Here is a 139,625-nt window from a genome sequence, read left to right as displayed (position 1 = left end):
ACATGCTACAAAGAATCAAGCTACATCAGTTCCTCCCTCTGCATCCCCACCATGGCTCTTCTGGCCACACTCATCTCTTTCTTTCCCCAAATCATACAAATCACAAAATACTGGCTTGCAGACATATCTGATCTTTTATGGTCATCCTGTGGTTGTTTGGTACATTTTCTCTTTTCTCTTAAAATGTGGAGGTACCAGGGATCAGGCATTGTTACCAGCTGTGAATGCGCCCTGGGAAAGCTGTTTGTGCGGCCTCCTCACTCTCTGTGGCACTTCAACCCCATACAGATGGTATGTGATAGATCGAAACGGAGTGGAGTGGGGTCCAAAGGGAGTCCCGAAATGAAAAAAGAAATGATTCATGTGTTTATAGGCATAACAATGCAGAATATTTGACTTTCAGGCTAGCAAAAATGAGAGTGGCCCCTAACTTCAAAGAATCTGCAGTTGAGAGGAAATAGATAAATATTTTAAAAGGTACACAACAGGGGCGCCTGGGTGGCTCAGTTGGTTGGGCAACTGCCTTCTGCTCAGGTTGTGATCCTGGAGTCCCTGGATTGAGTCCGTGTTGGGCTCCCTGCTCAGCAGGGAGTCTGCTTCTCCCTCTGACCCTCCCCTCTCTCATTCTCTCTTTCCCAAATAAATAGATAAATAATCTAAAATAAATGACTAAATAAATAAAAGGTACACAACAATTAAAGTTTACATTCTAAAAAAAGGTAAAGAAGCCACAAAATTTGAGAATCCCATCACACTCTTAATTACTCATCTGGCTCTTTAATGATGGATTTTTTTTTTTTTTTTGAGTTTTTGCCTTTACAATACATCTTACCTGTAATTCATTTTTATTATTAAAATTTTAACAATTTTATTATAAACATTTTAAAATTCAGGTATGATGTGCATATGGTGAAATGAACAGATTTTTAGTGAATCTAGCAATGAAGTTTATTTATTTATTTATTTATTTATTTATTTATTTTTAAAAGATTTTATTTATTTATTTGACAGAGAGAGCTCAAGCACAAGCAGGGGGATCACAGGGGAAACAGCAGGCAAAAGGAGAAGCAGGTTCCCCACTGAGCAGAGAGCCCAATGTGGGGTTTGATCCTGCGACCCTGGTCTCATGACCCCAGCTGAAGGTAGACACCTAACCCACTGAGCCATCCAAGTATCCCTATCAATGAAGTTTAACAAATACATACTGTCATGTCACCCACATCTGTATCAAATATGAAATGTTGGGGCGCCTGGGTGGCTCAGTGGTTTAAGCCGCTGCCTTCGTCTCGGGTCATGATCTCGGTCAGGGTCCTGGGATCGAGTCCCATATTGGGCTCTCTGCTCGGCGGGGAGCCTGCTTCCCTTTCTCTCTCTCTGCCTGCCTCTCTGCCTACTTGTGATCTCTCTCTGTCAAACAAATAAATAAAATCTTAAAAAAAATGTTTCCTTCACCCTAGGAAGTTCCCTTTGCCCCCTTTCATTCAGCCTCCCTTTCCCCCCACCAAACACCCACTGATCTAAGGACTATCAGCATAGAGCATTTTTGCCTTTTTAAAAACATCATACAGGGGGGCGCCTGGGTGGCTCAGTGGGTTAAAGTCTCTGCCTTCAGCTCAGGTCATGATCCCAGAGTCCTGGGATCGAGCCCCGCATCCGGCTCTCTGCTCCGCGGGAGCCTGCTTCCCCCTCTCTCTCTCTGCCTGCCTCTCTGCCTACTTGTGATCTCTGTCTGTCAAATAAATAAATAAAATCTTGAAAAAAAAAACAAAACATCATACAGGGGCGCCTGGGTGGCTCAGTGGGTTAAAGCCTCTGCCTTTGGCTTGGGTCATGATCTCGGGGTCCTGGGATTGAGCCCCGCATCTGGCTCTCTGCTCAGGGCAGGGGAGCCTGCTTCCTCCTCTCTCTCTGCCTATTTGTGATCTCTGCTTGTTAAATAAATAAAATCTTATTTATTTATTTTTAAGGATTTTATTTATTTATTTATTTATTTATTTATTTTTAAGGATTTTATTTATTTATTTATTTATTTTTAAGGATTTTATTTATTTATTTGACAGACAGAGATCACAAGTAGGCAGAGAGGCAGGCAGAGAGAGAGGTAGAAGCAGGCTCCCCGCCGAGCAGAGAGCCCGACGTGGGGCTCGATCCCAGGACCTGGGATCATGACCTGAGTGAAGGCAGAGGCTTTAACCCACTGAGCCTAAATAAATATTTAGGGGCACCCAGGTGCCCCTAAATAAAATCTTTTAAAAAAATAAATAAAAATAAATAAAAACATCATACAAATGCACTCATTGAGTATAGCCTACTTTGTGCCTGGCTTTTTGCATTTCCCATAATATCTATGTAATCCATCCATGTTCTTGCACGGATCAGTAGTTCTTTTTTTGTTTTTTTTTTTTTTTTGCTGGGTAGGGTTCCACTGCAGATTGTATACAAATTTTGGACCTTTGGGGTTTTCCCAGATTGGGGCTATTAGAAATAAAGCAACTATGAACATTCTTGTACAGCATTTTTATGGGCATGTATCTTCATTTCTCTTGAGTAAATACTTAGGAACATAAAAACTAGTCACAGAGTCCTTTTGTTTAACTTTATTAAAAGATACAAGACTGGGATACCTGGGTGTCTCAGTCAGCTAAGTGTCTGACTCTTGATTCTGGCTCTTGTCAGGATCTCAGGGTCATGGATTCGAGCCCCAAGAGGGCCAGAACACTCAGTGGGGACTCTGCCTGAGATTCTCTCTCTCCCTCTCTCTCTGTCCCTCCTGCAGCTCACGTGCACTATCTCACTAAATATAAAATTTAAAAAAAAACATAGAAAATTGATTTCCAAAGTTATTGTTTCATATTCCTTTTTTTTTTTTTTTTTTTTTTTAGTAATCTCCACAATCAAGGTGGGGCTTGAACTCATGATCCAGAGATCAAGTATAGCATGTTCTACTAAGTGAGCCAGCCAGGTGCCCCAGTTGTTTTATATTCTTATGTATAGGCAATGGATGAGAGCTCAGGTTGTTCCACATCCTTACAAACATTTATAGTTTATTAATCTTTTCACTTTTAGACACTCTAATGGATGTACACTGGTTTCTCATTGTGGTTTTACTCTGCATTTTCACCTAATGACTATTGATGTTGAAACATTTTTCATATACATATTGACCATTGACAATGCACGTATCTTCCTTTGTAAAGTGTCTAAGTCTTTTACTCATGTTTGTTGTTGTTGCCTTTGTTTTATTCATTGCCAAATTATAGAAGTTGTTTGTATACTCCACATCCAAATCCTTTGTTACAGACATATTGCAAACATTCTAATAAAGAACTTTAAAAAAATTATTTGAAGGGCGCCTGGGTGGCTCAGTGGGTTAAAGCCTCTGCCTTCGGCTCTGGTCATGATCCCAGGGTCCTGGGACTGAGCCCTGCATCGAGCTCTCTGCTCAGCAGGGAGCCTGCTTCCCTCTCTCCCTCTGCCTACTTGTGATCTCTGTCAAGCAAACAAAAAAATAATAATAAAAAAAATTATTTGAGAAGACAAAATCTGATTTTTCCACACATTACTAAAAATCATGGCCCAGGGCACCTGATGACTTGTGCATTAAGTATCTGCCTTCAGCTTGGGTCATGTTCCCAAAGTCCTGAGATCAAGCCCCGCATCGGGCTCCCTGCTCAGCTGGGAGTCCATTTGTTCCTCTCCCTCTCCTCCCTGCTTATGTGCGCTCTCTCTCAAATAAATAAATAAAATCTTAAAAAAAAAATCATTGCCCAAATTGTGAGGTCTAGCCCCAAGAACTTCACATCATTGTCTTTGTATTCAGAAAGCAAGGACAAAGTACCTAATTTCTTTTCTTTTCTTTTTTAAAGATTTATTTATTTATTTATTTATTTGACAGACAGAGGTCACAAGTAGGTGGAGAGGCAGGCAGAGAGAGGGGGAAGCATGCCCCTCGCCTAGCAGAGAGCCACAGGGCTCAATTCCCGGACCCCGGGATCACGACCTGAGCCGAAGGTAGAGGGTTTTTTTGTTTTTGTTTTTGTTTTTTTAAGATTTTTTTAAATTTTTATTTGTTTGACAGACAGAAATCACAAGCAGGCAGAGGGAGGGGGGAAGGTAGGCTCCCCGCTGAGCAGATAGCTCGATGCGGGGCTCGATCCCAGGACCCTGAGATCATGACCTGAGCTGAAGGCAGAGGCTTTAACTCACTGAGCCAAAGGTAGAGGTTTTAACCTATTGAGCCACCCAGGTGCCCCCAGAGTACCTAATTTCTTTCAGGGACCCAAGAACTATTAGAGAAACAGTTTGTAAATGTTCAGTTTGTAAAAACTATTTCAGAAAAAAAAAACAAACCTATTTCAGAAGATCTCTTTGAATGTTCTGGAAAGAACTAAGTAAATGTTAATTGCTTTTCTTCTAAGTTTTGGACCCAAAGAAGAAAGCTCAGAATCCCAACTCTGTCTCCCAGTCCTCCACACCTTACCACACCCCCAGAGTGTGAAGCCCCTGTAGTCCACACTTCTTCATTTTTCTTGGTCCTGTCCTCTTCATTCTGGCTTCTGCTTAGATTTCTTCAGGAACTCTGCGCTGGTCAGGATCACGAACATACATACCCAGTATTGTCACTTCTAATGGTGTCCTCTTCATCTTTTTTTTTTTTAAGATTTTATTTATTTATTTGACAGAGAGAGATCACAAGTAGATAGAGAGGCAGGCAGAGAGAGAGAGAGGGAAGCAGGCTCCCTGCCGAGCAGAGAGCTCGATGCGGGACTCGATCCCAGGACCCTGAGACCATGACCTGAGCCGAAGGCAGCGGCCCAACCCACTGAGCCACCCAGGCGCCCCGTCCTCTTTATCTTTACCTATCAGTGGCTTTCACCGCACTCACAACTCTTTCATTTTACTTATTTTGCTCACTCAATTCCTTTGGATTTACTGTGTGTGTGTGTTAAATTTGGTATATATCTATGTGTTGTTTTTTTTTTTTTACAGATTTTATTTATTTATTTGACAGAGAGAGAGACTGAGATCACAAGTAGGCAGAGAGGCAGGCAAAGGGTGGGGGGGGGGAAGCAGGCCCCCTGCTGAGCAGAGAGCCTAATGCAGGGCTCGATCCCAGGACCCTGAGATCATGGCCTGAGCTAAAGACAGAGGTTTAACATACCGAGCAACCCAGCCGCCCCTATATATGTTTTTATGAAGACATTCATTTTATTTTCTTCCTTAAAAGTAAACTCTAGGGACACATGGTTGGCTCAGTCAGTTAAGCGACTGTCTTTGGCTCAGATAAACCCCACGTGGGGCTTCCTGCTCAGCGGGGAGTCTGCTTCTCCCTCTTCCCCTTGTGCTCAAGCTCTTGCTCTTAATTAAATAAAATTTTTATTTTTTAAAGATTTTATTTACTTATTATTATTTTTAGACGATTTAATTTATTTATTTGTCAGAGAGAGAGTGTGAATGAGAGTGGCATACAGAAGGAGAAGCAGAAGCCCCCAGCTGAGCAAGGAGCCCGATATGGGACTGGATCCCAGGACTCTGGGATCATGACCTGAACCGAAGGCAGACGGTTTACTGACTGAGGCACCCAGGAGCCCCATAAACAAAATCTTTAAAAAATAAAAATAAAAGAAAATAAACTCCATGCCCATTGTGGTGCTCAAACTTATGACTCTGAAATCAAGAGTTGGCGAGCTCTACCCACTGAGCCAGTCAGACACCCCTTTACCAAGCCTTTTTAAAATTTTTTTTTATTTTTTTTAAAGATTTTATTTATTTATTTGACATACAGAGATCACAAGTAGGCAGAGAGGCAGGGAGAGAGAGAGGAGGAAGCAGGCTCCCTGCAGAGCAGAGAGCCCGATGTGGGGCTCGATCCCAGGACTCTGGAATCATGACCTGAGCCGAAGGCAGAGGCTTTAATCCACTGAGCCACCCAGGCGCCCCTAAAAATTTTTTTAAAAGATTATTTATTGGGGCTCCTGGGTGGTTCAGTGGGTTAAAGCCTCTGTTTTCAGCTCAGGTCATGATCTCAGGGTCCTGGAATCGAGCCCTGCATCAGACTCTCTGCTCAGCAGGGAGCCTGCTTCCTCCTCTCTCTCTGCCTGCCTCTCTGCCTACTTACGATCTCTGTCAAATAAATAAATAAAATCTTAAAATAAAATGATTATTTATTTAATTGACAGAGAGAGGGAGAGAGAGAGAGAGAGGGAACAGAAGCAAGGGGAGTGGGAGATGGAGAAGCAGGCTTCCCGCTGAGCAGGGAGCCCAATGGGAAGGGCTCAATCCCAGGACCCTGGGATTATGACCTGAGTCGAAGGCAGACGCTTAACAACTGAGCCACCAGACACCCTTACCAAGACTTTTTTTTTTTTAAGATTTTATTTATTTATTTGACAGACAGAGATCACAAGTAGGCAGAGAGGCAGGCAGAGAGAGAGGGGGAGGCAGGCTCCCCACTGAGCAGAGAGCCAGATGCGGGACTTGATCCCAGGACCCTGGGATCATGACCTGAGCTGAAGGCAGAGGCTTTAACCCACTGAGCCACCCAGGCGCCCCAAGACTTTTTTTTTTAAGATTTTTTTTTAATTATTTATTTATTTATTTGACAGAGAGAGATCACAAGTAGATAGAGAGGCAGGCAGAGAGAGAGGGAAGCAGGCTCCCTGCTGAGCAGAGAGCCCGATGCGGGACTCGATCCCAGGACCCTGAGATCATGACCTGAGCCGAAGGCAGCGGCTTAACCCACTGAGCCACCCAGGCGCCCCTTTTTTTAAGATTTTTATTTGTTTGTTTGAGAGCGAGTGAGAGAGAGCATGAGAGGGGAGAAGGTCAGAAGGAGAAGCAACTCCTGGTGGAGCTGGGAGCCCCATGTGGGACTCAACTGAGGGACTTCAGGAGCCAAAGGCAGTGGCTTAACCAACTAGCCTCCCAGGTGCCCCACCTTACCAAGACTTTTTTTTTTTTTTAAAGATTTTATTTATTTATTTGAGAGAGAGACAGTGAGAGAGAGCATGAGAGAGCAGAAGGTCAGAGGGAGAAGCAGACTCCCCATGGAGCTGGGAGCCAGATGTGGGACTTGATCCCAAGACTCCAGGATCATGACCTGAGCAAAAGTCAGTTGCTTAACACACTGAGCCACCAAGGCACCCCTTACCAAGACTTTTTAAAGAATTCCTTTGTTTAGCATGTTTTAAGACTTTGAGTAAATTGTTTCTCTCTCAGCCTGAGCCCCATTTTCTTTTCTTTTCTTTTTTTTTTTAAAAAGATTTTCTTTATTTACTTGACAGACAGAGATCACAAGTGGGCAGAGAGGCAGGCAGAGAGAGGGAGGAGGAAGCAGGCTCCCCACGGAGCAGAGAGCTCTATGTGGGGCTTGATCCCAGGACTCTGGGATCATGACCTGAGCCGAAGGCAGAGGCCCCAACCCACTGAACCACCCAGGCGCCCCTCTAAATGTATCATTCCATAGCTTACTTTTTCAGTTAACATTATATATGAGATGAATCCGTGTTTGCACAAATAGCTCATTTATTTTCATTGTGAGAAGGGATCCATGCTATGCATATGCTACAGTTTATCCCCTCCACTGACCTTTAGTTTTTTCTATAATGAATGTTCTGGGCCTTCTCTGGTGCCTTGTGGGAGTTCCCCTAGGATATGTTTATAGGAGTGGAATTACTGCACATTGCTACCTCATGATGCTAAATTGTTCTCTGAAGTGGCCCTATTATTGTAGAGTTCTGCTTGCCCGCCCCCCAGCCCAAACCCGTGTGCCTTATACCACTCTAGTTTTCTTTGGCTCCCTTGGCTGACTCACTTTCCTCTGAATACTGGCCTGTTTAAGAACTGTATCTGGGGGCGCCTGGGTGGCTCAGTGGGTTAAGCCGCTGCCTTCCGCTCAGGTCATGATCTCAGGGTCCTGGGATCGAGTTCTGCATCGGGCTCTCTGCTCAGCAGGGAGCCTGCTTCCCTTCCTGTCTCTCTGCCTGCCTCTCTGCCTACTTGTGATCTCTCTCTGTCAAATAAATAAATAAAATCTTAAAAAACAAACAAACAAACAAAAAAAGAACTATATCTGGGCTGCTTGCTCTGTTTTTTTTTTTTTTTTAAAGATTTTTATTTATTTATTTGACAGAGAGAGATCACAAGTAGGCAGAGACTCAGGCAGAGAGAGAGGGCGAAGCAGGCTCCCCCTGAAGCAGAGAGCCCCTGCTGAGCAGAGAGCCTGATGCGGGACTGGATCCCAGGACTCTGAGATCATGACCTGAGCCAAAGGCAGAGGCCTAATCCACCGAGTCACCCAGACGCCCCTGCTTGCTCTGTTTTTACTGCCTTCTTAATCACTCTAGTTTCATCTCATCCCAGGATTTCAAATATCTGTACATAAATAACACCAAACATGCATCTACATATTTTCATCATTTAAAAAATAGCATACCCAGGGGCGCCTGGGTGGCTCAGTGGGTTAAGCCTCTGCCTTGGGCTCAGGTCATGATCTCAGGGTCCAGGGATCGAGCCCCGCCTCGGGCTCTCTGCTCAGCGGGGAGCCTGCTTCCTCCTCTCTCTCTGCCAGCCTCTCTGCCTACTTGTGCTCTCTGTCAAAAATAAATAAATAAATAAATAAATAAAATCTTAAAAAAAAAAAAAAATAGCATACCCAGACAGGTACTCAGATACATTGCAGATGGAATTGCAAAACTGGTCATGCTTTTCTGAAGGGCAATATGGCAATTTCTGTCCAAATTAAAAATGTGTACTTCCAGGGGTACCTGGTTGGCTTGGTCAGTGGATCGGGCATCTCTTGATCTCAGGGTTTAAGTTCTCATGCTCTCTCTCAAATAAACAAATAAAATTGTTAAAAATAATAATAAATAGGGGCGCCTGGGTGGCTCAGTGGGTTAAGCCTCTGCCTTCAGCTCGGGTCATGATCTCAGGGTCCTGGGATGGAGCCCCACATCCGGGTCTCTTCTCGGCGGGGAGCCTGCTTCCTCCTCTCTCTCTGCCTGCCTCTCTGCCTACTTGTGATCTTTCTCTCTGTCAAATAAATAAATAAAATCTTAAAAAAAAATAAATAGAGATGCCTGAGTGGCTCATTTGGATTCCTGGTCTCGCTCAGGTGGTAATCTCATGGGGCAAGGAATCCCGCCCTCAAACGGCAGTCTGCTTGAAGATTCTCTCTGTTTGTCCCACCCCCACGCACTTACACAAACGCGCTCTCTCTCTTAAATAAATAAATCTTAAAAAAATATATATCCAGCAGTCCCACTCTAGGAATGTGTCCAAAAATAACTTGCACACCTATAAGATTACTTACTATATTCAAAATTATGTAGTGCAGTATCTATTTTAAAAACAGAAAAACATAAATAATCTATCAGTAGGGAACTGGTTAAGAAGCACTGTGTCTTGGGGCACCTGGGCAGCTCAGTCAGTTAAGCAGTTAAGTGTCTGCTTTCAGCTCAGGTCATCCCAGGGTCCTGGAATGGAGCCCACATTGGGCTTCCTGCTCAGTGGGGAGCCTGCTTGTGCATGCTCTCTCTCTTTCTCTTTCAGTCAAATAAATAAATAAAATCTTAAAAAAAAAAAAAAAAGCATTGTCTATCTACACAATGGAGCACCATTAAAAAATAAAAAGACACAAGGCTCCTGGGTGGCTGATTCAGTTTGGCATCCAGTTCTTGCTTTGGGCTCGGGTCTGATGGTCCTGAGATCTGGCCCCTGGTAGGGCTGCACACTCAGCGGGAAGTCAGCTTGAGTTTCTTTCTCCCTTCCACTCACCCTCCCCTCTGCTTTTTCTCTCTCAAATAAATAAATAAATCTTTATTTTATTTTATTTTTATTTTTTTAAAAGATTTTATTTATTTATTTGACAGAGAGAGACCACAAGTAGACAGAGAGGCAGAGAGAGAGGGAAGCAGGCTCCCTGCTGAGCAGAGAGCCCGAAGTGGGGGTCGATCCCAGGACCCTGAGGCCATGACCAGAGCCAAAGGCAGAGGCTTAACCCACTGAGCCACCCAGGTGCCCCAATAAATAAATCTTTAAAATAAAAAATAGAAAGACACAGAAAGCTCTTAAGATGTCCTTATGGGAGGGTATCCATGGTACATGGTTAAGTGTAAAAAAGCAAGGTGTGGGGAGGCATACGTCAAAATTTGTTTAAAAGGGAAAATGTATATATTAGACATTATTATATTAATTAATGTTTGCTTGCATAGGAATAACATGTCTTTGGAAAAATAAGCAAGGAACTAATATCAGTGGTTGCCTGTCAGGGATGGGAGAAGTGTGATAGACTTCTTACCTTTTTGAAGCTCTTGAATTTTTTTTTTTTAAGATTTTATTTATTTATTTTACAGAGAGAAATCACAAGTAGGCAGAGAGAGAGAGGGGGAAGCAGGCTCTCCGCTGAGGAGAGAGCCCGATGTGGGGCTCAATCCCAGGACCTTGACATCATGACCTGAGCTGAAGGCAGAGGCTTAACTCCCTGAGCCACCCAGGTGCCACGTTATTTTCTTTTTAAATGCTTTATCTTTCTTTATGTATTTGTCTTTCATTTATTAAAATAAGGTAAAATAAGGACATAAGTATGGATAAATATAATTTGGTCAAAGAAGTTGGCCAAATCTTGGTTTAAGCAGGAAAGCCCAAACTCCAAGACTTTTTTGGTAGTTAGACAAAATCCCTTGTTGCTCTATAAATCTCAGGATGTCCTCTAGTGTCCACATGGGTTCAAAGTCCGACAGAATGGGAGAGGGTACTTGCACATGATGAGTCAGATAAAGGGCTAGCATCCAAAATCCATCAAGAATTTATGAAATTCGGGCCCCTGGGTGGCTCAGTGGGTTAAGCCTCTGCCTTTGGCTTGGGTCATGATCTCAGGGTCCTGGGATTGAGTCCTGCATCAGGCTCTCTGCTTGGCAGGGAGCCTGCTTCCTCTTCTCTCTTTCTGCCTGTCTCTCTGACTACTTGTGATCTCTGTCAAATAAATAAATAAAAATCTTAAAAAAAAAGAATTTACAACATTCAACATTCAAGGAACAAACAATCTAATCAAGAAATGGGCAGAAAACATGAACAGACATTGCTGCAAAGAAGACATCCAAATGGCCAACAAACACGTGAAAAAGTGCCATAACTTGGCATCAGGGAAATACAAATCAAAACCACAATGAAATAACACCTCACACCAGTGAGAATGGCTAAAATTAACCAGTCAAGAAGCGATGGATGTTAGCAAAGATGCAGAGAAAGGGAAACCTTCTATACTGTTGGTGGGAATGCAAGCTGGTGTAGCCACTCTGGAAAACAGTATGGAGGTTCCTCAAAAAAGTTGAAAATAGAGCTACCCTACCACCATAGCAATTGCACGGCTGTGTATCTACCCCCAAAATGCAAATACAGTGATCTGAAGGGGCATGTACACCCCAATGTTTATAATAGCCAGAGTATGGAAAGAGCCCAGATGTCCATCAACAGATGAGTGGATAAAGAAAAAGTGGCATATATACACAATGGACTATTATGCAGCCACTAAAAATTGAAACCTTGCCATTTGCAATGACGGGGATGGAACTAGAGGATATGCTAAGTGAAATAAGTCAATCAGAGAAAGATAATTATCACATGATCTCACTGATATGTGGTATTTGAGAAACAAGGCAGAAGATTATAGGGGAAAAGAGGAAAAAATGAAACAAGGTGAAGCCAGAGAGGGAGACAAACCATAAGAGACTCTTTTTTTTTTTTTAAAGATTTTATTTATTTATTTATTTGAGAGTGAATGAGTGAGAGAGAGCATGAGAGAGGAGAAGGTCAGAGGGAGAAGCAGACTCCCCAAAGAGCTGGGAGCCTGATGCGGGACTCGATCCTGGAAATCCAGGATCATGACCTGAGCCGAAGGCAGTTGCTCAACCAACTGAGCCACCCAGGCACCCCATAAGAGACTCTTAATATCAGGAAACAAACCAAGGGTTGCTGGAGTGGAGGGGGTGGGAGGAATGGGGTGGCTGGGTGATGGGCATTGGGGAGGGCAGCAAATGTTGTGGGGAGCGCTGCATATTTTGTAAGACTGATGAATCACAGATCTGTGCCCCTGAAACAAATAATACATTATATGTTAATAATAAAAAAATTAAAATTTAGACATTATCTAAAAAAATTTTTCTTTCATTCATTAAAGAGTAAAATAAGGACATGATTACTCAATAAATGCAATTTGTTTGGTCAAGCAAGTCGACCAAATCTTGGTTTAAGCAGGAAAGCCCAATCTCCAAGACTTTGAGTAGTTAGACACAACCCTTGCAGCTTTATAAACCTCAGGACGCCCTCTAGTGTCCATGTGGATTCAAAGTCCCAGTGATTCAAAAATAAATCACTTCGGTGGTTTTAGTCTAGGACATCTTACTGAAGACCTTTGCCAAAGTATCAAGACCATCATTGTTAGCCCATTCTTTTATCTTTGTTAGCTGGCTTATAATTGTCAGGCTATGAAAAAGAAAAAAAATTATCAGGCTACGTTACCCTATCTTTGGATCAGAAAGTATGCTCAGGTTCCTCCACTCACATCATAGGTCTCAGCAGCTGAGGTATGATAGAGTAAGGCCTGGAGGTCAATGTTGTGAGGGTCTGGGAAGGGTCTGAGGGGCAGGAGCCCATCTGTAGAGTCCCAGGAAGCCCCAGGTGCTGTGTGTAAAGCACTGCTTCTGGATGATGACCCTTTTAGACCTCCGCATCTGGGTGTGACCTGGGTGCCTGCCCTTCCTGGAACCCAAGGCAATCCACACTGGATATCCGCGGTGGGAGTAGGGTTCTGGGGGAGTGGGGCAGGTATGGTTTAGTTTATCCTACACTCTGCCTCAGTCCTTTTCCAGACCTCTTCTGATAGTAGAAACCAAACCAGACAGGCTTAGGACTACGGTTCTCAAAGTGTAGATTTGGGGCAAACTGGGAAGCTCCCAAGCTGGGAACTTGTGAGAAATGCAGATTTCAGGTCCTACAGAATGAGAAAGCCCAGGGGTCAGGGCCCAGCACTCTGCTTTTTAACATGCCCTTTAGCAGGATTTTGCTTTTCAGAAAAAAATCAGACTCACGTTTCAACATGTAGTAGCTGTGACTTCTGAATAGTCAGAATTCAGGACACTTTCTTAACCTGGAAGCACCTGGCACCTCAGTCGGCTTCATCTGAATCCAGGCCTGGTCCAGGCAAAGACACTCACGTCCTGGATTCTGAGCCGCATTCACTTGTGCTGGGTGTCCTTTGGGTTTCTACTCATGCCTCAAATGCAGCTCATATATTATCTCTTTCATGAGGTTTTGGGACTCTTGGTCAGAGCTGGTGGTCTACATATCTGTCCATTAAGCATGCATGCATGTTGCACTTACCATTTGTGTTTCCTTACCCATCGAAATGCAGATCAGGCGAACCATAAGAGACTATGGACTCTGAAAAACAACCTGAGGGTTTTGAAGGGTCAGGGGTGGGAGGTTGGGGGAACAGGTGGTGGGTGATGGGGGGGCACGTTTTGCATGGAGCACTGGGTGTTGTGCAAAAAGAATGAATACTGTTACGCTGAAAAAATTAATAAAAAGGGAAAAAAAAAAAAAAGAAATGCAGATCAAAACCACTTTGAGATGTTACATCATACCAGTCAGAATAGCCAGTACCAAAAAGAGAAGAGGGTGCTTGACTGGCTCAGTTGGTAGAGCATGCCACTCTTGATCTTGGGGTTGTAAGTTTGAGCCCCAAGTTGGGTATAGAGTTTGCTTCAAAGAAAAAAAAAGGATAAGAAATAACAAGTGTTGGGGATGATGTAGAGGGAAACGAACCCTCATGCATTATTATTCTTATTTTAAGATTTTATTTATTTGACAGAGATCACAAGTAGGCAGAAAGGCAGGCATAGAGAGAGAGGGGGAAGCAGGCTCCCCGCTGAGCAGAGAGCCTGATGTGGGGCTCGATCCCAGGACCCTGAGATCATGACCTGAACCGAAGGCAGAGGCTTAACCCACTGAGCTACCCAGGTACCCCCCTTCATCCATTATTAGCAGAAATGTAAATCGGTACAGCCACTATGGAAAACAGTATGGAGATTCCTCAAAAAATTAAAATAGAACTATCGGTAATTCCACTGCTGGGTATTTTTGCTGAATAGTTTATTTTTTCCTTTAAAATATTTTATTTATTTATTTATTTGACAGAGAGAGATCACAAGTAGGCAGAGAGGCAGGCAGAGAGAGGGGGAAGCAGGCTCCCTGATGAGCAGAGAGCCTGATGTGGGGCTCGATCCCAGGACCCTGAGATCATGACCTGAACCGAAGGCAGAGGCTTAACCCACTGAGCTACCCAGGTACCCCCCTTCATCCATTATTAGCAGAAATGTAAATCGGTACAGCCACTATGGAAAACAGTATGGAGATTCCTCAAAAAATTAAAATAGAACTATCGGTAATTCCACTGCTGGGTATTTTTGCTGAATAGTTTATTTTTTCCTTTAAAATATTTTATTTATTTATTTATTTGACAGAGAGAGATCACAAGTAGGCAGAGAGGCAGGCAGAGAGAGGGGGAAGCAGGCTCCCTGATGAGCAGAGAGCCTGATGTGGGGCTTGATCCCAGGACCCTGGGATCTTGACCTGAGCCGAAGGCAGAGGCTTTAACCCACTGAACCACCCAGGTGCCCCTGCTGAATAGTTTTTGACAGTTGACTTAATCTTCTACCTCGTTATAGATATATTCAGATTGTCTGTTTCTTCTGGTTCACCTTTAGTAGTTTGTGTCTTTCTATGAATTTGTCTATTTTACCTAAGTAAGTTGATATTTTGGTATATAATTATTCATCATAATTGCATAATTTCTCTTTGTTTCTGAATAGTCAGTCATAATATCCCCTCTTTCACTGCTGACCCTAGTAATTTGAGACTTCTCTCTTTTTTATTTTTTGAGTTTAGTTGAAGATTTGTCAGTTTTGTTGATCTTTCAAAGGATCACATGTGATTTAGTTTTATATAGTTATTTTATTATTTTCTCTAGTTCATTAATTTCCACTCTATTCTTTACTTTTTCCTTCCATTTGGTTTCGCTTGCTTCTCTTTTTTCTTTGACTTAATGTAGATGGTGAGGTAATTGATTTGAGATAATCCTTTCCTTTTTCTTTTTTTGAGAGAGAGAGGGAGAGTACACACACACACACACACACACACGTATGTGGATGCATGCAAGCAGGGGGAGGAGGGGCAGAGGGAGAGGGAGAATCTCAAGCAGGCTCCACACTCATCACTGAGCCCAACACAGGACTCAGTCTTGCAACCCTGAGATCATGACCTGAACCCAAATCAAGCGTCAGACACTTAATCCACTGAGCCACCCAGGCACCTCTGAGATGTTTCTTTTTTAATATAAGCATTTACAACTATATATTCGGCTCTCAACATCCTCTAGGTTTTGGTATGTTCTGGCTTCATTTTTGTTAATCTCAAAGTACTTTCTGATTTTCATTTTGATATTTCCTTGACCCTTTGATTATGTAGAAGTGTGCTGTTAAATTCTGCATATTTGTGAGTTTTCCAGATTTCTTCCATTTATTGATTTCCAGTATCATGCCACTATAATAAGAGAACATTTTTTTCTATTATATTTACCCTTCAAAATTCACAGACGTTTGCTTTATGGCCTAGCATTTGGTTTATTCTCAAGAAAGCTCCACGTGCATTTGAAAAGAATGTATTATACTGTTGATGGGTGGAGCGTTATATAAGTGTCAGATTTCTGCTGTGGTTTTATAGTATGGTTCAAGTCTTCTTTATGTTTATTGATCTCTGCATAGTTATTCTATTCATTATTGAAAGTGATACATTGCAGTTCCTGACTTATTGTCGTATTATCTATTTCTCTCTCAATTTTTGCTTTCATGTATGTAATGCTGAGTCATTAGGTGAATATAAGTTTAAAATTGTTTCATCTTTCTGATGATTTGACCCTTTTATCATTATAAAATGACACTGTCCATCTTACTAGTATTTTTAAAGCTCCTTTTGTCTAATGAGTGTATCCACCCTAGTTTGCTTGCTTGCTTTCTTTCTTTCTTTCAAGATTTATTTATTTGAGAGAGAGAGAGAGAGAGAGAGAGAGACACTGGGGAGGGACAGAGAGAGAGGGAGAGAGAGTCTTAAGCAGACTCTGCACTGAGTGTGGTGCCTGAGGTGGGGGTTGATCTCACAACCCTGAGATCACAACCCAAGCCAAAACAAAGAGTCAGATGCTTAACTATTTGCATGACCCAGGCACCCCTCACTCCAGCTTTCCTATGGTTATTTGACTAAGATAAATTTTTCCATCCCTGGGGAGCCTGGGTGGCTCAGTGGGTTAAGCCTCAGCCTTTGGCTCAGGTCATGGTCTCAGGGTCCTGAGATCGAGCCCCACATCAGGCTTTCCGCTGTTTCCCCCTCAGCCTGCTTCCCCCCTCCTCTCTGCCTGCCACTCTGCCTGCTTGTGATCTCTCTGTCAAATACATAAATAAAATCTTAAAAAAAAAATCTTTTCCATCCCTTTAATTTTTTTAAAGATTTAATTAATTTATTTGAGAGAGAGTGGGAGCACAAGTGGGGGAGTGGAGGGAGAAGGGACAGAGGGAGAGGGAGAAACAGGCTCCTTGCTGAGCAGGGAGCTTATGTGGGGCTGGATCCTAGGACTCCAGGATCATGACCAGAGCTAAAAGCAGACGCTTAAACACCTGAGCCACCCAGGCCTCCCCTGACTTTTTAATTTTGATCTATTTGTATTTGAATCTCAAATGTGTCTACTGCAGACAGCAATAACAAATCTTGTTTTGTTTTCAGGCCAACAATGTGCACTTTGAATGACTTATTTAAGCCATTTACATGTAATGTTGATATGATGCACTTGGATTTATGATGCCATTTTACTTCTTGTTTTTTGTTTTCCATGCTTCCACTCTTTTACTGATTACTTTTTATTAGGTGAATATCTTATATGGAGATATTTTATTTTATTTTACTTATTTATTTTTTTAAAGATTTTATTTATTTGACAGACAGAGATCCCAAGCAGGCAGAGAGGCAAGCACAGAGAGAGGAGGAAGCAGTCTCCCTGCTGAGCAGAGAGCCGGATACAGGGCTTGATCCCATGACCCTGGGATCATGACCTGAGCTGAAGGCAGAGGCTTTAACCCACTGAGCCACCCAGGCGCCCCTATATGGTCATATTTTTCAACATCTAATGATTTATCACTATATTTCATAGTTTTTTTTAAGAGGTGCTTTTTGCTATTTTTCTACATTTTCTTCTTTAAAATTTTTACTTATTTTTTTTTTTAAGATTTTTGTTATTTATTTGAGATAGGGAAGACAAGTAGGGGGAGCACAGAGGGAAAGAGAGAAGCTGACTCCCCACTGAGCTTGGAGGTCCATGCAGGGCTCGCTCCCACGACATGTAAGATCATGACCTGAGCAGAAACCAAGAGTCTGACCCTCAACTGGTGCCCCTGTTTCTGTAAATTTTTTTTAAAAAGATTTTATTTATTTATTTGACACAGAGAGATCACAAGTAGGCAGAGAGGCAGGCAGAGAGAGAAGAAGGGGGAAGCAGACTCCCTGCTGAGTGGAGAGCCCAATGTGGGATTCCATCCCAGGACCCTGAGATCATGACCTGAACTGAAGGCAGAGGCTTAACCCACTGAGCCACCCAGGCGCCCTGTTAATGTAAATTTTTTGACACATAAATTAAATATAGATTTTCTACAGAAATTTGTCTTTTTTAAAAAATAATTTTTTAAATTTAATATTTTATTTCATTTTTTTAAAGTAAGCTACATGTCCAATGGGGTGCTTAAACTCATGACTCTAAGATCAATAGTTGCCTGCTCTGCCATCTCAGCCAGTTGTTTGCCCTGAAGTTAAGTTTGTTTCTTTTCTTTAAAAAAAAAAATATTTTATTTATTTATTTGTCAGAGAGAGAGAGAGAGAGAGAGAGAGCGCACAAGCGGTGGGGCAGGGGGCAGCAGGCAGAGGGGGAAGCAGGCTCCCTGCTGAGCAAGGAGCTCATGCAGGGCTGGATCCCAGGACCTTAGGATCACAACCTGAGCTGAAGGCAGATGCCCGACTGGGCCACCCAGGCGACCCAGTTTGTTTCTTTCTTGCAATTTCTGGGTCATCACCAATCCATGACAATTATAAACTAAACTAATGACATGATTTTGGCCCAATGGCCAATGATAAAGCAAATTTGGACTACAAATCACAGGAGTAGTCCATGATTACAAATTCTTTGAAATTGTTGTTTGCTCTTTTTGCTGACTCAAAGGCAAATTTCCTTAGAGTATTCTTATACTTGAAGACACAGAAGATTTTGATGTTTTGCCCTTTTCTGAGGATATGAACCTGTTTCCCAGATTTTCAGGGAGGGGATGTCTTTCATGCTCCTCACATGAACAAGCTCTGGGCATCATTTCCTGTCTACTAAGCTCATGAACTTGAGAAGCCAAGCTAAGGTTTTCTAGATTTGAAAAAATGTCCGAAGGATCAGAACAATATTTCTCCCTGATTTATTGCCTATATTCATATTTTGGCCTAAATGATTATTCTCCTACTTGTTCTACTACATTCTTGGGTATTTGTCCTATTTTATCTGTCATTTTTTTTTTAAAGATTTTATTTATTTACTTGACAGACAGAGATCACAAGTAGGGAGAGACACAGGCAGAGAAAGGGGAAAGCAGGCTCCCCGCAGAGCAGAGAGCCTGATGCGGGGCTCGATCCCAGGACCCTGGGATCATGACCTGAGCTGAAGGCAGAGGCTTTAACCTACTGAGCCACCCAGGTGCCCCTTATCTATCATTTTTACTTGTTTTTAAGGGGAAAGACTTTTAAGCCTTAAAACTTAAGTCTACCATGTTATTGGAGACGGCATTCCAATTAACTATGTTTTCATTTCTGCTGTTTATCTGGCTCCGGAGTAGGTGCTAGAGTGTAAGTCACCTAATCCAGTGGTGATCTGTGTCTACAGTGAGCCAGCCCTGGTCTGGGAACTGTTACTCAGCCCACAGAAAGTACACACAGAAGTTGAAAGTGAGTGTAAGCCAGAAAGCTCTGCCTTCTCCTGTCTGAGACTGGTCATTGCCCAGCAAAACTGAGCATGAATATCACATCACTGGATCTGCTAAAAACAGTCTGATTATCAGCTGTTCATCGACCAGAGATGGAGTTGCACAGTGTCTAAACTGGAATGATCTTTATTTATTTATTTTTAAAAGATTTTATTTATTTATTTGACAGACAGAGATCACAAGTAGGCAGAGAGGCAAGCAGAGAGAGACAGAGAGAGAGAGAGAGAGAGAGAGAGAGAGGAGGAAGCAGGCTCCCCGCCAAGCAGAGAGCCCTATGTGGGACTCAATCCCAGGACCCTGGGATCATTACTTGAGCCAAAGGCAGGGGGTCTAACCCACTGAGCCACCCAGGCACCCCTAAAGTGAATCTCTTAAACATATAGTTAGTTCATCTTTCCTTAACCATTCTGTCAACCTCATGCTTTGATTGGAGTATGTTTATGTTCATTTCTTTCATGAATTTAGGTTAAGTTTTCAGCCATTATTTCTTCAAATAAACCTCTCTTACTTTTTTCTTTCTTTTCTGTCTGGGACTCCCAAAATGCATATGTTGGTTCCTTCTATGGTGTCATAGGGTCTTAGGGTGTCTTAGGTGTCTTAGGGTCTCTTCCCTTTTCTTCAGGTTTTTTTTTTCATTCTCTTCTCAGACTTGATAATTTCAATTGACCTATCTTCATATTCAGTGATTATTCTGTTTTCTGGACTTTGCTCTTGAATACTCTAGTAAATTTTCCGTTCAGTTATTGTATATATCAGCACTGGACTTTTAGTTTGTCTTTATGTTTTGCATCTCTTTGTAGATACTTTATTTTATCCATATCTCATTTTCTTGACTTCCCTGTCTTCCTTTAATTCCTTGACCATCTTACAGACAGTTGATTTGAAGTTCTTGTCTAGTAAGTCCACCATCCAATCTATCAGGGACATTTTCTGTTATTATTATTTTACGTCGAAAGGGTCATATTGCCCTCTTTCTTTATATACTTTGTGTTTTATTGTTGTTGAAAGCTGGTCATCTCACTCTTATGTTGTGGTAACTCTGAAAATCATTCTCCCCACCAACAGGTTTGTTGTTTGTTTTGATTTTTTATTGTTGTAGGTTGTGCACCAGAAATCAGCTTTAGGTGTACACTTCGGCTCTTCTCATGTCATTTTTGAGCCTACACTTTTCCCTAAGCATGTGTATGCTTTCTACATTCCCATTCCCTCCCCCGCACCAATATTGTTCAGTGAGAATCTGGGAGCACAGTGGCAATTCCTCTGTGTGGTCACAGAGCTGAGAATAGAAGCCCTTAGCTTCTTTTTTGCCTGCTCACCTGGGACCCACCCAGGGTCTCTCTGGCCTATGAAACTAGCACAGGGCTCTACATAAAGGAGGAACAATATCTAGGTCAGTGTTTCCCAAAATGTACACTGACATTGATGTTTCCTCCCCACTGAGTAACCAAGGACTCTGGCGTTAGGGAAGAGAGCTACCTTAAGGCCATAACCGCTGGTTCCCAGATCTTCAGCCAGCCCCACAAACATCCTGGATGCTCCAATAAACACACTGCCACTTTCCGTGGAGAGGACCTTGGACCCGTGAGTCCCTGTCACTTGTTCCTACTGCTGCCTCTGATTCTGGAGGCTGGGTTACTGGCTCTTACCCTCAGTGATGTCAGTGCCAGAATCTTTCATCCTGACCACCTCAGGTCCTACTGTCTGCTACTTTTAACACCAAGACAGGAGCTCTACTACCCAAACTCAAATCTCATTTCTACCCTGATGGCTGATCCAGGGATTTGAGGGTGGCCAGATGGAGCTCCCAAGGGTTTCAAATCCTGCAGCTGAGTCAATGAACTACAACATAACTAAAGCCCTTTCCTGAGCCCAAGACATCTCAGAGGCATCTGCTTCAAATAAATCTCTCTTTTTTCTTTTCTGTCTGGGACTCCCAAAATGCATATGTTGGTTCCCTTTATGGTGTCTTGGTGCTCCCTTAAGGTCTCTTCCCTTTTCTTCGTTTTTTGTTTTTTTCATTCTCTCCTCAGACTTGATAATTTCAATTATCAACAGTGCTACCTGTCTATACTGCCCATGTATTTGAAATATGAGTGCGGAAGTTACTCTTCATATTCTTGGTTCCTTGTTCAGGCAACCAAGACCAATATGTACATATTAAACTCCCAAAGGAACTCATGCAAGTGCATGCACACATGCATACACAAATCATAAAAAACTCCCCATGCCAAATTCCCACAAACTTTCTTCTTTACAGCCCCAAAGCCAACTTTAAGGAATTCTGCCTACAACAATCCATCCTCCCTCCCTCTCTCCCTCCCTCCCTCCCTTCCTCTAAGTATACTCCATGAATGCCTCTGGGCCAGTGTTTGTGTTAGGCCTCGTAATCATTTAATGAAACAGACAAAATACATATTGTCTTAATGCTTCCCATCTGACAGGAAAGACAGACAATAAATAAAACGTAATAATAGTAGTACATTAGACATTGCTGTTACCTATTGCTAAATAACACAAAAATCTCCAAATGGTACAACCATATTTTATTCTCTCTCATTGTGTGAGTCAGCTAGGCCCAACAGCAGCTCTTCTGCTCTGTGTGACATAGGCTGGGGCTAGAGTCATCTTTGAGATCTGAATGGTCTAGAATATTCCAGAATATGTTGCCTCTCAGTGGGGATGCCCTGAGGTTGTCAAATGCTGCTTGCTGCCATTATGGACTGTTGGTGCCATCTGGTGTTAACCCAGGTCTTGAAGGCTAACAAGCTCAGGGAGAAAAGAGAAACCAATAGAAGCCCATCTGGTGCCAAATATTGCTTTGTGTGCTTTGTGTGACTTCTCCTTCAGTTGTCCAAATTCAGCCTTGCCTTTCTCTGAAGGAGCATAACACCCTCACTGTTTTCTCTCTCACTCCCCTTTCCTCAGCCTTTGCTGGTCCCCCCCGCACCCCATCATGATCCCTCAGCATCTTGACCTGGGCCTGCTTCCACCAACCACCAGACAGGAACAAGAAAGTGCCCCACGGCCAAGGACAACACCCTGGAGCATAAACTCAATGCTTTCCCTCCTCTCAAGCCCTGACCCATCCACCTACAGAGCACAGGGCATGCCTGAAAGACAGGTATCTGTTACCTCTTTCTGCAGGCCAGGCAGTGGTCACAAACATGAAATCTTCTCTCCCTAGCTGTCTGGATCTCCACCTGCATAAGCACCTGTGTACCAGGCTGTTGTCTGCTTGTTGGCCATGCTCAACCACAGGCACAGACCCCACCTGCAGCTCAGCTTCATCCCTCCCCTGACCCTGAGCCAGCAGCTCCTAACCAGAAGGGAAATCAGAAAGCTCAAGGGACTAACAAGCCCAGTGTAGAAAAAGTGGGTTCCAGTGGAGTCTGTATTTGACCTGACTCAGAGCACTACATGCTCTCAGAGGCCTGGCCTTGCCCTCCACCCTCACCCCTGGCCCAGGCTCCCAAGCTGCATTTGGCCTTCCCTGCTCCTTCTTGGCCCACTTGCACCTGGAATCACAGCTCCTCCCCAAATGCTGCTTGGCTGAGGCTGCCAGGGCCTTCCCACCCCTTTCCTAGTAGGGACTCCCCCAGGCAATTCAGGCAGTGCTTGTTGCAACCTTCTTGTAAATGAGGTATAGGGAATTCTTGAGACCCCGGCCTGAGGCTGTCTGTCCACCCTCTGCATCCTGAAGCTGCCCTTGCCACCACCTCTCCACCACCTACCACATGGAAACACCCCTGGAAGAGCCCTGCTTAACCTGAGAATAGAGACAGGGAAGGACAAGCTCAGAGCAGGGAGTCCCAGTCCCACTGCCCAACCCTCACCCAGAGCAAGGAGAGGCCATGCTCACCACTCAAGGGCCCTGGTATCCCTGGCTGTGAGCAGGGCTAAGGGTGGGGATGCAGACATGTCTCCCAACCCCTTTCAGAAATATGACTTCCAGCTCCTGTTACAGAAGTTGTTGTCCCCTACAGTCTATGCAGAGGGAGACATGAGGGGCCCCACATCCCATGAGAGCCCATCCCATCCCACCCACTCCCCAGATTTCTCACTTGGGTTCCCATAACTGCTATTGATTTCTTGTTCTTGGAGAAAGAACACACACAATAATGGTGATAAAAGCAGCAGCAGCAGCAGCAGCCAGGCAGCTGTCTGTCCATACCTGCGCACTAGGGACTTTCCAGGAAAAGGGCCATATATCAACTGGGGTTCCCCAGGACCACAGGTCTACCCTCTTCCCTTAACCCTGGATCCTGACCTGACCAGAGTCAGAGCCCCCTCCTCAATCACCCGAGACCCACCAGAGTGCACAGCGTGTGCAGTGTGGTTCCCTGTGGCTTCCATGCAGCAAGTGAAACTCTGCTCCTCTCCCTGAGGGACCCTTATGGTCCCCCATGTCCAGTAGGTCCCATTCCCACTAGGTAGGACTCCCCTAACCTTCTAGGCATACTGGCTCTGGGGTTCCTGATCCTGGAGCCAGGTCAGGGAGATATTCCTGGGAGAGAAATGGAAAGCCCAGCATATTAGGCTGACCAAGCCCTCCAAGGGCTGGCTGCAGAACATGTTCTCTGTTGGGGGCACTGGGGAGAAAGCACGAAGCCTGTGAGGCACATGGCTGAGCCCTGCTCCCCTCTAAGGGAAACAGAGAGAAGAGGGCTGCTTCTCCTACCTTTTCACCTCTTGCTGAAGCCTTCATTGACCCCAGACCTTCTCCAAGTTTGTTCTGCATCCTGGGGTCCAGTTCCTTTGGACTGGCGGGAGGATGACCCTGGGATCCAGGCCTCACTTTCTTGGATCCACATGTTGATGCTGAGGAGGGGGTATGATGGGTGGGTTCTTGGGCTGAGGGGAATATAATGGAACTCTTTGTGACATGGAGGCTAGACTTCCTCTCCTGCCTGACACCCACCTTCCTGGTTCAATTTTCTGTAGCAGAGTCCACTGTCTCCCTGGACTATTAACACTGACAGGATTCAGATTTTTTTTTTTTAAGATTTTATCTATCATCTATCTATCTATCTATCATCTATTTAATTTATTTATAGAGTGCATGAGTGGGGAGGGTCATTGAGAGGGGGACAGAGAGAATCCCAAGCAGATTCTGTGCTGAGCTCATGACCTGAGTTAAAAATCAACCAGCTGGGCCACCCAGGTGCTCCCGAGAGAATTCACTTCTGGCCCCACATGATTGGTATCTCTATCCTTTATCCAGAGGCTTTAAGAGTTTAGGCCGATCACAATACAATGCGCCAACAGAACATATGTGCATTCCATAGGACAGGGAGGGTTTCCTTGGACAGGGTTTTTGCCGGAGGAGGTTCAATGGGTCTAGGGGAGAGGAAGGCCTCTGCCCCAGGGCTGAACCTTTTTTGCCCAAGAAGCCCATCCAGGACTCCAGATATTTCTGACGCTTCCATAAAGCTCTCCCTGCACATGGCTAAGGAATCCTGGCTTTGAGCGTCATCTACATCCCAGGTTTCTTGATTTCCATAATCAAGGTCAGTGTGGAAGAGCAGGGAGCTGTCCATCCATGGGTATTCAAGTCATAGGAGAGGAAGAGCTCCCCATCACAGTGGAAATGCCTGAAGACCCTGGTGCAGTTGTCTTCTTGGATCTCCCAGTCCCAGATCTCCTGGAGGAAATGCAAGCCGGCCACCATCCAGCAGTGAATTTCCCAACCTGTATCCCTCTGCCCTCCCCGCCCCAGTGACAAACTCCATCCAGAAGAGCCCCTGTCTGCTCTCCTCCCCATCTTCCCTGTGTTGGCTCAGTAATGGTCCCTGTAGGCTGAAGTCCATAGACCCTCAGTCCTCACCCCCACCCTCAGCCAAATCCAGGGAAAGAGATAGGTCTCTGCTCTCTGCCCTGAAATTCCCTGGGAAAGGTTTCCCATCCTTCTTGCTCTGACCCCGCTCTCACCTCTTCTTGGTGCCTGCAGGGCCAGGAGGTCTTCCAGACTCATTCTGAGTTCCTTCCCAGTGTCTCTCAAGTCCTTGGTCTCTGTTGCCCATGTCTCAGGTCCCCGGATTGCTTCGGCCCCTAATCTCTGTGACTCTGCCACGTCTTTCTTGTTGTCATGGTGCAGGAAGGCCTGACCATCCAAGTGTCTTTCATCAAAAATTCTCCGATGCACAGATTCATCCTGGGACACCCCTGTGAGGTTATAACAAAGACCATGGGATCCTGGGCAGGGAGCAGAACATGGATGAAACTACCTTCTGGAAGTAACTGCATGTCTTATGGTTCTCAGAAAAGCTCAGCTGTCCTGAGGTGCTTGAAGTATTGAGCATGCAGAAAATGCATCTGTACAAGGCACAGGAAGGAGGTTTTCTAATATAGGAAGAGAGGAAAGGGGGCAGGAAGGAGAGGGGAGAAGGAATGGCAGAGGGGGCTGGAAATGGGTAGACATGCAGGACAGGAGCCAGGAGAGGGAGGCACAGGCCTCTGTGGGTAGGTGAAGGTAGGAGGTCAAGGGGAAAGCCTGGCCTGCAGGGACCAAGGGAGAGACAAGAAAGCCATGGTGAAGGAGTGGTCTTCTTGCCAGCAGGGAGGGAAGGGCAGTGGGGAGCCCGAAGTTGATTAATTGATGGCTAGAGCTGCCATGGAGCCCAGGGGGGTTATGGTGGAGTGGAGAGCCAGGGGCTGCTGCCTGTGGTGAAGGTTCATCAGGGAGGAGGTAGGGTGAAGGGAGGGAGGGACTCTGAGGCAGAAGGCCTGTTGCGGGGGGCTGGATTGTGGGCACAAGGGAGCTTAATGTTGGCCAGTGCCCGTGGAGGAGGGCAAGGGTTAGGTCCAAGTGGAATAGTGGCAGGGTGAGTCCCCAGGTGGGGATGGGCTGGACCTGCCAGGGTCCCCTGGGGAGAGGCAGTAGGCAGGGGTTTCAGAGAGGCAGAGCAGGGAGCCCAAGGGTAGTTTATATGAGAAAGGAGGGGAATGAAAGAGAAAACAGAATCAAAACACCGTGGTGTTAAAGGCGTTGGTTTGGAGGGCCCCGAGGCATGGAGGCCTCATCGGATACTTTGCCACACTTCTTGAAGTCTACTGGTTACCTATCAGTGAGCATCCTAGCCCATCTTTAAAAACAGAGCATTTACTTGTCACGGAGAACTCTAAGTTTCAAAACAGATGGGGACAGAAGACCATCAAGTGTGTTCCGAGACTCACATTTCAGTGTTTCTTCCTGTTCATGCCTGTAAATGATGCATATTCCGTTTTCTTTGCTTATACTTTATTTAAAATTCAGTATTACTCTTACGACTTAAGCATTTCTTCTATGCTCCAATAAAGATTTTTTTAAATGGCAAAAAAAAAAAAAAAAAAAAAAAAAAAAAAAAAAAACACCGTGGTGAACTCCTTGGAGAAGGACCTGCATGGTGGGGGTGATACTGGGAAGGGGGGCAGGTCAGACCCCCCAGAGAGGTTTAGAGGGTACATCCAGCACAGGACAGGCAGACTGGGAGAATGCTGGCTGTAGGGAAAGGCTGGAGCTGACCATGTGGCAGAAACAGCCAGTTTCTAGGTGTCAGGAGTGAGGCCCACTGGGGTCAAGGAACCAAAGGAGGGATGAGGGCCAAGGATCTGGGCAGTTGGACCTGGAGCAGTTTTCAGGTCTTTGGGGGAGAGGGGATGGCAAGTACCTAGGAATAAACATAACCAAAGAGGTAAAATGTCTATACATTGAAAACTAGAAAACACTGATGAAAGAAACTGAAGATGGCACAAACAAATGGGAAGACAATCCATGCTCATGGATTGGAAGAACAATATTGTTAAGATGTCTATACTACCCCAAATCTACATATTTGATGTAATACCTATCAAAATACCAACAGCACTTCTCACAGAACTAGAACAAATAATCCTAAAATTTGTATGGAACTACAAAAGAGCCTGAATAGCCAAAGCAACCTTGAAAAGGAGGTATCACATTCCAGACTTCAAGTTATAGTACAAAGTTGTACTAAGGGGTGCCTTCGTGGCTTGGTCATTAGCTTCTGTCTTTGGCTCAGGTCATGATCCCAGGATCCTGGGATCAAGTCCCGCATCAAGCCTCCTGCTCCGAGGGAAACTTGCTTCTCCTTCTCCCTCTCCCACTTCCCCTGCTTGTGCTCCCTCTCTTGCTGTGTCTCTCTCTGTCAAATAAATAAATAAAATCTTTAAAAAAACACACAAAAGACCTCACAAATGTGAGGTTACTGGCACAAAAATACATGTATAGATCAATGATACAGAGTAGAAAATCCAGAAGTAAACTCACAGTTATACGATCAATTTGTCTTTGAGAAAATAGGAAAGAATAATCAATGGAAAAAAGACTGTCTACCCCAAAATGATGTTGAGAAAACTGGACAGCAACATGCAAAAGAATGAAACTGGACCATCTCCTTAAACCACACACAAAAGTGAATTCAAAACAGATTAAAGAGTTAAATGTGAGGAAACCATATAAATCCTAGAAGAGAGTTCAGGCAGTAATTTCTCAGACATCAAGCACAACAACATTTTTCTAGGTATGACTCCTGAGGCAAGGAAAACAAAAACAAAAATAAACTATTTGGATCAAAATAAAAAGCTTCAGTACAGTGAAGGAGGAGCCGACAGAATGGGAGAAAATATTTGCAGACAACATATCTGATAAAGGGTTAGTATCTAAAATGACAAAGAACTTACACAATTAAACAAAGAAAAAGCAAATATTCCAATTAAAAAATGAACAGAAGACATGAACAGACATGTTTCCAAGAAGACATCTAAGTGGCCAACAGACACAGGAAAAGATGCTCATCATCATCAGGGATGATCATCATCATCAGGGAAATACAAATCAAAACCACAATGAATACCACCTTTCACCAGGTCCTTTTCATCCCAGGGGAAGAAAATACCATGTTAGAGGCCGGGGACAGGGTGAGGCCATGAGATCATAGAGGAAATTCCTAGTCCTGGTTGAAAATGAAGTTTCCAGAATTGTGCCTGCAGACCCAGGACAGGATCAGGAAACATGAAGAATGAGGTGTGGGGTCACTGGGTCACCTGACTTGCTGGAGGTCTGTTCTCAGCAGGATCCTTCCTCTCCGTCCCGTGACTGCTGGGAATCAGGTCCCCATCACCAGGATTAACAAGATGAAAATGTGTCCTTCATTGTCACAAATGTTTGCTACACACTGAGTGTTAGTGATCAGCTCCAGAGTGGGCAAGTACATGTGCAAGGATGGTACTTTCCAGTTACAAGGCAGGACAGTCTGCTACTAGGAAACCCCCAGAGAGACAAGAAACCTCAGATCCCCCCACTCCATTCCCTACCTGAGCGCTTCTTCCTCCAGATCACAGCTCCAACCACCACAGCGACCACAAGGAGAGCCAGAACAGCAATGATCCATGTGATGAGGACGATGGGAAGAGGAGGCTCTAGAAAGGGAAGGGAGGGTGAGGGGTCCAGACCTCTGGTTTGAATCCTGACCCTGTTGAAATTCTCCAGAAGGCCTCTGCTTTCCCTGAGAAGAGGCTCGACTTCAAAACTCTCCTTACCCCATCTCAAGGTAATGGGCTCAGACAGTCCCTCGTGCTGCACATGGCATGTGTATCTCTGCTCCTCTCCAGAAGGCACCACCATGGCGGCCCACTTTTGGAAGGTTCCATCTCCTGCAGGCCTGGTCTCCACAAGCTCTGTGTCCTGGGTCAGGTCCTCTCCCTCACGCTGCCAGGTCAGGGTGATCTCCACAGGGTAGAAGCCCAGGGCCCAGCACCTCAGGGTGACATCACGGTCAGAGATGGGGTGGTGGGTCACGTGTGTGTTGGGGGGTTCTAAAGAAAAAGAATCAGAAATTTTACCCTTTGGTTTACCATTAATGGCCACCGAAAGGGCATTCATGCGACCATCCTGAGGTGGACAGGGCCATTGGTTTGAATGGAAGAAGCACAAAACCCAGAAACCAATGTAGTCTAAAGGATCTCCTAATCCTGGGAAGTTCTAGAATCAGGGAGAGAGTCCAGGGTAGGAGGCTGTAGGTCTAAGTGAGAGAGCACACTAATGTGTGCTGACTGGGTGGGAAGGTGAATGAGTCAGAAAACCTGGAGTCAGACCTCCAAAGATGTTCTCAGATGGAGAACAAGGCCTTGAGAGGGGGTCACGGTTGCCAAGGTGGCTGCCAAGGTCAAAGGGAACCGCTGATGGGTTATTGCAGGGATTATTGCAGGGATTATTGCCTCCTGGGAGAGACTGGATTCCTCCATTGTCCTTTAGAGAAAAGCGGCCCTCTGGGTGAGTCACTCTCTAGTAGGAACCTGAACACCCAGGCGGGCCTCCCTCTCCCCACCCGTGGGAGGGCGGTGTTCTGCCACTGAGTCCATTTTCCCTTCCTAGTGGGAAGCCAGCCCCAGGGGAGGGGAGATCAGGGAGGCCCTGTTGGCCCTTGTACTTGAGCGCAGCAGCGTCTCCTTCCCGTTCTCCAGGTGCCTCCGGAGCCACTCCACGCACGTGACCTCCAGGTAGTTCCCGTAGCGCTCTGCCTCACCGGCCGCCTCCCACTTGCTGCGGGTGATCTGCGCCGCGGTGTCCGCCGCGGTCCAGGAACGCAAGTCCTCGTTCAGGGCGATGTAATCCGCGCCGTCATACGCCCACTGCTGGTACCCGCGGAGGAGACGCCCGTCGGCCCCCACGTCGCAGGCAGAAGTCCACTGGAAGGTGTGAGACCCTGGCCCCGCCCCCCAGCCCGACAGCAGCGGTCAGCCCCCCAAACCTTCCCAGCCCCTACGGGCGAGCGACTAAGTCCAAACACAAAGTAAACCCCATTAGAGGTTCCCGCGCGCTCTTCCCGGGTCTGGGCACAAGTGGGTCCCGCAGCCTCACGGTGGCGCTCATACCCGGACACTCGGGGGCGACACCGGCCCGTCGGTGGGGATGGGGGTCGTGACCTGGACCCGGGCCCTGTCGCTCACCGGCTTCGCTCTGGTTGTAGTAGCCCCGCAGGGTGTTCAGGCTCACTTGGAAAGCCTGCGCGTTGTGCTTGACCCTCCGCGTCTCCTGGTCCCAATACTCCGGCCCCTCCTGCTCCACCCACGGCGCCCGCGGCTCCATCCTCAGACTGGCAGAGTCGCTGTCGAACCGCGCGAACTGCGTGTCGTCCACGTAGCCGACTTCCCAGTACCGGGGCTCCCCCCCGGGCCGGGACACCGCGGTGGAGAAATACCTCAGGGAGTGGGAGCCTGCGGACGCGGAGGGGCTGAGACCCCGCCCGCCCCTCCTCTCGGCGCGCGGCCCGGGGCCCAGAAGGGGGCGGGGTGGGGCGGTTTGGGGGAGGGTAAGCACCGAGTTGGGGAGAGCAGGGCGGAGGCGGGGAGGGACGGGGGAGCACAGGCCGGGGCGGGGATGGGGGAGGCAGAGAGGCGCCGTCCCCTGGGGTCCCGCGTTCCCGCCCGGCGGTCCCCTCGCTCCCGCCCCGCAGAGGCCGTTTCCTCCCGCCCCCGCACTCACCCGCCCAGGTGTCGGCCACTGCCAGGGCCCCCGACAGCAACAGTGCGAGGGTTCGGGGGCCCATGCCCCAGACCCTTAGGGTCTGAGGAGGAGAACTGAGTCCCAACCGTCTGGTAAAGACTTTAGAAGCTGGATCCGCGGTGCCGCTGATTGGCTTCTCCAGAAACTTGATGTCCAATGGGAGTGTGCACTGGGGTCGCGTCACGAGTATCCAGGTAGGAGGACATGACGCAGGTTGTGAGAGGGAGAAGTGAAACCCAAGGAGATGGGGACTCCCGGGCACTCTGCTTCCTCGCCCCAGACGCCACCCTGGGATCTGAGACCCTGAGAGGCAGGTCTGGGGACCTGGGCCTTTGACCCGACCCCTCACGTACTGCACAACGCGCTCTTGTGATTCTGTCTGCCTGAGTTGTGGCGCAGGAACTGTGTGAATAAGTGATTCTGAAACATTTTGTTCACAGGGTATCTATATGGTCTTACAAATTACTGAGGATCCCAAGAATATTTTTGTGTATGTGGGTTTTGTGTTTGTGTGTGATATTTACCATAGTAGTAATAAAACAGGGTTAAACATTTATTATTAATAAATTTATTAATCCATTTAGAATTATATTAAAAGCAGCTGACATGAAAACAGAAATACTGTTTTTATGAAAAATAACTAGTTCCCCAAATAAATAGGATAGCGAGAAGAGTCGATTTTCTTACATTTTCCCTTTTTGCAAGTCTCTTTCTTGTCTGTCTTCCAAGAATACGATTGGATGTTCAGATTTGCTTCTGCATTTATGGAGTTGTTTTGATTGAAGTATATGAACAAATTTACAGTCTTGCACAAATATTGAGAATATTATGTTTCATAACCTTTTCAGAGAATTATTGCTATTCATCTTTGATATTATATTCAAACTACACACGGTATTCGTTCTCTAAGGTTACTTGTGAAGTGGAACCTGAAACAGTATCATTGACTATGTCCTTGTCTGTTATATTAAAATCCACAGGCCCAACTTGCACACCAGATGGATCTTGTACTAATGCATGATTAAAAAAAAAATTTTTTGGGGGGGCGCCTGGGTGGCTCAGTGGGTTAAAGCCTCTGCCTTCAGCTCAGGTCATGATCCCAGGGTCCTGGGATCGAGCCCCACATCGGGTTCTCTGCTCAGCAGGGAGCCTGCTTCCTCCTCTCTCTCTGCCTGCCTCTCTGCCTACTTGTGATCTCTGTCTGTCAAATAAATAAATAAAAATCTTTAAAAAAATTTTTTAATTTAAAATTTAAATTTTATTTTTTAAAAGATTTTATTTATTTATTTGACAGAGAGAGACAGACAGAGACAGCGAAAGGGGGAACACAAACAAGGGGATTGGGAGAGGGAGAAGCAGGCTTCTCACAGAGCAGGGAACCTGATGCCTGGCTGGATCCTAAAACTGATGTGGGGCATGATCCCAGAACCCCAGGATCATGACCTGAGCCTAAGGCAGATGCCTCACATGCCTAATGACTAAGCCACCCAGGAGCCCCTGATTTTTTTTTTTAAGAAATATGGGGGTGCCTGGGTGGCTCAGTGGGTTAAAGCCTCTGCCTTTGGCTCAGGTCATGATCTCAGGGTCCTGTGATCCAGCCTCACATCAGGCTCTCTGCTCAGAGGGGAGCCTGTTCCCTCCCGCCCCCCGCTCCCCCGCCTGCCTCCCTGCCCACTTGTGATCTCTGTCTGTCAAATAAATAAATAAGATATATAAAAAAAGAAATATGTTGTTTCACTAAGTTATATATGTGTTCCAGTGTTGATGAGAGTGAATTGAATTGTCAAAAATTCATGTTTGTTTCAATATTACCACCAATCCCAAGGAGAAAGTTTGTGGGTATTGAGAAGCTGTCAAGCTTATTAGCGGATCACAGGTTTTCCAAAATTCTGATTTTCTGTTGAGAGATTACATTTTATCAAGGCAGAAAGTACTATCAACTGTCATATGTGAGTTGATTTTCGTGAAGTGATAGGTTTGTGTTCATTTTCAAGAAACTGCCTGTGAAATATCCTAGTCTAAATAATCCAAGTTTCTCTTTCATTCATTCCTTCAAGCAAAAATGGCATTCCATAAAAAAAAAGAGGCCAAAAAAAAAAAAAGAGGTTATGTTCACACCAATTATTTTCCTTGGTGCTTAGGGATGTAGCAGAAGTGCTATACATCCCATGTTACAAATAAGATGTTACATATTGGGATTTGAGAATAACTTAGTAAAAATAATAATTTTTAATGCGTCAACCAGGATATTTTTGTTCTTGTGTGTTTTCATCTTGCTTTTTCATGGTCCATGATGCCAGCTGAGATTGGCAGTACATTGAAGCCAAATTGGAGGGATGAGAGCGGATTATTCTGCCATTTTTCTAGGTCTTTGAGTTGTTTATCAAATCTGGGGATGCTCGGGGTGCCTGGGTGGCTCAGTTGTTAAGCGTCTGCCTTTGGCTCAGGTCATGATTCCAGGGTTCTGGGACTGAACTCTGCATCAGGCTCCTTGTTCAGTGGGGAGCCTACTTCTCCCTCTTTCACTCCCCCTGTTTATATTCCCTCTCTCGCTGTCTCTCTCTCTCTATCAAATAAATAAACTCTTAAAAAAATAAAATATAGTTTGTCTGATATAAGAATTGTTTCTCCAGCTTTGTTTTGATGTCCGTTAACATGGTAAGTGGTTCTCTACCACCTCACTTTGAATCTGGAGGTGTCTTTGAGTCCTCTGATAAGCATCACACGATGGGTCTTTTATGCTGAGTGAAATCAGTCAAGCAGAGAAAGTCAATTATCATATGGTTTCACTTACTTGTGGAACATAGGGAATAACATGGAAGACATTAGGAGAAGGAAAGGAAAAGTGGATTGGTGCAATTGGAGGGGGAGATAAACCATGGGAGACTATGGACTCTGAGAAACAAACGGGGTTTTAGAGAGGAGGGGTGTGGGTGGAGGGTGAGTCTGGTGGTGGATATTAAGGCAGGCACTATTGCATGGAGCGCTGGGTGTGGTACATAAACAATAAATCTTGGAACATTGCATCAAAAACTAATGATGTATTTTATGGTGACTAACTTAACACAATAAAAAAATCCATTCTGACACCCTATGTCTTTTTTTTTTAAGTTTTATTTATTTATTTATTTGATAGAGAGCGAGATCACAAGTAGGCAGAGAGGCAGGCGGCGGTGGGGTGGGGTGGGGAAGCAGGCTCCCTGCTGAGCAGAGAGCCCAATGCAGGACTCTATCCCAGAACCCTGAGACCAGAACCTGAGCTGAAGGCAGAGGCTTAACCCACTGAGCCACCTAGGTGCCCCACCGTATGTCTTTTGATTGGAGCAGTTAGTCCTTTTCCATACACAGTAATTATTGAAAGATATGAAGCTAGTGCCATTGTATTACCTGGAAATTTGGTTTTTCTGTATATTGTCTGTATTCTTTCTGGTCCTTGTTACTTTTGGGCTCTCTCCGCTCAAAGGATCCCCTTTAATATTTCTTGCAGGGCTGGTTTATTGCTCACAAATTCCTTTAGTTTGTTGTTGTTGTTGCTATCTGTTTTTTTTTTGTTGTTTTTTTTTTTTTCCTGGACAGTCTTGATCTCTCCTGTTCTGGATGACAGCCTTGCTAGATAAAGTATTCTTGGCTGCATACTTGTCCCATTTAGCACATTGTATATGCCCTGCCTGTCCTTTCTGGCCTGCTAGTTCTCTGTGGACAGATTTGCTGCTTAACCATCTGAGCCACCCAAGAGCCCCATGACCGAGCTTTTTTATCTCAGCCTTGTGACTGACTTTCAAGTCTTCAAATTTTACATACTCCTGAAGCGTGGATGTGCACTGTTCCTCCTGGGGGAGGGAGAGGGGTCTTGCCTCGTTTCTTCCCTTTGCTGAGCTTTTGAGAGCAGTCTAGGAACGACATAGTGGTTCACACTTTATGGCAACACCGAGCAGAAAGCTGGAACCTCAACTCATTGTTTTCAACCAGCTTCCCTGCTCCAATGCCTGGGAACTCTACCGCACTCAGGCACCCTGTTCTTCTTGTGACCCAAGGGATCCTGAGACCACATCATCCCACCTAGGATTCTTCCCTGCCTTGCCACATGAGCACCTTTAAGCCAGGGATGTCTTTCACTGTAGCAGACTTCTGGAAGTTCTGCTGCTTGTAATACTTTGCAATAACCTCCTTAAGGAAGCTCTCTCCCCTCTGCCATGTCCTTTGATATATGGTCCTGATTCATGTCTCCGCACCTCCTACCCTGCAAAAAGTGGTTGCTTTTCTATTTGCTGAATTGCAACAATTCTTTTCTCAGATCTCTGATTGATTTCATAGGTGTTCAAAATGAGTTGGTAATGATCCAGCTGAATTCCAGGGACCAAACTTAGGGTCCCCTACTCCTTTACCATCTTAACTTCTCTCTGGAATAATGAAGCTGTTTTCTTACTGTCATTATTGGACTGTTTATTGAAAGTGTATGGAGGGGCGCCTGGGTGGCTCAGTTGTTGGGTATCTGCCTTCGCCTCAGGTCATGATCCTGGGGTCCTGGGATTGAGTCCCATGTCTGGCTCCCTGCTCAGTGGGGAGTCTGCTTCTCTATCTCCCTCTCCTCCTCTCCCCAGCTTGTGCTCTCTCTCAAACAAATAAATAAATAAATAGGTAAAATCTTTTTAAAAAAGTTTATGGAAATGTAACTGATTTTTGTGTATTGACCTCATGTCCTACCCCCTTGCTGAAATTATTAGTTCTGGTAGCTTTTTAGTTGATTCTCTAGGACTTCCTATATACAAGATCATGTCATCTGCAAACAGAAATAATTTTACTTTTTTTCTCTTCCCAGTCAGGATGCACTTTATCTTATTTTTTTGCTCTAGAATGTCCAGCACAAAGTTTAATAGAAGTGGTGAGATTGGGCATCCTTTTGGTGTTCCTGATGTTAGCAAGAAACAGCCAGTATTTTTCTATTAAGAAATTGTTAGCTTAAGGGTTTTCATAAATTATTTTATTTTTTATTTTTTTAAAGATTTTATTTTTTTGACACAGAGAGAGATCACAAGTAGGCAGAGAGGCAGGTGGAGAGAGAGGAGGAAGCAGGCTCCCCGCTGAGCAGAGAGCCCAATGCGGGGCTCCATCCTAGGACCCTGGGATCATGACCTGAGCCGAAGGCAGAGGCTTAAACCACTGAGCCACACAGGCACCCCCGTAATTCTTTTAATCAGTTTAAAGAAATTTTCTTCTGCTAATAATCTGTTGAATTTTTATTACAAGAAGGTGTCCAATTTTTGTCAAATGCTTCTTGTCCATCTGTTGAGACAAGTGTGTATTTTTTTTGTTTTTTTATTATATTAATATGGTGTATTACATAGATTGGTACAGATATTAAACCAGTCTTGCATTCCTGGATTGAATTTCACTTAGTCATGGTATACAACTCTTCTTATATATTGTTGGTTTTGATTTGGTACATTTTGTTGAATTGTGTGTGTATCTATATTCATAAGAGACATTGGTCTGTGGTTTTCTTTTTTCTTTCTTTCTTTCTTTTTTTTTTAAATTTATTTATTTATTTGACAGACAGAGATCACAGGTAGGCAGAGGCTCCCCGCTGAGCAGAGAGCCTGATGTGGGGCTCGATCCCAGGACCCCGGGATCAAGACCTGAGCTGAAGGCAGAGGCTTTAACCCACTGAGCCACCCAGGTGCCCCTTTTCTTTTTTTTTTTTAAAGAAGAGAGAACAGTTGAGATCAGCATGCTGGTCTAGTCTAGCACATCAAGGCTGCTGCCTTTCGACTCTCTCTTTTTTTTTTAGAGATTTTATTTATTTGACAGAGAGAGAGATACAGCGAGAGAGGGAACACAAGCAGTGGGAGTGGGAGAGGGAGAAGCAGGCTTCCAGGGGAGCAGGGAGACCGACCCCAGGGCACCCCTATCTGTAGTTTTCTTGTCTTGCAATATCTTTGTATCTGCATAATCCTAGCCTCACAGAATGAGTTGGGTTCCCTCCTCTCCTTTTTGGAAGGGTTTGTAAAGAATTGCTATTAATTCTTTCAGCACTTGGTATCATTCACAAGTGAAGCCAATTGAAACTGGGCTTTTTTTGTGGAATAGTTTTTGACAGTTAACTGTATCTTCTACTTCATTTTAGGTGTATTAGATGGTCTATTTCTCCTTGAGTCACGTAAACTATTATTGTCATATTGTCTATTTCTCAATTTGTCAGTTTTGCTTACATGGATTTGGGTGTTGAGTTATTATGTGAATATATGTTTAGAATTGTTCATCTCTCTGATGATTTGACCATTTTATCACTATAAAATGATCCTGTTTATCTTCCTAGCAGTTTAAAAGTCCCCTTTAGCTTTTTTTTGGCTTTTTTGGGCATAGCACACAGGGTTCTCTCTCCAGCTTTCTTATGGTTGTTTGCCTGAGATAACTTTTCCATCCCTTTGATTTTAATCTATTTGTAGCTGGGATCAAGTACATCTACTGTAGACAGAATACTTGGTTCTCATTTTGTGTTCAGTCTAACAATCTGCACTTTGATTGACAGCTTTAAGCCATTTAGATGTAATGTTAATGTACTGTAATGTACTGTTGGATTTATGATGGCATTTTACTTTTTGCTTTTTGTTTTTCATGCCTCCACTCATTCCTCTTTCACTGATAACTCCTTATTCAGTGAATAAACTATAATATTTTCATTATTTAATTATTAGTCACTATTTTGTAGCTTTTTAGTAAGAGATTTTTTGCTTTTGCCATTTTTTTCTACATTTATAATTTTGTGTTTTTTTTCTTTTCAAAGATTTTTTTAAAGACTTTTAAAAAAATTTGTTTAAAAGAGATAGAGACAACAAGAGACAGAGCACTAATGGAGGGGGAGGGGCAGAGGGAGAAGGATCTCCTAAAACACTGCGATTATAGCTGTTTGTAGACCAGAGATGAAGTAGGACAATGTCTACACTGGAAGGAGTTTTTCAGACTTTTATGAAGGCCATATAAAACCTAATAAAATTATGGATACTCTCCCCAGAAAGAAGTGCATGTATAAAGAAACATAAAATGTCAGTGGATATATGTAGATCATCTGAAGTGATACAGATCTGGGTTTGTTTGTTTTTTTTTTAAAGATTTTATTTATTTATTTGATAGACAGAGATGACAAGCAGGCAGAGAGGCAGGCAGAGAGAGAGGGGGTAAGCAGGCTCCCTGCTGAGCAGAGAGCCCGATATAGGGCTCAATCCCAGGACCCTGGGATCATGACCTGAGCCGAAGGCAGAGGCTTTAACCCACTGAGCCACCCAGGCGCCCCCAGATCTGGGTTTTAATCCCAGGAAGAGACAAAGGATGAAGAAGACATGTTGAGCAATCACTTCATGACCCAACAATGCTACTGTACTTATCTGTGAGTAGGGACTGGAGTGGACAAACCTGGGCCATAACAACCATCTAGGGAATAAGTTGAAAGATGCTATTTATGACTCACTCCTCATTCAAGCCGACTTGAGTGCCTACAGTGTCCAGATCAAGTTCTAGTCTCAGATCATGGCTCCAAATGTGTTCCTTTCTCTTCTATGGCCTTCGCCCCCCTGGTGACCTCATCTCTGCTGAAGGCTTTAATCATCATGTATATGCTGTTACCTCCCAAATCTATTTCTCCAACTTAGGTATGTCTCCAACCCTGCACTCTGTATCCAACTGTCAACTTAGCTTGCATTTATTTTTTTTTAAATATTTTTATTTATTTATTTGACAGACAGAGATCACAAGTAGGCAGAGAGGCAGGCAGAGAGAGAGGAGAAAGCAAGCTTCCCGTGGATCAGAGAGCCCGATGTGGGGCTCGATCCCAGGACCCTGGGATCATGACCTGAGCTGAAGGCAGAGGCTTTAATCCACTGAGCCACCCAGGCACCCCTTAGCTTGCATTTCTTTTTTTTTTATTTTTTATTTTTTAGCTTGCATTTCTAATAGACATATAGACTCACCATTTCTGAAGTGGATTACTGTGATGCTGCTTCCCTAAATGTGCTTCTTTTTTTTTTTTAATTTTTAATTTTTTTATTTATGACAGAGAGAGATCACAAGTAGGCAGAGAGGCAGGCAGAGAGAGTGAGAGGGAAGCAGGCTCCCTGCCAAGCAGAGAGCCCGATGCGGGACTCGATCCCAGGACCCTGAGATCATGACCTGAGCCGAAGGCAGCAGCTTAAACCACTGAGCCACCCAGGCGCCCCCTAAATGTGCTTCTTTCAGAGTCTTCCCCATATCCAAGAAAGGCACTCCACATTTCTACTTGCAGTCTGAAATCCTGGCTCCCCTCTTTGATTCCTCCTCACCACCCAGAATGAAGCCATTAGGAAATGCTGCAAAGTCCATCTGTAAATATCTCCAGCACACAATCAATTCCCAGTATCTTCTCTCCTGGGACACTGTACTGGTTTCCTACAGTTTCCCTACTGGTAGCTCACACTGCACCTCTCAGTTCTGCACAGCAGAAAAACAGGTGCTGCTAAAGAAAGTCAATCCCATTGATCTGTTCATTCTTGTAACTCCACACCTCACTCAGAGAAAACTCAAAACCTTCTAATATCCTCAGACCTCCATGATGAGACTGACCTCTGACCTCATCTCACCTGTTTTCTGCTCCAGCCACAGTGGCCTCCTCACTCTTCCTTGAACACAGACACACTTCTGCTCTAGTGTGTGTGCCCTGCAGGCTCCCTGCCTGCAAAGAACTCCCCCAGACCTCCTCTTACACAATTCTTTCATGTCCTTCAAATCTCTCAGAGGTCAACCTCTTAGTGAGGCTCCTCTGATTCCTGGAGTAAAGAAACCATTGTCCCTGTCCCAGCACAGGTTCTTTCTGGGTCACCTTCTATGACACTGGCTTGCATGGTGCATGTGCACCTGTGTGTGGACTTCTTTTACAGTAAGTACTGTCCATGCATTTTCTCTTCTTTGTGATTTCTGAGTAGTTTTTGCAGCTTCATTCATTGTTAGAATACTGTTTTCTACATGTAACACAAACATGTGTTAAGTGACTCTTCATGCAATCAGTGAGGCTTCCAGCAACAGTAGACTATTAGTTCTTATGTTTGTGGGGAGACAAAAGCCATACTTGGATTTCTGACGGCACAAGGGGGTCACTATCCCAATTCCCACCTTGTTCCAGGGTCAAGTGGAGTCTACCCCTTACCACTAGAAATATTCTCCACAAGACCAGCACATTTTCTCTTTTCTTAGTCTCACTGAGGTGTCCCAGATGTAAACACAGCATGTCCTGTATGTGGCACATGACAGTTATTGGTTGAATGAATGAGCAGCTAGAGGACTCCTTCTTCTAGATGAGTCTTAGGCACAGCTGTTCTGTGGCAGCTCCCGCCCCACGTGCACCCACCTTCCCATCAGTGCTGCCTCTCTCCCCTCACAGGGCTGCCCTCCCCTCCCTCTCTGCTCAGCCCCTCCCCCCACACCATCTCTCCTGCACAGCACAGCACACAGAGTTCTTTCTCCAGAAACACTATACTCAGGCTTTATGGATCTTTTCCTCCAACCACACAGAAATCTAAATAGACTCTGCTTTATAAATCCATGACCTTGGATCCAAGCCAGCACTAGGATCACTAGAACTAAGGGCCAAGCAGCAGGGAAGGCAGAAACTAACTGAAGTTTAATAAGAATGAGAGCCTCTCAGATTCCTCCTCTCCCTACCTCCAGAACCTAAAGAATATTCCAGAAAACAGGTCCAGAGTGAGGGGAAGAGATGGATGAATCTGAAAGTTCATATCTTTATACCACAAAGACTCCTGGGCTCAGGGGATGACCTGGGCCTGTGGGAACAATAGCCTAAAGGCCAACTGCTGCTGTAACTGACAGGGTCACCCCTGGGAGAATGGACAAGAACTCGTCCACAAGAGCAAGAACAGGCCTGATGCTCTAGAGAAACAATTAAAAACAAAAAACAAAAAACAAAAAACTAAATGGGGGCTGTGGTGTGACCCAGGTCTGAGGTGAGGCTGACCCAGTCCACAGGAATTTTTGCTGCACAAGTTCCTGGTGACAGGTGACATCTAAGTTCCTGTGATCACAGGTCCTGGTAGATAAGCTTCCACACAAAGGGCAAGGACATGGAGTGGAGAGATGACCCAGCTGAGCCGTGAGCACTTAACGTTCATGATGCACTGAGCACAGACTGGGAACAGACCCTGTCGCCACTTGGCTCCTCACAGCCTACTCCCGTCCCACCCGCAACAGACTCAGCATAGCAAACACACGGATTCTGGAAGGTTCTCAGTGTTTCCATTTATTTGCTATCTCAAGTTTAGAAATCTCCTCTTTTATTACTTCATCAACCCCACATCGCAAGAATTAGGAAACACAACTCATGTCTGGATTCTCATTTTCAATAGGGAAATAAGTCATTAGCATTCAGCCCAACATGAAATAAAGACAGGGATGGAGATGGTCCTGTTCCTGCTAGAACAGGAAAGCACATCAGAGAAGAGAATGCAGATCAGTATGGGGAGGGGTCTGGTGGGCAGGGTGGGCCAGTCTCCCCACCTCCTCATGTTTTGCTCACAGGAACACAGACACATCTGACATCTCTGCACAAAGAGAAGTCAGGGGTTGCTGATGTCACCAAGTGGGAGTGTGAAGACATCTTGCATTGCTCATCCCCCACAAGGCAGCTGGCCTCACACTCTGAAAAAAAATCATGTACAAATTTAGGTCAATCACATAAGTGATCAACAGCTTTCCACATGCTCAAAGTGTCCCTAGTGCCCTGACTCCTATGCACTGCTGGGTCTCCAAGGTCTCACCTTTAGGAGCCATGAGAGACACATCAGAGCCCTGGGCATTGACATCACCTAGGGGAGAACAAACAGGACGTGGTCAGAGCCCACAGGAGAGGAGACTAAAGGAGGAGCTATGGGTGGGTGAGCTCCCCATGGGGTCCTGTCTATACTATACTAGGGTCTCAGGGATCATCCCTCCATACTTATATCATGCTTGAGACTAGCCTGGTCCTTTTCCTCCTGTAGGAAGAAAATATCATGTTAGAAGCTATGACAGGACTGGGCCATGAGATCCTAATGGAAGCTCTTAGTCCTGATTCAAAACGAACTTTGGGAATTGTGACTGAAGACCCAGGACAGGATCAGGAAACATGAAGAATGAGCTGTGGGGTCACTGGGTCACCTGACTTGCAGGAGGTCTATCCTTAGCAGGATCCTTCCTCTCTGTCCTGTGCCCACTGGGCATCAGGTCGCCATCACCGGAATTAACAAGATGAAAATGTGTCCTTCATTTTCACAAGTGTTTGCTACAGAGTGTTAGTGATCGGTTCCACAATGCCCAAGTACATGTGCAAGGATGGTACTTCCCAGTTATAAGGCAGGACGGTCTGCTACCTAGGAAACCCCCAGAGGAACAAGAAACCTCAGATCCCCCCACTCCATTCCTATCTGAGAGCGTCTTCCTCCAGATCACAGCTCCAAACGTCACAGTGACCACCAGGAGAGCCAGACCAGCAATGATCCATGTGATGGGGATGGTGGGAGGAGACAGTTCTGGAAAGGGAAGGGACGGTGAGAGCCCCAGACCTCTGGTTTGAGGCCTGACCCTGTTGAAATTCTCCAGAAGGCCTTCTGCTTTCCCTGAGAAGAGGCTCTACCCCAAACCCTCCTTACCCCATCTCAAGATGATGGATTCGGGCAGCCCCTCATGCTGCACATGGCATGTGTATCTCTGCTCTGCTCCAGAGGTACCACCACAGCTGCCCACTTCTGGAAGGTTCCATCTCCTGCAGGCCTGGTCTCCACAAGCTCTGGGTCCTGGGTCAGGTCCTCCCCCTCAAGCTGCCAGGTCAGGATAATCTCTGCAGGGTAGAAACCCAGAGCCCAGCACCTCAAGGTGACATAATAGAGATGGGACGGCAGGTCACGTGTGTGTTGGGGGGTTCTGAGGAAGAAAAATCAGAAAATCCACACTTTGCTTTACCTTTATGGCCTATTGAAGTGGCATTTATGTGACCATCCTGAGGTGGACTCAGCAATTTCTCCAGATGGAAGATGTATACAGCTTCAAAGCCCAGTCACCAACCTAGCCTTTTATTTATTTGTTTTTAGTTTTATTTTTTAATTAACATATAATGTATTATTTGCCCCAGGGTAACAGGTCTGTGAATCATCAGGCTTACACATTTCACAGCACTCACCATAGCACATACCCTCCCCATTGTCCATAACCCTGCCACCCTATCCCTACCCCCTTACCCCCCAGCAACCCTCAGTTTGTTTCATGAGATCGAGAGTCTCTCATGGTTTGTCTCCCTCCTTATCCCATCTTGTTTCATTTTTCCCTTCCTACCCCCCACAACCCCCAGCCCTGCCTTTCAAATTCTTCGTATCAGAGAGATCATATGATAATTGTCTTTCTCTGATTGACTCATTTCACTCAGCCTAATACCCTCTCGTTCCATCCATGTCCTTGCAAATGGCAAGGTTTCTTTTTGATGGCTGCATAGTATTCCATTGTATATATATCTCACATCTTCTCTATCCATTCATCTGCTGATGGACGTCTAGGTTCTTTCCATAGTTTGGCTCTTGTGGACACTGCTGCTATAAACATTTAGGTGCACGTGCCCCTTTGGATCACTACATTTGTATCTTTAGGGTAAATACCCAGTAGTGCGATTGCTGGGTCATAGGGTAGCTCTATTTTCAACTTTTTGAGGACTCTCCATACTGTTTTCCAGCGTGGCTTGACCAACCTAGCCTTGGTGATCTCCTAATTCAGAGGTCCTGGAAGCAGGGACAGAGCCCAGGGTAGGAAGAATCTGTAGGTCTAAGTGAGAGAGCACACTAATGATCCTGACTGCAATGGAGAGTGAATGAGTCAGAAAACCTCGAGTCAGAACTCAAAGATGTTCTCACTGGAGAAAAAGGCCTTGAGAGGGAAAGTCAGGGTTTCCAAGGTGGCTGCCAGGGTGAAAGGGAACTGCTGATGAGTTATTACAGGGAGTTATTACAGTTATTACCTGCCTCCTGGGAGAGACTGGATTCCTCAATTGTCCTTTAAAGAAAATTGGCCTTGGGTGAGTCACTCTTTAGTAGGAACCTGAACACCCAGGCGGAGGGCTCGGTCTCCCCACCCGTGGATCTCCCACGAGAGATCCCACCGATCTCCCCACCCGTGGGAGGGCGGTGTTCTGCCACTGAGCCCATTTTCCCTTCCTGGTGGGAAGCCAGCCCCAGGGGAGGGGAGATCAGCGAGGCCCTGTTGGCCTTAGTACTTGCGCGAAGCAGCGTCTTCTTCCCCATCTCCAGGTACCTGCGGAGCGACTCCACGCACGTGACCTCTAGGTAGTTCCTCCAGCGCTCTGCCTCACCGGCCGCCTCCCACTTGCTGCGGGTGATCTGCGCCCCGGTGTCCGCCGCGGTCCAGGAGCGCAGGTCCTCGTTCAGGGCGATGTAATCCGCGCCGTCGTAGGAGTCCTGACTGTATCCGCGGAGGAGACGCCCGTCGCGCCCCACATCACAGCCGTACACGTTCTGGGACCCTGGCCCCGCCCGACAGGCAGGGGGTTAAACAGAAAGTAAAACCGCCTAAAAGTTCCCGCGGGTTCTTCGGGCTTAAGGACGGGGGAACAGGGGTGGGGGTGGGGGAAGGGTCCCTCAGACTCGGGGTGACGCTCAGACCGGGACACTCGGGGCGACCCCGGCGTCAGTGCGGTGGGGATGGTGGTCGTGACCTGGACCCGGCCCTGACGATCACCGGCCTCGCTCTGGTTGTAGCAGCCGAGCGCGGTCTGCAGGTCCACTCGGTAAGTCTGTGCGGCGTCCTTGATCCCCCGCGTCTCCCGGTCCCAATACTCCGGCCCCGCCTGCTCCACCCACGGCGCCCGCGGCTCCATCCTCGGACTGGCAGAGTCGCTGTCGAACCGCGCGAACTGCGTGTCGTCCACGTAGCCGACTTCCCAGTACCGGGCCTCCCCGCGGCCGGGCCGGGACACCGCGGTGGAGAAATACCTCAGGGAGTGGGAGCCTGCGGGCGCGGGGCTGGGACCCCGTCCGACCCTCCTCCCGGCTCGGGGCCGGGCGGAGGAGGAGGCTGCCGGATGGGCAGGGGGAGGGGACACCGCCACTCCAAACAGGGCCCTGGGGCCTGAGAAGCTGACCCAGGGACCTCGGACTTTGCTGCGACCCCTCACCTACTGCACAGAGCACTCTTTGTCACACCGTCCCCCAGAGCCGTGGCCCAGGAGCTGAGTCACTGATTCTCAAACATTCTGTTCACAGGTTATCTACACAGTCTCACAGATGACTGAGGATCCCAAGGATCATTTTGTGTCTGTGGGTTATCTCTATCAGTATTTACCATAGTAGGAATAAAACAGGTTTAAAAATTCATTAATTCATTTAGAATCATATTCATAATTCACGGCATGAAAATAGAAATATTGTTTTTATGAGAAATAAATATGCAAATGAATATCATAGAGAGAAAGGCAATGTTGCATTTCACATTTCTTGTCTGTCTCCTTAGAGGACCCGTGGATGTTCGGATTTGCTTCTGCATATATTGTGTGGTTTTGGTTGAAGTCTATGAAAAAATTTACAACCTTGCATATTAATGGGGCGAGACTATGTTTCATGACCTCTTCAGATAATCATGTATATGCGTCTTAGATACTATACTAAAACGACACAAGGTGTACTTTCTCTAAGGTTACTGGCAAAGTGGCACCTGAAATAGTATCATCTACTCTGTTCTTTTCTGTTGCAGTAAAATCCACAGGCTCATCTCGCACACTGAATGGATCTTACTCTAATGCTTCATTTTTAAAAAGAAATGTGTTGGTTCACTAAGTTGTATAGGTGTTCCAGTGTTGATTAGACTGGAAGTGAATTATCAAAAAGTCATATTTGTTTTAATATTACCACAGATTGGGGCGCCTGGGTGGCTCAGTGGATTAAGCCGCTGCCTTCGGCTCAGGTCATGATCTCAGGGTCCTGGGTTCGAGCCCCGCATCGGGCTCTCTGCTCCGCAGGGAGCCTGCTTCCTCCTCTCTCTCTGTCTGCCTCTCTGCCTACTTGTAATCTCTCTCTCTGTCAAATAAATAAATAAAATCTTTAAAAAAAAATAATATTACCACAGATCCCAACAGAAAACTTTGTCAGTACTGAGAAGCTGTGAAATTTATTAGTGGATCACAAATTTTCCAGAATTCTGATTTTCTCTTGAAGTTTACCTTTTATCAAGGTAACAAGTACTGTCAGCTGTCATATATGAGTTGATTTTCATGAAAGGATGGGTTTGTGTTTATTTTCCAGAAACTGTTGGCCAAATAACCTAGTGTAAATAATCCAAGATTCTGTGTCATTCATTCTTTCCAGTAAAAATGGCATTCTGCAAAAAAGAAAAAGGAGACCAAGTTCATACAGATTATTTTCCTTGGGGCTTATGCATGTAGCAGAAGTGCTATATGTCCCATGTCATCATATATGACATGTTTAAAAATGGGGATTTGAGAATAATTAATGAAGATAATAATTTTTAATGCTTTAACCAGGGAATTTTAATGTATACTAATTTTGGTTGTGTTTTTGTTTTTGAGGCATTTTATTTGCACGTAGGTATTACATCCCTAGAAAAGGGATCTCAGGATTTTCCCTCCTGAGTGTTTTCATCTTGCTTCTTCACGGTGCATGAAGCCAACTGAGGTTGTCAGGACAATGAAACCAAACTGGTAGGATGGGAGCAGGTTATTCTGCCTTTTTTCTAGATCTTTGAGTTGTACACTAAATTTGGGGTTGATCACTCCACACAGGATTAACCTGCCCATGAGATTCACAACAATGTTCTCAGCTTGGTGATCAGCAGTGATTTCAAATTCCTGCTTCGTTATCACAGTTAGAGATGGGATGTTGACTTTGGAGTATGGCCTAATAAGACCTGCCTTTTCCTGTCTTCTAGGCACTGTTCATGATCTTGAGAGCATCTGCAAAGATATTCATGTGACTGAAAGGTGGATCAGAAAGATGGCCAAAAGAGTGTTTTTGTTTTTTTGTGAATGTAAGTAGTGGTGAAGAATATCAACTATTACTATTTGCACCCATCTCCTCCATTCTTGAAAAAAATGCTAATGTCAACGTGGTGAAAAGGCAAATAGTATCTAAGTGATGTTTTGAAAATAGTTTAACCTCATGGATTCTGTGCAAGGGCCTCAGTGATGTCAGCTGCTCCCCAGACCACACTTTGAGAAGAGTTGCTCTGAATAACCTGAAAGAGTCTCCTGCTGGTCCTGCCCTGGCTTCCTCCTCACTCAGCAGAATCCGTTTCCCTGAGCTGCACTTCCTGCCTCTGAAGACTCAGCTCTGACTAGTCCCTGAGTTCATCTAGAGGAGACCTCACCTCCTAGAAATGTGATGGCAGAGAGGATTCCCAGTCTGGGAAGGGAGGTGGAGGGACAGGGATTTCCCTTTTGTAACTGGGGACAGTTTGTACCTAAAGACACCAGACCCAGGCATAACCGACTTTGATTTTGTGACCCACAAGCTTCATGTGTGTTCACATCCCAGACAGAAATCTGATGTCGTCTGTAAGAGAAATCATGTTGGTCTTTTCACTTTACATGTGTCTCATGCATCTGACTTGAGACCCACAAAGCATGAAGCCCAGCACCTTCCAATACAACAGTCTGTGTGGAAGGAATTGTTCCGTATCCACGCTGTCCAGTATGGTGGCCACGGGATGCGGGTGGCTCTTGAGATGCAGGTGGCACTTGAAATGTGGCTGATGTGCTGAGCAGTTGCATTTTTAATTGTTTTAAATGAATAGGAATTTAAGTAGCCATAAGTGGATTATTACTATTCAGACAGTACATATCTAGAACGCTCTTAGTTGCCAGGATTCTCCTCAAAGAAGATATTGTATTACTCATAGGTGTATGTATATTAAATTTACCTTTAAAAAGAAGTCATATATTTGTCTATGTGGATCTGAAACATATGCTTAAAATGCTTAAAGCATGAAAGTGTAATTACCATGCATTATAACAGCTGAAGTGTACAGACATGAACCAAAACGTGATTATCACATCTAGGTCATAAGTGTTCAAGAAGCCCATCCCTGGAGCTCACTATTGTCTCTATTACTTTGGATGTCTTGGTGTTGGTTGTGTTCACCTGGTAAACATAAGGAGGCTCATTAAGTCTTCACTGAGCCCAGGTGAGAGGATATATTGGCTACAACATGTACCTTGTAGGTTCTGTATGTACTTGCAAATGTCATAAAGCAGAAGATGGACATCTTAGTTTCCACCACCTTAGAATCTCTTACCTCTTGCCCCTCCCCATACTTTTGCCCAAATTCAGATATTCTCTGTTTCCCTTCACCCTTGAAACCCTCTGTTCTTCATTTTTACAAAGGTGAAAGTATACATGAAATGTTTACAACTGTGGGATGAAGAGTTCTCTAAGCACAGCCCAATGATGAAAACCCATAAAGAAAAACCCAAAAGTTTGTCATTTCAACCACACACTCACAAGATACAAATACATATTACGATCAAACGAAAAGATACAAAAATAATTTTCACAGATAGAAAGGTAACATGCTTCAATATTCTTCTGCCAAGACCACCAGGAGCACCTGTAGGCACTCAAGTTGGATCTACTACCTGTTGCAGCGAGAGAGAATTCATCCTTTTGGGGGTCATGGGCATCTTAATATGAAGTTGTTGGAACCTAAGGGACATGGGCTTTGGATGGGAGTTTTGGAGAGGATCCGTGGAAGTAGGGCCCACTCCCGACTATGTGTTGTCAGGACGTGTGGGCAATCCCATGGTTGAGCATCTCAGTGAGTCTGCTCTCCAGCAGGCCGGACTAGAGAGAGGAGAGAGCAGTCATGGTGGAGAAGCAGCGAATGCTCACATTGGCTGACACGGGGAGATGCGTGTTACTCTGTGGGTTGTGCAGTGCCTTGTTTTGTCTGTAATGACACAGGGTGATGTCGTGGTTTCAGAGTGTCCTTGTCTGATGCTGATTCTCTGTGAGGTGACTGATTCAGACCCCACAGGAGAAGATAATGGCCAAGTGGTGGACATTCACCAGCTTCTGACCACACTGAGTCCAACTGTCAGTTTTGGACCAGCTCCCGATGTTGGGGGGCTGCTGTTTCTTCCCTGTTAAACTTTGTATTTTTTTTCTTTTTTTAAAATTTAATTTTTTTTCAGTGTTCCAAGATTCATTGTTTATGTACCATACCCAGTGCTCCATACCCACCACCAATCTCACCCAACCTCCCATCCTCCTCCCCTCTAAAACCCTCAGTTTTAAATGTTGTATTTTAAAATAACTGCACCCCATTCAAAATATAATCACATAATTGCTGTTTCCATTTTCTTTGGGAAATACCCAAGAGTGGAATTGTTGGATTATATGGGGACTCACTATGTTGTACACCTTAGAGGGGGGTAACATTGTGTATCAAATGCACTCAAATAATAAAAAAAGAAAAAGAAAGAAGAAAAGAATTAAAAATATTAGAAAACATTTTGGAGAGGAAGAAATGAAATGTTAAACAAATTTGTACAAAGAAGTTTGTAAACAAATTTACAAAAACAAATTGTATTTGTAATAAGTAAACATAAGCAGATATGAGAATATAGAATAAGTAATGGGAATAAAACTTAGGATCTATGAACTTTGCAAACAGGAACATAAGGGATGAGAGTGTCCATCAGAAGTTTGGGAAAATACTGTCATAAAGGTTGATGGGAGTGAACACTGGGATACAATGTTTCTTTTAAATAAATTTTATTTTATTTATTTGACAGAGATAACAAGTAAGCAGAGAGGCAGGCAGAGAGAGAGGGGAAAGCAGGCTCCCCACTGAGCAGGGAGCCTGATGCGGGTCTCGATCCCAGGACACTGGGATAATGACCTGAGCCGAAGGCAGAGGCCTTAACCCACTGAACCACCCAGGCGCCCCTGGGATACAATTTTTAAAGGGGGCTTTGAATTGTCTCTACAAATGAAATGTGCTTGTATTGGACACAGACATTTTCTTTGAGGATTTTCCTGAGGAGAAAAACAAATATATTCTCAAAAGTATATTTTCAAAGATGTTTCTGGACTTATTTATTTATAGAGAAAAGAATGGAAATTATGTAAATGCTATAAACAGTATGATGATGGTAAGTGCAAATAGTAGAACAGTAACATGTCTCTGGGATAATCACCAAGTGATTTAAAGAGAGGGCCACAGTTCTTCATGAAAGCAAACCCAGGAGGCACCCCATAGAGGATCCCTTTGTGCAAACAGGGTATGGAGAAGGTTTGTTCTCTGAGGACTTGTTGTCTTATCTATCATTGTTCCCTGTCCATCAGGAGGTGGGTATTGTTAGGGTCCGTGATCAAAGGAACAAGACTGACACAAAGCAAAAGTCAAGCAAAGCTTTATTTCATGCCAAGCATCGAAAATCAACCAAACAGTCAGGGCCATCTCTTACAAAGAGGCGACGACGACCAGGACACCAACCCCAATTACTTCCCTTACCCAATGATTACCCCTACCTGACGATTCCCCCTACCCCACGACTCCCGCTACCCAACGACTCCCGCTACCCAACGACTCCCGCTACCCGACAACACTGCTACCCCATGGCTCGCTCCCCTACCCAATGACGGCACTCCTGTTGGCACCATTCCCTGATGAGGTCGCTTCCAGATGATGCCGAGGCTGCTGCCCAGCTGGCAAGGCCGCTGCCCAGTGATGCTCATGACGCTCGGGCAGTGCTGCCCCCCCCCAGTGAGGCCACTCCCGATGACGAGGCAGCTCCCTGGCTGGCGAGGCTGCTCCCCGGCTGGCAAAGCTGCTGCTGGGCGGGCGAGGACGCTGCTGCTCGAGGCGGCGAGGTCGCTCCCAGCAGCGCTGCTGCTGCTGGTGCTACTGCTCGGAGCGGCAAGGCCGCTCGTGGTGGCGCTGCCGCTGCTGCTGGTGCTATGGCTCGAGGCGGCAAGGCCGCTTGTAGCTGCGCTGCTGCTGCTGCTGCTGGTGCTGGTGCTACTACTCGGGGTGCGGCGGCGCTGCTGCTGGTGCTACTGCTCGCACGCGGCGGTGCTGCTGCTGCTGGTGGTGCTACTGCTCAGGCGCTGCTGGGCCGCTCGCTGCGGCGCTGCTGCTACTGCTGCTTGAGGCGACGAGGCTGCTGAGGCTGCTTCCAATGGCTCCCCTACCCGACAACGGCACTCCTGGTATGTCTCCTCCTGCAGCCTCACAGACCAGCTTTTATAGAGGTGGTTGAGACCCGCCCACACACAGGTGGCCAATGGGATTGCAATACACAGAGAAAACTGCACAGTCATGCTAGTTCTGCCACACACAGACAAAAACTGCTAGGTAACACAGAGGTGGCCAATTGAATTTCAATTTACCCTAGTAGATATATGTGCTCCCCACTGATTGGATGTCTTCACCTGGCCTGACCCGCCCTTGTATCTAGGCTTTGCAAGTAAGTTCCGCTGGGAGGGGTGGGGTCAATCTAAGTTCACTACATAAACACAAAATGACTCCCTCTGGCCAACCAGGCCCTTACAGGTATGACTGGGGACTCCATGCAAGTGAGCTGTTGCAGTGTTCCAGAATGTTCTGTGATGGGAGGCTGCTAAGCTCAGAGCCTAGGAGGACATTAAGGATCAATGTGACTCAGCTGCTCAAATCACACTAAAGTCCATCATCCAGTGGACATACTGAGGCCTCCAGGGACTCAGGATCAGTTGGCCTCTGGAGCTACATCACAGAACAAGGGCAACACCCTGGTGACAGGACACTGGCAGGGTCATATGGGAGAGGAGCATGGAGCAGAAATGACAGAGGGAAAAGTAAGTCACTCCTGAGATGAGTGCTGTGTGGAAAAATTCATGATATCACGAAAGCAGAAATCAGGAGACCTAGCAGGGTCCCTACCACTGGGATCAGTCACATCTACAGGATGCAACAGGCATATGGATGTGAAACAAAAACACAACTCCACACAGTGCTGTACGATCATAGAACAGGAAAGAGCTGTGGGGAAATAACAATATGACCATAGAAATGAATTATTGAAGGAATACATTGGATGATCATAGTTGTCCTTCCCCAAAGTTGTATAATGGGGAGAAAGGAGGGTGATGGCAGCAGGAGAGAAGACCTGTTCATTTCTTTTCTTTTTTAGATTTAATTTATTTCTTTGAAAGAAAGAGAGCACAAGCAGGGGGAGCGGCAGAGGGAGTGGGAGAAACAGGCTCCCCACTAAGCAGGGAGTCCTACACAGGGCTCAATCCCAGGACCCTAAGGTCATGACCTGAACCAAAGACTGCCTAACTAACTGAGCCACCCAGGTGCCCCAGAAAGAGAATGGAAGGGCAGACATCTGAAAATTCCATGAGGCAACAAACACAGGCCTGGGGGCTAGAAGATATGACAAAGGCCCTCACATCCTGAGGACAACTCTGTCCAGCACAGAGTCTCTGTCACATCACCATGTGACTCAGGACAAGGTGGCCTAAAGTCTCCTCAGATGTGAGAGTTTCTGTCCTACTTTCCGCCCCCCCTTCCACAGGACACTAGTAAGTGAAGCTGGACAAATGATGGAGAAAACCAAACAAGGGGAGCACATGGGATCCCGGCCACAGGGAGCCAGCAGGAGAGAGGCCTAGTTCCCCCAGGAGGAGCTGCAGGGGGTCTGGGTGTCAGCCCTGCCCCAGGGATGCAGGCATCCCCTCCCCTTGGGGCAGTACTGAGGGCTGTGGGCCAGATGGCTGCACAGACATGAAGATGGGATAGGAGTGGATGGGCTTGAGTATGTTCATGAAGGTTTACCCTTCATGGGGTAAGGGGTTGGGGTAAGGATTTAAAAGAGCACAACAGAGTCAAGATGGTGGAGAAGTAACAGGCTGAGATGACATCAGCTAGCAGGAGATCAGCTAGATAGCTTATCAAACCTGTCTGAACACCTACAGATCCAACAGGAGATCGGAGAGAAGAAGAGCAACAATTCTAGAAACAGAAAATCGAGCACTTTCTGAAAGATAGGACCGGCGGAGAAGTGAATCCAAAGGGACAGGAAGATAGACCGCGGGGGCAGTGGCCGGTCCTGGCAAGCAGTGGAGGAACAGAGCACAAAATCAGGACTTTTAAAAGTCTGCTCCACTGAGGGATATCACTCCAGAGGCTAAACCGGGGTGAAGCCCATGCAGGGACAGTGTGGCCCCAGGTCCCGTGGGATCGCAGAAGGATTGGGGGGTGTCTGAGTGTCACAGAGCTCACAAGTATTAGAGCAGGGAAGCTGGCTAGAGAGACAGAGCTGAGGAGTGAGCTCTCAACTCAGGGTCACCTTGAACCATAATCCGTAGGACAGGCAGCTGCTCTGTGAGTGGGGTCCCCACAAGATTCGGGGAGATTCCTCTGGAAAAGCTCAGGGATCTGCAGGGTATGGAGACCCCAGGTGGAGCTATGTGCCAGAGACAGAGACGCTTGGTCACAGGCTGGGTGAACTCGGAGCACAGCTGGAGGCCAGGGAGACGGGAGTGATTGAGGGCTTTTCTCTGAGGGCGCACTGAGAAGTGGGGCTCCGAGCTCTCGGCTCCTCCAGGCTGGAGACTGGGAGGCCACCATTATCATTCCTGTTCTCCGGAACTCTACAGAAAGCGTTCAGGGAACAAAAGCTCCCGAAAGGGAACCTGAGCGGATTACTTAGCCTGGTCCCTGGTAAGGGTGGTGCAATTCTGCCTCCAGCAAAGACACTTGAGAATCCACACAACAGGCCCCTTCTCCCAAAGATCAATAGGAAATCCAGCCAAGACCAAGTGACTTACCAAGGACAACAACAGAATTCTAGAGGAGAAAGAAAAGCGTGGAATTCAAGGCTTTCTCCCCATGATTCTTTAGTATTGCAAAGTTAATAAACTTTTTTAATTTTATTTTTTTCTTCTACTAAAATTTTTTAAAAACTTTTACCCTTTCCTCTTTTAACTTTTTTTTTAAAGATTTTATTTATTTATTTGATAGAGAGAGAGATCACAAGTAGGCAGAAAGGCAGGCAGAGAGAAAGGAGGAAGCAGGCTCCCTGCAGAGCAGAGCGCCCAATGTGGGGCTCGATCCCAGGACCCTGGGATCATGACCTGAACCGAAGGCAGCGGCTCAATCCACTGAGCCACCCAGGCGCCCCTCCTCTTTTAACTTTTTTAAAACTAGTTTATCGTAATAATACTTTCATAAAAAATAATCTTTTTTTGAACCTTCATTATTATAGTCATATTTTATCCTTCGTTGTATCTAACTTTATTTTTTGTGTACATATAGGGGTTTTATCTTCTGAAAAATTTGGGGGTACAACTTCTTCTAATAGATCAAAATACATCCTAAGTCTAGCACCAGGCTTGTTCTAATCTCCAGCCTTAGCAAATTCTTTCCACTTTCTTTTTCTTTTCAACCAACTTACCTTATCAACCCTTTTTTAGAAATTAAAATTTTTTTTTCATCTTTATAGTCACATTCCATCCCTTCATTGTGCTTACCCTTATACATTCCATCCCTTCATTGTGTTTACCCTTATATATATTTTTCATTCTTTGAAATTTTGGGAGGTAGTTTCTTCTGAGAGACCAAAATACTCCCAAAATTAAGTGGGTGACCCTGTTCTAGTCACCAGTCTTATGTATGTATATATATATATATATATATATATATATATATATTTCTTTTTTATTAGAGAGAGAGAGTGAGCACAGGCAGACATAGCAGCAGGCAGAGTAAGAGGGCAAAGCAGACTCCCTGCCGAGCAAGGAGCCCGATAAGGGACTCGATCCCAGGATGCTGGGATCATGACCTGAGCCGAAGGCAGCTGCTTAACCAACTGAGCCACCCAGGCGTCCCTATATTTTCTTTTTTATATTTTTTCTTTATTTTTAAATTTTTTTTCCTGAACTTCTTTTTACCCCTTTCCTTCCCTCCCATGACTTGGGGTCTCTTCTGATTTGGTTAAAGCACATTTTCCTGGGGTCTTTGCCATGCCTTTAGTATTTTATCTGCTCCTTCATATACTCTTATCTGGACAAAATGACAAGGCAGAAAAACTCACCACACACACAAAAAAAAAAGAACAAGAGGCAATACCAAAGGCTAGGGAACTAATCAATACAGACATTGGTAATATGTCAGATCTAGAGTTCAGAATGATGATTCTCAATGTTCTAGCCAGGATCGAAAAAAGCATAGAAGATATTAGGGAAACCCTGTCTGGAGAAATAAAAGCCCTTTCTCAAGAAATAAAAGAACTAAAATCTAAACAAGTTGAAATAAAAAAAGCTATTAATGAGGTGCAATAAAAAATGGAGGCTCTTACCGCTAGGATAAATGAGGCAGAAGAGAGAATTAGTGATATAGAAGACCAAAGGACAGAGAATAAAGAAACTGAGCAAAAGAGACACAAACAACTATTGGACCATGAGGAGATAATTTGAGAGATAAGTGATACCATAAGACAAAACAACATTAGAATAATTGGGATTCCAGAAGAAGAAGAAAGTGAGAGGGGAGCAGAAGGTATATTGGAGAGAATTATTGGAGAGAATTTCCCTAATATGGCAAAGGGAACAAGCATCAGAACCCCCTCAAAATCAATAAGAATAGGTCCACACCCCATCATCTAATAGTAAAATTTACAAGTCTTAGCGACAAAGAGAAAATCCTGAAAGCAGCCCGGGACAAGAAGTCTGTAACATACAATGGTAAAAATACTAGATTGGCAGTGGACTTATCCACAGAGACCTGGCAGGCCAGAAAGAGCTGGCATGATATATTCAGAGCACTAAAGGAGAAAACCTATAGTCAAGAATACTATATCCAGCTAGGCTATCATTGAAAATAGAAGGAGAGATAAAAAGCTTCCAGGACAAACAAAAACTGAAAGAATTTGCAAATACCAAACCAGTTCTACAGGAAATATTGAAAGCAGTCCTCTAAGCAAAGAGAGAGCCTAGTAGTAGATCAGAAAGGAACAGAGACAATATACAATAATAGTCACCATACAGGCAATACAATGGCACTAAATTCATCTCTCTCAATAGTTACCCTGAATGTAAATGGGCTAAATGCCCCAATAAAAAGACATAGGGTATCAGAATGGATAAAAATACAAAACTAATCAATATGCTGCCTACCAGAAACTCATTTTAAACCCAAAGACACCTCCAGATTTAAAGTGAGGGGGTTGAAAACAATTTACCATGCAAACGGACATCAAAAGAAAGCTGGGGTGGCAATCCTTATATCAGATCAATTAGATTTTAAGCCAAAGACTATAATAAGAAATGAGGAAGGACACTATATCATACTCAAAGGGTCTGTCCAACAAGAAGATCTAACAATTTTTTTTTAAAGAAAAGGGTGGAATTTAATCTTTATTTACAGACACTGCAAGAGAGGAGATTCCACATAGAAATCAGAAACCCACTGGGAGGACGAGCTTCATACAGTTGGTACAGTTTGGAACTGGTCAAGTAGAGTTTTGTTGTAAAAAGTGCTACAATAAATAGAGAAACAGTAAGACAAACGTCTACCAAACAGAGCACACCACAAACAACGTTCTACGTCGGCTGTACAAGCTAAAAGTTAAAGGTCCCAGCAGGGCCATCCTGAACCTGGAACGTATAGCCTTCAGAGGTAGTTTCTGGCACAACATTCTGATCTTCCTCTTCCTCTACAGAGAAATACTTCTCAATCAAGTTTAATGAAGCTTTGTACACAGACTCATTTTCTTGGTTTTGTAGAGCCTCGATTTTGTCCAAACCTCCATCATTATACTAAGTTTCTCGGTTTCACCTAATTTCTCAGCAGCCTGAAAGATATTGGAAATAGCATCCAGAATGACCAAAATAATTTTGGTAACCTTCCCAGTTAAGAGGTTCATCAATGGTTCTATTATGCCACAATGGACGAGGTATACAATCTGTTCAACTGTTCCACCACTTGTATAGTTGGTCACAGCCCAGACAGCTTCCTTTTGTGTCTTAAAGTCTGCCTTAGAGAGAACACCAACAAGGAATGGGACTAATCCATGATTCACAACTTGCTGAATCTGGTCCTGGTGGCCAGCTGTGATGTTTGACATTGTCCACGTGGCTTCCTTCTGAATATTAGTTTTGGGATTCATTCAAGTGCTCCAGCATCTATTACAACCTGAGTCTGTTCATCTGTCCCAGTAAAAATATTTCCTATGGCTCTTAGCGCAGGAGTCACAATGGGCAATTCAGTAGCTCCTAGAAGTTTTACAAGCTGGGGCACAACTCCTGTTTTCACAACCATCTCAATCCGTTCATTTGGACCATCTGTCAGGTAGGAGATGGCCCAGCAGATATCTGCCAAGACCTCTGGATCGTCGTGATGCAGGAGACGAACTAAGGTAGGAAGAATCTCCTTGACGGCATCTAGCGGGGGTGCAGGGTTCTTGTTGCAACAAAAGTTTGAAAGTGTCCAAGTAAGGTTCCGTAAGTAGCCACATGCTAACGATGACATATCAGGAACCGCAAGGAGAGCCAGAAATGGTTCAACTGCACCACACTTGATAACCAAGTCTCGAAAAACTGAACCGTCACCTGCAATGTTTCCTAGAGCCCACACAGCCTGTTCTCTGATGTGGGTGTGGGAAGATGCCAACAGGGAAATGAATGCTGCGATAGTGCCTCCATCCACCACAGCCTTGGTCTGTTCTGATGTCCCGGAAGCAATGATAGTGAGAGCCCAAGTGGATTCAAACTGAACGGGACTACAATCGGTTCTGCCCAAGAAGGACACAAATTTTGGAATCAAACCAGCCTGGATTATGTTGTCTATGGGGGGCTGTTTTTCCCGAGAAAGCAGTTTCCTAGCAGCTTGAGTAGCCTGGAGCTGGTTTTCCAAATTGTTGCTATTTATGCCCTTGACAATGTCATCAACAGACCAATTTACAGTGCCCTGGTTGTTGCGGTTTTCCTGCAGTGGAGAGGTAGCATCATCGGGAAAGGAGCTTACGTTTCTCCTTTTCAGCATCTGGTCATCCTTCTTAGCTTTTCTCAGCTCCACATTAACTTCTATTCGACACCGCCTCATTTCTGTACTGTCTTTCCCCTTGTTCTTGAATCTATTAAGGCGGGCAGCTAGTGAATTAGCATTCTCGTTGGTGGACATGGTTATGAGACAAAGGGGGAAAGCTACACGGCCGGCTCAGGCTTCCATGGGAGGCGGTCCGGGACGCGCAGGCTGCAGGTCAGCTGCCCTCAAAACGTCCACCACGGATCACCCCAAAGACGGTGTCGAAGATCTAACAATTTTAAATACATATGCCCCTAACATGGGAGCAGCCAACCATATAAACCAATGAATAACAAAATCAAAGAAACACATCAATAATAATACAGTAATAGTAGGGGACTTTAATACTCCCCTCACTGAAATGGACAGATTATCAAGGCAAAAGATCAACAAGGAAAGAAAGGCCTTAAATGACACACTGGACCAGATGGACATCACAGATATATTCAGAACATTCCATCCCAAAGCAACAGAATACATATTCTTCTCTAGTGCACATGGAACATTCTCCAGAGTAGATCACATCCTGGGTCCTAAATCAGGTCTCAACCGGTATCAAAAGATAGGGGTCATTCCCTGCCTATTTTCAGATCACAATGCTCTGAAGCTAGAACTCAACCACAGGAGGAAATTTGGAAACAACCCAAATACATGGAGACTAAACAGCATCCTTCTAAAGAATGAATGGGTCAACCAGGAAATTAAAGAAGAATTGAGAAAATTCATGGAAAAATTTGATGATGAAAACACAACGGTTCAAAATCTGTGGAACACAGCAAAAGCAGTCCTGAGAGGAAAATATATAGTGGTATAAGCCTTGCTCAAGAAACAAGAAAGGTCTCAAATACACAACCTAACCCTACACCTAAAGAAGCTAGAAAAGAACAAGAAAGAAACCCTAAACCGAGCAGGAGAAGAGAAATCATAAAGATCAGAGCAGAAATCAATGAAATAGAAACCAAAAAACCAATAGAACAAATCAACGAAACTAGAGCTGGTTCTTTGAAAGAATTAATGAGATTGATGAACCCCTGGCCAGACTTATCAAAAAGAAAAGAGAAAGGACCTAAATAAATAAAATCATGAATGAAAGAGGAGAGATCACAACCAACACCAAAGAAATACAAACAAGTATAAGAACATATTATGAACAACTCTATGCCAACAAATTTGACAATCTGGAAGAAATGGATGCATTCCTAGAGACATATAAACTGAAGAGACCACAACTGAACCAGGAAGAAATAAAAAACCGGAACAGACCCATAACCAGTAAGGAGATTGAAACAGTCATCAAAAAGCTCCAAACAGGGGCACCTGGGTGGCTCAGTGGGTTAGGCCACTGCCTTCGGCTCAGGTCATGATCTCAGGGTTCTGGGATCGAGCCCCACATCGGGCTGTCTGCTCAGCAGGAAGCCTGCTTCCCCCTGTCTCTCTGCCTGCCTATCTGCCTACTTGTGATCTCTCTCTCTCTCAAATAAATAAATAAAATCTTAAAAAAAAAAAATCTCCAAACAAACAAAAGCCCAGGGCCAGACGGCTTCCCAGGGGAATTCTACCAAACATTTAAAGAAGAATTAATTCCTATTCTCCTGAAACTGTTCCAAAAAAATAGAAATGGAAGGAAAACTTCCAAACTCATTTTATGAGGCCAGCATCACCTTGATCCCAAAACCAGACAAAGATCCCATCAAAAAAGAGAATTACAGACCAATATCCTTGATGAACACAGATGCAAAAATTCTCACCAAAACACTAGCCAATAGGATCCAACAGTCCATTAAAAGGATTATTCACCACAACCAAGTGGGATTTATTCCAGGGTTGCAAGGTTGGTTCAACATCTGCAAATCAATCAATGTGATACAATACATTAATAAAAGAAAGAACAAGAACCATATGATACTCTCAATAGATGCTGAAAAAGCATTTGACAAAGTGCAGCATCCCTTCCTGATCAAAACCCTTCAAAGAGTAGGGATAGAGGGCACATACCTCAATATTATCAAAGCCATCTTTGAAAAACCCACCGCAAATATCATTCTCAATGGAGAAAAACTGAAAGCTTTTCCGTTAAGGTCAGGAACACGGCAGGGATGTCCATTATCACCACTGCTATTCGACATAGTACTAGAAGTCCTAGCCTCAGCAATCAGACAACAAAAAGAAATTAAAGAACAAATAACCCTAAAATTTGCATGGAACCAGAAACGACCTCGAATAGTCAAAGGAGTATTGAAAAAGAAAGCCAAGGTTGGTGGCATCACAATTCTGGACTTCAAGCTCTATTACAAAGCTGTCATCATCAAGACAGTATGGTACTGGCACAAAAACAGACACATAGATCAATGGAACAGAATAGAGAGCCCAGAAATAGACCCTCAACTCTATGGTCAACTAATCTTGACAAAGCAGGAAAGAATGTCCAATGGAAAAAAAGAGAGCCTCTTCAACGAATGGTGTTGGGAAAATTGGAGAGCCACATGCAGAAAAATGAAACTGGACCATTTCCTTACACCACACATGAAAATAGACTCAAATGGATGAAGGACCTCAATGTGAGAAAGCAATCCATCAAAATCCTTGAGGAGAACACAGGCAGCAACCTCTTCAACCTCAGCCATAGCAACTTCTTCCTAGGAACATTGCCAAAGGCAAGGGAAGCAAGGGCAAAAATGAACTATTGGGACTTCATCAAGATCAAAAGCTTTTGCACAGCAAAGGAAACAGTTAACAAAACCAAAAGACAACTGACAGAATGGGAGAAGATATTTGCAAACGACATATCAGTTAAAGGACTAGTGTCCAAAATCTATAAAGAGCTTAGCAAACTCAACACCCAAAGAACAAATAATCCAATCAAGAAATGGGCAGAAGAGGGGGTGCCTGGGTGGCTCAGTGGGTTAAAGCCTCTGCCTTCAGCTCAGGTCATGATCCCAGGGTACTGGGATCGAGCCACACATTGGGGTCTCTGCTCTGCGGAGAGCCTGCTTCCTCCTCTCTCTCTGCTTGCCTCTCTGCCTAGTTGTGATTTCTCTCTGTCAAATAAATAAAATATTGAAAAAAAAAAGAAATGGGCAGAAGAAATGAACAGAGATTTCTGCAAAGAAGACATCCAGATGGCCAACAGACACATGAAAAAGTGCTCCACATCACTCGGCATCAGGGAAATACAAATCAAAACCACAATGAGATACCACCTCACACCAGTCAGAATGGCTAAAATTAACAAGTCAGGAAATGACAGATGCTGGCAAGGATGCGAAGAAAGGGGAACCCTCCTACACTGTTGGTGGGAATGCAAGCTGGTGCAACCCCTCTGGAAAACAGCATGGAGGTTCCTCAAAATGTTGAAAATAGAACTACCCTTTGACCCAGCAATTGCACTACTGGGTATTTACCCTAAAGATACAAATGTAGTGATCCGAAGGGGCACGTGCACCTGAATGTTTATAGCAGCAATGTCTACAATCGCCAAACCTTGGAAAGAACCTAGATGTCCATCAACAGATGAGTGGATAAAGAAGAGGTGGTATATATACAGAATGGAATACTATGCAGCCATAAAAAGAAATGAAATCTTGCCATTTGTGATAATGTGGATGGAACTAGAGGGTATTATGCTTAGCGAAATAAGTCAACTGGAGAAAGACAACTATCATACGATATCCCTGATATGAGAAAGTGGACATGCAATGTGGGGGTTTTGGTGGTAGGAAGGGCAGGAGACAAACCATAAGAAACTCTTAATCTCAGGAAAAAAAACTGAGGGTTGCCGGAGGGAGGGGGATAGGGAGAAGGTGGTGGGATTATGGACATTGGGGAGGGTATGGGCTATGGTGAGTGCTGTGAAGTGTGTAAACCTGGCGATTCACAGACCTGTACCCTTGGGGCTAATAATACATTATATGTTTATAAAAAATAAAAAAAAAATTTAAAAAAGCACAACAAAAGCTAAGGAAATGAGGTGATAAGATATTTATATACTCTAGTGAAAATAAAAAGTAAATTCAGGGAAGCAATCATAGTTATAGTCTACTAAATGCTCAGTTGTGATTAGCATTTCATGGTCATTAATCATGCAAAGACTGCACATTGAGCTCATCGAAATTATCAAATAATTATATGAGGCAGATGGGAGAGTGTGAAAGAGGAGCCAATTCACTCAAGAGGACACATAAACCTGAAGACCAGAGAAGGAGTCTGAGAAGCAGGCCACTTAGAGGCACAGAAGCAATAATCAGAGAATCAGCCAGAAGAACTAAAGCAGGTGGTCTCTGAGATTCAGGAAATGGGGGGATGGAAGCATGGGGACGTCTGTCTTTTTTTTTTTTTTAAGATTTTAATTTTAAGTAATCTCTACATGCAACAAGGGTTTGGAATTTATAAACCCAAGATTGAGAGTCACGTGCTGCACTGACTGAGACAGCCATGTGCCCCTGAGGATATCCGTCTTAACATCAAGTACTGCAGACATATTTGACTTTTTAGGACTCTGTCCCTCTATCCATTTGCTACAAAGACAACATGGGGAGTGAGATGCACAGAGGCCATAGAGATGGGGCAGGAGTTGGAGGAGTCATGGTGTCAAGTGTTGGGTTTTTATGGGATGATTTTGTTTTGATTTATTTAGTTTTGTTTCATGTTGTTGAATGAGAGTCAACCTGCATGTTTGTAGGAGGAACAGCAGAGCCAGGAGGGAGGGGGAATGCATGATGCAGGTAAGTGAGGGGCCATGTGTGCCCTCGTGGAGGGGCAGCCCGAGGCAGGATGGGCCCCTCCCCCATCATTGCTTAGAAGTTGAGGACACAGGTGCAGAGGTGGGAGGACAATGGTGAGGGTGAGGTTCTCCAGAGTCCTTCTTTTCTGAGTGAGGAGCAAATGAGCTCATCACCTCAGAGAGGGGAACAGGGAGGGAGTGAAGGAGGCTGAGGAGGGAGGATGAAGGGAGAGGCAGCCCTCTCAGGAGGGTGACAGGAAGGTGACTGGGGAAATGGCATCTCGAGAGGGTGGGGCTGGGGCTCCTGAGCTCGTCACTTTAGAGAGAGAGACTTCGAGCAGTAGGAGGTTAGATAAGAGACTAGAAGCAAGTGCAACAAAACACCTCAGGGGTGAGAATTACATCTTTTTACTTTTATGACTTTTACCATTTGTAATTTTTCTGCAGTGAATAGACATGACATCATATATAGTAGGTCATATGTAAATATCAGAATCAGAATGTTAAGGCTTTGTTTACACTTTAAAAGGGAAGGAGATGGTAGGAAATTCAGCAGCTTAGGGCACAGAGCTGGAAAGTCTGGGCCTGCCTGTCTGCACTCTGGGCAGGGGATACAGAGCCTTTGCTCTATGTCTCAGGACCCTACTCTCTAGGGGGCCAAGCAGAGTCTTTCCCTTCTTTTTAGGGTGTGCTCATAATTTCATTTATTACTATCTTGTCAGTTTTAATGGTTTTAAGACATGGGTTTTCTATGTTACATGGCATTTAAAGGTATTTTAGTGTGAGAATTCCTCCATATAATCTATACCACCTGCTTTAGAAATTGAAATATAAAGGCAAAATAGTTCAGTGAAAAGATGATTGGTCATAAAGTGGAAGATCAGAACCTGAGTTTTCAGTCATGGTCTGAGGATGATCTGTCAGGCATAGGGGTATTAAAGTCATTTATTTTTGAAAACCTTATTCATGCACATATAAAATAATACAATACTCAGAAATGTACAAAACTAGTCATGTGGTAACACCTCATCCCCTAGTCACCCAAGTTCTCTACCCAAAATCTGTCATAGTCAGCCACTTGTCATGTGTCAAAAAATAACACGTATGCTCTAATGTTATAACAGGAAACAAGCTGTGACCACAGACTGGTAGAAAATATTTGCAAATCATATAAGTGATAAAATAGTTCTTTTAGAATATTCATAAAATACTTAAAAAGGAACTATAAGAAAACAACTCATTAAAAAAATGGAGCAAAACTCTGAACAGACACCTCACCAGGAAGATACAGTCATGGGTAATAAGCACATGAAAAGATGCTCAGCAGCAGGTGTCATCAGGGAAATGCAAGTGACAACAGTGATCTGCCATCACACACTGTTAGATGGTGGGAATCCAGACACTGATAGTGTCACGTGCTGACCAGGAGAGGGAGCCACAGAAAGCCTCAGTCACTAATGGCGGGTATACAAAATAGCACAGCCGCTGTGGGAGACTGTCAGCAGGTTCTTATAAAGTCAGACACAGACTAAGCACCCAAGCTTCTGATCCCCCTGTAACGTATTTACCTAACTCATTAGAGAACTCATGTTTGCACAACAACCTGCATGCAAATTGTCCCAGGGGAAGAGCCCTCAGCTGTGGGCTACACATCCTGACTTCCTTCCAAAGACTACTTTATGGAAGGGGACAAAGCCAAAGAAGGAACTTCACAGGGAGCATCTGGATTAGACGACCTCAGCCAGAGGGTGAAGGTCAACGTCATCCATGATGAGCGAGTGATCACTGTATGTTCTTGCTATGTTGTGTGGAGAATGGCCTGCCCAGGTGTGGTCTTCCCAAACCCCACAGCCTCAGTCAGCCTGATTCACAATGAGAGACAGTCTACAAAGTACCCGAACCATCTCCTCAAACATGTCAGGGTCATGAAAAACAAGGACAGTCTGAGACATGGTCGCAGCCAGAGGAGCCGGAAGGAGCCAAGATTGGACTCAATGAGGCAACTTGGATGGGATCTTGGAGAGAAAACAAAACCGTGAAAGCAAATCCCATGTGGAGGTCAGTAGTAATGTGTGAATATTGTGTCATTAGCTGTGACAAATGCATGACGGTGAGATTGGGGTTAACGACAGGACAAGAGAGTGTGGGGTCCACAGGGACTCTGCACTAACTTTGTCACTCTCTGTAAATACCCAGCTATTGTAAGATGAAAGAGTGTCGTTTGTAAAATAGCCGTCAGAGAGGATCTACTTTTCATTTTTCCTGGGCTTGTGATCTAGGGGCTGGAGAGAGGGGTTGTGGGGAGGACAGATGGAAACTCAGACACGGGGCACGGCTCCAGAGCGCTCCCCTCTTCTGATCCCAGCTCCACAGCTGCACCTGTCCTGTGCTGCTGAGAAGGCCCCCTCCTCCATCCCTACATGAAGCCCAGCGGGCAGGTCAGCCATCTGGGCCTGACTCAGCTCAGCCCAGTGCGCCCCCTGGCGGTGCAGGGCCGGAGCGCGGCAGCGCCCCAGTGTAGCCACAGGCTGAGGGCAGGGGACCTGAGAGGGCTTTGGGCTTCTCCTTGCGGACCTCCCCAGAGTCTCCTTGGGCTCCCAGCAGGGGCACAGGGCTGTGCACACAGGAGAAGCCCCCATCTAGTGTCAGGTCCCCAGTCTGAATTGTCTCCCCAAATACACACTGACACGGATGCTTTCTCCCCATTGAATGACCATGGACTCTGGCCTCAGGGAGGAACCAGTCTTCAGGCCATAACAGCTGGTTCCCAGGTCCGCAGTGGACCACACACACATACTGAGCACCCTCAGTCTCCTGCTGGGACCTTGATCATTTGTCCTTGTCATTTGTTCCTGCTGCTGCTTTAGGGCTAATGAGTCCTCCACCAGGGAACTAAGTCTGGAGTCTCAGTTCCTAAGGTCAGTAGAAGGGAGGGAAAAGGAGGGAGATCAGCTCCCCTGAGTGATGGTCTGGGACCTTGGGATGCTCCAGGAGGACTAAGCAGAGGGAGGAAGTAGTGACATTAGGGGTTGGGGGCCAATAAGAGGGCAGGTGGTGGAACCAAGGATGAGATGATCAGGGGAAGGAGTCATCTTAGAGGGCTTTGTGGGGGCAGCAAGGGTTCTGTCTGGAAGAGGCACAGGGGCTTCTGGCTGGGGCTCTGGGGGCATCAGGGAACTGAGAATAGGGCAGAGTGAGGCCCATGTGCCCTGAAGGGCCAGCCCTGGTTTCTGATTCTGGAGTTTCCAGATTCCCACTCCCTGGGGTACTTTTTCACAGTTGCCTGCCATCCACCCTTGTTTCACAGCCTCTGCCACCTGTAAACATTCTCTGCTTGTGAGACAGTGGACACCCTGCTCCAGGAAGAGCAGCCCCAGGGCCTAGACAGGGAAGGCCCAGCAGCTGGAGCCATAGAGATGTGATCCTGGAGCTTGGGGGCAGCACATGGGATGGAGGCTGGACACGGCCGTGATACAAGAAGATCAGCCAGGACTCAGGGCCCAGGCTTCTGTCTCACATTTTCCCCAGGATCCAGATGTGTCCGCTCCTCTCTCCCTAGGCCTGCAGGACCAGGCGTCTGAACACCATGCCCAAGATGGCCAAGGGGGGAGACTCCTGTGCAGGGTCAGACTCCACCTTTTGGAACCTGGTAGGTGGCCCCCCAACACGGCCTGGAGAGCCCAGGACCCTGGTGTGCTGTCTGGTCTACTCCTTGCTGTCCCTTAGACACAGGGACCTGCTGTCTGCCTCCCTCAGGCCTGGCTTCCTGCCCCTGCAAACTGGGAAATGACAACCTCTGCTCTTGTTGCATCTGCAGATCCACATTCTCATTTCTGTACGTGGTCACTCAGGTGAAGAGAATCCTGATGTCCCTCGTGATCGCTTCTCTCAGCCATGATGATATGTGCTTTTGAAGGTGTTAGTAATTTCCAAATATTTGGTATTTTCCAGAGATCTTCATGTTATGGAGTTTTATTTGCAGTCACAGAATATAGCCTGTAATCTTACTGTTTTTATATTTGTGAGACTTATTTTAGGGTCAGTCTGTGGTCCGTTTTGGCTCACGGTGCAGTTGAAGTCCTCTAATCCTTATTTGTTCTATTAATGCAAGAGGAGTGTTGATCTCTAGGTATAATAGTTAATTTGTCTATTTCTTTACAGTTCTGCCCCTTTATGTGTCACCTATGCTAGAACTCTGTACTTAGGTTCTTCTCATTCAGTAATTTTGCCTTGTTGTGATCAGCATCAAGATCACATCTGTTACCCTCACAGAAAGTCCTCTTTGTCTCTAGTGATGCTCCTGGTGTGAAAGCCCATTTTGCTTCAGAATAATGCAACATTCTAGATTTCTTATGCTTTTTATTCCCATGGGATATTATTTAACTCTTTAATTTTGACCTATTTTTGGTTTTATATTTCTAGTTTTTCTAATCTACATAGCATATGGTTATTTATGCAGTCTGGCAATCTTCACCTTTTGATTGGAATCTTGGTTAATATTTTTTATGATTCCTGATATGGTGGGATTTGGTTCTATCATTTTGCTATTTGTTTTTTTTTTTAAACTGTTTTTTATTTATTTATTTTTTTTAATTTATTTTTTTTTCAGCGTAACAGTATTCATTCTTTTTGCACAACACCCAGTGCTCCATGCAAAACGTGCCCTCCCCATTACCCACCACCTGTTCCCCCAACCTCCCACCCCTGACCCTTCAAAACCCTCAGGTTGCCCCAACCTCCCACCCCTGACCCTTCAAAACCCTCAGGTTGTTTTTCAGAGTCCATAGTCTCTTATGGTTCGCCTCCCCTCCCCAATGTCCATAGCCCGCTCCCCCTCTCCCAATCCCACCTCCCCCCAGCAACCCCCAGTTTGTTTTGTGAGATTAAGAGTCATTTATGGTTTGTCTCCCTTTTTTTGCTATTTGTTTTTGAATTGTTCCTTCTCTTTTCCATTCTTTTGCCTTCTTTCATATCTTCTTGTTTTCAAGCAATTTTTTTTTCTGATTTGATTCTTCTAGTGGTTTTTTAGCTGTATTTATTTCCATTAATTTTTACTGATGCTGTAGGAATTGAAACTTGCATCTCTGGGGGTTCCTGGGTGGCTCAGTCAGTTAAGTGTCAAAATCTTGATTTTTGTCTCAGGTCATGGTCTCTGAGTCCTAAGATCGAGCCCTTCTTTGGGCTCCATGCTGAGCGAGGAGCCTGCCTAAAATTCTCTGTCTCCCTCTCCATTTCCCCCCAACTCATGTGCACAGGCTCTCTCTCTCTCTAAAAAAAAAGAAGAAGAAGAAAGGAGGAGAAGGAGAAAGAAGAAGAAGAAGAAGAAAAAAAAAAAGAAACCCTGCATTTTTACCTTTTCACAATCTATTTAAGGAAACACTGAACTCCATCCAATAAAAAGAGGAAACGTGTAGCAAGAGAGTTCCATTTAGCTCCCCTGCACTGCTATCGGCACACGTGTCACCAACACACAGAGAATATAATGAACTATTTAGTGTTTGGGTTTTTTTTTGTTTGTTTGTTTTTCTATTTAGTGTTTTGAAGTCATACGGCTTTTAAAGAAATTAAGAAGAAAATGTACAAAAACAGCATGGTACCATTTCTGTTGTGTTTTTTTTTTTTTAAAGATTTTATTTGACAGAGAGAAATCACAAGAGAGGCAGGCAGAGAGAGAGGAAGGGAAGCAGGCTCTCCGCCGAGCAGAGAGCCCGATGTGGGACTCGATCCCAGGATCCTGAGATCATGACCCGAGCTGAAGGCAGCGGCTTAACCCACTGAGCCACCCAGGCGCCCACTGTTGTGTTTTTTTAAATTAAAACATTTTATTTATTTATTTGACAGACAGATATCACAAGTAGGCAGAGAGGCAGGCAGAGAGAGAGAGAGAGAGGAGGAAGCAGGCTCCCTGCAGAGCAGAGAGCCTGATGCGGGACTGGATCCCAGGACCCTGAGATCATGACCTGAGCCGAAGGCAGAGGCTTAACCCACTGAGCGACCCAGGTGCCCCCATTTCTGTTGTTAATTATTCTGTACATGAGACCATCCAGTGTCACTTCCCTTTGTCCACAGGACTTCGTTTAAAATTAGTTCAGAAGAGCTCACCATGAATTCTCCTAGTTTATATTTATCGATATTATATCTATTTAAAATTTATCTTCTCATTTATATTTACCTAGTTTATATTTATCTTTATTTTGCCACTTTCCTCCCTAATTTTGTCTTGTTTCTATGGTTTTCATATAAGAAAAATTTCCCAACACTAGTTGTACAGTTAGATGAATGTCAATCATTGTTTAGACTCATGGAACTAGTCCCACGAGGAGTATGCAGAACAGGTCCCTGGTCCTAGAGTTTCCTGCTGACCCTTTGCATTCGGTCCTCTCCCCCTGCCCCCAGCCCTGGGCCACCGTTGGTCTGCTTCCTGTCTGTACTTGTGACATCACTCATTCTGTTAGATTAATCACGAGGGGGCTCGCTTCATCTCCAACAATGCATCCTATTTGCAAATCTCTTTTCCTCCTGATGTTAATAGAGTCATTCAGCCTCTTCAAGTGACAGTCTGCCTGGCACCGATGTTCCGTCAGGTCACGGTGCACCTGTGTCTCCATGCTAAAAGCACACGTGGTGTACACAGCACCTGGTCGGTGTATTTCTTAGCCTCTCTGCGCGGCGCTGACGCATCTTTCCGGATACAGAGCTGTGTTTGCAGTGACGTCTCGTCTTCAGTTGCTTCTCCCCAGGAGAACTGTAGGGCTCTCGAGGCCTCTTTTCCTTTCCTACTGTCTCTGCCCATCTCCTGGAAAACGTCCAGCAGTCCTGCTGATCGGTTTCTCCTAAACACTGACCTCAAAGTCCTTCCAACTGCACCCCTGCCCCCGCTCCAGAGCACCTGCCTCGTGCACAGTGTGTGCTGCCAGGACCCCGGGTCCGGGCTCCGGCATCTGTGAGCGTTTCTGTTGCGGAGTAACCAAGTGTAACACGATTCAGCAGCTCCAAGTGACATCATCATGGCAGTAAGTTCCTGAGGGTCTGACGCGGGAGGACAGGGGAGCTGGGCAGCTCCAGCAGAGGCTGCCCATTAGGTTGCAGTCAGGATGAGACTAGACTCCCGGTGACACGGAGATGTGACACAGGCTGGAGGCTCTGCACTCCCACTCCCACGTGTGGCGGTGGCAGGAGCGTCAGTCCCTGGCTGGATCTCAGGGGGAAGCCTCAGCTCCTCCCTGCGTGGGGCTCTCCACAGTGAGGGTCTTTCTCACATGGCCCTTGGCTTCTCCCAAACCCATGATCTGAGGGAGGGAGAGAGAAGAGAGCAGAGCACCACCGTTCTTTTGCGACCTAATCTCTGATGTCACACAGCCTCACGTCCCCCTTATTCTGTCCATGAGATGGGAGTCACTGAGCCCAGCCCACACACAAGAGGAGGAGAATTGGTTCTACCTCTTCATGGGAGGGGTCTCAGAGAATTCATGAACATTTTCAAACCATCACGCCCTGTGAGGAAGGTGTCGTGAACTCTCGTTGAAGATTTGTCTCCTTGATTCTCCTCGCGGTGACATGGATGAGCCTTGCTGTGTGTGCTCTTGCTGCTCTTCTGGGGTGAGTGACTCGGATCTGTATGCGCAAGGGTTTTGCACCAAATTGGAGGAATTTTGACACAAGATTTCTTCAAATTTTGTCTGCTCTTTTTTTCTCCTCATTTTTGGACACTCTCTATTTGCCTCTTTATATTCTCATGTAGATTTCTGAGGTTTTAGTTGTTTCTAATCTTTTTTTTTTCTGTGATTTTTGGATTGGGCAATTTCTATGGATTTATATTCAACCTCATTGATTCTTTATTCTGCTTTCCTAGCCCTTCGGTGGAGTTTGCGCACTGAACTTTTTTTTTTTTTTTAAGATTTTATTTATTATTTGACAGAGAGAGACACAGTGAAAGAGGGAACACAAGCAGAGAGAGTGGGAGAAGGAGAAGGAGAGCCTGATGCGGGGCTTGATCCCAGGACCCTGGGATCATGACCTGAGCCGAAGGCAGATGCTTAATAACTGAGCCACCCAGGCACCCCTGCACACTGAACTTTTATTATACTTAATTTCTTTTCAGTTCTAGAATATCTATTTGGTTTTCTTTGTACATTCCACTTTTTCATTATGATTTCCTTTCTGTTCACCATTTAATGACAAGATTTTCTCACATTTCTTCAGTCCATATTTATTCAGTCCTTTGAGCATATTTCCTGAAGCTGCGTGGAAGTCTTCAGTGCTGATTCCAACATCTGGGTGCACTGGGAATACGTTTCTGTTGACTTTCTCATTAGAGTTACACATTTCTGTTTTTTTGTATGTATGACAATATGTACTTTATTTTTTAAATTATTATTATTATTATTTTAAGATTTTATTTATTTATTTGACAGAGACCACAAGTAGGCAGAGAGGCAGGCAGAGAGAGAGGAGAAAGCAAGCTTCCCGCGGATCAGAGAGCCCGATGTGGGGCTCAATCCCAGTACCCTGGGATCATGACCTGAGCTGAAGGCAGAGGCTTTAACCCACTGAGCCACCCAGGTGCCCCTGACAATATGTACTTTAAAAGTGGACTTGAGTTTTGTGTTTTAGAAATCTGGAATTTTTTTTTTAATTTTTCTTGTTTCCTAGAAGTGTGTCACTTGTGTGGACCCCATTATGACCTGACCCCCCCTGCAGAGCTGACAGCTATTGTCTGTTCCCGTCTCAGCTGCTTGAATGAGCTGCCCTCCATCCAGGTGACTTAGTGGTCAATTCAGGTTTTACGTGGTTTGTACTCAGACTTTGGCACTCATCTTCTCTGTGCTTGCCTTGTTCCTGGGATTTCCCCTAAACTTCCAAATACCCTGTCTGCCACAATGTCTGACCTTTGATATGTTCATCCAGTATGATTTTATTTTTTTGAGTAAGCTCTACACGATCATGAGGTTCGAACTGATGACCCCAGAACAAGAGTAGCATATTCTACCAACCGAGCGAGGTGCCTCTGGGCCAGGTCAAGTGTGTCTTTAAAGCTAGACCTCACTCTGATTCTTTTTTTTTTTTTTTTTTTCAGCAGTGTCTCCTGATTGTTCCCCAGCCCTGCAGAGTGTAGTGATCATGAGGGGATTTTGACTCAGCTTGTGTTCAGATTTCACTTCTCAACCCTCTGCTGCTGCCTCACTTTCAAATTTAAGCCTTTAAGAATCTAGCTCCTTGGCACTGTGACTGCTGTCTTCTGCCCCCCTTCAGCCATGGGGGCTGCAATTATGCTGGGGGAGGGGAGAACACATACAGGGAGGAAAGCTAAAAACTTGCAGTTCATGCCCATCCTAGTGGTAGTTATTCAAGATTAAAGTTCTCTCATGTTTCTCATTTACTTCATTTACTTTTCAGTGACTTCAAATATTTATTTATTTATTTACTTACTTAGTTTTTTTTAAGTAGGCATCATGCCCAGTGAGGAACCCAATGTGAGCCTTGAATTCATGACCAAGAAAAGGACTGAGATCAGGAGTCTGACATTTAGCTGATTGAGCCACCCAGGCATCCCTCAAATATTTATTTATTTATTTTTAAAGATTTTGTTTATTTATTTCACAGACAGAGATAGGCAGAGAGGCAGGCAGAGAGAGAGGGAAGCAGGCTCCCCACTGAGTAGAGAGCCTGATGCAGGACTAGATCCCAGGACCCTGGGATCATGATCTGAGCTGAAGGCAGAGGCTTTAACCCACTGAGCCACCCAGGTGCTCCTCAAATATTTATTTTTTAATGTTTTTCTCCAGTTTTCATAATTGTCTTCTGGGGAGGAACTGAGTCAAGCCCTTCCTCCTGCCATTACCAGAACTCTCACCTGAGAGAGGATTTGGGGCAAAGAGGTCACAGCCGGTGATTTTGTGAACCAGTGAGGGTTCAGGCACTTGGGATTCTGTATTCAGGTTTCTCCAACTGAAATACATGGTGGCCTGGGATCTGGGCTCACAGCGGACCTGACAGAACCCACAATGACAAAGAGGGATGCGCCTGCCCCACCTCCCATCTGACTACTTCTTTACTGTGGAAACAACACGTACTGCATGTGCGAATTTTCTTACATTATCTGCACCAAGTCCCCAGAGAAGCAGCAACATTTGAAGGGAGGCCTGCGGAGCGTTGAGTTAAATCTGAAAGAAGCTCTACCTTGTTCTCCATCCTCCTCAGAACCAGGAACTGACCGTGACTGTCCCCATGTGACAGCTGCTCGCAGCCTTCCTCAGTGAGAAGCCTTATTACTCCATGTGTTCTGGGCATTGAAACTGAAGGCTTCTCTCCGAGTCTGACAGCTCGAGCCCTTGGAGATGTACGTGCATCTGAGTGACCAGACCCTCCTGAATACCACTTGTCCCACGAGAGAACAGCTTGGGATTTCTCATCTCATCGGGGTCTTCTCACATTCTCAGAGGGATGAAGGTGAAGAATGTCCTCCGTGGGAAGTGGAAATGGTGCATCTTCTTGAGGGTGCAGCTTGTATCCAAGGCCTTAGCAAACTGCACAGACCATGGGTGGGCGGAGGGGGTGCTTCTTGGCTGCTCTCCCCAAACCACTGGCCATGGAGGGACTGGGCCACCGATGTACCAGCTGATAATGAGGCGTGGTTCACTGCTGGAACAGCTTCATATTCCCATGGGGGAAATGCAAGGAAGCTCCGCAGCCCTGCACTGTGGATGGGAACCTGCTCACAGCCCATAGCAGGGGACACTCTGTGCAGCTATGGTGACACCGATACCCAGAGGACACACAGAGTGATGGGGACTGAAGCACAGAGGTTCCTGGGCTTTCATGAATGGAATTGCCTGAATGTCAGGCCATTTGGCTTGGATACTGGATTCTGAAAGGCATGTCGCCTGGTGAAACCCCTTATAGAGAAGGTTGGGAAAATGAGACTAAAGTTTCATCTTTATGTCCTGGAGAATGGACTTCAGGAACAGCAAAACACTCACAGGATCAGGAGCTGCATTTTTTTTAAAAAAGATTTTATTTATTTATTTATTTGACAGACAGAGATCACAAGTAGGCAGAGAGGCAGGCAGAGAGGGGGGAAGCAGGCTCCTAGCCAAGCAGAGAGCCCGATGTGGGGCTCGATCCCAGAACCCTGGGATCATGACCTGAGCCGAAGGCAGAGGCTTTAACCCACTGAGCCACCCAGGTGCCCCGGGAGCTGCATTTTAAGCCAGATTTTCACTTAATTTGTTTATATGCTAGAACTTCAGAAGCACACTTCAGGAAGATGTTCATTTGGCTCTGGTCTCCAAGCACCTGGAGCAACACTCCAAAAGCGTAGAAGGGCCTGGTCTCAGAAGCAGCCCAGCACATTCTCATCACTCTCACATGGCCACATGGAGAGTCACTCTAGCTATCCTTCCCTGTCCCTGGTGTGACTTCCCGTGCTTTCTGTTTCCCGTGGTCAGCTGGGCTCTGGAAGCACGTGATTCTCCTTCTGACATAAGGTCCAAAGGTCAATAGTAGCCTATAGCCTAAAGCTACACCCCAAGGCCAACCTCACTCCCCTCTCTCTTCTCCTCCTGTAGACCTTTTATCATCTCACATCCTTACAAGAAGGATGAGTGCAGTGCAGCCAGAGTAGTTGAGAAGGCAATGCAAATATTTTATTGCCCTATTTATTATATTATTTGTTCTATTTTATTACTATTTATTGCATGGATTTATTACTGTACCTAATCTATAAATTAAACTTGATGATGGGTGTGTATGTAGAGAAAACCTCATAGTACATTTAGTGTCCTGTCCTCTCCACCATTCCAAGCAGCCCCAGGGAGTCTTGGAACCTATTTCCTGCAGAAGAAAGGGACCACTGTAGTTCAGAAGCTATGATTTTCCCCAAACCACTACATTCTCTCTGTTCAGTTCTTCTTTTATTGATTCTCCTTCTAATTTGACCTTGGCCATGTTATTAGACTTAGAAATCTCCCTGGATCTGACTGTCCAAGGTGTTTCTTTGTTAGTCTGTCAGGTTGGAGTCCCTGATCTTGTGGTTGGAAAATCTTGGAGAAGGTGTTATGTGCAGACAGAGTCTCAGTGATATGACAGACTTGCAATTCTCTAATCTCTCAGAAACGTTTCAGAAAACCAGTGAATCAAAATCCATAGAAGTAAAGAAGATGCCTTTTGGTACAAGAGCTATAAGTCCCTCTCACTGGACCCTGATTCTCAGAAATCCTTAGGACCTCAGGGAAGCTGCTCTCTCCCAGGACTGTGGAGAGTGCAAGTGCCAAGAAACTTCCGCGAAGCAGGAAGAGGAGGAGGTGAAGAGCCGCCCAGTCTGAGAAGGAAAAAGCACCTCCTCATTCATGATACCAGGTGCAAACTCACTCTCCTTGGTGCCACAATGGGTTTCACCTTGGGCTATTCTGGAAGCTTCTTCCTGGTGCTCTGATGGTTCCCAGATTTCCCAGGTGTTGCTCCAAGTCAACTGACATAGGCCCTGGAAGAAGAAATGAAGGACTGATCACTGTGGAGCCAGAGTTCAGTGAGAAGAGGGAGATGGTTCAGAAAACGTTGCCTTGAGCTGCCCCGCCAGGAGCTGAACTCCTTCAGGCCCCCCTTCCTCCGAGGCTCACGGAGCTGACTGATGTGTGTCTGTGGGGTGTCTGTGGGGTCACTGTGAACAATTGTTGAGTGTGTGGCTGCAAAGAGCACCTTTCAACTGAAGGAACACTGGGGTTGAATCCTGTTTCTGCCTCTGAATTGTGCAGCCTTGGAGGGATTCTAGAATTTCTCTAGGCTCAGTTTATCATGAGTAAAAGAGGATCGTAAGTGATGTGAATAGAAAAGTTGCTCCATAAGTTTCTTATAATTTCCCCACTGACTTATTATTTTTTTTTAAAGATTTATTTATTTGACAGATAGAGATTACAAGTAGGCAGAGAGGCAGGCAGAGAGAGAGAGAGAAGGAAGCAGGCTTCCAGCTAAGCAGAGAGCCTGAAGCGGGTCTCGATCCCAGGACCCTGGGATCATGACCTGAGCTGAAGGCAGAGGCTTTAACCCGCTGAGCCACCCAGGCGCCCCCACAAGTGATTTTTAACAGTAGAATGAACCCAGGATCGAAAGGGAAGCTTTTTGTTCCATTATTATGTGTAGAATACAGCAGACTACTTTTCTGTAATGGATCTGCCCACCCAAAATGAACGAATCTTACTGAATTTCTAAAACAAAAGTAGAGAGTTTCCCTGGAGCCCATGTGAAGGCAGCTGCCCAGGACACACAAACCTCACAAAGAAGAGAGTGCTGTGTGGGGAAGGAACATTTGGAGCAGGGTTATAGATCTGTGTACATAAGGAGTTACAAACTTTCAGAATGGAAGACATTCCAGAAAGTTATAAACTTCAACTATGCTTTTACTATGTGGACTTCAGAGGTATGGGAACGAAATTTACAGAGATTTTACTCTTAGCTGTAGTTTGATATGTTTCTTTTAGGTTATTTGCTAATGCATCAGAGGCACAGTGTGAGCTCAGGCAGAAATAGAGCCCCTGCTTTGAAGTTTGGTTAAGTCATTCTGACCTTGGTAAACATTAAAGGATAACTTCCTCGGAGCCCCAGAGCCGGGCCCATGACTATTAAAAGTTGAAAATTTCCTTTATGAGTTCTAAAGTCAATAATAGTGCAGACCACCAAAGATTTGTCCAAATTTAGACAAGACAGCATAGGGTTCCCGCCTCCTAAAACCCGGCATCTTCCTCCCTCTGCAGCACCCAGTGGCATTTTGCTCTATGAGATACTGCAGACCACACACAGGAATGCAGGTCCTCCTGACAATAGCGAAAGGCCCTTTACTTGTGCTGCTCACAGAAGCGCACTGAAACATGCCCCAGAGCGATCCTGAGGTGGCAACTAGCAGACAATGTGAAGCTGGGTTTTCAGAGAACTGTATCACCCCAGGGAACAAGTGTTTCTTTGCAGACCCCACTCACACATCCACCAGCTGTCCCTGCAGAAGCCTGGGCTCAAGGTCCACTGATAGGTTCCAGCCTCTGGACAAACAGGTTTTGCATTCCTCATGGGGATAAGGAGCCCAGGATCCCATCTGGTTTATACCTGCTCTCAGAGCATGCCCAGAGCACCTTATCCTTGTTCAAAGAAAACCTCATGACAGTGGCTATTTTGCCCCTTCTAAAGTTGTCTATGTCCAGTGCTGGACTCTCCCTCCTAGACTCCTGTGTTAGGAGACTGGACAGCACACTGACCAGAATCCCATTGGGCCTGATGTCCCATTGTGAAATGGCTTCGTTCAGGATGGACAGCCCGTGGGTCCCTCAGTGGCTCTGGGAGTGACACAGTCCTTGGTGATGCAGGCCTGGAGACACTGTGGCCACAGAAGATGCTCCCGGGGTCCTTCCTGTGCTCCAGGCAGACTCTAAAGGTCACCTCTTCCAGAAGGTTCCATCTAGCTGGCCCAGGCACCATCACTGCTGCCCAAGGTGTGCTCAGTAATTCTTTTCACCTCACATGGACCTGTGATGGGAGGACGATGTGGTGAAGAGTGTGAAAAGGACTAGAGATGGCAGAAGGGTCATTCAAGAGGGAGAAGGTAGATATTGGCCTCCAGTGCAGGGCACCAGCTGTGGCCTCCTGACATGTCCCCTCATGTCTCCTCCTGCCCCATCTCTTCTCCACACGGCCTCCTCCACATGGACTCCCCACTCACTCTCTGTTTCCCATGCCAGGCCAAGAGGGCTTCCCTGGCTCCCCTCCCTCCCACCTGGTCTCCCTCCAGCTATAAGAGCAGGCAGTGGTCTGGCCGCAGCTACATACCAGGCATGATTCTGAGCACATCACAGCTCATCCTTACAGCATCAGTCACAGGACAGGGAGGAGGCTGAGGCGTCCATGGGTAATGAGTGTGTTCGGGTCCTGCAGCTCAGCAGGCAGTGGGGAACATTCTGGAATTCAAGTGGTCAAGGTCCAGAGCTGCCCGCTTTACCTCCATGCTGCCACTGCCGACCACTTCCCTGTGCTTGGTCTGTCTTGAGAACAGGCCCTGATGTCCAGTAGCCAGGACTTCTCTCCAGCTGCTGGCCTCGATCCACCATCCCTCCTCTGTCAGCTCCTGTCCCTCCTGGGGGCCCAGGTCACATGTCCCCTGTTCAGGGAGGAGGTCCTGAGCTGCTCCCAGGATGGGGTCCTTGTTCTAGGTTCCAGCTGCCTGCCTCCCCAGGCTGCATATTGAATATACAAACACACCGAGCCTGTTTACCTGCTTGCGGCTGCATCCCCCTGCCTGGGGGTTATCAGGCCCCAGATACAGACCATCAAGTCCGTAAATTAATCAGCTTCATCAGAAAGGACTCAGGAAAACCTCACATTTCAGGTGGTGGTGGGCTGGAGGAATCACATCAGCCTTCCTACTGAAAACAGCCATTTTGTGTTTGTTTTTATGCTGATGGGATACACCTTGCTCATGACAAGAGTTCAGATATTTGAAGGGTGCTGTGTGAAGACTTGGTCTTATTCTGTTTGACTCCAGGGGTCAGAAATGGATCATTATCCTAGAAACTTCAGGGAGAGAATGGGGCATCATCCTAAGGGTTTTTAAAAAAAAATTTAATTTAAAAATAAGTTTAATTAACATATACTATATTATTAGTTTCAGGGGTCGAATTTTGTGATTCATCAGTTGTGTGTAATACCCAGTGCTCATTCCATCACGTGACTTCCTGAATGCCCATCACCTGGTTACCCCATTCCCCCACCCATCTCCCCTTCAGCAACCCTCAATTTGTTTCCCAGTGTGAAGAGTCTGTAATGTTTTTTGTTTTTTGTTTTTTTTGTTTTTGATCCCCCCCTTCAGTTTTCCCTAATGTCCTCCATGCTATTCCTTATGTTCCACAAGTAAGTGAAACCATATGATAATTGACTTTCTCTGCTTGACTTATTTCACTCCACATAATCTCCTCTAGTCCCATCCATGTTGATGCAAAGTTGGGTATTCATTTTTTCTGATGACTAAGTAATATTCCATTGTATATATATCTGTCTGTTGGGAGGCGTCTGGGCTCTTTCCAGTTTGGCTGTTGTGGACATTGCTACTATGAACATTGGGGTGCATATGGCCCTTCTTTCCACTGCATCTGTTATCTTTGGGGTAATTACAGCCAGTAGTGCAATTTCTGGGTCATAGGGTAGCTCTGTTTTTAATTTTTTGGGGGGAGAGGTGGGAGAAGCCCCAGCAGGGCTGAGATTGTGTTTTTCCACCTGCATGTTCATTCTGGTTCTAGACGTCTCTGCTGACACACCATCCGCCCTTCACACTCTGAAGCTCCCTGAACGCTTGACTCTGAACCGTCCGGGGTGTCCCGTGGTCCTCTCCATGTACCTGTCATGTCAGACATCCTGTCAGCCAACGATTCCCACAGGTGAGCTCCATGTCAGACAAGGGTGTTATTAAAAACATGACCGTCAGTACAATAATACCATGTATAGGAAAAGATTTGAGTTATAGCCTTTGTAGTTTCTAACTAAACTGTGTATTATAAAACTGCTTCTGGATGATAGAAGTTGTAGTATATTTTATTTCTTTTTTTTTAAATTTTTTATTTTTTAATAAACGTATAATGTATTTTTATCCCCAGGGGTACAGGTCTGTAAATTGCCAGGTTTACACACTTCACAACACTCACCATAGCAAATACCCTCCCCAATGTCCAGCAACCCTCTGTTTTGTGAGATTAAGAGTCACTTATGGTTTGTCTCCCTCCCAATCCCATCTTGTTTCATTTATTCTTTGCCTACCCCCCTAACCCCCCATGTTGCATCTCCACTTCCTCATATCAGGGAGATCATATGATAGTTGTCTTTCTCTGATTGACTAATTTCACTAAGCATGATACCCTCTAGTTCCATCCACGTCGTCGCTAATGGCAAGATTTCATTTCTTTTGATGGCTGCACAGTATTCCATTGTGTATACATACCACATCTTCTTTATCCATTCATCTGTTGATGGACATCTAGGTTCTTTCCATAGTTTGGCAATTGTAGACATTGCTGCTATAAACATTCAGGTGCACGTGCCCCTTCGGATCACTACATTTGTATCTTTAGGGTAAATACCCAGTAGTGCAATTGCTGGGTCATAGGGTAGTTCTATTTCAACATTTTGAGGAACCTCCATGCTGTTTTCCAGAGGGGTTGCACCAGCTTGCATTCCCACCAACAGTGTAGGAGGGTTCCCCTTTCTTCGCATCCTTGCCAGCATCTGTCATTTCCTGACTTGTTAATTTTAGCCATTCTGACTGGTGTGAGGTGGTATCTCATTGTGGTTTTGATTTGTATTTCCCTGATGCCGAGTGATGTGGAGCACTTTTTCATGTGTCTGTTGGCCATCTGGATGTCTTCTTTGCAGAAATATCTGTTCATTTCTTCTGCCCATTTCTTGATTGGATTATTTGTTCTTTGGGTGTTGAGTTTGCTAAGCTCTTTATAGATTTTGGACACTAGCTCTTTATCTGATATGTCATTTGCAAATATCTTCTCCCATTCTGTCAGTTGTCTTTTGGTTTTGTTAACTGTTTCCCTTGCTGTGCAGAAGATTTTGATCTTGATGAAGTCCCAATAGTTCATTTTTGCCCTTGCTTCCCTTGCCTTTGTTGATGTTCCTAGGAGGATGTTGCTGCGGCTGAGGTTGAAGAGGTTGCTGCCCGTGTTCTCCTCAAGGATTTTGATGGATTGCTTTCTCACATTGAGGTCCTTCATCCATTTGAGTCTGTTTTCATGTGTGGTGTAAGGAAATGGTCCAGTTTCATTTTTCTGCATGTGGCTTTCCAATTTTCCCAGCACCATTTATTGAAGAGGCTGTCTTTGTTCCATTGGACATTCTTTCCTGCTTTGTCGAAGATTAGTTGACCATAGAGTTGAGGGTCTGTTTCTGGGCTCCCTATTCTGTTACATTGATCTATGTGTCTGTTTTTGTGCCAGTACCATGCTGTCTTGATGATGACAGCTTTGTAATAGAGCTTGAAGTCCGGAATTGTGATGCCACCAACTTTGGCTTTCTTTTTCAATATTCCTTTGACTATTCGAGGTCATTTCTGGTTCCATATAAATTTTAGGATTATTTGTTCCATTTCTTTGAAAAAAATGGATGGTATTTTGATAGGGATTGCATTAAATGTGTAGATTGCTTTAGGTAGCATAGACATTTTCACAGTATTTGTTCTTCCAATCCATGAGCATGGAACATTTTTCCATTTCTTTGTGTCTTCCTCAATGTCTTTCATGAGTACTTTATAATTTTCTGCATATAGATTCTTAGTTTCTTTGGTTAGGTTTATTCCTAGGTATCTTATAGTGTTGGGTGCAATTGTAAATGGGATTGACTCCTTAATTTCTCTTTCTTCTGTCTTGTTGTTGGTGTAGAGAAATGCAACTGATTTCTGTGCATTGATTATATATCCTGACACTTTACTGAATTCCTGTACAAGTTCTAGCAGATTTGGAGTGGAGTCTTTTGGGTTTTCCACATATAGTATCATATCATCTGCAAAGAGTGACAGTTTGACTTCTACTTTGCTGATTTGGATGCCTTTAATTTCCTTTTGTTGTCTGATAGGGGAGGCTAGGACTTCTGGTACTATGTTGAATAGCAGTGGTGATAATGGACATCCCTGCCGTGTTCCTGACCTTAGCGGAAAAGCTTTCAGTTTTTCTCCATTGAGAATGATATTTGCGGTGGGTTTTTCATAGATGGCTTTGATAATATTGAGGTATGTGCCCTCTATCCCTACTCTTTGAAGGGTTTTGATCAGGAAGGGATGCTGCACTTTGTCAAATGCTTTTTCAGCATCTATTGAGAGTATCATATGGTTCTTGTTCTTTCTTTTATTAATGTGTTGTATCACATTGATTGATTTGCAGATTGAACCAACCTTGCAGCCCTGGAATAAATCCCACTTGGTTGTGGTGAATAATCCTTTTAATGGACTGTTGGATCCTATTGGCTAGTGTTTTGGTGAGAATTTTTGCATCTGTGTTCATCAAGGATATTGGTCTGTAATTCTCTTTTTTGATGGGATCCTTGTCTGGTTTTGGGATCAAGGTGATGCTGGCCTCATAAAATGAGTTTGGAAGTTTTCCTTCCATTTCTATTTTTTGGAACAGTTTCAGGAGAACAGGAATGAGTTCTTCTTTAAATGTTTGGTAGAATTCCCCTCGGAAGCCGTCTGTCCCTGGGCTTTTGTTTGTTGGGAGATTTTTGATGACTGTTTCAATCTCCTTACTGGTTATGGGTCTGTTCAGGTTTTCTATTTCTTCCTGGTTCAGTTGTGGTAGTTTATATGTCTCTAGGAATGCATCCATTTCTTCCAGATGGCCAAATTTGTTGGCGTAGAGTTGCTCATAGTATGTTCTTATAATTGTCTGTATTTTTTTGGTGTTAGTTGTGATGTCTCCTCTTTCATTCATGATTTTATTAATTTGCATCCTTTCTCTTTTCTTTTTGATAAGTCTGGCCATGGGTTTATCAATCTTATTAATTCTTTCAAAGAACGAGCTCCTAGTTTCGTTGATTTGTTCTATTGTTTTTTTGGTTTCTATTTCATTGATTTCTGCTCTGATCTTTATGATTTCTCTTCTCCTGCTGGGTTTAGGGTTTCTTTCTTGTTCTTTCTCCAGCTCCTTTAGGTGTAGGGTTAGGTTGTGTGCTTGGGACCTTTCTTGTTTCTTGAGAAAGGCTTGTACCACTATATATTCTCCTCTCAGGACTGTCTTTGCTGTGTCCCACAGATTTTGAATGTTGTGTTTTCATTATCATTTGTTTCCATGAATTTTCTCAATTCTTCTTTAATTTCCGGGTTGACCCATTCATCTTTAGAAGGATGCTGTTTAGTCTCCATGTATTTGGGTTGTTTCCAAATTTCCTCTTGTGGTTGAGTTCTAGCTTCAGAGCACTGTGGTCTGAAAATATGCAGGGAATGATCCCAATCTTTTGATACCAGTTGAGACCTGATTTAGGACCCAGGATGTGATCTACTCTGGAGAATGTTCCATGTGAACTAGAGAAGAATGTGTTTTCTGTTGCTTTGGAATGAAATGTTCTGAATATATCTGTGATGTCCATCTGGTGCAGTGTGTCATTTAAGGCCTTTCTTTCCTTGTTGATCTGTTGCCTTGATAATCTGTCCATTTCAGTGAGGGGAGTATTAAAGTCCCCTACTATTAATGTATTGTTACTGATGTGTTTCTTTGATTTTGTTATTAATTGGTTTATATAGTTGGCTGCTCCCATGTTAGGGGCATAGATATTTAAAATTGTTAGATAGTCTTGTTGGACAGACCCTTTGAGTATGATATAGTGTCCTTCCTCATCTCTTATTATAGTCTTTGGCTTAAAATCTAATTGATCTGATATAAGGATTGCCACCCCAGCTTTCTTTTGATGTCCATTCGCATGGTAAATTTTTTTCCACCCCCTCACTTTAAATCTGGAGGTGTCTTCGCGTCTAAAAGGAGTTTCTTGTAGGCAAAATATAGATGGGTTTTGTTTTTTTATCCATTCTGATACCCTGTGTCTTTTGATTGGGGCATTTAGCCCATTTTCATTCAGGGTAACTATTGAGAGAGATGAATTTAGTGCCATTGTGTTGCCTGTAAGGTGACTGTTACTGTATATTGTCTCTGTTCCTTTCTGATCTACTACCTTTAGGCTCTCTCTTTGCTTAGAGGACCCCTTTCAATATTTCCTGTAGAGCTGGTTTGGTGTTTGCAAATTCTTTCAGTTTTTGTTTGTCCTGGAAGCTTTTTATCTCTCCTTCTATTTTCAATGATAGCTTAGCTGGATACAGTATTCTTGGCTGCATGTTTTTCTCATTTAGTGCTCTGTATATATCATGCCAGCTCTTTCCGGCCTGCCAGTTCTCTGTGGATAAGTCTGCTGCCAATCTAATATTTTTACCATTGTATGTTACAGACTTCTTTTTCCCGGGCTGCTTTCCGGATTTTCTCTTTGTCACTAAGACTTGTAAATTTTACTATTAGGTGACGGGGTGTGAACCTATTCTTGTTGATTTTGAGGGGGGTTCTCTGCACCTCCTGGATTTTGATGCTTGTTCCCTTTGCCATATTAGGGAAATTCTCTCCAATAATTCTCTCCAATATACCTTCTGCTCCCCTCTCTCTCTTTCTTCTTCATCTGGAATCCCAATTATTCTAGTGTTTTGTCTTATGGTGTCATTTATCTCTCAAATTCTCCCCTCGTGGTCCAGTAGCTGTTTGTCCCTCTTTTGCTCAACTTCTTTATTCTCTGTCATTTGGTCTTCTATATCACTAATTCTTTCTTCTGCCTCAATTATCCTAGCAGTGAGAGCCTCCATTTTTTACTGCACCTCATTAATAGCTTTTTTGATTTCAACTTGGTTGGATTTTAGTTCTTTTATTTCTCCAGAAAGGGCTTTTATATCTCCAGAGAGGATTTCTCTAATATCTTCCATGCCTTTTTTGAGCCCGGCTAGAACCTTGAGAATCGTCATTCTGAAGTCTAGATCTGACATGTTACCAATGTCTGTATTGTTTAGGTCACTAGCCTCTTGTTCTTTTTTTTGTGATGAATTTTTCCGCCTTGTCATTTTGTACAGATAAGAATATTTAAAGGAGGAAGTAAAATACTAAAAAGGTGGCAAAGATCCCAGGTAAATGAACTTTAACCAAATCAGAAGAGACCCCAAATCGTAGGGGGGAGAGATAGGGGATAAAAGGAGGTTCTGAGGGGCGCCTAGGTGGCTCAGTGGTTTAAGCCTCTGCCTTCGGCTCAGGTCATGATCTCAGGGTCCTGGGATCGAGCCCCACATCGGGCTCTCTGCTTAGTGGGGAGCCTGTTTCTCCCTCTCTCTCTGCCTGCCTCTCTGCCTACTTGTGGCCTCTCTCTGTCAAATAAATAAATAAATAAAATATTAAAAAAAAGAGGTTCTGAAAAAAAAGAAAAAATTAAAAAAAGAAAACAAATAAAGAAAAAATATAAAAAAGAAAAAATATATATATTAGACAAACTAGTTAAAAAAACATTAAAAAAGAAAAGGGCAAAAGTTAAAAAAATTTAGGAGAAGAAGAAAAAAGAAAAAAAGTTGGAAAAAAATTAAATTAACCACAAGACTAAAGATTCATGGGGAGAAAGCCATGAGTTCCGTGCTTTGCTTTCTCCTCCTCTGGAATTCCGCTGCTCTGCTTGGTATTGAACCTGCTCTCCTTGGTAGGTGAACTTGGTCCTGGCTGGATTTCTTGTTGATCTTCTGGGGGAGGGGCCTGTTGTAGTGATTCTCAAGTGTCTTTGCCGAGGCCCCTTTCTGGGGGCCGGACTAAGTAATCCACTCGGGTTTGCTTTCGGGAGCTTTTGTTCTCTGAATACTTTCCGTAGAGTTCCGGAGGACGGGAATGATAATGGCGACCTCCCAGTCTCTGGCTCGGAGGAGCAGAGAGCTTGGTGTCCCACTCCTCAGTGCACCCTCAGAGAAGAGCGCCCAATCACTCCCATCTCCCTGGCCTCCGGCTGCGCTCCGAGCTTACCCAGCCTGCGACTGGTTCAAGATAACCCTGAGCTGAGAGCTCAGTCCTTGGCTCTGTCTCTGTAGCCGGCTTCCCCGTTCTTGTACCTGCAAGGTCTGCGACACGCAGACACACCCGATCCTTCTGTGACCCTGCGGGATCTGGGGCCACGCTGACCCCGTGTGGGCTTCATCCTGGTTTAACCTCTGGAGCAATGTCCCTCAGTGGAACAGACTTTTAAACGTCCTGATTTTGTGCTCCGTTACTCCGACTCTTGCCGGGAGCCGGCCCCTCCCCCCGTGGTCTATCTTCCTGTCGCTTTGGATTCACTTCTCTGCCAGTCTTACCTTTCAGAAAGCGGTTGATTTTCTGTTTCTAGAATTGCTGTTCTTCTTCTCTTCGATCTCCCATTGTATTTGTAGGTGTTTGCAATGTTTAGATAAGCTATCTAGCTGATCTCCTGCTACCTGATGTAGTCTCAGCCTGCTACTTCTCCACCATCTTGACTCCTCCCTCCGTATATTTTATTTCTTAAAACATTATAAAAATGTCTCAGTTGTTGAGATTCCAAACTATTTTGGAGTGATTCTTTTTTACAGAGTTGTCATTAGTAAAGTGATAGGCCCGTGTGAGCCCTGGTTTCACAAGGGAGCCCCATAGAAAGTGTTCAGTGGGTTCCCCATTAAATTATCTTTTACGAAACAACATATAGAATGTCTACTATGTTGTTCATGGTCCCAGCTATTCCCTCACTGTAACAACTGCATTTAGATTTTCCCCTGTAATATTGTCAGAAATTGTTATATATTTATTTATTTTTTTAAAAAAGATTTTATTTATTTGACAGAGAGAGAGATCACAAGTAGGCAGAGAGGCAGGCAGAGAGAGAGGGGGAAGCAGGCTCCCTGCTGAGCAGAGAGCCCAATGCGGGGTTTGATCCCAGGACCCTGAGATTATGACCTGAGCCAAAGGCAGAGGCTTAACCCACTGAGCCAATCAGGTGCCCCAACAATCTACACTTTGAATTATTTACCACTTACATGTCATCTTAATATTGATACTGTTGGATTTATGGCACCATTTTAATTTTTGTTTTTATGCCTACACTCTTTTTTAAGGATTTTATTTATTTATCAGAGATAGAGAGAGCGCACAGAAACAGAGGGAGTGGCAGAGCGAGAGGGAGAAGAAGGCTCCCTGCTGATGAGGGAGCTCAGTATGGAACTTGATCCCAGGATCTGGGGTCATGACCTGAGCAGAAGGCAGGTGGTTAAGCAGCTGAGCCACCCAGGCGTCCCTCCACTCATTCCTCTTTTACTGATAACTTATTATTCAGTGAATAAATGGTAATATTTTCATTATTTAATTATTAATCATTCTATTTTGTAGTTATTTTCTTAAGAGGTGCTTTTGCTTTTGCCATTTTTCTACATTTTCAATTTTGTGATTTTTTTAATGCTATATCTGTAATATATATTCAAATAACACGTTTATATATTTATAGCTCATCCTAGTCATGTTATATTGTGTGTCTTATGATTCCAATATTGAAGTTTCATGAGCCTTGTACTACTGCTTCTTACTAAAGTTACCCAATCACAGTCATTTACTCTATTGAATTTTACATTTCTTGCTATGAGTTCTTCTTTTTTTTCTGTGTAATTATCTGTGTAAAAATTTTTTTTATCTGTGTAAATTTTTTTTGACATGTTTAGGCTAAATAGAGATTTCCTTAGAGAAATTTGTTTCTTCCTTACAATTTTTGGGGCGTCACAACTCCAGGACAATTATAAACTAAACTAATGACATGAAGTTATTTTGACCCAATAACCAATGGGAAAGCAAATTTGGACTACAAATAATAGATGGCTTAGTCCGTGTCTGCAAATTTTTGAAACAGTTGTTTGCTCATTTTTTGCCAACTCAAAGGCAAATTTCCTAAGAATGTTCTTGTACTTGAAGATAGAACAGATTTGATTTGTGTCACCTTGTTCTGAGGATGTGAATCTTAGGTTCCCATATTTTCAGGGAGGGGATGTTTCTCCTGCTGCTCACATGAAGAAGCTCTGGGCATTGTCTCCTCTCTGTGAAGTTCATGAGCCTGAGAAACTGAGCCAAGATTTTCTAGATTTGAAAAATGCCCTAAGGATCATAACTGTTCTCTCTGGCTTACAGCCCATTTATAAATTTTGGCCTTGATTGTTCTACTGCACTTTTTAGATGATTTGTGTTTTTTTCTATCATTTTTAGTTGTTTTAGGAGAAGAGGCAGCCTTAAACCTTAGTCTACTGAGTTACTGGAAATGGAATCCTCAGTAAGTATTTTTCATTTTTACTATTTACTAGGCACCAGCATAGGGGCTAGAGTGTAAGTCACCTAAACCAATGCTGATCTGTGTCTTCCGTGAGCCAGCTCTGGTCTGGGAACTGTTCCTCAGCCCACAGAAAGATACATACAGAAACTGGAAGTGAGTGTGAGCCAGAATGCTCTACCTTCTCTTGTTTGAGACTGGTCATTGCCAAGCAAAACTGAGCATGAATATCACATCATTGGATCTGCTGAAACACTATGATCATTAGCTGTTCATGGACCAGAGATGAAATAGTCAGTGTCTACACTGGAATGGGTTTTCAGACTTTTGTGGAGGCCACATAAACCTGATGAAATTATGGATACTCTCCCCAGAAATATGTATATATAGAAAGAAACATAAATGTCAGTGTGTATATGATGATCATCTGAAGTGACACAGATCTGGGTTTTTGATCCCAGGAAGAGACAAAGGCCAGGAGAAGACATGTTGAGCAATCACTTCATGACCCAACAATGCTACTCTACTTATCTGTGAGTAGGGACTGGAGTGGACAAACCTGGGCCCATAACAACCATCAAGGGAATAAGTTGAAAGATACCATTTATGAGTCACTCCTCATCCAAGCAGTCTTGAGTGCCTACAGTATGCAGATCAAGTTCTAGTTTCAGATCACAGCTCCAAATGTGGAAATTTGTCATTCTTTTCCGTTCCTGAACCCCAATGTACATTCCCAGAACAAGTACCTCTCTTCCACCTACAGGAATGCCACACGTCAACAATCTTGTTGGGGCAGAGATGCTTTCATCCACAGAGAGGAGAACCCACTTTGCCAGTCGTGCAGGTGGACATGACATGAAGCTTCAACAGTCACATGACCACCTGCCAGACTCTGACTCAGAACACGTGACAGACACACTGGGACAGCTGGGTGGTAGGGTAGCTCTATTTTCAACTTTTTGAGGAACCTCCATATTGTTTTCCAGAGTGGCTGCAGCAGCTTGCATTCCCACCAAGGGTGTAGGAGGGTTCCCCTTTCTCTGCATCCTTGCCAACACCTGTCATTTCCTGACTTATTAATTTTAGCCATTCTGACAGGTGTGAGGTGGTATCTCATTGTGGTTTTCATTTGTATTTCCCTGATGACAAGGGATGTGGAGCACTTTTTCATGTGTCTGTTGGCCATTTGGATGTCTTTTTTGCAGAAATGTCCATGTCTTCTGCCCATTTCTTGATTGGGTTATTTGTTCTTTGGGTGTTAAGTTTGATAAGTTCTTTACAGATTTTGGATTCTAGCCCTTTATCTGACACGTCATTTGCAAATATCTTCTTCCATTCCATAGGCTGTCTTTGAATTTTGTTGACTGTTTCCTTTGCTGTGCAGAAGGCTTTTATCTTGATAAAGTCATTTTTTTTTTTTTGTTTCCTTTGCATCCAGACATATGTCTTGCAAGAAGTTGCTGTGGCAGAGGTCAAAGAAGTTACTGCCAGTGTTCTCTAGGATTTTGGTGGATTCCTGTCTCACACTGAGGTCTTTCATCTATTTTGATTTTGTCTTTGAATATGGTATAAGAGAATGGTTCCAGTCTCATTCTTTTTTTTAAAATTTTTATTAAAAATTTTTTTTTGTCCAGTCTCATTCTTCTGCATGTTTCCCAGCACCATTTATTGAAGAGACTGTATTTTTTCATTGATTATTCTTTCCTGTTTTGTCAAAGATTAGTTGACCAAAACAGTTGAGGGTCCACATATGGGCTCTCTATTATGTTCCATTGATCTATGTGCCTGTCTTTGTGCAAGTACCATGCTGTCTTGATCACAGCTTCATAATATAGTTTGAAGTCAGGCATTGTGATGCCCCGATTTTGGTTTTCTTTTTCAACAATCCTCTAGCAACTTAGGGTCTTTTCTCATTCCATACAAATTTTAGGATTGTTTTTCCATCTCTGTGAAAAATGTTGATAGCGTTTTGATAGGAATTGCATTGAAAGTATAGATTTCTCTGGGCAGCATAGACATATTCACAATGTTTGTTCTTCCAATTCATGAGCATGGAATGTTTTTCCATCTCTTTGTGTCTTCCTCCATTTATTCCATAAGTGTTCTGTAGTTTCTGGAGAACAGATCCTTTACCTCTTTGGTTAGGTTTATTCCTAAGTATCTTATGGTTTTGGGTGCAAGTGTAAATGTGATAGATTCCTTAATTTCTCTTTCTTCAGACACATTGTTAGTGTATAGATATGCAACTGATTTCTGTGCATTGATTTTGTATCCTGCCACATTGATGAATTTATGTATGAGTTCTAGTAATTTGCAGGTGGAGTCTTTTGGGTTTTTCACATAAAGTATCATGTCATCAGCGAAGAGAGAGAGTTTGCTTATTCTTTGCCAATTTGAATGCCTTTCACTTCTTTTGGTTGTCTGATTGCTGAGGCTAGGACTCATAGTACTATGTTGAACAATAGTGGCAAGAGTGGGCATCTCTGTAATGTTCCTGACCTCAAAGGAGAAGCTCTTAATTTTTCCCCATTGAGAATGATATTTGATGTGGGCTTTTCATAGATGGCTTTTATGATACTGTGGTGTGTTCCTTCTATCCTTATACTTTGAGGAGTTTTACACTTGATCTTAGCCAAAAGGCCAAAAAGCAATACTTTGAGGAGTTTTAATCAAGAAAGGATGCTGCATTTTGTCAAATACTTTTTCTTCATCAATTGGGAAGATCATACGGTTTGTCTTGTTGTTAAAATGCTCTATCAAGTTGATTGTTTTATGAATGTTGAACCATCCTCACATCCCAGGAATAAATCCCACCTTTTTGTGGTGGATAATCCTTTTAGTGTACTGTTGGATCCTATTGGCTAGGATCTTGGTGAATATTTTGGCATCTATGTTCATCAGGGATATTGTCTGTAACTCTCCTTTTTAATGGAATCTTTGGTTTTGGGATTGAGGTAATGTTGGCCTCATAGAATGAGTTTGGAAGGTTTCATTCCATTTCTATTTTTCAGAACAGCTTCAGTAGGATGGGTATGATTTCTTTTTTAAATGTTTCGTAGAATTCCCCTGGGAAGCCATCTGGCCTTGGACACTGGTTTTTTTTGGGAGGCTTTTCATTACTGTTTCAATTTCTTTGCTGGTTATGGGTCTGTTCAGATTTTCTACCTCTTCCTGCTTCAGTCTTGGTAGTTTGTAAGTTTCCAGAAATGCATCTATCTCTTCCAGATTGCCTAGTTTTTTTTGTTTGTTTTGTTTTGTTTGTTTGTTTGTTTTTTTTGGCATGTAGTTTCTCCTAATATGTTCTTAAAATTGTCTGTATTTCCTTGGTGTTGGTTGTGATCTCTCCCATTTCATTCATGATTTTATTAATTTGGGCCCTTTCTCTTTTCTTTTGGATAAGTCTGGTCAGAGGTTTATCAATCTTATTAATTCAAAGGACCAGCTTCTAGTTTTGTTTATCTGGTCTATTGTTCCCCTGGTTTCTATTTCATTGATTTCAGCTCTAATCTTTATTATTTCTTTTCTCCTGCACAGTTTAAGTTTTATTTGCTATTCTTTTAGGTGTAAAGTTAACTTGTGCATTCAGGACTTTTCTACTTTATTTGAGAGAGGCTTGGATGGCTATGTGTTTTCCCCTTAGGGTGGCCTTTGCTGTATCCCATAGATTTTGGACTGATGTGTTTGTTCTCATTGGTTTCCGTGAATTGTTTAAGCTCTTCTTTAATTTTGGTTGACCTGTTCATTCCTTAGCAGGATGCTCTTTAACCTCCATGTGTCTGAGTTTCTTCCAAATTTCCTCTTGTGGTTGAGTTCCAGTTTCAAACATCGTGGTCTGAAAATGTGCAGGGAATAATCTAAATCTTTTGGTATCAGTGATACCTGATTTGTGACCTAGTATGTAATTGATTCTGGAGAAAGTTCCATGTGCATTCGAGAATAATGAGTGTTCTGTTATTTTAGGATGGAATGTATTATCTGTGAAGTCTATCTGATCCAGTGTGTCATTCACAGCCCTTGTTTCTTTGTTGATCTTCTGCTTAGATGATCTATCCATTGCTATGAGTGGGGTGTCAAAGTCCCCTATTATTAATGTATTATTTTTTAAATTTTTAATTATTTATTTATTTTTTAAAAGATTTTATTTATTTATTTGACAGACAGAGATCACAAGTAGGCAGAGAGGCAGGCACAGAGAGAGGGGGAAGCAGGGTCTCCGCTGAGCAGAGAGACAAATGTGGGGCTTGATCCCAGGACCCTGTGATCACGATCTGAGCTGAAGGCAGAGGCTTTAACCCACCGAGCCAACCAGGTGCCCCTTATTAATGTATTATTATCAATATGTTTTTTTACTTTGGTTATTAATTGGTTTATATAGTTGGCTGCTCTCCTGTTGGGGGCATAGATATCTACAATTTTTAGATCTTCTAGTTGGATAGACCCTTTGAGTATGATATAGTGTCCCTCTATGTCTCTTACTACCAGTCTTTGGTTTAAAATCTAATTTGTCTCATATGAGGATTGCTATCCCAGCTTTCTTTTGAACTCCATTAGTTTGGTAAATTGTTCTCCATCCCCTCACTTTCAGTCTGGAGGTGTCCTTAGGTTTAAAATGAGTTTCTTTTAGACAGGATGGTTATTACAGATTTATTCAATCTGATACCCTGTGTCTTTTGGTTGGAAAATTCAGACCATTTACATTCAAGGTAAGTACTTTTTTAATTTTTTTTAAAGATTTTTATTTATTTATATGACAGAGAGAGAGGAACACAAACAGGGAGAGTGAGAGAGGGAGAAGCAAGCTTCCTGCTGAGCAGGGAGCCTGATGTGGGGCTCAATCCCAGGACCTTGGGATCATGACCCGAGCTAAAGGCAGATGGTTAACAACTGAGCCCCCCAGGTGCCCACATTCAGGGTAAATATTGAAAGATGCAAACTCAGTGCCACTGTATTGCCTATAAAGTCCCTGTTTCTGTAGATTGTTTCTGGTACTTTCTGGTCTATGTTGCTTTGGGGATCTCTCTTTGCTTATAGTCCCCCTTAGTATTTCTTGTAGGGCTGGCTTGGTGGTCACATATTCTTTCTATCTGTCTTGGAAGTTCTTTAGATCTCCTTCCATTCTGAATAACCGCCTTCCTGGATAAAGTATTCTCGGTTGCATGTTCTTCTCATTTAGTACCCTGAATATATCTTGCCAGCCTTTTCTGGCTTGCCAGTTTTCTGTGAATAGGTCTGATGTTATTCTGATGTTCCTCCCTCTGTACATAAGGAAACTCCTCTCCCTAGATGTTCTCAGAATAGCTTCTTTTTCTCTCAGATTTGCAAGCCTCACTAGTATATGTTGGGATGCTGATCTATTTTTATTAATTTTGGGAGTGATCGTCTCTGCCTCCTGGACATAAATGCTTGTTTCCTTCCCAAGATTAGGGAATTTCTCAACTATGACTTGCTCAAATATACATTCTAGTCCTCTGTCTCTTTTTACCCCCTCAGGCATCATTAAATTATCAAAGCCTTTCTTCATGGCTTATTAGTTGTCTTTTCCTCAACTTCCTTCCTTTCCATTGCTTGTCCTCCACATCACTTATTTTCTCTTCTGCCTCATTTACCTTAACTGTTAGAGCATCCAATTTAGACTGCAACTCATTGATAGATTTTTAAGTTTGGCCTGAGTAGATCTCATTTCTGCCCTTAGAGATTCTATACTGTCAATCGTGCTTTCTTCAAGCTTATCTACTAACTTTATAATTGCTATTCTCAATTCCACCCCTGACCTCTTACTTATATCCATATTTATTAACTCTGGCAGAGGCCACTGCCTCTGTTTTTTCTTTTGTTGCGAATTCCTCCTTCTAGTCATTTTGCCCAGAAAAGGATGGGTGAACAAATGAGCAGAGTCCAAAATATCAACTATGACACAAGCCAAATATACCCTAGACAAATCTGAAGTCAGATGCCACAACAGTAAAAGTAAGCAAAATGAAAATGAAACAAACAGCATAAGAAGGTGGGGGAGAAAGACTACAATCTTGCAGGGTAGACAAAGCATGGTGATTCACTTGTTCCTGACTGAATTTTGGTCTGTTAGAAGACAATATGTCCCAAAATTGCAAAGAAAACAAAACATATAATAATATAATAATACACACACACATATATGTATTTGAATAGAGTGAAAAAAGGACTAGAATGAAGTATATATCTATAAATAGATATAAAGAAATGAAAGTTAAAAAGCGACCTAAAGGGGTGCCTGGGTGGCTCAGTGGGTTAAAGCCTCTGCCTTTGGCTTGGGTCATGATCTCAGGGTCCTGAGCTCGAGCCCCGCATTGGGCTCTCTGCTCAGCGGCAAGCCCGTTTTCTCCTTTCTCCCTCTCAGCTTGCCTCTCTGCCTATTTGTGATCTCTGTCTGTCAAATAAATAAATAAAATCTTAAAAAAAATAGCGACATAAAAAGTTAAGTTGGTAAAATAAGAATCTAGTTGAAAGGGGGAAAAGGTTAAAAAAAAAAAGAAATGGAAAATTTTAGACTGAAAGATAAACCAGTCATGTTGAAACAGCTGGAGCTCAGTATACTATTTTCTTCTGGCTCTGGAAGTTTACAGTCTTGTGGGATTCATACAGTTGTACCACACCTATTCTTCCAATCTGTCTTCTGGGGAACGGGCCTGCTGTGCTGCTTCTCAGGTGTCTTTGCCTGGAAACAGAGGTGCTCCAAAACCTTTTCGGGGTTGGGGGGGCGGTCGATGTAAGCTGGTTCTCTGTGTGACTTTTTTTTTTTTTTTAAAGATTTTATTTATTTATTTGACAGACAGAGATCACAAGTTAGGCAGAGAGGCAGGCAGAGAGAGAGGAGGAAGCAGTCTCCCCGCAGAGCAGAGAGCCCGATGCGGGGCTCGATCCCAGGACCCTGAGATCATGACCTGAGCCGAAGGCAGCGGCTTAATCCACTGAGCCACCCAGGCGCCCCTCTGTGTGACTTTTGTTCCCTGGAGAATTTCTGCCCCTCTTCAGAGGGTCAGAGCAAATATGGCCATGCCCAGATTCAAATGATCATGATCCCGTGACCTCAATAAACCCCCCAGGACAAACAATATCCACTTCTGTGTGAGCCAAACTTCACAGCATCCCATAATAGGCACCCACCACAATCCTCCCGGGGGAGTCCCAGGGACTTGCCAGCACCACTGCCCTTTGTGTCTTTGGGACTACTAGCAGTAGTGGGGTCTCGAACACAAGCTGCTCTGCTGCTCCCAGGTCATGACTGGGTGACCCCCTACTGTCCTTTCCAGGGCCACCACTGCCCTGAGAGCTGTTGCCCAGTTGTGTGTGTCGCCATTTTTCCCCCTCCCTGGGGATAGTAAATGGCTCACATGTTCCAGTCCTTTACAGGGTGCTCAGGCAAAGGGCCGGTCTCCCTGCTGGCCTGGCTCACGTTTTATGGTGACTGGAACTAAGAGTCCCTCCTGGGCTTGCTGATCATAACCAATTTCCCTGCTCCACTGCGTGGGCACTCAACCTGTTCAGGCATTCTTTCTGTGACTCCTGGGAACCTGAGACCACAGTGAACCACCTAGAATTCTGCCCTTTTCATCCCCTGAGCCCCTTTCAGAAAGGGATGTTTTCTCACTGGAGCAGATTTCTAAGGGTTCTGATTTTGCACTCTGGTGTTACATCACCTTCCAGTGGCCAGCTTATGGAGGATCCCTCCCCACTCTGCTTATCTTCCAATATTTCCCTGCAGATTCATGACTGCGCACTTCCTGCCTTGCAAAAGACTATCACTTTTCTGCTTGTCAAGTACCAGGTATATTTTTTAATGTCTCAGGCTTAATTTATGGGTGTTCAGAATGGTTTGATAGATATCCAGCTAAATTCAAGGGATCAGATGAAATGAGTTCCCCTACTCTTCCGCCATCTTGTCTCCTCCCTTCTACCACCTTCACTTACATTTCTCATAGATATCTAAGGTTTCACATTCTTTTTTTGTTTGTTTGTTTTAGATTTTATTTATTTGACAGAGAGAAAGAGAGAGAGAGAGACAGCAAGAGAGGGAATACAAGCAGGGGGAGTGGGAGAGGGAGAAGCATGCTCCCTGCTGAGCAGGGAGCCCAATGTGGGGCTCAATCTCAGGACCATGGGATTATGACCTGAGCCAAAGGCAGATGCTTAAAAGACTGAGTCACCCAGGTGCCCCCAAACCATTCTAATCCTGAGGCTTGGACCTTTGACCTCATCTCATCTGCTCTCTGCTGCAGCCACAGTGGCCTCCTCACCCTTCCTTAACACAGGACTCCCTCCTGCCCTAATGTGTGTGCACATTAGGCAGGGGTTCCCTGCCTGGAAAGAACTGCCTCCCCCCCCCCCAGACCTCCTCTTGCACAATTCCTTCATGTCCTTCAAATCTCTCAGAGGTCACCTTCTCAGTGAGGTTCCCCTGATCCCTGGAGTAAAGGAGCCATTGTCCCCAACCCAGCATAGGGGCTCTCTGGTTTACTCTCTTCTTTACAGCTCCTGCCAACTTCCAATTTAAACACTTCCCTTATTACTGTGCTTACACAATACACAGTTCACCTCTGATGACACTGGTTTGCACGGTGCCCGTGCACCTGTGTGTGGACTTTTTTTTACAGTAAGTACTGTCCACGTACTTCCTCTTCCTTATGACTTCTACTATTTTCTCTACCCTCATTCATTGTAAGAACACAGTGTATACTACATGTAACATAGGAATATGTTAAGCGACACTTCATGTTATCAGTGAGGCTTCCTGTCTCCATTAGGCTATTAGTTCCTATGTTTTGAGGGAGTCAAAAGCTATATTTGGATCTTGGCTTCATGAGAGGGTCACTGCCCCGATCCCCACATTGTCTGAGGGTCAAGTGTAATCTGCCCCTTACACTGTCTTCTCCATAAGACCAGCATGTTTTCCCTCTTCTTGGTCTCACTAAGGCGTCCCAGATGTAAACATAGCATGTTCTGTATGTGGCACACGACAGTTATCAGTTGAATGAGTAGATAGAGGACTCTTCTTTTAGATGTGCCTCAGGCACAGCTGTTCAGTGGCAGCTCCTGGCCCGTGTGCTCACCTCACCATCAGTGCTGTCTCTCTCCCCTCACAGGGCTGCCCTCCCCTTCTCCTCTCTGCTCAGCCCTTCACCCCACACCATCTCCCCTGCACAGCACAGCACACAGAGTTCTCTCTCCAGAAACACTGTACTCAGGCTTTATGGGTCCTTTTCTCCAACCATATAGAAAGCTACATTAGACTCTGCTTTATAAATCCATGACCTTGGGTTGAAGCCAGCACTAGGAACATGAGAACTAAGGGCAGGGAGAGAGGACAGGGCAGCAGGGAAGGTAGAAACTAACTGATGTTTAATAAGGATGAGAACCTCCCAGAATTCCCCTTTCTCTCTACTTCCAAAATCCTAAGAATAATCTAGAAAACAGGTCTAGAATGAGAGAAAGAGATGGATGAATCTGAAAGTTCATCTCTCCTAACAGAGACTCCTGTGGGGGGAGCGTGTGTCAAACTAGGCCTGTGGGAACATAGCCTAAAGGCCACCTGCTGCTGTAACTGACAGGGTCACCCAGGGAGAATGGGACAAGAACTCCTACACAAGAGCAAGAACAGGCCTGATGCTCTACAAAAACAATGGGGAAAAAAAACAAACCCTACTCCAAAATGGAGACAATGACCTGATCCAGGCCTGAGGCAAGGCTGACCCAGTCACAGGAAGCTGTGGCTGCAAAAGGGCCTGTGGCAGGTGATGTCCAAGTCCCTGTGATCACAGGTCCTGGTAAATAAGCTTCCACACAAGGGGCAAGGATACAGAGGAGAGAGATGACCCAGCTGAGGGGTGAGCATGTCACGCCTGTGATGCACTGAGCACAGACTGGGCACAGACCGTGTCCCTGCTCGGCTTCTCACAGCCTACTCCTACCCCTACCTGCAATAGACTCAGCACAGCAAAAACACAGATTCTGGAAAGTTCTCAGTGTTTCCATTTATTTGCTGTATCAACTTTAGAAATCTCCTCTTTTATTACCTCATCAACCCCACACGCCAAGAATTAGGAAACACAAACTTATATCTGGATCTCATTTTCAATACAGAAGTAAAGTAAGTCATTAGCATTCAGCCCAACATGAAATAAAGACAGGGATGTAAAGCATATCAGAGAAGAGAATGCAAATCAGTACGAGGGTGGGCATTGTGGGCAGGGTGGGCAAATCTCCTCACATCCTCACATTAAGCTCATAGGAACACAGACACATTCTGACACACCCTTTGCAGAAAAAGGCAGGGGTTGTTGATGTCACCAAGTGGGAGTATGAACAAATCTTGCATCCTTCAGTCTCCACAGGGCAGCTGGTCTCACACTGTGAAAAAAAAAATCATGTACAAATTTAGGTCATTCACATAAGTGCTGACCTTCTCAACAGCTCTCCAGATGCTCAAAATGTCCCCAGTGCCCAATCCTTCCCCACTTCAGAGTTCCAGGGTCTCACCTTTAGGAGCCGTGAGAGCCCTGGGCACTGTCATCATCTAGGGAAGAACAAACAGGACGTGGTCTGAGCCCATAAAAGAGAGGACAAAAGGAGGAGCTATGGGATGGGTGAGCTCCCCATGGGGTCCTGTCTACACAGGAGGGAGCAGGAGGCTGGCTGAAGACAAAGCAAAAGCTGGCACCTTGCACCCCCCTCTCCACCCTCTCCCCTCGTTAATATGTGTGACATTCTTCAGGCACCCCTGACTGCCCTAAAAGAAAAACAAACAGTTAACTTGCAGAGATCACAATCCTGCAAGGCAGGAGTCTCCCTTGGTTTACAAAAGTCCTTGAGATTTACAACAAAGAAGTTACCTTATCAATAGCCCAATTTCCAGAGGCACATAACTCAGTTCCTCAAGCCCTAACATCACCCTCCCCTCCATAAACAAAACTGAAGGAGGCTGAGGTAGAAGGATAAGTAAATAAAGTCAAATTTCTTCTAAACATAGGAGACTCCCAATTGTCTTTATGTTAGTGCCTCATTAGAGGGAAAACAGCCTTGGCTTGATAATAACCAGGCCTTCAATATCCTGACAGTCTTCTTTACCCTGATAGCCCTTCTGAACACCCACTTTGTCCTCACCTACCCAACTCCTGTGTATATAACCAACCACTCCTCACATCCCCAGGGCAGCATCTCTGTCTGCCCACGGGTCGTATCCCTGTGCTCTAATAAACCACCTTTTTGCACCAAAGATATCTTAAGAATTCTTTCTTAGCCGTCGGCTCTGAACCTCACCCCACAGAACCTCACCTAGGTTCGAGAACTTCATCACCAGGGTCTCAGGGATCACACCTCCGTACTTACATGCAGGGTGAAAGTAGCCTGGTCCTTTTTATCATGTCAGAGGCCTCGGACAAGGTGGGACCATGAGATCCTAGAGGAATTCCTAGTGCTAATTCAAAATGAAGTTTACAGAATTCTGACTGACAATCCAGGAAACATGAAGAAAGAGGAGTGGGACACCTGACTTGTCCTCAGCAGGGAGGTCTGTCCTCAGCAGGGACCTTTCCGTCTGTCCTGTGACTGCTGGAAATCAGGTCCCCACCACCAGAATTACCAAGATGAAAATGTGTCCTTCATTGTCACAGTGTTTGCTACACACTGAGTGTAGTGATCAGCTCCAGAGTGGGCAAGTCCATATGTGAGGATGGTACTTCCCAGTAACAAGGCAGGACAGGGGTGCCTGGGTGGCTCAGTGTGTTAAGCCTCTGCCTTCGGCTCAGGTCATGGTCTCAGGGTCCTGGGATCGAGCCCCACATCGAGCCCCGCATCGGGCTCTCTGTTCAGCAGGGAGCCTGCTTCCCCCTCTCTCTGCCTGCCTCTCTGCCTACTTGTGATCTCTGTCTGTCAAATAAATAAATAAAATCTTTAAAAACAAAAAAACAAAAAACAAGGCAGGACAGTCGCCTACCTAGGAAATCCCCAGAGGGACAAGAAACCTCAGATCCCCTCACTCCATTCCTTACCTGAGCGCTTCTTCCTCCAGATCACAGCTCTAATCACTGCAAAGACCACGGGGAGAATCAGACCAGCAATGATCCACATGATGGGGATGGTAGGATGTGGCGGCTCTGGAAATGGAGGGAAGGTGAGGGGTACAGAGCTCTGGTAAGTGTCCTGGCCCTGCTGAAGTTCTCCAGAAGGACTTCTGCTTTCCCTAAGAAGAGGCTCTACTCCAAATCTTCCTTACCCCATCTCTGGGTGATGGGCTCAGACAGTCCCTCATGCTGCACATGGCACGTGTATCTCTGCTCCTGTCCAGAAGGCACCACCATGGCCGCCCACTTCTGGAAGGTTCCATCTCCTGCAGGCCTGGTCTCCACAAGCTCTGTGTCCTGGGTCTGGTCCTCTCCATCCCTCTGCCAGGTCAGGGTGATCTCTGCAGAGTGGAAGCCCAGAGCCCAACACCTCAGGGTGACATCATTGTTAGAGATCGGGTGGTGTGTCACGTGTGTGTTGGAGGGTTCTGAGGAGGAATAATCAGAAAATCCACACTTGGGTTTACCTTTATGGGCCACTGAAAGGGCATTCATCTGAATGCCCTGAAAGGGCATGACCATCTGAGGTGGACCCAGCAATTTCACCAGATGGAAGAAGTTCAAAGCCCAATCACCAACCTAACCTTTGGGATCTCCTAATCCAGGGGTCCTGGAATCAGGGACAGAGCCTAGGGTAGGAAGGAGGCTGCAGGTCTAAGGGGAAAGCACACTAATGATCCTGACTGCAATGGAGGGTGAATGAGTCAGAAAACCTCCCTTCGGAACTCAAAGATGTTCTCATTGAAGAACAAGGCCTTGAGAGTGAAAGTCATGGTTCCCAAGGTGGCTGCCCAGGGTCAAAGGGAACCGCTGAAGGGTTATTTCAGGGATGGTCTCCACCTGCTTCCTGGGAGAGACTGGATTCCTCCGTTGTCCTTTAGAGAAAAGCGGTCCTCTGGCTGAGTCACTCTCTAGTAGGAACCTGAACACCCAGGCGGACCTCCCTCTCCCACGGTACCTCCCTCTCCCCACCGTGGGAGGGCGGTGTTCTCCCACTGAGTCCATTTTATCCCTGCCTGGTGGGAAGCCAGCTCCAGGGGAGGGGGGATCAGGGAGGCCCCGCGGCCACTCGTACCTGTGCGCAGTAGCGTCTCCTTCCCGTTCTCCAGATACCTGTGGAGCCACTTCACGCAAGTAATCTCCAGGTAGTCCCTCTCAAGCTCTGCCACACCCGCGTCCTCTCACTTGCGCCGGGAGATCTGCGCCGACGCATCCGCCGCGGTCCAGGAGGGCAGGTCCTCGTTCAGGGTGAGGTAATCCGCGCCGTCGTAGGCGTCCTGACTGTACCCGCGGAGGAGGCGCCCGTCGGGCCCCACGTCACAGCCGTACATGCGCTGGATGGTGTGAGACCCTGGCCCCGCCCCGACAGGCAGGGGGTTAAATCCAAACAGAAAGTAAAACCGCCTAAAAGTTCCCGCGGGTTCTTCCGGCTTAAGGATGGGGGACGGCGGTGGAGGTGCGGGAGGGTTCCTCAGACTCGGGTGACGCTGAGACCCCGATATCGGAGAATGGGGGTCGTGACCTGGACCCGGGCCCTGTCGCTCACCGGCCTCGCTCTGGTTGTAGTAGCCCCGCAGGATGTTCAGGCTCCCTCGGTAAGTCTGTGTGGTTTCCTTGCAGATCCGCGTCTCCTCGTCCCAATACTCCGGCCCCTCCTGCTCCACTTACGGCGCCCGCGGCTCCTCCCTCTCTGACTGGCAGAGTCGCTGTCGAACCGCACGAACTGCGTGAAGTCCACGTAGCCGACGGAGATGAAGCGCTGCTCCTCGCTGCCGGGCGGGGAAACCGCGGTGTCGAAATATCTCAGGGAGTGGGAGCCTGCGGGCGCGGAGGGGTTGAGACCCCGCCCGACCCTCCTCCTGGTGCGGGGCCCGGGGCCCAGGAGGAGGCGGCCGGGAGGGCCGGGGAAGGGGGCACCGAGAGGGGGAGGGCAGGGCGCAGGCGGGGAGGGACGGGGGAGCACAGGCGAGGGCGGGGCCGAGGGCGGCTGGGGGTCTGGGGGGCGGGGACGGCGGAGAGGCGCCTTCCCCGGGGTTTCGCGATCCCGCCGGGTGGTCCCCTCGCTCCCGCCCCGCAGGGGCCCTTTCCTCCCGCCCTGTACTCACCCGCCCAGGTCTCGGTCACGGCCAGGGCCCCCAACAGCAGCAGGAGGAGGGTTCGGGACCCCATGGTCCAGACCCTCAGGGTCTGAGGAGTAACCGTCTCCCCGGGTCTTGCGAGGACTTCAGAACCCGGAACCGGTGTTCCGCTGATTGGCTTCGTCGGAAACTCGACACCCAATGGGAGTGCGAACTGGGACCGCATCACGAGTATCCAGACAGGAGGAGGTGACACAGGTTGTGAGAGGGAGAAGTGAAACTGGGGGAGATGGGGACTCCTCAGCACTGGGCTTCCTGGCCCCAGGTAGGGCCTTGCGGCCTGAGACCTTGAGAGGCAGATACAGGGACCTGGGCCTTTACCTCGACCCCTCACTTACTGCGTGGGGTACTCTCCCTCACATCGTCTCCTTGAGTCGTGGCCCAGGAGCTGTGTGAGTTACTGATTCTGAAACATTTTGTTAGAAGGATATCTATACAGTCTCACAGATTATTGAGGACCCCAACGATAATGTAGTTTATAGCTATCAATATTTATCATAGTAGGAACTATTTAAAAAATTTACTGGGGCTCATGTTTGGCTCAGTCAGGTAAGCCAGCAACTCTTGATTTCAGGTGGTGAGATCAAGCTGCACCTTGGTCTCAGTGCTGACCTTGGAGCCTGCTTAAGATCCTCTCTCCTTCTCCCTCTGCCCCTCTCTGCTCACTCTCTTTCCCTAAAAAAGTGAAAAATAAAAAAAAAATAATTCATTTAGAATCATATTAATAACCCATGGCATGAAAACAGCAATACTGTTTTTATGAAAAATTAGTTCCCCTAAATCAACCGGGTAGTGAGAAGAGTTGGATTTTGTTATACTTTGCATTTTTTCAAGTCTTTTTCTTAACTACCTGAACCACTAGATGTTCAGATTTGCTTCTGCATTTATTGGATTGTTTTGGGTGAAGTATATGAAAAACATTTACAGCCTTGCACAGGTATGGGAGAACAGTATGTTTCATAACCTTTTCAGATATTCAGCTTTGATACTACATTCAAACTACACAAGTTGTAGTTTTTTTTTTTAAAAGATTTTATTTATTTATTTGACAGAGATCACAAATAGGCAGAGAGGCAGGCAGAGAGAGAGAGAGAGAGAGAGAGAGAGAGGAGGAAGCAGGCTCCCTGTTGAGCAGAGAGCCAGATGCGGGGCTCGATCCCAGAACACTGGGACCATGACCTGAGCCGAAGGCAGAGGCCTTAACCCACTGAGCCACCCAGGTGCCCCACAAGTTGTACTTTCTTTAAGGTTATTGGTGAAGTGGCCCCTAAGAAGTATCATTGACCATTTCCTTTTCTGTTACATTAAAATCCACAGGCCCATTTGTGCACTGAAGGGATCTTGTTTATTTATTTATTTATTAAAAGATTTTACTTATTTATTTGACAGACAGTGAGGCAGGCAGAGAGAGGAGGAAGCAGGCTCCCTGCTGAGCAGACAGCCCAATGTGGGGCTGGATCCCAGGACCCTGGGACCATGACCTGAGCCAAAGGCAGAGACTTACACACTGAGCCACCCAGGTGCCCAATGCATGATTTTTTTTAAAGTAATGTGTTGTTTCACTAAATTATAAGGGTGTTCCAGCGTTAATGAGACTGAAAAGAATTGTTAAAACATCACATTTCTTTTAATATTACACAAATCCAACAGAAAAGTTTGTTAGTAGTGAGAACCTATCAAGTTTGTTGGTGGTCATAGGTTTTCCAAAATTGAGAGCTTACATTTGATCAAGGCAGCAAGTATTCTCAGCTGTTGTATGTGAGTTGATTCATGAGGATACATTCCTGTTCATTTTTCCAGAAACTGCCTGTCAAATCGTCTAGTTCGAATAATCCAAGTTTCTATGTCATCCATTCCTTCAGGTAAAAAGGGCATTGTGTAAAGAAAAAAAGAAAGAAAGAAAGAAAAAAAAGGACAGTTAACCAGATAAGTTCATACAAATTTCATACAAATTATTTACCTTGGAGCTTAGGGATGTGGCAGAAGTGCTGCTGTCCACCTCACATATCATGTAAGACATGTTTAAAAATGGATTTGAGAATGATTTAGTAAAGATAATAATTTTTGATAATTCAACCAGAATGTTTAATGTGATGTTAGCTTGTTTTTGTTTTCCATTGAGTCATTTTATTTGTATGTATGTATTACATCCCTAGAAAAAGAATCCCAGGATTTTCTCTCATGTGTATTTTCGTCTTGCTTCTCATGGTCCATGATGCCAGCTGAGGTTGTCAGGACGATGAAACCAAACGGGAGGGAAGGGAACAGATTCTTCTGCCATTTTGGTAGATCTACGAGCTGTACATCAAATCTGGGGCTGACCACTCCACACATGTTTAACCTGTCCCTGAGGTTCACAGCAATGTTTCCAGCTCGGTGATCAGCAGTGATTTCAAATTCCCAATGTAACTGTGCTTCATCATCACAGTTAGAAACAGGGTGATGACTTTGGAGCATGGACTAATATGACCTGCCTTTGCTTCTTCTCTAGGCGCTGTGAATGATCTTGAGAACATCTGCCAAGATATTCATGTGACCATTATGGCAACAAGGAAATATGACACAAAGAGTGGTTTTGTTTTTTTAATGGAAGTAAGGTGTGGTGAAGAATAGCCAGTATTTCCCTCTGGATCCATCACCTTCATTCTTGCTAAGTTTTACCTGAGTGTGAATGTCAATATGGTGAAAATGTCTAAGTAAGAGTTATGAAAATTGTTTTAATCTCATGGATTCCGTGAAAGGGCCTCAGTGTTCCCCAGACCACACTTTGAGAATGGCTGCTTTGAATAACCCTGGGAGAGTCTCCCGCTGGTCCTGCCCTGGCCTTCTCCTCACTCAGCAGAATCCCTTTCCCTGAGCTGCACTTCCTGCCTCTGAAAACCCAGTTCAGACTAGCCTGTGAGTGCATCAAGAAGAGACCTTACCTCCTGGAAATGTGATGGCAGAGAGGGTCCCCAGTCTGGAAAGGGAGGTGGAGGGACAGGGATTTACTTTTTGTAACTGGAGACAGTTTGTACCTGAAGGCAACAGACCCAGGCCTAACCGACTTTGATTTTGTGACCCACCAACTTCATGTGTATTCACATCCCAGACAGAAATCTGATGTCGTCTGTAAGAGAAATCATGGTGGTCTTTTCACTTTACATGTGTCTCATGCATCTGACTTGAGACCCACAAAGCACAGCACCTTCCAATACAATAGTCTGTGCGGAAGGAATTGTTCTATATCCGCGCTGTCCATTATGGTGGCCACGAGATGCATGTGGTTCCTGAGATACAAGGGGCACTTGAAATGGGACTGGTGTGCTGAGCAGTTGCATTTTTAATTGTTTTAAATTAGTAGTCATAGGCAACTCAGAGCTACTATTCAGACAGTATATATCCAGAAGCTTCTTAGTTTTCAGGATCCTCCTCAAAAAAGATACTTTGTGAATTAAAGGTGTATGTATATTAAATCTACCTTTAAATGGAAGTTATGAATTTGTCTATGTGAGTCCAAGACATATACTTAAAATACAGCATGAAATTTTAATCATCATGCATTGTTACAGCTGAAGTGTACAGACATTAACCAAAACATAAAACAAAGTGTCACATCAAGGTCATAAGTGTTGAAAAGGCCCATTACTAGAGCTAACTGATGTCTCTATTACTTCAGCTGTCTTCTTGGTGTTGTTTGCATAAGCAAGCACGTAAGTCTTCACTGAGCCCAAGTGAGAGGATTAATTGAATGCAGATAAGTCAGATACCTCGTAGGCTCTCTAAATGTGTAAAAATCATAAAGCAGAAGATGGACATCTTAGATTCCACCACCTTAGAAACTTTATGTGTTCTCCTCCCCAAACTTTTGCCCAAATTCAGACAATTCTTTGCATTTCCATTCTCCTTCAAAATGCTCTGCTCTTCATTTCCACTGAGGGGAAAATATACATGAAATGTTTACAAGTGTGTGATGAAGAATTCTCTAAGCATGCCTACTGATGAAAACCCATAAAAAAGAACATGAAATTTCAGCATGTGATCCACACACTCACAAAGATGCAACCACGTGTCTGTAATCAAAGTAAAAAATAGAAAAACAATTTTCACAGAAAAAGGGTAACATGGCTCAATGCTCTTCAGCTCAAGACCACCAGGAGTACCTCTGGGCATTCCAAGTTGGACCTATTACCTGTTGGTGTGAGAGAGCGCACATCTTTGGGGACCACAGGACATCTTAATGTGAAGGTGTTGGAACCTGTGGGACATGGGTTTTGGATGGGAGTTTTGGAGAGGATCTATGGAAGTGGGGCCCACTCCCGACTGCGTGTTGTCAGGACGTGTGGGCAATCCCATGGTTGAGCATCTCAGTGAGTCTGCTCTCCAGCAGGCCAGACCAGAGCGAGGAGAGAGCAGTCATGGTGGAGAAGCAGCGATTGCTCACATTGGCTGACACGGGGAGATGCGTGTTATTCTGTGGGTTGTTCAGTGCCTTGTTTTGTCTGTAATGACACAAGGTGATGTTGTGGTTTCAGAGTGTCCTTGTCTGATGCTGATGTCCATGAGGTGACTGACTTACGTCCCACAGAAGAAGAATATGGCCAAGGGAAGACATTAGACATCTTCTGACCACACTGAGTCCAGCTGTCAGTGTCAGACCAGCTTCTGAAGTTGGGGACTGCTGGCTCTTCTCTGTTAAATTCCATATTTTAAAATAGCTACAACCCATTCAAAACATAATTATAGAATTGGTATTTCAGTAACTTTGGGCAAATACCAAAATGGAATTGTTGGATTATATGGCAGGAACATTGTGGGTCAACTGTACTCAAATAATAAAAGAGAAAATGAAAGAAAAAGGAATTAAATATATTACAAAACAATTTGGAAAGGAAGAAATGAAATATCAAACAAGTATATTGGTAGTTAGTAAACATAAACAAAAATGAGAATGTGGACTAAGAAATGGGAATAAAACAGAATCAATGAACTTGGCAAAGATGAAATTAAATGATAAGTGTGTCCCACAGAAGGGTTGGGAAAACACACCATCATAAAGGTTGATGGAAGGGTCACCTAGATGGCTCAGTCAGTTTGTAATCTGATTTGTGATTCTGGCTTGGGTCATGACCATTTTGGTCATGAGATCCAGCCCTGTGTATGGCTCAGCACTCAGCAGGGAGCCTGCTTGAGATTCTCTCCCTCTTCCCCTCCACCCACTCAAATTAATAAATAAATCTTAATAAAACATAAATAAATGTTAATGGAAGTGAACACAGCAGTCCCCAATTCTTAAAAAATGTCTCCATAATTTAAGTGTGCTTATATTGTGACACATACATTTTCTTTTAGGAGATTATCCTAACGAGTTAATTACACATGTTTTTGAAAGCATATTCTCAGGAATGTTTCTTGACTTGTGGTTTATAAAAACAAAGAATGAAAGTTATGTATTATACTCAATATGATGATGGTATATACAATTAGTGGAACACTTAATCTCGGGGATTATCATCATGTGTTTTACACAGAGGGTCAAAGTTCATCATGAGCGCAAACCCAGGGGGTGCCTGGGTGGCTCAGTGGGTTAAAGCCTCTGCCTTGGGCTCAGGTCCTGGGATTGAGCCCCGTATCAGGCTCTCTGCTCAGCAGGTAGCCTGCTTCCCTTCCTCTCTCTCTCTGCCTGCCTCTCTATTTGTAATCTCTGCCTGTCAAATAAATAAATAAAATCTTAAAAAAAAAAAAAGAAAGCAAAACCAGGAGGTACCCCATAGGGGATTCCTTTGTACAGACAGGGAAAGAAAGACTCAGAAAGGAGAAGGAGGTGGTGGAGCCAGGGTTCAGCCCAGGTTTGCTCTCAGAGGCCTTGTTGACTTGTCTTTCAGTGTTACCTGTCCTTCAGGAAGGGTTTGATGTGCACTCCATGCAAGCGAGCTGTTGCTATGTTCCAAAATGTTCAGTGACCCGAGGCTCCCGGGCTCGAGCCTAGGGGGACATGGAGCAGTGTGACTCAGCTGCTCAAATCACACTAAAGTCCATCATCCAGCGGACATCTCGAGGCATCCAGGGACTCAGGATCGGCTGGCCTCTAGAGCTCCAGCACAGAGCCAGTGTGACACCCTGGTGACAGGACACTGGTAGGGTCATGTGGGAGATGGGCATGGAGCAAAAATGACAGAAGGCAATGTAAGTTGCTCCTGAGATGAGTGCTGTGTGGAGAAAGGTCATGATATCACAGAAGCAGAAACCAGGAGACCTAGCAGGGCCCCTACCATTAGCATCAGTCACATCTACAGGATGCATCAGGCATATGGATGTGAAACAAAAACACAACTATACACAGTGCTGTACGATCATAGAACAAGAAAGAGCTCTGGAAAATTAACAATATGACCATAGAAATGAATAATTGAGTGGATACATTGGATGATTATAGTTGTCCTTCCCCAAAGTTGTACAATCAGGAGGGTGACGGCAGCAGGAGAAATGACCTGTTTGTTTCTCATTCAAGTGACTCCCACAAGTTAATAATGATTGTTGTAGAAAGAATGGAGATAGGAAATGATGAAAAAGAATTTCAGGAATATTTCTTCAATTTCACAGGGAAAAGACCTACCCAGATTCTTACCTAGAGCAGAGGAGAGGAGACCCACACCAGGGCACATTGCAGTGAAATGTCAGAAAGAGGGTGGTAGAGCAGTCACCCTGAAGACTCCAAGAGGCAACAACACGGGACTGGGGGCTGTTAGACATGAGGCAAGTCCCCAAATCCTGAGGACATCTTTGTCCAGCACAGTCTCAGTCACGTCTCTGTGTGACTCAGGGCATGGGCAGCCTAAAATCTCCTCAAATGTGAGAGTTTCTGTTCTACTTTCTGCACCCCCTCCCACAGGACACCAGTAAGTGAAATGGGACAAATGATGGAGAAAATTAAACATGGGAAGGACATGGGATTCCCGGCCACAGGGAGCCAGAAGGAGAGAGGCCAAGGGCCCCCAGGAGGAGCTGCAGGGGTCTAGGTGTCAGCCCTGCCCCAAGTGTGCAGGCATTTTGTCCCCCCAGGGCAGGACTGAGGACTGTAGGCCAGGCGGCTGCACAGACATGAAAATGGGAGAAGATTGGATGGACTTGAATATGTTCATGAAGATTTAACTGAGGGGATTGGGGGAAGGACTTAAAGGAGCATAATAGAAACTGAGCAAATGATGGTATAAGATAGTTATTTACTCCGGGGAAAATAAAAAGTTGATTCAGGAAAGGAATTATAATCATAGTCTACAAAAGGCTCAGTTGTGACTAGCAGTTCATGGTCATTAATCATGCAAACACTGCACATTAAGCTCATTGAAATGATCAAATATTTATATGGGAAAGATGGGAGAGTGTGAAAGCAGAGCCAATTCAGTCAAGAAGATGCATAAATCTGAAGACCAGAGGAGTCTGAGAAGCAGGCTACTTAGAGGCACAGAAGCAATAATCAGAGAGTCAGCTAGAAGAACGAATGCAGGTGGTCTCTGAGATTCAGGAAATGGGGGCATTGGGGATATCTGTCTTGACATCAAGGATTGTAAAAGGATTTGACTTTTTAAAACTCTGTGCCTCTATCTATTTGCTACAAAGACGGTATGGTGGGTGAGATGATGGGTCAGGACGAGTTCTGCATGGAGGCCATAGAGATGGGGCAGGAGTTGGAGAAATCATGGGATCAAGTGTTGGGTTTTTATGGGATGATTTTGTTTTGATTTATTTACTTTTGTTTCATATTCTAAAATGAGAGTCATCCCCGCATGTTTGTAGGAGGAACAGCTAAGCCAGGAGGGAGGGGAAATTACATGATGCAGGTGAGTGAGGAACCATGTGTGCCCTTGTGGAGGGGCAGCCTGAGCCATAAGGGGCCCATTCCCCCCCTCCATCACTGCTTAGAAGGTGAGGACACAGGTACAGAGGTGTGGTGGGGGGTGGGGGGAGTGTGCAGTTCTCACCTGAGTCCTTCTTTTCTGAATGAGGAACAAATGAGCTCATTCCCTCAGAGAGGGGAGCAGAGTGGAGGAGGAAGTGAGAGGCAGCCCTCACAGGATGGTGACAGGAGCTGACTGGAGAAATGACATCTGGAGAGAGCAGGACTAGAGCCTCTGAGCTCTGTGCTCATCACCTTAGAGAGAGAGAGAGAGAGACTTCCAGCAGCAGGAGGATAGATAAGAGAACAGAAGCAAATGCAACAAAACAGCTCAGGGGTGAGAATCACATCCTGTTTACTTTGTCTTTTATCACTTTTCCCATTTTATGATTTTTCTGCAGCGAATATAGATGACATCATATATATTGTACATCATACATACATACTAAAACCAGAATGTAAGGGCTTTATTTACACTTTAAAAGGGAAGGAGATGGTAGGAAAATCAGCAGCTCAGGGGTCAGAGTTGGATGGGCTGGGCCTGCCTGTCTGCGTTCTGGGCAGGGGACTCACAGACCCTTTGCTCCATGTCTCAGGACCCTGCTCTGTGGGGGGCCAAGCAGGATCTTTCCCTTCTTTCTGGGGTGTGCTCATTAATTCATTTATTACTGTCTTGTGAGCTTTAATGCTTTCTAGATGATGATTTTTCCAAGTAATATGACATTTCAAGCTATTTCAGTGGGAGAAGTTGTCCATACTATCCAGCCCACCTGCTTCAGAAATGGAAATTTGAAGGCAAAATAGATCAGTCAAAAGACAATTGGTCCTAAAGGAGAAGATCAGAACCTGATCATTCATGGTCTGAGAATGATCTGTCAGGTATTTATTTTAAAGTAGTTTATTTTTTGAAAACATTCAAGCGATAGATTCTCAAAAGTATACAAAAATAAGGAAGTTACATAGTAACCTCTCATTCCCCAGTCCATTAAGTTCTCTACACAAACTCAGCAACATGGCCCCAGGGATGATGGCTCAAAGCCTCAATTTAGGATGCCTGAGGTAGTGCACAGAGCGACAGGACTGCCTGTATGATGTTGGGTCAAAGCCCCCATCAGGACTCAGGGAGAGGGGAGTAGAACAGCAGTTGCATGGCCCTAGTATCGTTTGCTCAAACCCTCAAATGTGGAACAAGGGGTGGAGCCCAGTGCAGCTGCATCTCCAGTCCTTGTAGACGGTGAGGTTCTGTGCGATCCTAATCCTGGAGAGTGGAGCACAGCAGGGACTTGGACTACTGGGGGCAGGTCTCACCACAGTGAGAGCTCCAGCGCTGGGAAGGAGATGAAGAGGCAGGACTCTGAACAGCTCCATCAGGAGGTTCAGCATTAGTGGAGACTGGGGGGGGGGGGGTGTCTTTGGTTGCACAGATGCAGATTGCACAGGTGAGCAGGATGGCTGGAGTCCTCCTGTTCTCTTTTCCCTGCAGGTGAAATCATCCCTCTGAGGGCATCTTCCTTGTGCTGAGCTGCTCCAGACTGAAGGACGGATGACACAGGTAAAATGCTTCCTGTGCTTTTTTGTTCAGCCACCCTTGGTTTTTTGTGTCTAGATGGCTCTGCTGTTTCCTCAGGTAGTCCAGAGCTTTCCCAGAGCCACTGTCAGCAACTTGTGTTGTTTATTTATTGTTTTTATTGATGTTTTTACAGAAGCAAGGGTGGTACCTGATTAATTGATTGATAGATTGATATTTTTATCTTATGGTTTTTTGGGTTTGTTGTTTTTCCAGAGAGACCAGCATTGGGAGCTCCTAGTCAACCATCACCTGACTTCAGCTGGGACATCAGTAAGACTGTTGCCTTAACATCCTTGTCTAGCAGGTTTTCCATTTGCTTGTTCTCACAGACATTTCTGTTGACTGATTTTGTTCCCTTTCAGTGGTCATACTTTCCTGATTCTGTGTAAGCTGGTGATTTTTGAAAACTGGACATTTGAACCTTATGTGATAACTCTGGAAATCAGACTCTCCCCTTTCCCAGAGTTTGCAGAACTTTGTTGGTTGCTATTTTTTGCTCTTGTTTTTTTGGTCATTCTGTTGTGTAGAGTGTCTCTGGCCCAGGAATCCACCTAAGGTGTCAGCTTAAGAACCTGTCAGATCATTTATGAGCCTACCCTGGGCACGGGTAACCTTGTAAATGTCCCTGTATCTGCAGTTGCTTTTCCATGTTCCACTGCTTATATGTTTGCCTCCCAAAATGGAAAAAAGGGGGAAATGAAGGGAGGGAGAAGTCCCCTGGTGCTTTAAATACTCTTGAAGTTGCTTTGACCAGAGGAGAAAAGGCTTATCCAATCGGCAGTGGGCTTGCAAATATGTTTGCCTGCATCTTTGCTGCATCCTCTTGACCAAAAGCTGTAGCGGCAATCAGAACACTCATTCCTGATGTTTAGAAGACAGTGTCCTAATTGCTCATCTTAGATTCCACATGCTGCGTTCAAACTGCTGTAGGGACTCCCAGTGGCTGTCTGCAACAGGCTGGGGCTGGGAGATGGCAGCCTCATCTCTGGGGCCAGGCTGAAAATGACTGAAATGAATGGCAGATTCCGCCTGCAAGCTGCAAGCTTTCAATAGACTCCAGGTTTCCACGACAGTCACATCAGACAAATCCAGTGCACCTGCTATCCAGGAGGAGAAGGATCACAGATGTTTCCTGCTCCTACATCTGCCCTGACAGCTCTTCTCAGTCAGTCAAGGGGACTTAGAGCTTCTTGTAGATTCAGCACACTATCTCATTACTGATTTTTACTACAGCTTTACTGAGATCTTATTCACTTACCACTCACTGAGTTAAGGGTACAGTTCAGTTGTTTTCAGTATATTCACAGAATTGTGCAACTATCACTACAACCAATTTCAGAACATCTTCATCAGCCCTAGAAGAAATCTTGTGCTCATTAGCAGTCATTCCCCACTTCTCCCATCGCCTCTCCCCAGCATTAGGCAACCACTCATCTACTTCCTGTCTCTGTAGATTTGCCTCCTATGGACATTTGTTAAAATTGGAATCGTACAACGCATGGTTCTTTGTAACGAGCTCTTTCCCAGAGCATGTTGGTCAGGTGCATTCATGCTGTCATTTGGATGTTAATTTGCATTTCCCACAGTGAAGGAGAGAAAGCACATTTCCATGTGAGTGTTTATTATTTAGATTTCTTTTTTGTCCTTTTCTCATTTATCTCCCTTCCCAGTGCTCACCATGCTCTGTTCCCTGGGAGACCATCGTCCATCAACCACAAATGGACTGGACTCCTGTATTTCCAAATGCTCCTGTGTCTTCTGGCTGCCACTTGAGTTTGGCAAATGGGAAGCTTTGGGCATTTATTCTATAGGTAGTCTGTCTGATGCTTACTGACCTGAGCAGTGTTTACATATCCTTGGACTGGTCTTTGGTTGTTAACATGTGCCGCAAAAAATTTCTCATATGTGGTTTGTCTTTTCACTTTCTTTCTTTTTTTTTTTTTTAAAGACTTTATTTATTATTTGACAGGCAGAGACCACCGGTAGGCAGAGAGGCAGGCAGAGAGAGAGGAGGAAGCAGGCTCCCTGCTGAGCAGAGAGCCTGATGCAGGGCTGGATCCCAGGACCCTGAGATCATGACCTGAGCCAAAGGCAGAGGCTTAACCCACTGAGCTATCCAGGCGCCCCGTCTTTTCACTTTCCTAATGATGCCTTTTGATGAACAGCAGTTTTAAGCTAATAACGTATAGGAATTTTTTCTCTACTGCAAATGTCCTCCATGTTCTGCTTAACAAATCCTCTTTTTTTAAGTTTTATTTATTTAAGTTATCTCTACACCCAACATCGATCTCAAACTCATGACCCTGAGACCAAGAGTCACTTAGCATATATACTACCCTGTAGGTCTATCCATGTTGTCACAAATGGCAAGATCTCATCCTTATTTATGGATGCATAATATTTTATTGTGTGTATATTTGTGTGCGTATATATTTGCCACATCCTCCTTGTCCATGTGTCTCCAGATACGCACAGGTGATATCAGTGTCACTTTTGAAAAAAAACGGCACACTCTGAACATCATCTGTGTTAAGGGCGCCCCCTGTTGTCTGGGAGCTGAGGGAGACCTTGGGGAGGACCTGGCTGAGGAAGAGAGAGGACTGCTGGGTCTTCTCTACTTGGTCCTGAGGCCCTACACAGGGAGGAGGGTAAGGGATTCGCTCCTAGCACTCTGCTCTCAGATGGGGTCTGACGGAGAAGCCTGAATGGGGTCTGCACTGAATGTCAGGTAGAGATGTCTGAGCAGAGGACTTGGCATCCGTGCGACAATGAAGAATCTTCCTGTGCTGTCTGGGAGTTGAGGAAGACCCTGTGGAGGGGCCTGGCTGAGGAGGAGAGAGGACTGCTGGGTGTTCTCTCCTTGGTCCTGAAGCCCCACACAGGGAGGAGGGTAAGGGAATCCCCACCACAGCTGTGCTCTCAGATGGGTTCTGATGGAGAAGCCTGAATGGGGTCTGCACTGAATATCAGGTAGAAATGTCTGCGCACAGGCCTAGGCATCAGCAGGACGATGAAGAAGCTTCTGAACAGACCTGGACTCCACAAGGGTCAGGCTTAGGACAGGAAAGCTCAAGGGTTTCAGGAGAGGAAAGCTCAGGAATCCTGGTGCTTTTCGGAGGATTCTGTATCCCTTTGCAGCTACTCTCTCCAGCTCCTTGACAGTAGTATGAGGGAAAAACCACAAAGTAGAAACTCTTCTTTGGACTCTTTCTAAATGTTTCAAAATGCAGTTAGACAAAAATTTTCTTATTTATCAGCATCTCAATACATCTTACTCCATGGTGTGGATATGAGCACTGGGGTTATAGGACTAAGATCCCAGCTCCCCCTAGTCCTCCTGTTCCCTGGGAAAGGCACAAGAGGGGTCTCTGTGCTTGGGTTTCACCTGATGCCCCAGAAGTCTCTCTCCCAATGCAGGTGTCAGACAGAGCTGACATCCCACCCCAAAAAACTCAGGAATAAACCTATGGAATGCAAGTTGGTGCAGCCTTTTTGGAAAACAGTGTGGAGATTCCTTAAGAAATTAAAAATAGAGCTTCCCTATGACCCTGCAATTGTACTACTAGGTATTTACCCCAAAGATACAAATGTAGTGAAAAGAAGGGTCATCTGTAACCCCAGTGTTCACAGCGGCAATGGCTACAGTCACCAAACTGTGGAAAGAGCCAAGATGCCCTTCAACAGACGAGTGGATAAAGAAGATGTGGTCCATATATTCAATGGAGTATTATGCCTCCATCAGAAAGGATGAATACCCAAATTTTATATCAATGTGGATGGGACTAGAGAAGATTATGCTGAGTGAAATAAGTCAAGCAGAGAAAGTGGATTATCATATGGTTTCACTTACTTGTGGAGCATAAGGAATAACACAGAGCACACTGGGTGAAGGAGAGGAGAAGTGAGTTGGGGAAAATCAGAGGGGGAGATGAACCATGAGAGACTGTATATTCTGACAATCAAACTGAGGGTTTTGGAGGGGGATGTGGGGGGTTGGGAGGGCCTGGTGGTGAGTGTTAAGGAGAGCACGTATTGCATGGGGCACTGGGTGTGGTGCATAAACAATGAATCTGGAACACTGAAAAAATAAAATTAAATTTTAAAAAAAGAGTGAACCCATGGACTTCATTTAATACCTCTCCACCCCAGTGACTGCCCCCCATAATCCACATACTCAGACTAAGACCCACCCTAAACCTCCTTGTCCCAGTGAAAAGAGCCCAAGTGAGAGCCCCAAACCCCTGCTCCTTCCCATCATCTCTAACACACTCCCCACCACCATGTGCCCAGAGTCCACCAAGACTAATGTTATTATGTCCTTTTCCTCGCTTGTGTTGGTTATCCCTTGTCCCCCAGATATCCTGCACTCTCACTTACAAGGGTCTGCACACCCCTATCCTGTCTCCTTTCACGGCCCCTCCTTCCTCCTGAGCTTTCCACTGTGCCTCCTGGAATGTTCAGCCCATAATCGGCAAATGTCCAGAGTCCTCTTGGGATGGTCCCTTCATCTCACAGCTCTGACCAAAATCATGTCCCCCTGAGGACTCAGTTCCCTGTGCAGTCCTCTCCCATGGAGTGTCTCCTCTCCCACAGACCTGATTCCCCTGGGTGGGTGGGCCCTCAGGACATTCTTCTTTCTGCTAATTATCTTGTTTTCTATGTCACCGAGTGCACCGAACATATTAGAGGACAATTATACAGATTTCTTCCCACATCTACTCATGTCCTAGCATCTGTCCCCACATGATAGTCCTTTAGCACAGGTGACCCATCCATGCTGCTGCCAGCCATAGCCGTCCCTCTGCTGCTGCCCTAGACCTCATCCCTTCTTGTCTGCTTACAGGTACTCGTCCAGCAATTCTACCCCTCTCCTCTTTTTCTTCATCATTATTTATTCTCAACTAGATTATGATGGTGGCCATGAGAAGACACATCCCTGACACTTGGCTTGAGGCTATGTAACTGATCTTCAGTCCCCAGCAATGTGTTCTCAAATCTGATGCCATGTGCGCTCTTAGAGGACACTTCCTGTAGAATTCCTCCAGCCAGTGCTTGAGAACAGCAAGGAAACTGAGGGAGGACTCTTCCTCTTCAGCAGGCTGACGGAAGCTCCAGGGCTCCTTCACACCCTGATGAACTTGCCTGACTCTGCACTGGGTCTAGGATGCTTCCAGCCAACCTTCCCTCTCTGTCTACTTCCCTTGGATTCAGACTTGTATCAAGATTTGCGGTTCTCCCAGCATTTCTGGCTCCTTCCCCATGTCTTCTCACAAGGGTTTCTCCTAACAAATTCCTGCCATTATCAGGCTGCACTGGGATCTGCTCCTCACAGGCCACAGAAACACAAGTGGCATCAGGAATGGCCAAAGAATGCAGACAGAAAGATGGGGATTGGGGATGATCTCATCCACTGCCTGGCAGACCAGGACACCATCAACCAGTCTGGAAGGTGGGACACAAACGGTGTCTGAACTACTGCAGGTGTTACTGGAGGTGAGCTGAGAAACTGTCCTGGTCTGGGGGAAAGCTATGGCAGGTGGGATGACAGAAGCCTGTGGAAAATATTAGGGAGGTTGGTGCCCTCAGAATCAGTGGAGGTGGCAGCTTACTGCTGAGTGTACTGATGCCTCATAGAAAGATCATGAGGCTGTTAACAAAGATCTGAGGACTGTTAACAAGCAGTGAGTGGCTAGACGAGAAAGCCTCTGCAACATCTCATGGAAGTAGCCATGTCCTGCAGAGGAAGGGCACACAGAGTTGAATGGCAGCTGAAGATATAATTGGAAGAGGGGAAGAACTCTTGAGAGGTTTGGACGGTCATCTATGGAAGACCTGTGATGTGACGGTCAGTGCCCCTATGGGGAAAATCCAAGAGCATGCAAACTAGATCAAGGTTCTTCCAGTGGATGTCCTTCAGGATCCTCTAGGATCCTCTATTAACATTTCCTGTGCTAGAAGATGGTGCAGAAGTCTCATCCTTAGATGCAAATGGTATCCACTCAGCAACTTTGCAAGAACTACCCAGCATGCATGTGTAGGAGCATGAACAGCAGCTCTGGGATTGGATTCTGAGGGTGCTTGATCAAGGGACCAGAATGTTAGGCTGGAGAGGGAAAAATGCATTGACTGGGGGCACTTTTCAGGATGTGGGTTTATCCAGGAGCTCAGGACATGGGGCAATCTTACCACTGGGTTAGCTCCACATGGACTGGGAAAGTGGTGTCCAACTCTCCACAAGGTAGATATAACTTAGTTGCCCTAGGAAAGAGACAGTAAAACATGGGATAAAGAAGCTGGAGGAAGTGGACATGCAGAATGCAGGTATTATGTGAGGCCAGAAGATCCCCAAAGGATTATGTTCCACAAGAAGATCCAGAAGACTCACCTTTCCTGAAAGTCAGCAGCAAGGTGCTGGCAATAGGGAACAAGGCATCACTAAGAAATTTGAGGGTATTTTCCTCTGCAGGGCAGAGATCATGGCAGGGACAGATGTCCTAGAGTTGGCTCATTAATGTCAATGGGAATAACATTAATACCAATGAAGAGACAGACACCGCATGGTGGGAGTGCCATGACAGGCAGTTTGGATGAAGAACCTCCAATAAGTACCTCTTCCCCTAGTTATTCAATCAAACACTGATGTAGGTGCTGCTGGGTAGGAACCTTGCAGATATAAGTCTTCAAATCAGCTGACTTTAAGACAGAGAGATTTCCCTGTCTTAGACTCTCCTGAGCAGGTGAATCTTTATTTATTTATTTATTTGCCTTTAAATTTTTTTATTATGTTCATTAGCCAGAATATGGTACATCATAAGTTTTTTGTTGTAGTGTTCAATGATTCGTTAGTTGCGTATAACACCCAGTGCTCATTCCAACATGTGCCCTCCTAATACCTATCACCTGGTCACTCCATCCCCTCACCCTCCTCCCTTCTGAAACCCTCAGCTTGTTTCCTGGAGTCCGGAATCTCTTATGGTTTGTCTCTCTCTCTGATCTCTTCCCATTCAGTTTTCTCTCCCTTCCCCAGTTTTCTCTTCCTTCCCTCCATGCTATTCCTTATGTTACACATATGAGGGAAACCATATGATAATTGTCTTTCTTGGCTTGGCTTATTTCACTGAGAATAATCCCCTCTAGTTCCATCCATGTCGAAGCAAATGGTGGGTATTCATCCTCTCTGATGAATAACACTCCATTCTATTTATGTATCACATCGTTTTTATCCATTCCTCTACTGAAGGGCTTCTTTGTTCCTTCCACAGTTTGGCTATTGTGGACATTGCTGCTATGAACATTGGGATGCATGTGCCCTTTCTTTTCACTACATCTGTATCTTTGGGGTAAATACCTAGTAGTGCAATCACTGGATCATAGGGTAGCTCTATTTTTTAACATCTTGAGGAACATCCATACTGTTTTCCAGAGTGGCTGTACCAGGTTGCATTCCCACCAACAGTGTAAGAGGGGGCCCTTTCTTTTTTTTTTTTTTTTTTCAGTTCAATCATATTTTTTTTTATTCGTTTATTTGTTTATTTACAGCATAACAGTGTTCATTGTTTTGGCATCATACCCAGTGCTCCATGCAGTACTTGCCCTCCCTATTACCCACCACCTGGTTCCTCAACCTCTCACCACCCCCCCCCCGCCGCCCCTTCAAAACCCTCTGGTTGTTTTTCAGAGTCCATAGTCTCTCATGGTTCATCTCCCCTTCCAGTTTCCCTCAACTCCCTCTCCTCTCCATCTCCCCATGTCCTCCATGTTATTTGTTATGCTCCACAAATAAGTGAGACCATATGATACTTGACTCTCTCTGCTTGACTTATTTCGCTCAGCATAATTTCTTCCAGTCCCGTCCATGTTGCTACAAAAGTTGGGTATTCATCCTTTCTGATGGAGGCATAATACTCCATTGTGTATATGGACCACATCTTCCTTATTCATTCATGAGGGGGCCCTTTCTCCACAACCTTGCCAACACTTTTTCCTGTCTTGTTAATTTTGTCCATTCTAGCTAGTGTAAGGTGGTATCTCATTGTGATTTTGATCTGTATTTCCCTGTTAGTTAGAGATGTTGAACATTTTTTCATGTGTCTGTTAGCCATTTGAAAGTCTTCTTTGGAGAAGGGTCTGTTCATGTTTTCTCCCATTTCTTGACTGGATTATTTGGGTTTTTTTGAGTGTTGAGTTTGAGAAGTTCTTTATAGATCTTGGATATCAGCCCTTTATCTGAAATGTCATTTGCAAATATCTTCTATTCCATGGATTGCCTCTTAGTTTTGTTGACTGTTTTCTTTGTTGTGCAAAAGCCATTTATCTTGATGAAGTCCCAAAAGTTCATTTTTGCTTTTGTTTCCCTTGCCTTTAGAGATGTGTCTTGAAAGAAGTTGCTGTGGCTACTGTCTATGTTTTCCTCTAGGATTCTGATGGACTCCTGTCCTACATCTAGGCCTTCCATCCAGTTTATTTTTGTGTTTGGTGTAAGAGAATGGTTTAGTTTCATTCTTCTGAATGCAGTTGTCCAATTTTGCCAGCACCATTTGTTGAAGAGACTGTCTTTTTTCCATTGGATATTTTTTCCTGATTTGTTGAAGATTATTAGTTGGCCATAGAGTTGAGAGGATTGATTTCTGGACTCTCTACTCTGTTCCATTGATCTAAATGTCTGCTTTTGTGCCAGAACAATGCTGTCTTGATGATCATAGCTTTGTAATATAGCTTGAACTCAAGTATTGTGATGCCCCAAGCTTTGGTTTTCTTTATCATCATGCCCCTGGTGATTTGCAGTCTTTTCTGGTTCCATAGAAATTTTAGGGTTATTTGTTCTAACTCTATGAAGAATGTCAATGGCATTAAAATTTTTTTTCTTTTAGATTTTATTTATTTATTTGACAGACAGAGATCACAAGTAGGCAGAAAGGCAGGCAAGGAGAGAGGTGGGGAAGCAGGCTCCCTGCTGGGCAGAGAGCCCAATGTGGGGCTTGATCCCAGGACCCTGAGATCAGGACCTGAGTCAAAGGCAGAAGCCTTAACCCACTGAGCCACCAAGGTGCCCCTGTCGATGGCACTTTGATAAGGATGGCTTTACGTGTAGATTGCTCTGGGCAGCATAGACATATTCACAATGTTTATTCTTCCAATTCATGAGCATGAAACATTTTTCCATTTCTTTGTGTCTTCCTCAATTTCTTTCATAAGTGTTCTGTAGTTTCTAGAGTATAGATCCTTTACCTCTTTGGTTAGGTTTATTCCTAGGTATCTTACGGTTTTGGGTGCTATTGTAAATGGAATCCATTCCTTAATTTCTCTTTCTTCAGTCACATTGTTAGTGTACAGAAATACAACTGATTTCTGTGCATTGATTTCGTATCTTGCCACATTGCTGAATTGCTGTATGAGTTCTAGTAATTTGGGGGTGGAGTCTTTTGGGTTTTCCACATAAAGTACCATGTCATCTGTGAAGAGAGAGTTTGACTTCTTTGCCAATTTGAATGCCTTTTATATCTATTTGTTGTCTGATTGCTGAGGCTAGGATTTCTAGTACTATGCTGAACAATAATGGTGAGAGTGGGCATCCCTGATATGTTCCTGACCTTAAGGGAAAAGCTCTCAGTTTTTCCCCATTAAGAATGATATTCACTGTGGGTGTTTCATAGATGACGTTTATGATATTAGATATGGTCCCTCTATTCCTTTCAAGAGTTTTTTTTTTAAAGGTTTTATTTATTTATTTGACAGACAGAGATCACAAGTAGGCAAAGAGGCAGGCAGAGAGAGAGGGGGAAGCAGGCTCCCTGCTGAGCAGAGAGCCCGATGTGGGGCTTGATCCCAGGACCCTGAGATCAGGACCTGAGCCAAAAGCAGAGGCTTTAACCCACTGAGCCACTCAGGTGCCCCTCCTTTCAAGAGTTTTAATCAGAAAGGATGCTATATTTGTCAAATGCTTTCTCTGCATCAATTGAGAGGATCATATGGTTCTTGTCTTTCTTTTATTAATGTGATCTCTCAGGTTGATTGATTTCTGAATGTTGAACCACAATTGCAGCCCAGGAATAAATCCCACCTGTTCATAGTGTATAATTCTTCTAAAGTACTCTTGGATCCTATTGGCTAGGATCTTGTTGAGTATTTTGGCATCCAGGTTCATCAGTGATATTGGTCTGTAGTTCTCCTTTTTTTTTTTTTTTAAAGATTTATTTATTTATTTATTTATTTGACCGAGAGAGAGAGAGAGAGAGAGAGAGATCACAAGTAGTCATAGAGGCAGGCAGAGTGAGAGAGAGAGGGAAGCAGGCTCCCTGCTGAGCAGAGAGCTTGATGCGGGGCTTGATCCAGGACCCTGAGATCATGACCTGAGCCGAAGGCAGAGGCTTAATCCACTGAGCTACTCAGGCGCCCCATGTAGTTCTCCTTTTTGATGACATCTTTGATTTGGGGATCAAGGTAATGCTGGCCTCATGGAATGAGTTTGGAAGTTTTTTTTTTTCTTTTCTTTTCTTATTTCTACTTTTTGAAACAACTTCAGGAGAACAGGTATTATTTCTTCTTTAAGTGTTAGGTAGAATTCCCCTGGAAGCCATCTGGCCCTGGACTCTTGTTTATTAGGACTTTTTTGATAGCTGCTTCAATTTCCTTGCTGGTTATGGGTCTGTTCAGATTGTCTATTTCTTCCTGTTTCAGTCCTGGTAGTTTATAAGTTTCCAGGAATGTGTCCATTTCTTCTAGGTTGCTTAATTTGTTGGCATGTAGTTGCTGGTAACAATTTATAATAATTGTTTCTATTAAAAAATAATTGCTTCTATTTCTTTGGTGTTAGGCATGATCTCTCCCCTCTCATTCATGATTTTATTAATTTGGGTCCTTTCCCTTTTCTTTTCAGTAAGTCTGGCCAGCAGTTTATTGATCTTATTAATTCTTTCAAAGAACCAGTTTCTAGTTTCTACTGTTTTTCTGGTTTCTATTTCATTGATTCTTGTCTAATATTTATTATTTCTCTTCTCCTACTTGGTTTAGCCTTTATTTGCTGTTCTTTCCCCAGATCCTTTAGGTGTTCATTTGGTATTTTTCTAATTTGTTGAGAGAGGCTTTGATGGCTAAGTATTTTCCTCTTAGGACAGCCTTTGCAATATCTCATAGGTTTTGGACCAATGTGTTTTCATTCTAATTAATTTCCATGAATTGTCTAAGTTCTTCTTTATTTTCCTGTTTGACCTAATCATTCTTTAGCATGATGCTCCTTAACTTCCAAGTGTTTGAATTCCTTCCAAATTTCTTCTTGTGGTTCAGTTCCAGTTTCACAGCATTGTGGTCTGAAAATATGTAGGGGATAATATCAATCTTTTGGTATCCATTGAGACCTGATTTGTGACCCAGTATGTGGTCTATTCTGAAGAAATTTCCATGTGCATTTGAGAAGAATGAATATTCTTTTGTTTTAGGATGGAATATTATGTGTATATCTACAAAGGCCATCTGGTCCAATGCATCATTCAAAGCTCTCCTTTCTTTGTTGACCTAGATGATCTGTCCATTGCTGTGAGTGGAGTGTTGAGACCTCCTACTTATAATGTATTACCATCTATACATCTTTATTTTATTTATTAATTGGATTGTATAATTGGCTGATCCCATGTTGGGGGCATAGATATTTACAATTGTTAGCTGTTCTTGCTGGATAGACTCTTTAAGTATGATATAATGTTCCTCTACACCTCTTACTACAGTCTTTGGATTAAATTCTAATTTTTCTGATATGACAGTTGCTACCCCAGTTTTGTTTTGAGGTCCATTGGTCCAGAACAATGGTACATTGTTCTCCATCCCCTTACCTTCAATCTGGATGTGTCTTTAGGTTCAAAATGAGTCTCTTGTAGACAGCATATGGATGGGTTCTGGTTTTTTATCCAACCTGATGCTCGGTGTCCCTTGATGTGAGCATTCAGCCCACTCACATTAAGAGTAAATATTGAAAGATATGAATTTAGTGCCATTGTATTGCCTATATGTTTCTGTAGGTTTTCTTTTTCTTTCTGGTCTTTGTGACTCTTGGGGTTTCTCTTGGTTTACAAAATCCCCTTTAATATTTCTTGTAGGGCTGGCTTGGTGGTCACTATTCTTTCAGTTTCTGCATGTTTTTTTTCATTTAATACCCTGAATATGTCCTACCAGCCCTTTCTGGTTTGCCAGGTCTCTGTAGACGGTCTGATCTTATTCTGATGTTCCTCTCACTGTACATAAGGAGTCTGTACATAAGGAGTCTGTACATAAGGAGTGCTCTAAGGATAGCTCTTTTTTCTCTAAGATTTGCAAACTTCACTATTACATGTTGGGGAGTTGATCAATTTTTATTGATTTGGGGAGGGATCCTCTCTGCTTCTTGGACTCGAATGCTTGTTTCTCTTCCCAGATTAGGGAAGTTCTCAGCTACAATTTGCTCAAATATACCTTCTAGTTCTCTCTCTCCCTCCACCTCCTCAGGGATCCCAATAATTCTTTTCATGGCATCATTGATCTAAGTCTAATCTCATGTGCCACTAGCTGCCTATCCTTTTCTTCTTCACTTTCCTTCCTTTTTATCAGTTCATCTTCTAGCTCATGAATTCATTCTTCTGTTTCATTTACCCTGGTTGTTAGAATATTTAGTTTAGACTGCATTCATTCATAACATTTTTAGTTCAGTCTGATTAGATCTCATTTCTGCCCTTAGAGACTCTATATTGTCACTACTTTTGAAGCCTAACTATTGACTTCATGATTCCTATCTTGAAGTCTGTCTCTGATATCTTGCTTGTATCTATATCTATTAGCTCTGTGGCAGAGGACCTTGCCTCTGGTTCTTTTCTTTATTGGGAGTTCCTCCTTCTAGTCATTCTGTTGATGGATGGTTGAATAAATGGACAGAGCCCCAAATACCAACCATGATCCAAGGCAGATGCATCCTAGCAAAATCCAGGGTGGTCAGGTGTCACCACTGGAAAAAAAAAAAAAAAAATATATATATATATATATATATGTATATATATACATACACACACACATATAAACTAGTAAATAAAGGAAAAAGTAGGGGAGGGGAGTTATTATCTCTCAGTGTGGACAAAACAGGGAGTTTTAGTTGTTCCTGGGTGTATATTGGTCTGTGTGTTAGAGGGCACTACGTTCCCAAATCACTAGGAATGTAAAACTTGTATATATAAAAAGATAAAATGGAGTAGAGTGAAAAATGGGCTAAAATAAAGCATATTTCTATAAAAAAATAGGTGTGTAGAAATACAAGAAGCATCTATGAAAAGATGAGTTGGTTTAATAGACACTTAGTTGAAATGCAAAGTTATAAGGAAAAATGGGGAAAATGGCATGAGAAAGTTGGGGGGGGAAGAAAGAAAAGAAAAGGAAAATTATATCTGAAAAGCAAACAAATCGTGAGGCCACACCTGGAGCTCAATGTATAATTTTCCCTTTTATTGGGGGGGGATTTTACAGTCTTATAGGGTCCATAGGATTGCCATCCACCTGTTCTTCCAGCTTGTCTTTGGGGGGAGGGGCCTGCCAGTGCTGTTTCTCGGATAACCCAGCTTGGGCGGAGTTGCCCCCCAACCCCAGTCTGGGGATGGGCTCAGTGGAAACCCATCTTCTGGGCCTCTTTTGTTCTCTGGGGGCTTTCTGCACTTATTCAGGGGATCAGAGCAAAAATGGCTTCAGCCAAACCTCTGGCACAGAGCAGAAAAATTGCAGTCGGCCCTCTTTAGTAAACTCTCAAGGGCAAACAGTCTCCACTTTTGCTTGTGCCAGTGAAAACCGTAGCCTCCCATAGTGAGCATCCACACCCACTCTCTCAGAAGTGTTTTCAGGGTCTGGGTGTATCTATGCTTTTTGTGCTTTCAAACCACAAACAACTCTGGGCTTGTGCTCCCAAAGTGTTGGGGGGGAGGTGCGGTTGGCTGCAGAGTCTGGTCTGGTTCTGTCCTACTGCTCTGCAAGTTTTTGCCCTTTCGTGGGCACTGTTTCCAGAATTTTTCATGATATTTAAGGCAAGAGAGGCTATCAACCCTCCTGGTTAGGTTCTAGTTTTGTGGGTTTCTGGGGATCCTAGTTGCAAGTGCCTTCCTGTTCTCGTTGGCCACTTCCTGGCTCCAGTGCTCAGGCCCTCCACCATCTCAGGAATCCCATTTTGCTCTGTGGACTCTGTATCCTGAGACCACAATGCTCTACCTAGAATTCTGCCTTTTCATTTCCAAATCCTCCCTCAGGGAGGGCTGTCTCTTACTAGAACAGATTTCCAAGGACTCCGATTTTGCCCTCAGGTGTTATATCACTTTCCAGGCACCAGATTATGGTGGCTCCCTCCCCCTTCTGTTTATCTTCCATTATCATCCCACAGATTCATGATTCTGCCCTTCCTACCTTGCCAAATGCAGATGCTTTTTGCTTATAGAAATCCAGATATATATTCTTACCTCTCAGGTTGATTTCATGGTGTTCAAAATGGCTTAATAGATATCCAGCTAAATTCAGGGAGCAGTTTAAATAGGGTCCCCTGCTCCTCTGCCATCTTGCCTTCCTCTCTCAAGTGAGTTTTTAAAAGGACTGGGTTCTTCCTAAGGAAGAAGATTCAAAGTGTGATAGGGTTCAATCTGAATTATTGGCTTTGAAAATGGAGGACAGGCTGGCAAAAATGCCATTTTTATGGGCATGGGGCCTGGGGACCATTCCAGCTGGCAAGGAAATGGGAAACTCAGCCTTGTAACTGTAGGAAATAGAATTCTACCAACAGCTCTGTATGAACTTGAAGGTGCAGTTCAGCTCAAGTGGAGAGCACAGCTTTGTGAAACCCTGAACAGAGAACCCATCTACACCATGCCTGAATTTCTTTTTCTCCCCCCCCCGCCTTTTTTTTTTTAGTAAGTTCCACAGCCAACATGGGGCTTGAACTCATGACCCTGGGATCAAGAGTCACACACTCTACCAACTAAGACAGCCAGGAGTCCCCTATGCCTGGATTTATGTCTAAAGAACAGTAAGTAAATAAATTGATGTTCTTTTGATCCATTAAGTTGTGGTAATCAGCTGTGCAGAAATAGAAAATGAATACCCAGGCTCACTCTGCAACAAATAAACACATAGCACTTTTTCCCCTGAAATGAATTTATGAACTACTGTGCACACTAGTTGCATGAATCAAAACCTTTTCTGATTTTTTGGTATATTCCCCTTTGTGATTTTTATGTGATGAATTAAGTTCAAATACAGTCATATTTCATTCATTCATTCAACAACAATTAATTCAGTGCCTACTACAGATCAGGAATGGCTTTCTATGTTGAGCATACAGATTTCACCAAAACTGCCCAAAGTCCTCAGGCTCGTGTGTCTTATATTCTAGAGGCTTCCCAGGAATGAGACAGAGCCACTGGAGTATTTTCAGTGAAGACATGACCTGAGCTGACTCACATCAGTAGGATCGCTGACCCTTGTGGGGACAAGGGCCCTGAGTGGCAAGTGATGGGGAGGCACCAGGGCCCCAGTTCAGGAGTGAGAGATGGTGGACACTAAGAGGAGGAGAGGGCCTGAAGGATGAGAGAGACACAGAAAGGGCTGGAGATACAGGATGAGGGAGAGAAGCAGAGGGAACAAATTCTAAAACAGTGGAATTATCAGATTTAAATACATTGTTATATAGATTTTTAATACCTATTTATTTAAAGGGCTTAGCAAAATTTTCTGTGCATTTGGTATTAACTACTCTCTGTGAGGCTGCCTGAAAACCAGTTGCATCCTTATGATAATCTGATAATACCTAGAGCCCCAATAACCACGCCCATGCCTTAGATCTGCACTCACACGCAGGCAATGCATGGACACTGGGGAAGGGCATTTCTACTGCACTGAACACTTGCCACTTCCAGGTGATCCAAGCTTGGACAGTCTTCTAGCTGAAATACACAGTAACAATTGTGCATCCCTGCACTGAGGGTACGTCCAGGACACTCACAGACAGTCTCGGGGCTAGAGAATGAAGATAATTTCAGAATACAGCAGTCACTGATCTATTACTTGGGGAAACTGAAGAGCTTTGTGAATCTGACTGCTGTGCTGTATGGTCCCATTTCTGTGGGAAGGGGCCAAAATCACTTTCACAAACTAGACTGCTGATGTTCAGGGGTTATCAAGACTGTGCTACTATTACCATGGATCCACAAAAAAGGAAACTGGGTTCAGTGGGAATCTTCAGTCTCTGGTAGCCGAGGTGCCCTGGGGTGAGTTTTCTTCTTGAAGAGTCCAGGGGGAGAGAGGTAAGGGTGGGAGGTAAAAGTACAGTTCAGTGAATATTCAGGAAAGGACAGCGGAGAGCTGAGAAAAGGGGCTGAGTCCAGCCTGAGGGTCTCTGCCAGGTTTCCTCAGAGCCCCTGTGCCAGGACTCAGGAAGACAAGGTTGCAAAGTTATCACCTGATTACCTTGCAGGAGGAGAGGGGTCAGGGCAAATTCTCACATCCCTCGGAGGGACTGGTCACCAGGGTCCTAGGAGCGAGAGCAGGGGTGGTATAGGGAAGCTCCAGTTCTGGGGAATCCCATTCTCCTCTGGTTTCACTTCTCCCTCTCACAGCCTGTGTCAGGTCCTCCAGCCTGGATACTCATGATGCAGCCCCACTTCTCACTCCCATTGGGTGTCTGGTTTCTGACGAAGCCAATCAGCAGCACAGCGGTTCAGGGTTCTAAAGTCTTTAGCAGACCCACAGGGACTCGGCTGTATCTCAGACGCTGAGGGTCTGGATCCAGGGACCCTCCTGCATATCTGGGGGCCCTGGCCGTGACCTAGACCTGAGCGGGTGAGTGCTGGGCGGGAGGAAAGAGCCTCTCTGCCGGGTCGGAGCGACAGGACCGCGGGGCGGGGAGTCGGGACCCTCGGGGAAGGCGCCTTTTGGCTGCTCCAGCCCCAGACCCCCAGCTGCCCCCGGCCCCGCCCCGGTCTGTGCTCCCGCGTCCCTCCCCGCCTGCACCCTGCTCTCCCCCTCTAGGTGCCCTGTCCTTCCGGCCGCCTCCACCTGGGCCACCGGCCGGGCGCCGGGTCAGGCAAGGTCTCAGCCCCTCAGCGCCGGCAGGGTCCCACACCCTGAGGTATTTCTCCACCTGCGAGCCCTGGCCCGGCTGCAGGGAGTCCCACTCCGTCGTAGCCATTGCCCTCCCTCCCTTCCTCTTCCCCTCCCCCTCTCCCTTCCCCTCCCCTTCTTCCCCTTTCCCTCTCATTCCCCTCCCTTCCTCTCCCTTCCTCTCTCCCCCATCTCTTTCCCTCCCCCCTCTTGCATTCTCCTCCCTCTTCCGCTGTCCAGTACCAGCAGAGGGGGCGTGGGCCCTGTCCATCCCTGTGGGGGCTTCGTGTCCCAAGGAGCTGCTGCTCTTACTCTGTCATTGAAATTAAAGCTTTCGATGTGAATTTGTTTTCTTCAGCTTTTGCCAGGAGGGCTTGATGGGTTACTTAAAAAAAAAAAAAAAAAAAAAAAAAGGATTCCTAAAGTGTGAGAGAGGAAATGGAAATCAACAGAAGCACTGAGAACCTTCCCAGATCTTCATGTTTGCTGGGCTTTCTCTGGGGGTGGGAACAGGAGAGGCTGTGAAGAGCCATTGTGGAGAGGATTGTGCCCAGCCTGTTCTCAGTGCATCCTGGGCTTTGACATGGCCACACATCTGCTGGGTCATCATCGCTCCTCCCTTGTCCTTGTCCCTTCAGTGGAACCTTCTTCTACTAGGCCCTGGGGTCACAGGGACTCGGATCTCTCCTGTCTTCAGGACCTTGTGTAGCAAGAGCTTCCTGGAACCAGGACAGCCAAGGTTCAGAGCTGGGTCAGAGCTCAGACCCCATGTTTTGCACGTTTGTTTTTTTTTTTTCCTTCTTTTTTTCTGTTTTCTTTGGAGACTTGGGCCAGTTCTTCTTTTGCTGTATGCGTCTCATGTACCCCAGGGGTCCTTTGGCTTGGATTGTCCCCATAAGGCCCAGTGAACCCCTGCACACAGAGGTCTCTGTGGAATTGAAAGATGAATTTTCAGACCCATCCATCCCTTCTCCTAGGATTGCTCTGGATCATTCTTTCCATCTTTTCCCCATCTCTTCTAGAAAGCAGATTATGAGTTAGAAATAGGATCGGATAGTTTCTCATCCTTATTAAATTTTGCCTATTTTCTATCTTCTCTGTTCACCTCTCCCCCCCACCCCACCCCATATTGGTCTAGTGATACTTGTTCTTGTTCCACTCCTAATTCATTAAGCAGTGCCTAATTTGAATCCACATTTGTCTGGAATATGTGACCCATAAGACAGGAGTGATGGTGTGAGAAGGAGGGCATGGGAACGTGGAGGAGACCACCACGGGTGAGAAAAGTGGCAGCTGCCACAAACAGCTGTGGTGTGAGTATCATTTAGAAGAGAGAGGTGCTCTTTGTGGATCATTTCTCCAAGTGATAATTGAGTGTCAGACACAGGAACACTATTGTAGCATCTAGGACACCTCACTGAAGTGAAAATAGACAAAATGGGCCTGCCTGGTGGGGCATATGTGCTGGCAGTGAGGGGCAGACCATCTGTGTGGGAACAAGGAAAGTGGCTACTTTACTATGGTGTTAAGTGTGAGCCTCACTGAGAAGGTGACCTCTGAGAGACTTGAAGGACATGAAGGAATTGTGCAAGAGGATGTCTAGAGAGAGTTTTTTCTAGTCACGCACTAGGGCAGGAGTGCGTCCTGTGTTCAAGAAAGGGCAAGGAGGTCACTGAGGCTGGAGCAGAGAGCAGGTGAAATGAGATCATGAGGTCAAATGTCAGTCTCATAGTGGAGGTCTGAGGACTTTGGAAGTGTTTTGAGATTTCTCTGAGTAAAGTATGGAGTTGCAAGATGGTTTTGAATAGACGATCCACCTGTAGGACTTGTCTTAGAAACACCTGTTTGCTGCTGTGCAGAATTGAGAGATGCAGGGAGAGCGACCAGTAGAGAAAGTGTAGGAAACTAGTGCAGTGTCGGGGGCCTGGGTGGCTCAGTTTGTTAAGTATTTCCTTTGGCTCAGGTCATGATCTCAAGGTCCTGGCATCTAGCCCTGCATCTGGCTCCCTGCTCAGAGGGGATCCTGCTTCTCCTTCTCCCTCTGCCCCTCCCCTACCCCTGCTCTGGCTCTCTTGCTCTGCTCTCTCTCTTTCTAAAAAAATAAATAAAATATTTAAAAAAAAAAAAAAAGAGGGAGAGAGAAAGAAACTAGTGCAGTGTCCCAGGAGGGGTATGTGTGGTGTGGGGTATGAGGAGGGATGATAATTGGAAGTGCTTGGGTGCTAGAGATTTAAAGATGGACTTTGTTGCATTTCCTAGTGGATCCATTCTGGGTGGTGAGGAGGAGGAATCAGGGAGGGCATCCAGTATTTTAGACTGCAAGTAGAAATGTGGAATTTCTTCCTTGGATATGGGGAAGATTCAGGAAGCAGGACATTTGGGGAAGCAGCAACACAAGCATCTAATTTAGGAATATTAAATCTGAGATGTCTACTAGAAATGCAAGTGAGGGGGCTCATGGGTGACTCAGTACACAGAGCATGTGAGACTTGGTTTTAGCTCTGGTCATGATCTCATAGTCCCAAGATCGACAGGCTACCCACTCAGTGTGGAGTGTGCTGGAGATTTTGTCTTTCCCTCTCTCTTGGTCTTTTTGATGCTTATGGTCTCTAAGTAAATAAATAAAAAAAAACTTTTTTTTAAAAAAAAGGAAAGAGGGATGCCTGGGTGGCTCAGTCAGCTAAAGGTCTACCTTCAGCTTAGGTCATGATCCTAGGGCCCTTGGATCAAGTCCCACATTGGGCTCCTTGCTCCGTGGGTAGCCTGCTTCTCCCTCTGCCTGCCTCACCCCCTGCTTGTGTGTGTTCTCTCCCCCTGTCTGACAAATAAATAACATATTTATAAAAAATTTCTAAAAGAGTACCTTAAATGTTCCCAACACACACACACACACACACACACACACACACACACACACACACCCCAGTAACTCTGACAGGAGGCAGGTGACAGCCTGGGGCCCAGCTCTCCCTTCCTCCAACACAGTGTCCAGGGAACCCCCAGTGCTGCTCCCTGTGTATCTGTCTCTGTTCATCTCCAGAACACACCACCACAGCCACCACCTCCAGGAAGCCCTGCCCTCTCCATATGCATTAGTTCAGTTGTGTGCAACAGGAACCCAGCTAACAGTGGTTGTCCATGGGACAGCAGCTTGTGTGTGTCCCATGAGTGAGGTGAGCCGTCCGGGGCTGTAGGGTCGCTCTGTACCACGGGGATGTCCAGACACACTGGTGACGATGACCCTGGGAATTTTCCTTATTAGCATGACCTAGGCACCTAGGACCATGTGTATGGTCCGTGAGCAGGGAAGGGAGAGCAGAAAAAGAGGAAGTTTCTCTCCATTTAGGGCAACACCTACTACCTCATTCTGTGTCACCATAATGGCTGGAATGTAGTCACACAGACAAAAGTAGCCTCGTGGAAGGCTGGTGAATCTACACATTGATTTATTTACTTTCCATTAAATTTAAATCCTTGAGGGTTACAGCATCGCATGGATTCCGTGGCCAATGGCTTTAGCAGGAATGTGGTTTGGAATTTGGCACGGACCATGCCACTGTGACTCTTCCCCAAATTACTCTGGTTTTGTTTGGTTTGCCACCAGGAGTCACTGTGTTGTCCTTTGCTTTGTACACATAAACACATTTCTTGCCTAGGTAGAATTCTAGAGCATATACTACTTCAATTTTAAGAAGAGTTGTATGATCCCTCTGATTCTGGCGACCCCTCTTATAGCTAGCAAAAATGGCCCTGGACCACAGCCTTTCAGACATTATTTGGCATTTTAGGAGTCCTGTTTCCAGCAGGCCTCCACAGGATCCAAGATGGTGGAAAAAGACTGTAAGAGACTCTTAAATGAGGGTTGCTGGAGGGGATGTGGGTGGGGGACGGGATAATTTGGTGATGGGCATTAAGGAGGGTACATGATATTAGGAGCAGTGGGTGTTATATGCAACTGATTAATTGCTAAATTCTACTTCTGGATCTAATAATAAAGTATATGTTAACTAAATTGAATTAAAATAAAAATATTTTTTAAAAAATTAGGATCTTGAGGGAGAAGGACCTGAGAATTTTTTTCCCACCAAAAAGAGACCCCCCTCCCCAGAAACTCTGAAACTATCTGGATCTCGTGCATGCCTGCTCCTGGAACCCTCCTACAGGAGCGGGAGATATGACCTTAGCTCATGATCCTGGAATCCAGAGACAGCCACGTGCATTGCCCCAGGTTGTGTTGGGGCTCTGGGGTCCAGCAGATCTCCAGCTTCCCACCTTCTCCTAGCCTGCCCTCCCACCAGCCAGGGATCCCATTAGTGCCCCTAACCCCTCCCTCCCCAGGCTTGCTGCACAACTGAATGTCTTCATATCTCCTTCAGAATTAACAGGAGCAGGAATTTCAGTTGAGCCCTTGGGGTGACATAGGTATAGATTAGAATGAGGAAACTAGATCCTCCTCCACCTGAGTTGTTATTGTTCAAGAACAAAATTCTAGCAACTACAGTTCCAACCATCTAAACCCCTGCTAAAATAACCCAATGATGAGAGTGTCAGGAGAAACCTGGGCAGCAAATGCGCCCTTGGTGAGCATGGTGGGCTGGGCAAATGGATCAGAGGTGAAAAGGAAAACCGAGGGGTGCCCCTGTGCCCTGACTCTGCTGAAGTCTCTAGAAGACTCCTGTGTCCCTGATATAGGGCTCCACTCCTCATCCCCCACCCCCTGTCTCATGGTGATGGGCTCAGGCAGCCCCTCGTGCTGCACATGGCACGTGTATCTCTCTTCATCTGTGGAAGACAGCACAATGGCCACCCACTTCTGGATGGTTTCAGCCCCTTCTGCATCGTCTCCACAGCTCCTTGTACTAGGTCTGGTGCTCCCTGGCCCATTGCCAAGTCACGGTCATCTCTGCAGGGCAGAAGCCCAGGGCACACAGCCCCTCAGGGTGACCCCACAGTCAGGGAGTTGGGGGTGGCTTACATGTGTTCTAGGAGGCTCTGTGGAAGAGCAAACAGGGAGCGCTAAGGCAAGGCCTTCTAGAAAAGCATCAACTCCACAGACCAAGATGTGATACCTGCTGAGGCTCTGACTGCCTGCCAGGGCGAGGCAGGGAGTGTTCCCTTTCAGGAGGCAGAAGGAACCAGCACTGGCCAGGCCCAGGTCCAAGGCAAGAAGATGGGAAGAGCCTCTGACATTTTCCTCCAAGAGAAGAGCCTTTTCAGAGACTCTCCACCCGCTTCTGAAGCCTATAACTCAGTATCTCTAGCTCAGTATTGATAGGTCCTCACAGCTACTGTGTCTCTGGTGGGAAAGAGCCTGAAGATTGAGAAACCTCCATGAGCCTCAAAGCTACTGCTGTGCTCTCCTGAGAGAATGTTCCCCAGCGTGGGCCTAAGTGTGTGCCATGGCACTGCCCAGGGGACTCAGGATGGGCCGCTGTCCTCAGCGCATGGCCCCCCATCCCACACTAGATGTCCTCCATCCCCGTGTATGATTAGCTCTGGAGAGAGGGCGGCCCCAGGCTGGGCTGGGAAGAGCTGCAGGACTGGGCTGTGGGGAGTCCTTACCAGTGCGGCTGATGTTCTTGTCCCAAACTCCAAGTGTCTGCAGCGACAGGAAGCGCGGCTTTTCAAGTCTGTCTCATCCCTCCATGAAGTGCCCACTGGCCTCCAGTCTCTGCTGAGGTAGCGGCAACGATGAGACTACCATGGATGGCAGAGGTTTCATGTTGAAACTCAGTCACCGTCATTGTCCTAGTCATCCTGTCACCACCTCAGGGTCCCGTTATCCTCCTGAAGCTCTGGCCACGGTGACTTGCAGGGTGGGGTGGGCCTTCCCACCTTCTCTCCAGGGCCAGGCAGTGTCAGTCAGGGCAGAGTACGTCTCCAGAGCCCCCCAACATTTGTCCTTGCGCCCCACCTCCACCAGCTTCGCCGTAGGGAACATTCACTGTCTAGACTGTGACACAGTGAGAAGGACGGACTTGGTCTTCCTCCTCCTGCACAGCTCTTAACACCTCTGTAACAGCCTGAGTGATGGGAGTCATAGGAGCATCTCTTCCTAGATTTTGTTCCCAGATCCTAAAAAAGTTCTGGAAAGATCCTGGTCCCATCCTTACACACTGTACCAAACCTCACTGCATACTGTCTCTCTGATGCTGTGAGCCCTGAGAAGGCAAGACTGTGTTGGGGCCTGAAACAGAACCATCTGGCAAACTGTGGGATTCACGTTCCTGTACAGATCAGCTGGGAAGGTCTGAGCAGCTTCCCTCTTCAGCTCTAATCATGCCTCTCATTGGTTTATGCCTGGATCCCACATGCAAGGCCCTCCACTGACTGTTTCATATGCTAAACCCTCAAGACCTTAACTAGAAATGATTAACTACACCTACATCCTGACCTCCCTGTGTCCAATGTCACCCACACCTTGCCCAGCCTGACAATTGACTGCTAGGAACCTCATCCCCCCATCAACCCAGATCATACATACACATCAGGGTCTACACAGAATTCCAACTCATTCATGAACCTTCCCCCTACCACTGGGGGTCTGGCCTATGAACCCTGTAAACTGTGTCTCTGCTTCTCATGTGACATTTAAGGAGGTGTCTGTCTTCAGTAGCTCTCAGTCTGCCTCACACGCTCAGTCACGTGCTCTCAGAAGTGTGGGTGCCAGGGCACCCAGGTGGCTCAGTGGGTTAAGCCTCTGCCTTCAGCCCTGGTCATGATCTCAGGGTCCTGGGATCGAGCCCTGCATCGGGCTCTCTGCTTAGCAGGGAACCTGCTTCCCCCTCTCTCTCTGCCTGCCTCTCAGTCTACTTGTGATCTCTCTCTCTCTCAAATAAATAAATAAAATAAAATAAAAAGGAGGTGTTTCACGTTAAAAAAAAAAGTGTGGGTGCCTCCCTGTCTTCACTGCAGGCTCTGTGAGGACAGCCACTAGCTTATATCTTCTGGTTCCTCCCCTACAGGAACCTAAACTGTGTCCATGACCACTGAGTCTGATTAGCTAACCACTTAATGACACAAGGACCCCATCCTCCTGAGCAGACTTTCCCCCCTTCACTCTCACATGACAGCTTGTGCGCACCTGCCTGCCCCAGCCTGACATGGGGGGGGCACATGACAAGAGGGTCTCATGCTCCTGGGGGTCAGAGTCAGGGGTGTGCTTGGCTCCCTCTGCTTTCTCCCAGGCCCCAAGCTGCTGGCTGTCATGGGGTTTGGCGGTAGGATCGCTGCACATTCCTCAGGTTTCGGGGTTACTCTTCATCTGGGTCGTGAAGATCTTGGTCTCGTCGTCTGAAGAACTTGGCTCCTGCATATACCACTGGACTCCAGACTCTGTCTCTGTCTCCTCACAGTCATGGCAGAGGAAGGTGGCTGGTCTCTGGAGCCCAAGGCAGGAAATGCAGGGTGTCCTGGAGCGGCTCCAACCCTGCTGATGGGGAATACTCCAGAGAGTACTGTCTGAGGGAGGAAGTGGGGTATTCAGAGGAAGCTCCGGGATTTACTGAGTGAGGACCTAGTGATGCATATGTGGGCAATGCATGTGTATGTCTGTGTGTGTTCACACACGTGTGTTGTATGACAGGAGATACAGGGCACACAACATAACACAATGTGAGATAACAACACAACAACCCTCCCTGTCCCCCGCCCCCTGTGACAGTCATATTCCAATCCCTCACCCATGGTGTCCCCATAGAATGCAGTGATTGTGTGTGATTTCCTGCAAAGGAGGCACTATTTGCATTTCTACAATTAAAAAAAAAAATCCCTGCTACTTTGTTGAAACTCACTGGTGTCTTGCTCTTGCCAGCCGTGTAAAGGGGACATGCAGATCACACCCCAAAGCTGTGGGAGAGCTGAATGTGTGAGCACATGCTGTCCGCGCTCAGGATGCAATGGAAATCATCGGCCATCGTCAAAAAGAACGGTTTGAAGAACATTATAAATGAGCTGCATGCAGGAACGTGCTGGGAACAGTAGAACTTTCTATAATAGTAATGATGGGTGATAAGAGCGTCAAACATGGAAATGGTGTCATCAGAAGCTTGCCCTGTCCTCTGAGTCGTGAAGCCGAGTGTTGTATGTGGTGACTGAGGCTGTGACCAGACTGTCCCCTGTCCCTGCGAGCTGTCCCTGTTTCTGCTGGCGGACTCCTGGGTCTACCAGAGTGAGACACATGTGGGGATAAGTTATCAGTCTGGCAATAAATCCTTATCCATGTCATTTCAAGTATATCACAAGAATGTGTTCTAATCACTTACTTAAAGACTCAGCTTAAGACGTGTAAGAATGAGGGTTTTGTTGATGTGAGGAGTTCACTGCCTCAGGTGTCATCACCGGGGCTCAGAGAAGCTGAGAAACTGTTACATGGTCGGACAGATGGTGCCCATGTTGCAGCAAAGTTCCAGGCCTCAGACAAAGTTCTAAAGAAATTTCTGGATGTTCTGACTTGGTCCTGCAGAAGTCTCTGTACTCAGTGATTTCAGGATGATATAGTAAAGTGTTAACTCAAATAAGTCACTTTGAATATTTACATAGTGCACTTTCTATTCACAGGATTCTCTTGTTCACAGGTATTACTCTTCCAGTAACTGATCATTTGAGACGGTTGCCAGAGGGGAGGGGGTGGGGTATGGCAACATGGGGAAGGGGCAGTGGGGACACAGGATTCCAGTTCCAGAATGAATAAGTGATGGGAATAAAAGGCACAGCACAAGGAAGAGAGTGGATGACACTGTCATAGGGCTGCGTTGGGTAGATGGGAGCTACACCTGTGAGGAATAGAGCGTGACGTGCGAACTTGTCACATCGTTAATTTATACACCTGAGACTAATGGAATATTATGTGTCAACTATACTTAGAATTCAAATATTTAAAAAAATTATTCTATTACAGTTTGGGCTAGGTGTTTTCCACATTTTACATTAAGTGAATATACATAGCAAATTCTAGTCTTGTGTATGAGAATTGATAAATAAAATGTGTAATGATCACATTTAATTACACAAAATTAGGTACAAAGACTAAAAATATAAATAACCATCTGAAATGATTAAATAGTGTATTTGAATATTCAGAGGAAAAGGATAACACTGGGCAGACCTGGGCCTCCAGCAGGGCTAAGACAGCAAAACTGCTGAACATGGTGTCAAATCGGTTAGAGTCACTTTATAAGAAGACATGCAAATGGAGTAAGTAAATGTTTGGGAAATAAACTTTTTTCCCAGACAGTTGGCTTTGATAAATTTTTTATGAACAGTGATGTAAATACCATCTTTAGTCTTAGAGCAGTATGTTACTAATTACAGAATCTGGATTAATTTGAGAAAATAAGAATTAATGAGCATATAAAAGTAATAAGGATATCAAAGAGGAAAAAGCAGAGGATAGTATTTTTCAAAAATTAATATGACATAGCAGTTTATTTTATTTTATTCTAATTTTGAGGACTTATTTATTTCAGACAGAGAGCATTCAGAGCACTGTGAGCCCAGGAGGGCAGAGGGAGAGAGAGAGAGAGAATGCTAAAGCAGACTTTTGCTGAGCCCACAGAAGTACACAGGGCTCAATCCCGGGACCCTGAGATCATGATCTGAGTCAAAATCAAGAGCCACCCACCCCTTAACCAACAAAGCCACCCAGGTTCTCCTGGCATAGCATTTTAAAGAAAAATGTCCATATCAAGAGAAAAAAAAAGACATTATTTAATAAATTCTGTGATTGCAATTACAATTTGAATAACATACACACATAAAGAAGTTTTAAGTTTTAATTTAATTAACCTTGATTATTTACAAAGCTATATAGATTTAACTAGTTAAATCCATAAAATTAATTGCGTGGATCAAATATGTAATAATAAACGATTTTGGGGACTGAGTGAACTACAGAGACATTAAATATATAAGAATTTCTGACAATATTATAGGGGAAAATCTAAATGCAGTTGTTACAGTGAGGGAAGACCTAGGGCCATGAACAATATAGTTGACATTCTATGTGTTGTTACTTAAAAAGCAGTGTAATGGGAACACTTTCTATGGGGCTCCCTTGCACAACCAGGGCTCACACAGGCCTATCACTTTGTAAAGGCCTGGTTGGTCAGAGAGAGCCATTTTGTTGTGGCTTAGATTGGCCCTGCCCCTCCCGGAGGAACTTGCTTGCAAACCCCAGATATAGGGGCGGGCCAGGCCGGATGGAGACATCCAATCAGTGGGGAGTGCATATATTTGCTGTGGTGAATTGGAATTCAATTGGCCACCCCTATTGCTGACTGAGCATGACTGTGTAGTTTTCCCTGTGTGTTGCAGTCTCATTGGCCACCTGTGTGTGGGCCAGGCTCAACCACCTCTATAAAGGTTGGTCTGTGAGGCAGGGGAGGAGTAGTGATAGTGTCGGGAGCGTGGGGATCCTCAGGAGCAGTATTGTCTGGGAGCAGCATCGTCCAGAGCAGCATCGTTGGGAGCATCGGGATCGTTGGGAGAATCGTAGTGGTCGGGAGCGTCATGAGCGTTGCCGGGGAGCGTCCTCGCCACATAAAGGGAATCGTTGGGTAAGGGAAGTCGTTGGGGTCGGTGTCCTGGTCGTCGTCGTCTTTATAAGGGACGGCCCCGACTGGTCGGTTTGATTTTTTTTTTAAAATATTTTATTTATTTGACAGAGAGAAGTCACAACCAGGCAGAGAGGCAGGCAGAGGGAGAGAGGAGGAAGCAGGCTCCCTGCGGAGCAGAGAGCCCGATGTGGGGCCTAATCCCAGGACCCTGGGATCATGACCTGAGCCGAAGGCAGAGGCTTTAACCCACTGAGCCACCCAGGCTCCCCTCGGTTTGATTTTTTTTTTCTATTTTTTTTTATTTGTTGAGATGATTTTATTTATTTTTTTCTTAATTTATTTATTTTTTTCAGCATAACAGTATTCATTGTTTTTGCACAACACCCAGTGCTCCATGCAATATGTGCCCTCCCTATTACCCACCACCTGTTCCCCCAACCTCCCACCCCCTCGGTTTGATTTTTGATGCTTGGCGTGAAATAAAGCTTTGCTTGACTTTCGCTTTGTGTTGGTCTCGTTCCTTTGATCACACGGACCCTAACAACTTCACTAATGACAGCTTTGTAAAAAAGAATCACTCCAAAATAGTTTGGAATCTCAACAACTGAGACATAATGCTTTAAGAAATAAAATCTACTAAAACTTCTATCTTCCGGAAGCAGTTTTTATAACACACTGTTTAGTTAGAACATAGAAAGGCTACAACTAAACCTTTTCCTATACATGGTATCATTGTACTGATGGTCATGTTTATAATAACACCCTTGTCTGACATAGTAGAGTTTGCCTGCAAGAATTGTTGGCTGACATGCCATGACACCCCGGATGGTTCAGAGTCAAGCGTTCAGGGAGCTTCAGAGTGTGCAGGGCAGACAGTGGGTCAGCAGAGATGTCTAGAACCAGAACGAACAGGCACGCGGTGGAACACAATCGCAGCCCTGCTGGGGCTTCTCCCGCCCCTCTCCCTGTATGGGAACCTGTGGACTCAGACACAAGGGCATCTCCACGTGATCACCAGAGCCGGAGCG

The 139,625-nt window shown here is 45.0% G+C and overlaps 2 protein-coding genes, 3 long non-coding RNA genes and 1 pseudogene across 14 annotated transcripts; 2 read left to right on the top strand and 4 right to left on the bottom strand.

Annotated features, from left to right (window-relative positions):
- Positions 1 to 21,637: 21,637 nt before the first annotated feature.
- On the bottom strand, positions 21,638 to 30,756 carry LOC123942641 (HLA class I histocompatibility antigen, alpha chain G-like). 3 transcript variants are annotated; one of them, XM_046006703.1, is made up of 7 exons: positions 30,598 to 30,756; positions 30,063 to 30,329; positions 29,543 to 29,818; positions 28,653 to 28,928; positions 28,428 to 28,532; positions 25,044 to 25,277; positions 21,638 to 23,966 (listed from the first exon to the last, which is right to left on the bottom strand). In XM_046006703.1, exons 1-7 carry the CDS (start codon positions 30,659 to 30,661, stop codon positions 23,557 to 23,559), a joined length of 1,632 nt encoding a protein of 543 aa, XP_045862659.1. In that variant the 5' UTR covers positions 30,662 to 30,756; the 3' UTR covers positions 21,638 to 23,556. The 3 variants fall into 3 exon arrangements, with proteins under 3 accessions (XP_045862659.1, XP_045862660.1, XP_045862661.1); XM_046006704.1 differs by having other exon boundaries at positions 29,543 to 29,747; positions 30,109 to 30,329; XM_046006705.1 differs by lacking the exon at positions 29,543 to 29,818.
- A 10,112-nt stretch (positions 30,757 to 40,868) lies between these two features.
- Positions 40,869 to 101,698, bottom strand: LOC123942645 (saoe class I histocompatibility antigen, A alpha chain-like). Of its 6 annotated transcripts, XM_046006713.1 has the most exons (8): positions 101,478 to 101,698; positions 44,374 to 44,643; positions 43,930 to 44,158; positions 43,637 to 43,671; positions 42,285 to 42,472; positions 41,598 to 41,630; positions 41,415 to 41,462; positions 40,869 to 41,295 (listed from the first exon to the last, which is right to left on the bottom strand). In XM_046006713.1, the coding sequence occupies exons 1-5, from the start codon at positions 101,674 to 101,676 to the stop codon at positions 42,291 to 42,293; spliced, it is 915 nt and encodes a 304-aa protein (XP_045862669.1). In that variant the 5' UTR covers positions 101,677 to 101,698; the 3' UTR covers positions 40,869 to 41,295; positions 41,415 to 41,462; positions 41,598 to 41,630; positions 42,285 to 42,290. The 6 variants fall into 6 exon arrangements, with proteins under 6 accessions (XP_045862669.1, XP_045862668.1, XP_045862674.1 ...); XM_046006712.1 differs by lacking the exon at positions 43,637 to 43,671 and having other exon boundaries at positions 42,285 to 42,555; XM_046006717.1 differs by lacking the exons at positions 40,869 to 41,295; positions 41,415 to 41,462; positions 41,598 to 41,630 and having other exon boundaries at positions 42,446 to 42,472; positions 43,892 to 44,158.
- LOC123942655 lies at positions 45,758 to 49,046 on the top strand. The gene is made up of 3 exons (XR_006818452.1): positions 45,758 to 46,348; positions 46,576 to 46,674; positions 48,202 to 49,046. It is a non-coding gene; the product is annotated as an uncharacterized LOC123942655 (long non-coding RNA).
- On the bottom strand, positions 97,260 to 98,039 carry LOC123942653. Its single transcript, XR_006818448.1, has 2 exons — positions 97,790 to 98,039; positions 97,260 to 97,660 (listed from the first exon to the last, which is right to left on the bottom strand). It is a non-coding gene; the product is annotated as an uncharacterized LOC123942653 (long non-coding RNA).
- LOC123942654 lies at positions 101,576 to 104,982 on the top strand. Of its 3 annotated transcripts, none has more exons than XR_006818450.1 (2): positions 101,576 to 101,708; positions 104,002 to 104,982. It is a non-coding gene; the product is annotated as an uncharacterized LOC123942654 (long non-coding RNA). The 3 variants fall into 3 exon arrangements; XR_006818449.1 differs by lacking the exon at positions 101,576 to 101,708 and adding an exon at positions 101,726 to 101,902; XR_006818451.1 differs by lacking the exon at positions 101,576 to 101,708 and adding an exon at positions 102,678 to 102,730.
- Positions 104,983 to 131,230: 26,248 nt separating this feature from the next.
- Positions 131,231 to 131,814, bottom strand: LOC123942648 (annotated as a pseudogene).
- Positions 131,815 to 139,625: the final 7,811 nt, after the last annotated feature.

The sequence above is a fragment of the Meles meles genome, chromosome 5, assembly GCF_922984935.1.
Source record: "Meles meles chromosome 5, mMelMel3.1 paternal haplotype, whole genome shotgun sequence".
Classification (NCBI taxonomy): Eukaryota; Metazoa; Chordata; class Mammalia; order Carnivora; family Mustelidae; genus Meles; species Meles meles.
Note: the sequence above shows the minus strand (reverse complement) of the source record. Positions and strands in the feature narration are given on the sequence as shown.

Coding starts and splice junctions, on each gene's coding strand:
- LOC123942641 (XM_046006703.1), bottom strand. CDS start 30,661: ATGGGCCCCCGAACCCTCGCACTGTTGCTGTCGGGGGCCCTGGCAGTG. Junction 28,533..28,652: donor GCCCATTACCTTGAGATGGG/GTAAGGAGAGTT, acceptor TTCCCTTTCTAG/AGCCTCCTCTTCCCATCGTC. Junction 25,278..28,427: donor CTGGAGGAAGAAGCGCTCAG/GTAGGGAATGGA, acceptor ATAACCTCACAG/GGGTGTCCCAGGATGAATCT.
- LOC123942645 (XM_046006712.1), bottom strand. CDS start 101,676: ATGCGGTCCCAGTTCGCACTCCCATTGGGTGTCGAGTTTCCGACGAAG. Junction 44,644..101,477: donor CGTGACCGAGACCTGGGCGG/GTGAGTACAGGG, acceptor CCGCGCCCGCAG/GCTCCCACTCCCTGAGGTAT. Junction 42,556..43,929: donor TGCGTGGAGTCGCTCCGCAG/GTACCTGGAGAT, acceptor TTTCTTCCTCAG/AACCCCCCAACACACACGTG.